The sequence below is a fragment of the Enoplosus armatus genome, chromosome 21, assembly GCF_043641665.1.
Source record: "Enoplosus armatus isolate fEnoArm2 chromosome 21, fEnoArm2.hap1, whole genome shotgun sequence".
NCBI lineage: Eukaryota > Metazoa > Chordata > Actinopteri > Centrarchiformes > Enoplosidae > Enoplosus > Enoplosus armatus.
Window position 1 is genome coordinate 11058284 of NC_092200.1, and position 136209 is coordinate 11194492.

The 136209-nt window shown below is 40.7% G+C and overlaps 3 protein-coding genes across 5 annotated transcripts; all 3 read left to right on the forward strand.

Annotated features, from left to right (window-relative positions):
- The first annotated feature begins 42504 nt into the window (after nucleotides 1–42504).
- On the forward strand, nucleotides 42505–104402 carry neto1l (neuropilin (NRP) and tolloid (TLL)-like 1, like). Of its 2 annotated transcripts, none has more exons than XM_070927957.1 (11): nucleotides 42505–42532; nucleotides 43363–43419; nucleotides 43521–43655; nucleotides 44072–44320; nucleotides 84681–84722; nucleotides 84969–85096; nucleotides 93147–93229; nucleotides 94030–94175; nucleotides 99643–99756; nucleotides 101740–102367; nucleotides 104315–104402. In XM_070927957.1, exons 1-11 carry the CDS (start codon nucleotides 42505–42507, stop codon nucleotides 104400–104402), a joined length of 1698 nt encoding a protein of 565 aa, XP_070784058.1. The 2 variants fall into 2 exon arrangements, with proteins under 2 accessions (XP_070784058.1, XP_070784059.1); XM_070927958.1 differs by lacking the exon at nucleotides 104315–104402 and adding an exon at nucleotides 103276–103336.
- A 3672-nt stretch (nucleotides 104403–108074) lies between these two features.
- timm21 (translocase of inner mitochondrial membrane 21) lies at nucleotides 108075–110397 on the forward strand. Of its 2 annotated transcripts, XM_070927959.1 has the most exons (6): nucleotides 108075–108606; nucleotides 109015–109077; nucleotides 109201–109298; nucleotides 109397–109470; nucleotides 109786–109891; nucleotides 110139–110397. In XM_070927959.1, exons 1-6 carry the CDS (start codon nucleotides 108306–108308, stop codon nucleotides 110229–110231), a joined length of 735 nt encoding a protein of 244 aa, XP_070784060.1. In that variant the 5' UTR covers nucleotides 108075–108305; the 3' UTR covers nucleotides 110232–110397. The 2 variants fall into 2 exon arrangements, with proteins under 2 accessions (XP_070784060.1, XP_070784061.1); XM_070927960.1 differs by lacking the exon at nucleotides 109015–109077.
- A 1353-nt stretch (nucleotides 110398–111750) lies between these two features.
- Nucleotides 111751–121227, forward strand: LOC139304186 (uncharacterized). Its single transcript, XM_070928068.1, has 5 exons — nucleotides 111751–112118; nucleotides 112403–112504; nucleotides 112622–112781; nucleotides 116600–116732; nucleotides 118977–121227. Exons 2-5 carry the CDS (start codon nucleotides 112485–112487, stop codon nucleotides 119195–119197), a joined length of 534 nt encoding a protein of 177 aa, XP_070784169.1. The 5' UTR covers nucleotides 111751–112118; nucleotides 112403–112484; the 3' UTR covers nucleotides 119198–121227.
- The last annotated feature ends 14982 nt before the right edge of the window (nucleotides 121228–136209 follow it).

The window sequence follows — 136209 nt, forward strand, 5'->3', positions numbered from 1 at the left end:
GGTTTCTTTATTTATGCTACTTTTTATTTCTTCTGCATATACATAGCTAGTTAGCCGAACATGCTAATGATTGCAGCTTACATTAGAGGAGATACTTGCTCTTACTAAAGCCCCATGCACATCGCTCCAACATGTGGAGATATCCAAAGCTTGACAAGCCCGCCGTGCCCAACCTGTGCGGGGGCGGGGCTTATCAACCATCTATTAACCTCTTATAATAAAGTAGTGAATCAGTCTATACAAATTGGCTTGTTGTATTTTTGTCCCTTTCTCTTTCTTAGATGGATGCCAACTATATTCATTAGCTTCACCTCCTCCACCAAAGCATGACAACACTTTGCATGCTGCTTTCCCTCCTTATTTAACTTCTGCGTTCCGGGATCATTGAAATAAAACTTGTCAGTGTAATTGGAGCCTGACATACCCCACCCCAAAACCCCAGGCATTCCCCTGGCTTAAAAGAAGAGGGTTAGCAAGACAAGCACAAAGTAAACTTTAAAGCATGCAGTAATGTATGCAGGGCCCTTCTGTATTTGATGCTGCTCTGTTGCATTAAGATCCATCCCTCAATGCCCATATTTAATGTGTCGAGTCGGAGCTTTTCTGTGGCAAAGGGTTGCTGCAGAGCATGGCGGGTGTCACTGGGGAGCTGTGATCACAGTCGCACTACAGAAAGCATTCTGCGTTGTCCCCCGAGGAGCTCATTCAGCGTATTCCTGCATAATTACCTCAAAGTGATTACAGAAATCAATGGAGTACTGTCGCTGCCGAGGGCACTTCCCAAAGCCTCGGATAATCACAGTATACATACCTGTCCAGCTTGCTTGCATAAGATTTTCTAAACACTCCACAACATGCTCAACACACTACAAATCACACACATTTGTACTCCTCCAACCTGTTGCCCTAAGGACTTCCTGTGCAGTTATTGGAAGCGTGACACTGGGAGTGTTTGCAGCTTTTTATGAAGCCCTAGAGACGAGTGTCAGGATGCCTCCCTCCCTGAAACCAACAGCATTTTTTATGAGATTTGGTATTGGAGATTATGACTGCGAGCGGAGAGTCTACTAAATCATCCATCCTGAGGCCCAGTTGGCAAAAACTGCTTGTTTTCCTTCCTGGCGGTTTCTCCGGAGCACACCAGACACAGCAACAAACCAAATACACCTGATGGCTCTTTAATATTTCAAACTGTTGGCGATAAACTGAATTAAACTCAGGAGCAAAGCGTGACCTTGAGAGAACATGCAGGATGTATAGGGAGTGCGTGAGAAAGTGAAAATGTGTCTGTGCCTATAGGTCAACCCAAATGTATAAACATCTCTTGCCTACATTTGCCGAGTGGATTCAGACACACGACATAATGACCTGCAAACCTGGTCTGACGGCTTACATGTAGCACACTGTTCAAGGGCTGAAAGATGGAAGGTAATCTAAGTCTACTTAGTGTTGCCAAGACGTGTTTATTCAACTGTACTTTGTCATGTATTCACCAATATTCCAAATTGTGTTACTTTTAAAGGGATTGTTTGCTGATTGATTTCCAGAAATACCTCCAATAACCGAAGCAGTTTCGTTCTCATTTTGACAAACAGAAACAAGTAAGAGAACAAGAATATAATCTGCACAGGCAACATGAGTGTGTGTGTGTGTGTGTGTTGTATGTTAGGGTGTGAATGACTTATATACACCAAGTTCATATAGTACAGTTTGTGCTTCTTCGACCTAATCTGTCCTTGAAAAAGTGAAGTATGCAGTATCAAGACACAATGCATCAGGATGACAAACAATCTGAGCTACACCTTCTAAAAATATCCACAAATGCATCAACAATTTGAGACATTTAATGTTGTTGAAAAGGACGTTAAGCAAGGCTAACCTTGATGACTTATACAATATACCTTAACGTACTCTTTCTTATAGTCTCTTGTTGACATGAGTTAGATGTTATGAAAACATGAATGGAAAAAATACTACCAGTGTTACAGGATGTTTCCCTTTCTTTCTCGTTCTAATTGAATGCCTTGCATATTCAGGTGTAATAAGTATCCCTACTTAAGGACCTGAGCTGCTTGTGTTTCAGGCTGCTTTAAACAGTGTCTGGCCACCGGCTCTGTCCCCGTCAGGCCAGGTTCCCCCGTCACACACACACTCCCAGAGGCTCTTGGCATCCCAACCACTGATCACATGGCTTGCTCCACCCTGTATATACTTAACCTTGCTGAAAGCATGGTGTCATTTAGACTAAAATACCAGTGGTATCAATTTCAGGCGATATTAGTCCTTTACTCTAGTTTCAGAACCATCAACACACATCAACAAAACCAGTTCTGCAATTTCTTCTGCTATTCACTTGCACAGCGGCTCAAGGCCTGTAGGACACTACCACTCACAACACTGAAAGGAGAGGAAAGAAGTAATAGTAATAGTTGTAATAGGAAGGAAAACATCCAGGATTTCCATTCAGAGCTGGCTAAGCCCTCCGAGCAGCCCCCCTTACAACCCCATTTTACAACAGGCTACCAACAATAATATACTATATAAAAGGAAAGCCCTCTGATAGGCAAAGGCCTTCATAGCTGTTTTTTTAGTGCACACATCGCTGTGAAATTGGATCATTCATTTATGTCGTGTATCATTTGCACGCAAAATTTAATTTTAAGAAGACATAACACGGTTATGTCTCCCATATTGTGTTCCCATTATTCTATCACTACCCATTTGCGAACACCTATTCATTTAGTAGATATGCCTAAATTAATATTCACAATAATGTGACCCTTGTCAAGGCGACCATTCGTAAAATGAAGGTTTCACCTCGAGCACTGACACTATCACTAATGCTGCAATGTGTTTGATTTACGATAATGACTCCAGGGTTGATTGTGTTGGACCCGTCAAGGACTCCTCACAACACGCTTAGAGCAGAGGTTGAAACCATAATTGGAATTTAGGAAGCTGACAGGCTTGGTGTAATACACTGACCTTGGACCGGAAAACCTGAGACATGCAGGGAAGGAGGTTAGGGATTACAAAGAAGGAGGGTTACACAAACACAGTGAGACAGAAGACAACATGCGTCTCAGAGAATATACTGTTTGTTGAGCAATTCCAATGAGGTTTTGTTCATTGGCTTTATTCTCTTCCTATTTTGCATTTGAAGAATGTTTATCAAATATTTTATTTTATCGTGACAAATTATCTGTTTTTTTCCTTCGCCTTAGTTGTTGTATTGCAGTCACATGAGAGTCTTTGAAGTTTCATGAATTAGGATGTGAAAAGGCAAACATCTCAGGAAGTCTTTTAAAACTTGTGGCTACACAAGTTTGATCCCATGGCACAGGAAAATGGTGACTGAGATGAAGGAGCCGAACAATTGAATTGCAGCTGAGGGTTTTCTGAATACAAAAGCCAGGTGTTACATAATGATTGAGAACTGAGAGTGCCAACTAAGGACTCATCTGATGGTGGCATTGTTGATGAGGACAAATGGAAAGCTCCGACATCCAGAAAAATTAATCACATCCCAATAGTGCAACAGTGCACAGTATTGCATGCAGGTGGCTGAAACATGCAAAGCAGCTTAACTAAACTGATGGCACAGTGTCAGTGAAAAGACCTGCAAAGTTCATGTTGTGGAAGATAACTTACATCTAATATTCACTCCACAAATTAAATATTTTGGTGAATTTAATTTTCTCTCACTAACATTTTTCTGATTTACACACAATAAAGCTTTAGCGTGGGACATAAGAGCAAATGACCTGTCAGAGAGGATGTTTGCAGTAGGCTATATAACATACAGTATGTGTTTTCAACACAGAACGACTAAATGGGCAACTTTCCAACCTGTTTTGTCTCTAAATTACAGCCAGCTCAGGAGATCTTAGGGAATTAACACAAGAGTTATATTCTTGTACTCTGTTGCTGGCCATAACACACACACAGTACAGTATCTTTTGTTGACCTCTTGGGTTTGGCAATGCATTACATTTATAGCAAAAGAATGTAGCTTGTAAAAGTGAGACCTTGTGTAGTCAATATATTTTGGGCTTAAATCATCACTTTCCTCAGTGACGCTTCATCATTTGTTCTCTTCGGCTTCTCAGCTCTCAGTAAATGCACAAGGTAAACGATGACACAGACTTGACAAACAGCCGATATTGCAAAAGCACACTTTGTCATTTTACATGACACTTTAAAATGTTCTTTATGTTATCGGCTGCTACTACAAAGGTACATTATTTTAACCTGTTGTTGTTAATTGAATCCATAAAAGTATTTCACTTTGAAAAGTAGAACACATTGAGCCTCAGCTTTCCCCCAAAGTTAAATTATTAACAAGATTTAGTGTAAGTTTATTTTTCTATTGTTTGGGGAGTATTATGAGTGAGCTATGCTGAAGGGGAGGCTATTACTCTCCCTCCATCCTGCGAGGGCCCGCAGAGCAGGATTATATGATAAAGTGCTTTAACCTTTAGTCATAAAGAACACCAGTGCATTTGTTTTGACTCTAATGATGAATGCATTTCATAATAACTCTGAGAGGGCCAATTGAAAATGACACAAGGACAAAAGAAAAAAGCCCTGAGAATAGGCGAAATTCCACTTTAACTGCATGTAGAGCATGTAGATGCTAGACTAGATGACTGCTGCTCGGAATAGTTTGGAAGGTTGGAAGTCAGAATTTTAGTGGACAATTTCTTTTAAAACAAAAAAATACCAGCTTTAACAGGGCAGTAAGTGAAAGGAAAAGTCAGGATAACACAATGAAACCCTGAGGCTTATTTCCATTGTGGTCTCTTTGGGGTGGGGGTGGTGGGGGGGTGTGCAGGTGAGGGGTCAGGACAGCAGATCTGACATGGCAAGAATGACACAAAAACACATTAATCCAAAAACAATAATACAATAGAATACAATCCTCATCGGTGCCTTGCACCCAGCAAGTTACTCACTTTATTAACAGCATCAGTCTCCACCTCGGAGCTTCGTTGGACGATGAAAGACACAAACCGAACTGAACTAAATATGTGTGCAGTGTTTTCACTCTGAGTGCTGGCATGTCAGTGAGACCAAAAATGAGGAAAGCAGAACCCTCTCGGTTTTTTGGAGGGAAAATGTGCTCTATCAATTAAAGATGAGGTTTGCTAGCAGTTGCTTTTTGGCAATGTGTGGAGCATCCTTCAGCTGCTGAAGTATCCCTCCAGTCTTAGGGAGCCTGTCCTATAGTTGAACCTGTCCTTAATCTCCCTCGAGGAATTGGAAGTGAAAATTTCCCTCCATGGGTAAATAAAAAGCAGTAAAGTATTCATAGAATTACAATTCCATTAAACCCCACCAGGGAACAGAAGACAGCTGAATTATTTTGGCTTTTTTTTACTGAGATACTGTAAGATCACGATCTCATTTACTAAATATTGATCTATTATTTGTCTTATCTTCAGCTATAATCAATATTTTTATAGTAACGAAGCATGAAATGTTTGGTGTGAAAGGAGTCGCCAGCAGTGACGCACCTACAGCATATTATCAGGCCTGTTTTCAGGCAACTGCATGCTAACACGTTCAGCATATCAACTTAAAGGTTGCAGTATGTCAGTGTTTACAGCTTGTATCCGCTGCCCCCAGGTGGTTAAAAAATCTGTTATTGCAGGTTTAACTAATTGAAAGTTTGTTTGAGAATATGTACCACTAAATTAAATATCTACTTTAAATGATGCTTATTAGCCTACTAAATAAATGTATGTTTATTTATTTTCTTACTTGAAGATGACATGATAAGGAAGTGGGGTGGGGACCCATAGGTGGCCAATCTTATTTTTACCCCCCAGTGGGTTAATCTGCCCATGTTGGTAACGACTTGGCATAAATGGGACTTCGCTGTCACCTTGCATTGCAAACTGAGAATGAAGAAGAAAATCAAGAACTGTAGTCTGCAGGGATGAGTTACTCATCTGGGTAAATACTGCGCAGAGCTGGGATCAAACATCTCACAGTATGATTAAATGCCACGCTTTACTGAATCACTTCAAACAATGCTTCATACATTGATTATAATTCCCTCAAATATGACATATTGCTAAAATAAACAAAGTCAAGGAAAGTCCACTTCTTCAGCTCCTCAGTCAATGCAACAAAACAAGTGTCTGTATTACACTGATTTTAGAAAAGGCTAATAAGTGTTGATGGGAAATAGTAGGCAATTAAATAATCAAAGAGTGTTATTCCATCAAGCAAAACACTCCAACTTAAAATAACAAAGTGGCTGTCAAGTGACACAAAATAAGTGAGTCATGAGCACTTTTATGTGGTATTTCTACATAGATTAAAGCACATTAAACCTGAGGACTACAACTGGCTTATAATAAGATGCTGCTGCATTACTGCAAGTATGGGTAGTGAACACACTGTATGACAGCATGTCTTTTTACTCTAGTATCTGTTTGTTTTTTGTGAGATGATAAAAGATTCAATGTTTTGCCAACACCTCTCTGACAGCAGCAGGTTGGTAAAAGTGTGAGAATCACTGTCAGCAAATCACAACAGAGTCTGTCAGCCTCCTCGGGAGGATGCAGTCTGCAGATGTGCAAGACAGTCAAGATATTCAAAAGGCGAGGAGAGACTTTAAATTCGACAGGAGTTCCAGCAAAGTCCTGACACCAGGACTTCTGGCGAACTGAACATACAATTGGCTATGGCCGCATGAAATCTGCTCAAGTTTATTTGTATCAAAAGAGGTGTGCTGCTGCTTGACTGGCTGATTACCTTTAAGCTCTACGGCTGCCTACTGCAGGCCTAAATATTTTCCCAGCACCTCTGGGGCCTTCTTTGAATTTCAGATGGCTGACAGTGAAATTGAACTGTTTGAAACATAAACAGGATTAGATGTGTTTTCTTCTTCAAAAAGGAAAGCGAAGGTAACCCCCTGTCCTTTCTGCTCTGCTGCTTCTGCCATGATAAAATGTGATTGATATCGATCATCTGATTATTCAATAATGTTACCTCGCTGGTATGGACATGGTAATACAGAGTGTGCGTGCAACATTGATAAGCAAGTAGAGAGAAGACTGCAAATTTTAATATAGATCTTTTTCTGTTTTAATTTATGATATGCATAGTACAGTGTCCAAAACAGTTGATGCTTGATGAGATATAATTCATAATAAGACAGATTTGTGTTTATCTTCTGTTTAATTTGATTTTGATGTAGACAGTTTTCTCAAAGATATAGTAATTACCAAAATACATCAAATAAGATTTGTTATGCATTTATATGACCTCTATGGATGGTGCTTCTATGGGCTTTAGTGCTACTATTGTGAAGGTAAGAGGTCACACTGAAGGTGGTCCAAAATGTTGGTGACACGTTAGGCTTACAAAACACATGTTGAAGTAATACATATCTAATGTATGACTTATGATGATTTAATGAATGAATTACCTCCTGTTGCTCACCACTAAACACATGTTCAAGTCACTATGACTTGTTAATGCTTAAAGAATCATCAGTTAATGAATGTTAACTCACAGCTACTTTAAATGTTCATTTATAAGCCATCAAATTATCTGGAATCCAGTTATATAGTACCTATATAGTGCAAATGGTTATCTCGTGTACATTCACAAAATAAAGTGAGTATGAGTGCGTACTATGTGCTGTTGTGCTTTCAGAGAGGCTGAACAAATGCATTGGTCTGAAATGCCCTTTTCTATGTAACTGATATTCCAGATAATTTGATGGCATATAAACCATGCATGTTGGTATCCATTAATTGATGATCTATTAAGGATTTACTAATCGCATAAACTTGTAGTGACTTGATTATTTCCTCAGCAACAGCAATTCATGACACACCCTGCATAGATAATGAGGCATGCATGAGTTAGACATTAATTAAGCGTGTGTTTTCTACCCTTATTGCAAAGTGTTGCCAAGATGTTAGATCAAAGCTTCCACAATATAACATTATACAATGCCAACATACTCTGGTTCATTCATATTGCACCCTTTTCACTCACACTAAAATAGGCTAAGCAGCAGCAAATAGCTAAGCCTTTTCTTGACTCAGTGGAGCTGAATCTCCAGCTGCGGAGGTGCTTCTGTGCTAAAAATAATCTGCACAAACATAAATAGGAGTTCACCATTTTGTTCAGATACATCTTCTTTATTTTAAGTGAGACTTTATTTGTCAGTGACTAAACAATTTCGGATGAGTTGCTGGCATTTCTTCCCTTTATCTAAACAGGTTTTATTCAGCACTCACTAAAACAAAGAATACATGTTGTCTCTGTACACTCTTTTAATACATAACAGCATTACCATGACAATGCATGTAAAGAGGCTTCACATGCACCCTTCCCTGTGCTTAAAATCCACTGATCTCCCTCTCATGACCTCCCTTGTAGCATTTTCGTGGATGCAATCTTAACTGACAAGCTCAACTGTTTTGCATGCAGGGTGGAAACATTAAAGACTGAGTTAATCCTCTCTGATTCCCTGCTGCTGTCAGTCACACACAGTCTGACTAAGAGCCACAAAATGTTCCTGAATCAAACAACACAGCATCACACCTCTGTTACTGCGTGTAATTTGAGTCTAAAATGCAGTAATACCCCATCATTTGGAAAGATTTCAATTGTTCTTTTGGTAATCACCAGAGAGATTAAAAGAAAAAAATGGATATTTAGAGATAACGTAGGGGTCCAGATTGTCAACCAAGGTCCAACTAACACATCATTGTTTTAGTTTCTTTACAACTCTGAGGATACAGTTTTTTAGGTGAAAAAGACAAAGAAGAAGAAGAAAAGTAGAGCCATTACTCAGACAGACAGGTTTGCTGAACTCTGATCAAGGTGCACACTTGCACTCAGTTCCACTTGATTATTGTGTCGGTCATTAATCTGATGATTAATCATTTCAAATCGGTCGGGAGCAACTTCCAAATTAATTTAGCTGGCAGCGGTCTGTTGCAGCTCATTAGCATATCATGTTCCATTCCGTTGCCAAATAAACTTGTCCAATGGAAAGATAACAAGCCTGCGCACATGGAAATACCCCAATGTGATGTTGGCAACTGTGAAACTGTGTGTACATGGTGTACTTTTACATTTGATTTCACAGTTGCAGTAACATCTTTACAATTAGGATGATTAAATACGTTGCCACTAATCATATCTCTATTAAACAAATGGAGATAAGGCTAGAGCCATAAAATTGCTTTCTTGCTACATTGTTCATTGTGAACTGGATTTGATTCACTGTATGGAAATAAAGTTTACTATACATGTTATGCTGAATCATGAAACACCATTTTAATGCTTCTTTTTGCCGGCAGTGTTTGTTTTATGTGTGCCTGTGTAATGCTGTGCTCTATGACTTTATGTAAATAGAATTTCCACATAAGTGATAAAACCTGAACTTGAACCTAAAAAGTAAACAGTTTTAGGGTTTTTACTTAATCCTCTCCCTTAAAGATCAGTGAAATCTTTACCGTTCTCCATGATTGAGCAGACTGCAGAATACCACAGGCATAAATCTCTGAAATATAAAAATTCCTGCAATAGATACACCGCAATGTCTGATGTGCACTGCTATTTTCGTAATATGTCTTGTTTTGTTCATGTTCTATCTTTAGATAAGTCTCTGCCCAGTGCTGTTATCATCTATTAATCTGTCCGTAAGCTGACTGTACACAAATTCTTCTCAAAGTCATACGTTTAATGATCTGTCAGATCAAAAGGCTAAACCCGTGCAGCCTTCACTTGTTTACAAATTGTCTGCTCGTGGATGTGAAAATAAATCAAAGTGAGAGATAACGTCAAAGTGATCTACACTTTGCGCTGCTCGATATGTCTTTTAAACTGTTATTCAGCATTCGATTGGGAAAGGACACAGGCAGTAGGAAAGTTTAGCGTCTTTACATTAATGTGTGTCATTTTAGTGTAGCATGTTTGTTTGTTTTTTCAAATCCACCCCCAGACTGAAACATTTCAGTGACATATATATTATATTTCTGTACTTTCATGAATGACATTTATACTTTGCCATTATAAAAGAATTCATGTAAAGAATTCATGCAAGTAAGTCCTTATATACTAGACAAGACTAGTCATCGTCCCCTTCTCATCATGAGACTATAAAGGAAATAAGACAGAAAACATTTCTGCTTTTTTTTTGCGTTCTTTATGGTAGATTTTTTGTCTGTTTCAGCATAACTGTCACTATTCAAAGGAATAATTCAACATTTGGGAAATACGCTAATCCGTTTTCTTGCCACAAGTTAGATAAGAAGATTGTTACAACATGTCTCTACAGTAAATATGAAGCTACATATTGAAGCTAAGCTACAGCCAGGCGGCTAATCTTAGCGTAAAGACTGGGAACGGGGAAACAGCTAGCCTGGCTCTGTCTAACAAAATCCAGAGCCAGACTAGCTGTTTCCCGCTGTTTCCAGTCTTCATCTACTGTACAGACACAAGAGTGGTATTAATCTGTAAGTCTCTATGATCTATTTAGATACTGCATAATCATGAATTAACATTGTCACTTGAAAACTGTGCTGAAAAGCCATTCTCTAAACCCAGACATTTTAAAACAGTTTTGTTTTTTAAATCGCGGGAGAGGTTTTCACCTGTGTTTGGCTCTGGGTCTGATCTCTTCCCTTTGAAAGATAAGATACCTCTGTATCACCGTTTTCTATGTCAGACCTACTGTCATGATAAATCACCAGCATCTTGCTCTTCAGGTGGACTCCAGGTGAAAATACTTCATGGTGTCAGAGATTAGAATAAAGACAGTTTATAAAATATTTCACAACTTCTCAAACAACATCTCCAGTCTGTGAAAATAAAGATCCAAGGATGATGAACGTATTCCTACAGTTCTGGTGGAAAGCGATGGGTAATTGACGGTGACATCAAAACCAGAAGCAGTAAAGTGCAGGCTCAGTGATTACATCTGGCATTTGTTTTGTTAAGGTCACATCTGTAATGTAATTACCTCACTTAACTGCCATACGGATTTGGTGAAAGGCCAAGCTTTATTGGGCAAACGACGTGTACAGCGCTGTGGACCGGTAACAGCATGCATTATTCAGGAGACGGACCGTCTCTCCTCTCTGTGCTCTATCTCACTTATGCAAGCTAGATCTTCCCTTGAGGTGACCTCTTTTTCAGTCTCAGCCCTGAGGTGTATCCCCCTGAACGATAGATGGTAGATAGATATAATGTCTCCTATGAAGCACCTGTGACTGGCGTATTGACAGTTAATGATTGTTAACACAGTATAACAGCTGCAATCACATTCAATGATATATAATCACACATATGAACAAACCCCTCAGTGTGTTATAAAACACGTGTTAACTCTTCACAGTCGGGTGTAAAACTGTATTCAAATGATGTGTTCAAAACGCATAAAGATATGTTTCAGAAATTACTCGAATTCTTCCAAAGCTTTCCGCCATACCTCATGGCCTTCCTCAGCAGGTGGTGTTTGTTCATGGTGAGTGAAGATAAAGCATTTATAAATAGATAAATACATAATTAATAAATATGATATATAAACACTTAATATCTATATATTTTTATATATGTAACTAAACAATGTTTATATATTTTAATTTAAAGATACTATTTTGTCTTTTGTATCCCATCACTAACAATGTTAAGACTTAATTTCCAGTATATCAGAAATGCATGACCAGTGGCTGTGATGAAGCAGGATGCTGCTGGATGCTCAGTCAACGTTCCTGTAAGTAAACAAGTGAAGTAACATATGGCCGCTGTTACAATCCGCTGCCTGCCTCATTATCTCTCCACACTTCTCTATAGTGTCCAGACTTCCTCCCAGCCCCTGCAAAGTTTGGAGTAACTCTTCTAAATGTCTAAATGTAGACTCGACTAAGCATGCATCATCTTCATTGACCTTTAAAGACAAATCCTTCTGCATCTCCGATGCCTAGAAGTGGTTCAATAGTCCCTCTGAGAGTGCATCTCTTGATGGGCAAAATCAATAACCAGTTTTCACACAACATTCATCTTGGTGTTTACGTTTGCCTAATCAGCAATAGAAAAATCACTGGCACTCTGTTCAACTCTCACAGGCCCCACTCAGTAATAATGCTGTGTGCTAATGCTAATCTGTTATCTCATGTGCTCTGGCATTTTCTGCTGCAGAGTGCCTGTTAATTGGCCGTGCTGCCCTGATGTTTGCTTATTAAAGCTATAGCTTCAGCCCTCCATCTCTTCTTCATTTCTTTAATTCTCACAGACGCTCTAGCACACTCCTTCATTAGCATATCCGCACAGCACAGTTAAGAGCATTTTAGGCAATCATCAATTCAGGTACATTTCTTTAAGGCGTGGATGATATCTTGATCTCAGCTTTCTTTGTGCAGTCACTTTACCTTTCACACATATGCAGTTTATATCTTTATATTCGTTCACGCTGTGGTGCACAAGGCATGTATTTGGTAATTAATTGCCTAGTGTATGAAAACATTGTTTTTTATATAGCTATTAATTTACATCAGAGAGATGTTTAAAAGACAATTTGCATAGCACACATAAAATCCAGGAAAAAATCCTCATGTTCTTAATTTTCTCCAGCGCATGTCTTACCTGACAAGTGGCTACAGATTAAAGGGAAGTTGTCAGAGAAACCGGCCTCGCCAGGATTTGTTGACAACAGTCGAAATTGAACAAGGATGAAAACATGATTGGAAGCATCAATGCTGCAGATGGAAAAACAAAAAAAAAACATTATTGAGAATGATACTGCAGAACTGTCTGTGCACCCAAGGATGGAAAACACACAGAAAAATGATTTGATCTGACGGAGTTGCATTTACGCATCTGCATGCTACCTAAAGAAATATGATTGCTTACTGATGTATGCAGAGATTTACCACTAGGTCCACGTGTGCTCAGCCCAGTTAGAATGCATCATACGTGTCTCTATCTTCTTATCTGTTTAGCCTTGGTACTGGCAGCCTTTCACAGATGTCAGCACAAGGAGCCGCTATATTTCAGTTTTCAATCAGCTCTTAATCATTAAAGTTAGCAGTGGACCACTGATCTGTCTCCCCGAGCATCTCGAATGGCTCCTGCCGTCACGGAGCCACACATGATCGATGCCTCCTGCTCTGTTCCTGTCTCAGAGGCTGAGCAAAGGTAATAACCAGACCATGACCCTCTCAAAGACGTTTTCCCTTTGTCTTGAACACCTCCTAATCCCACAAACATCCAGACCCCAACACACTGACAGGGAGGGAAAGAAATACAGTACATTCACAAACATACACCCCTGTCCTCGGGCGAATCAGAGCTGTGAGTCAGCTATTGGAAATGTGGCAACTAAGGCAAGCACTTGATATGCAAGCATCTGCTTTGTGGCTTATCTCCACTGCTCAACTGTGCAGAGCAATTGCTGCTTGGCTGGCCCCGCAAAAAGCTCTCTCTTTTCTTTTTCTCTCCTACTTCTCATCATTTTCTCTCTGCCTCCCTTCTCAGTTTGGTCTTCTCCGCTTGCCTACGGCTTCACTGCTCTTAATTGCTATTTTGGAAAGACATTATTAGAAGCATTTCCAATTATGTCAATTGCAATCAAATGGCTGATTTAACCGTAATGTGAAAGATGGTCCAGTGCCATTTCAAACTGTCAGCGTTGAGGCTGCGCCGCTGATAGGATGGGATGCATGCAGGGAGGGAAACAAAAACGTCCTAATCCGCCGTACAATACCACCAAGGTAATCCAAAAACTAGATGTCAAATGTGATTAATCCTCATTTTGAGATCATCTCCATGGCAGAATATTAAAACAATGGATAAGCTTTCCATCTGGTCCCAAACATTCTGTGGGGTTAAAGGACTTGACCTACTAGATGATTCATATTGTGTTTATGTATTTACCATATTTTCTAAGGTAGTTTTATGGGGGACTGGCTGAGGTCACACCACTGCAATACTTTGCACAAGTAGACTTGCCTCCAGTATCAAGGGAAATTTCTGCAAATGCCTTTTTGTCGTTAGATTTTGGTAAACACAAATACAGTGTGTGACACTGTTTTTCAGTCTTGAGATAAGGGTAGACTGTGCAACAATGTTTCCTTAACATAATCGTGTTTATCTTTTGTTGGCAAGCTAGCTCCTAGTACTGTCTGACAACAGAAATATGCAGATTTCTGGTTCAACCACAGGTCAAAGTCTGTTTACCACAGTCACTTGAGTGAGACAGACAGTGTTCTTACACACACACATTAGAAGTTTTATGTTTGTGTGTCGTATTTCATTGCTACAAATCATACAGGAATTTGAAGAGAAAAAGAGTTTTGCCAGTGTACTTCAGCGACACAGAAATCAAGTCATCTCCAACAAATATAGCAATCATTTAGGAAAAAGTTCATACATAATTACTGACATTATCATTTCATGTATTGTTTTGCAAGTCTTTTTTAATCATTCTTATTCACTCTTAATGGTGAAATACTGTATCTTCCTATTACTGATATGTCAACAACATTGCATAAATAAGTTACATAGACAATACAATGACCTATAAGTTGTACTCCTTGACTTGGCGACACCCGTGGTTACTGTAGCAACAGCAAGTGAGGATTGTGAGGAACTCTCTGACATTGTTTTAATTAAAGAAATCAGTGAGTAATAATTGCTATCACAATCTGATTTCATGCCGCTTTCCTGTGGCTGCTCCACAATAAAAGCAGCTGGCCAGTTAAATACTTACAGCAGTAGGAAATTATCCATTTGTATTAGCAGTGACTTACAGCTCTTACGGTGAATGACGAGGTTGCTATCAATGATGAGATACAATGATGCTGGATTACATGCATGCCCATTTTTCCTGTGAATCCCTCGTGCTCAGGTAGGCTGTTTGAATCCAGTGCTGGGATGGCCGACCCCACTACTACCAATAAAAACTAAAAAAAATTATATAAAGAAATAATTACTGAATGTAAATACATCAAATAGCTGTTGCAGAAAAAAATGCTGACCATAAATAGAGTCAAAAATGGGGTTTGATGTCATAAAAATCCTATGGATTATAACTTTAATGAGTTAACATTACATTTGCTATGAAATCCAAATAAGAGGATTAAATGAAAAGTGAGCGTTAGGAAGATTTTACTCATGTGGACAAGACCTGTAGTCTTTAGCTGGCTGGCTCTCCTTCTTTGATGGCATAACCATTAGAGCACTGGTTCTTTCATCCCATTGTGCATGGAGCAGATCTGAAATGTCACTGGGAGTGTAAGGCATGATCCAGCAGGCAGTGGCTCAAATGAGATATTGAAATATTAAAGTGAATTAAAGACAGTGTGAAGTTTCCCCTGCACGGGTGAGAAATGTTAAATGCCCAGAATCTATTGAAATCTTCAGCAGTTTTGTATAATGCATTCAATCCGCTAATTATTAAAAGGTCATAAGAATGTAACACCTCTGAGGACACTGCAGTCCTATACAGTGTTTGATCCTCACATAGCAGTACATATCAAAACAATTATAACTCAAGATAATCATCTGTATTGAGTTAGAAATAAAGCACATCAAATTAGGAGTGGAACAAAAATCACCAAGCAATTGTTCGGCATTTAACCATATTTGACGGAATGAAAGGATACCATGATGTTCATAATCGCCCTTTGGCGGACAAAAGGTAATTAATGTAAGGGAGGTGGTACAGAGCTGGTCATGACATTTCTGTGAGCTCACGGCAAAGCCCCAAACCTGCACAGTCACAATTTTGAGTTTCTGATAAGCTCATAATGTAGGCTCGAATATACAATATCTAATGCATATATGCAATTAATTTAGTTTCTGTGCTGTTGAGCAATCTTTGCTGTGGTTCAGTTATTCCCCCTGCAGTGTGTTTGATTTCATTCTGAATTATAACTGAATAATGCAGATTATTATCATCAAATAGCACTCCTGCATTATTTTCTCATCTTATTTTCCCAACCTGCCTAAGGTGTATCTTTCTCGAGTAAACCACAAAGTGGACTCATTTATTTTTGCCTGTGTACAGTTTTTTTTGTATAACCTTTGAATACCTTTCTTTTTTTTTATTCCCAGGCCAGCGTAACAAGGAGAAACTAGCAGACAAATGATAAGGACTATTTGTCAGTTATTCCCAGTTCACGGCCATCCTATTACTTTTTTTATGAGGGCTTCTGACACCTTTTCCTGATGCCCACATCTATCACTTAAGTTTTCTTGCGCTCTCCAGCAATAATCAGGTTGCTTGCACCGTCTATATTTAGTTCATTCAATGTCGCATAAGGACGGGAAGAGATATCCATAGTGTAAGCATTATTATAGTGGAAGGGGTTGTTAAAGCTGCTGTCTCTTATGTAGCTCTACAAAGACACTCTAACATGTTGTCAAAGCTATTTATAGCTTCATAATATACCTCAAATTGTTCTTTCGGTGCCATCTCTCTCCATCAAGTGTAATTAAAGCCCTCTCCTGCTCCTGAACCTGCCCTCTCTCTCTTTCCGTCTCTCTTGTTTGATGTCAGTTACACTTTGAGCCATTTGCCATGTCGCCTCTGACTGCTCATTCTGGCTTCATTATGTATGTTTAATGAACAAATAGATTCACAGACACCATTAACTTCTCATACATGCCTGAATGTAACTCTTCTAATTGAAATGAGGCTCAAATTACACTGTTTGAAGGTGGCAATTTACCCAAGTATTCTCCCTTCTTGCTGCTTGTAGAGTACTATAATACAGTTATCTACTGACTGTCAGACTTAACAGTTGGTCCAGCAAGACAAGTGACATTGAGTGCCTCTCTGGAGTCAGATAGAGTGCATCGGGGAGACTTTTAAATGTGGGTCTAGTGTAGTGGCTGGCTGATAAATTGTTTGGGTGAGATGTGGTCAATATAACTGATGCTGTCATACTTAATGGATCACTGTCAATGTTTCACATGACATTTGTTAAAAAAAAAAAAAGAAGAAGAAGGGGGTCTTTTAAATGCAAGGAGAGCAACCGCAGAGATTTACTTTTGAAGGAGAGTAAGACAATAAACGCTGGTTTTTACAGCATATCAATCCAACGGCGCGACATCCATCCCGTTTGACAATGGTGGCATGAAATATGAGCGCGGTCCAACAGCGTGTGTGATTGATAATTGCTGTACTGTGGCTGCCTGCCTGCCATCACCACTGTGGCCTGCCAATTCATCAGGCATCAGAGGCAGATTGGGCTGATGACTAATGTCTTCCCCTGCCTGTGACAAACCTCAGCTATACGCTTTTGCTGCTGCAGCCAGAAAGCACTTGCTACTTGCAAATCTGGCTTATTAGTGAGGTGACAGTCCAACTCCTGAATGCTGGCATCAAATAATGAAATAAAAGGGAAAAGAAATAGTTTGAAGTGCCTAGCCCTTCTGACACTTAAAGTAAAAGTAGCCCAAATCAGCGTCTAAAAGTTTGGGCTACTAGCATTTTCACGTCACATGTAGAGCAGTTTCAAACAAGCCTTATCTAAAATTGTACTCCTAAATGCGATAAATGAGCAGGTGCTGCCAGGCTCTCTCTCACCGAACCATCCCGTGTGTTAATGAGGCAAGGATACGCTCACTCTCTCTGTTCTTTGCTGATTGACTTCCTATTTCCATCCCTCATTCTCAGATAGGGTCGTTATTAAGCAAATGAGTTGCTGCTCCACTGGGCTTTGCCATCAGATAGCCGTGACTGAAGGTTAATGACAGAGTTGTTCAATGGGAAATAGGAGCACAGGGGGGGGGGCTTACCATGCATGACGCCCCTGCTATGTACATGTGCCCTTTGACCTGCTGTCACCTGTCTCGCGCTGTGGGTCCCGACTCCCACGGGTGCACAGTCTGTGAGAGCAGGCGGCACCAGATGCTCGATGCTAAACAGAAACGGCATCATTAATCAGGGCAGGTAAAGGTGTCCTTAGTTTACTTTTCACTTCCACAACGTGCATGGATTGTTTATTACAGTAATGTATACCAAGCTGTCGGGCTGGTTGTCATACAGTAAATTAACTAGAAGTCAAGGCTAACGCACCCAAGAAGCAGAGGGGAGAGAGTCTGGCTTAAATGCGCCGAAGGTTGTTTTAATATGAACATCTGGCTAGACTGTAATTTACTGCACAATCCCACACCATACAGTAGACGAGTACACCAGGATTGTACTTCTTATTATTTCGTATTATGTTAGCAGCAATAGCTTTGTGTAAAGATGCTTTGCTGCCGGCAATATGTTAATCAAGTGATTGCTAATGTGTGTAGCGACAGAACGCCATGACCTCAGAGCTGCACTTGAAAAATCTTTTAACGCAGCTCAAATGAATTGCTTTCCATGTTTGATTTACTGTTACTATTCTGCAAAACTTTCCCTCTTGTACTAATATGTTGTTTAACTTCATTTAAATCCTGTGTCGCTAAAGCCGTTTGCATCTGCTCTATAATTAGGTTTTCTGCTTTTTTTCCCCCTCCGTCAAAGCAAACCAACGAGCAGCTAAGGAGTTTAGCTTCTCTTTTTTGACAAATCCAGAATCCGCACCAAAAATCTTTTGCCGTAGGTTAATTGCCACGTTTGAAAAGTAGACCTTCTTTGCCGGTCTTGAATGAATCCTTTCTTTGTCTCCTGTGTGCCAAACATAAAAAGGAGAAAAATAAATAGCTAGAATCCTTAGGGCTGGCAGTGCCAACAGACATTGTGCTTGGCTCGGTGCCTGGTTTCAAGAGAAGATTCTTTCATTTGCAGAAGGCTTTCCTCCCTCAACAGGGGGATAGAGGGGGGATAGAGGTAGATTTTCCTGCATTACACCAGAAAATCGTTCTTTTAATTTGGAATGTGGGTATTTTTTGTCACTTTTGTCTTTAGTGGAGAAATGTGGCAGCTATTCTCCGATGAGCAGCAGGATATACAGTATATTCAATTTGGTATCTTAGTGGTTGTAAAGAAATATATACTAGTAACTACCACAACAAGTATGAGATGGCTACTGTAGGAGATTCACATGGTTCAGGTAGCAAACAGACCTATTAATCCTCTAACTATTCATTAATCTCAATAATAAATTCTCTTGAATTCTGATGTAAAAAACAAAAGAAAAACACAGCTTATGTTTCAATGTTGAGATTAGTGGTTGCACTCAGATAATCACTGCAAAACACTACTTCAGGCAACATTTCTGATTTCATCAAAACTACATAAGCCCTGCCTTAGGTAGGCCTACGTAAAGACCTTTAGGTAGATAAAGTACTTTCCAGGATGATCCCCCCTTTCATTGATGTGTTAATATGTGGATTACAAGACACTCTTTCTTATACAAGTTCTGATATACCTTGATAAACATGAAAGTGTTTGCGCTAACATATGAGCCACTATTTGCAGGAAGTATGGTGATGCTGATGTCTATTCTACAGCTTACTTATAATCGATGCAATATGTTGGTGTTTCCTCACATCATATTGCCAGACAAGAACCATGATATTGTTCAATTCTGCAAAACCCCAGAATACATTGAATGGCAACATCTTTTAGCCACATTAGCGACATGGCTCTGTGGCAATGTCAGCTGGTCATATCTCAACAACTTTTCTATGGATTACCATTTTATGTAAACACTGATGGTTCCCAGGGGATACATTTTAATGACTTTGGTACCCCTGACTTCCTCTAGTGCTACCATGAGGTCAAAATTTTAATTTGTCCAATATTTTGGTTTGTGACCAAATACCTGCAAACTAGCACTAATTAGCATTATTTCATTTCATTTGGTGTCAAATTGCTAAACTAAGATGGTGAACATGGTAAAGAATTATACCTTCTAAACATCAGCATGTTAGCATCGTCACTGTGAGCACATTAGCATGCTGACATCAGCTTTTAGCTCAAGTGCCTAAGTCCAGCCTCACTGAGCCACCAGTGTGTCCAGCATCAACAATTTTAAAATTCTCACTTTCTGCCACATCTGCTCATGGAAACTATGGCATGGTTAGCTTAAGTGGCGTTAGGGTAAAGGCAAAAGGCAAACGTTAATTGCAGGTCTGTGAAAAGACGCAAACTCTGGTCTTCTACATAAAAGTCAGACGTGCTACACGTCCGTCCACCACCCCACCCTCCATACCTTTACTTTTTGCCTTTCCACATAAAGGACACACTACTTCCTGCATTGGCACTGGACATAAAATCGTGAATGTGTCTGTGTGTGGGTTTGAAATTATATTCAGAGTGAGCGGGACCTAAACACCTGTGCCTGAACCTGGAGTTTAACTAGAACCAAACATTTGGAATGAGATTTTATTGCATTCACCCAGTAAAACAGTTTCAAAACAAATCTGACTTGAGTAAAGTGCTCATGTTGTGAAACAGTTACACAGACCCCGATGCACACACTTTTTGCCAGACAAAAAAAAAATACAAATACACCGTGTGTGTGTAACAAGTTGCGTGACTCTTTGCTCTGCAGGGTGGGCAGGAACAGTGTCTATGGAGGGCTGGTTGATAAGGGTGAATGCTGTGGTGCTGCTGACACTAATGCACCAGAAATGGCTTCTATGTCAAAGAGGCAAGTTGTTCAGATGGAAGAGGTCAAAAGGAGTCCTTCTTTCCTTTTGGCTTGCTACACAGCCACTGAACACAGCCATCAGCCAACAACCATCCCAGCCAGTCAAATGACATGTTGCGTTTTTTGCCTCGCAGTGGGAGGAGGGAAACGAGGGAGAAAATCTTCTGTTGGGCCTTGAAAAAAAATCAACTGCATTGTTTTGGGAGTACAGAGACATTGATTGCCAGTCGGAGATGAGCCTGTCAGTCAGTCCTCATCTCCATATCCTTGAGAGTGTTGACATTTCCAGTGTGATGGGAGCTTTTGCTCATTTCTTGCGTTCAGCTTCTGTTTTACTTCTGCAGATCATTGCTTTCATCTGGCCTGCAGAGCAGAGTGTGCCAGCCACATTATTAATTACTTGCTCAGTGGTTAATTACAACAGATTAATAGGTATATAAAAACAATTTACGATGTGATTAAGTGCATATTTACATGGCAAAATCAGCAAAGCAGTTAATAAACAAAATTTGCAAAACATTCATTAATTAATCAGTCAATTAATTATTCATTACTCTGTCTTTGAGCATTGGATGGATTTGTAAAATTATTTTGGAGCCTGATATTGTGTTGTATTATAATTCTACTTCGCAAAACACAACTGGCAGTTGCTTGTTCAAAGTAGCCCTCATTGAATACATTAAAAATGTCCCAAAGTGTTTTCTATGGCATTAGGAGTTTAGTAGGAATCAATGTGTTTTTTTATTACACTGCATGCATCAAAAAAAGACTCATCACTTCTTCAAACACTTCCCCCTCCCCCCCTAGTCTGAATTGAATGCCTTCAGATGAATGTAAAGGCTGCATACACTGCAAGACACACACCACGTTCGCCCGTTCGTTACTGTCATACATTTTTCATGTAGGTTTCATCTCCTATGCTCAAAGACAATAAAATCTGTTTATGAGTATGAACTGCTGTGAATGAGCCAATTTTTTGTTGTTTTGGAAATTCTTCTCATGTCAGATCGGTCGCTGAAAATTATTTTTCCCCCTGCGGTGCAGCTGCAGCAAAAGAGGTAAAAAGGAAACCTTGTACAACCACAGTAATATTCAGACCAGCTATCCGACTATTTTCATTCATGCCAACTGCATGGAGGGTCTATGTGACGTAAATTTCATCCTCTGCCAATGTCCAGGTCAGCACCGACTGTAAGTGTTGGTATGCGGACAAACAGGTTTGAACATGCCCGTGTAGTAAAAACAGAACCATATTTGTGCCCACCATTTTCATCCATTTCAGGCTATATTTGTCCGTCAAAGGGGAACAATTTTACACTTAAAACCCCGTTTACAGGCCTTGTGGAGGGAATTGTGTGAAATCTGATAAACTGCCTCAAGTTATGTCACTTGTGTCAGCATCACTTGGGGTTGAGGACTACAAGTTTGAAACATACAACACAATCAGGAGGTGTGGAGTTAGAAAGAAGTGAGTTCACCAGTCCGTTCCTACCCTCGGCTCGAGGCTACATTAACCATAACACACCCAACCTCCAACCAAACTGTCAGCAGTCGTGTTGCATTGTGGGTAATGTAGGTGCAGGTTTTGACAAGGAAGAAGAACGCGTGGTTGCGAAAAAGACAATATCTGCTGCATCGAATTGGATCCTTTTTTCTTTTTTTTTAAACTGTCCAACGTGAGTCTGACAATGTTATATGAGTGTGTTGCTAAATCTGTGAAATGCTCTCTCAAGTGCAAAGATGGATGTAGCATGACTGATGCAAGCTCATATGGGTCATTTTTGGAACAATCGCAGATGTCATTTTTCAAAGACACTGACAAACAACCTATTTTGTCGTTTAGGTATGATGACTGCTTGACTCATGAATAGAATAATGCTGCCAAGTCAGTCTTTGTAAATTAAATACAAGGTGCAGGCAGCTATTACAAAAATCAGTCTCAGACGCCTGGACTCAGAAAAACAGTGCTATGATTAAAGCTTTGCCGACTGATTTTTTCATCATATGACTTGATCTTACTCTCCATTTTGTTCTTTTACTACAGACTTATGACTAATAGATGGTACACAAAGGATGGCTGTTTCAATTCTATTCACCTTTTTCAGTTAGAAATTAATTATTTAGGAAGCTATCTCAGTTAACTGCCAAACCTTGCCACTCAGACATCTTTCATTGCCCATTTGATTAGTGATCATTTGTTCATCAGCTTGATACCGTTTAATAGAGAGCGTCCACGGACAGCTGAGTCTGCGATTCAGAAGTGAGCCATCTGAGAAAGAAAAGCCTCCCGGGTAATGATTATGTCACAAGTTATTGCTCTTTTCTTCTGTCTTTCTTTTCTTTTGCCCTTTTCCAGCTGAACTGAGCTCGCCAGCACAACATCAGTGCTTTGGCCCAGAAGTTCAAACACTTCATCTCCCAGTGAGGAAGAGGAGCAAGCAATTAGACCCATAAATAAGAGAGAAGCCCAAAACCAAAGGGAGCCAAGCAGCCTGCTTTATCATTGCACCGGGTTCACAACAAGGTCGAGTGTTAAATATGGTCCATCATCCCAAAATAGCAGAATTGTGGTGAGGAACAAATGTCCAGTAGTTTGTACGTGTCCTCAGAACACACATGCGTGCACATATAATCTTTAATGATTTATGTCTAATTTCCTTTGACAGCATGTTTCATGCTGTTGGAGATGACCTATTTATCACGCCCACTGTGGGCAATAAATTATGTCTTGTATTATTAACGCTGTCTCCGAAGGACAATTGTCACCCGTTGTAACCCACCATGGAGCGTTGTTGCCGATGCATAATTTATGCTATGCAATTAAGTGGGATCAAGCAAACCAGCTTGGCTTTTCCAAATGTCTGTGATATTTTAGTTTGCATCCTCTGTAGAGACTTTATTTCAGCATCGAATTTGATCCCCTGGGATGAGACCTTACTTGTAAACGTCACACTTTCATCCCTGATCAAGTGTCCAGTTTAAAAGTGAACATTCTTCTGCATCTAATTTGAATCTCTAAAGCTGAACTTGCTGAATTTCTCATATCAAAACCAATTTATTTTACAACTTGCAAGACTAATCAATTGAACCTCTCTTTTGTAATTCTTCTCCAGGTATTCTGAACCAAATCAGTTTCAGCGCTTACGACCCCCATTACCTGCGTCGACTCAGACCAGTGTGGCAGCATGAGATGGGATTCAATAAAGACTTAAGAAGAAAGGTGAATTGAAGAAGAAAGTTAAGGTCAGTGCACGCCGAGGACAGGTATAGCTTCAATTCGGCCTACTTCTGCCTGACCTTTGTTGCATGTGTCTGTACAGCATGTGCTTGACAGTGAGCTGCAACACAGCAAAGACAGTGGCCCTTGGGACTCAGATACAGTACCATGAGACTAACGGGAATTCAGCAACTCTTTATCACCAGGGATAGGAAAGGACAGACTGGAAGGTTGCACATTTAAAGCATCATTTCTCTTCTGTCTCTCCTGCTCACAATCATTCTCTCTTTTGCGCTATCCATTACTGGGGGAAGTGAGGCTGCAGGTTCATATTTCTAAGTGGAATGTGGTTTTGCGTTGGACTGAAGGAAGGCAAGAGCTAAAATTTCAAGTGTACTGGTTGAATGGTTTCATTTATTCTTTAAACCTGCAATAATTCTTTTTTGCCATTTGGGTGCAGTGGACACAACATGACATGTTATCTCCTCATAAGTTGATATGATGAACTTGTTTGCAAGCAGTTGCTTATTCACATATTCAGCAGATATGGTGAAATATTAGCCTTCATTGGGATTCTTATTTGTGTCCACCTGACGAATGTAAGTCCAGTATTCATTCACTTTTAGCCCTCCGCCAACTCCTGAGGGAAATATCTGGCTCTTTAGCTGCTAAATGCTGCACTCTGTTCACCAGCTGTTTGCTAACTTTGTCTGTCTGTCGTTTTTTTGCTGGGCTAGTAGAGAACAGTGGGTTTTAAAAGCATATTTGCTGAAACCAGCTGCCCGCTGTAGCTGAAAACAATGCTATGAGAGCTATGAGAAGTAACAAAAACAGTAAAAGTGAGGGCTGGAAAACCAAAACGAGGTGCTGAAAGATGCTAAAATGCTCTGCAAACCTGAGGGGAGTTGTCTTTTATTTCTCTGTGGGTTCATCACTACGCGCGACTTTCACATGTAAATAGTCTTGTGATGCATTGTTGTATAAAAATATTGCTTGATGAAAAGTTGCATCCTAATATGAGCATATTTATTTTACCAGCTCCTGTAGGCCACTCAAAAAGTGAAATCCTTTTGCTTTCACAATAAGTTCAGCCCAATAAACTGATTGAAAAACATGTATGGCAATTTCATGGCTGTTGTATTTTCTGTGAAGCCACATTTAATTAGAAATTGTTTGAGTGTGAACAATATCAATGACGAGTTCATTACAGGCTTACAAATTACATTTACAGCTGACAATTTATTTAACAAAAAAACAACAACGTATTTGCTTCTTGATTCCAGGGTCATTTTATTGATGGTGCAAAATTAGAAAACAATCATCATTATTCCAGTGAATAATCAGAATGGATGTGTGTCCTATGTCAGACTTCCATTACTTTTAGCAACCCAGAAATAACATACGTGCCTCGGGACGCAGGATTAGAGAGAAGTGGGAAGAGTGGTCGAGAGAGCATAGCTACATGCTTTTGGTGTGTTGAGTGATGAGTTCTATTAGTCAGCCAATTACAGGAGCATGTATAAAGATATAGACAGCTATTCGTCATTTAGAGCTACAACAACTCTGTAGGTAATAATGAAAATACCCATTCATCTTAAAACTCACTGAGGAAAGGTAACATGTCCAGCCTATTACAGCCTGTTGTCACTGCTCTGCTGTCTCTAATTTAATAGTGGTTTCAACAAGGATTGTGGTCACATGATTGATAGAGTCAGTAAATGCTATTATTATATTGTGATTCATACAACGAGGAGTGGATTAGAGTTCTTCATTAATTATCAGCATCATCCATCTCTTTTTTTATCCTGTTGATTTGTCATTAGACATCATATGACAGTGTTTCCACTTTGTTTTTGTCTTCTTTTTCTCTGTTTGCAGGTTGATGTTCTCTGGAGATTTTGGTTTGTAATGAGTTCTTACTTCAAGGTAAAACGGTGACTCACCAAGAAAAGCTTTACATCTGCACTTCACTTTCACTGCTGACCCTTGTTTTTGAGTGTGTGTGTGTGTGTGTGTGTGTGTGTGTGTGTGTGTGTGTGCACTGAGGAGAAAGTAACTAAAAGAGTGATGGAGAGGTAACCTTAAATACACACTGTTAGCCACAGGGACATTTGTGGCTCATGTTTAGCAGGCAGCTCCAGCATCAGCTATGAGTCAGCCATCATAATGACTTCAGACCTTCAAACCTCCACGACACAGAGGTGTTTGTGTTTGTAACCTAAATACTAATGGGGCCAGAGTGTGTGTGTCATTTGTCCAAGAGTGCCAGTCCGAATGGCTTATTTAAAAAAACCTAAGCTAACAAAAACACATAACATCAGGACTGTCAGTTTTTATTAAAAGTTTGAACAACCATTCAAACGTGGGAAAAATGTTTATGATTTGTACAATTTCAAATTGCAGTGTGTACATGCAACAGGCTGCTTCCTAAAAAAGCACTGTCCATTGGACACACTGCACGCCCTGTTAGCACATCAGTAAATTAAGCTATTGTTATTGTCTTTGTGCCAAATGGAGAAAACTAGTGGGCAATGGTCGGATAATCATGACACCAAACCGTATGAGAAGTAATGTGAGGCAGCATTTTTGATTAAGATGGAAAAATCATGGATTAAGATCGAATGCAACTGCACTTGCAGTAACGTTAGCTTTTCACTCAATGACACAGTTGAGGTCACGCGAAATGAACAGAAGCACGTTCATTCTGCAAAAAGTTCAGCATTAAGCTACGTGGGTTGCGTTTGAATTAGTTTGAACAAATTACATGTTATTTCCAATGTGTAGAAACTACATGTTTTGGAAAAGTGATAATCCTAAATCATATTAAAACACACTCTGAAAATTAACTGGTGGAAACATGAGCTGTATATAATATGTGTCGTTAAACAGATATAATTGAAAATGTCACATTGTGAAAAAACCCTAATATAGGCATGACTTATGCAGTAATTTACACATGCTGAAGGGCCAATGAAGCATAACTGTAATAAATGGTAAGATCTTGCACACGGAGACACCACTGCAGTAGAACTGAATGCTGTGAAGTCCATGTTGTTCTCCAGCAGGTGTAAAGTCCTAAATCATTCAGAGGACAGATATGGAGCATTCTGTCTTTGCCATATAGCTGCTGTACTGATTGCAACTACTTGGTGGTGTGTACGTGTCCGTGTATATTTATGAAATAAGCCCAATTGGCTAGTGTGTGAGTGTGTGTGTGTGTGTGTGTGTGTGTGTGTGTGTGTGTGTATGCACGTGTTATATGTACCCACGAGCTTGTAAATTACAAGTGCCCCCACTCAAGATCCTTTGACCCCAATAATTTGAGTTTGATTGTGTGGCTGTTTCACTCAACACAAAAGGTCTGCAGAGGTAATAAGTATGGGGGGGGAATGTGGATGGGGACACTCAAACATGAATGTCTGAGAGAGCAAGCACTCAACAGCTCAATTTCAGCTTTAATTTTTCTCCCACACGGCCATGACTATAGTATTTTTTATTTTCTTTATCCTTCCGTTGCCTCCAAGCACCTTTAAATTGACGGCAGTATATCACCTTGTTATTTGACAACTTCAAGTCAAAAGTGGAGCCTCTTCATTTCCTCTTCATTCTGTTGAGTGCAGCCGGAGTCAGAAAAACACAGCACAGATGGACGCACCTCTGTCATAACTTGTCACACCGACGGCGCCTTCTGATCGCTGCTTCAGCTGTCATATCTCTGCTTTTTCATTTAGTCCTCTGCACTGTTTAGTGCCACTTTTAACATGGACTTTTCTTCCCTTTCTTCTTTTTATTTTAACCTTACTGCAGTATAATCAGATATTCCACATCACACAATAAAAGGTGAAGGGCTAAAAGGAAGAATCCCTGACTACTGATTTTGGTAGCTAATCACCCTCAGTGCTCTGTGGGTAATATGTGCAACCTTCTGGACATTAACAGTGGCTTATCGGCTGCAAGTGACAGCAGAGTGCTGTTTTTCAAGGCTGCCGGGTCTGGAGATGTGGGGTGCTGTTTAATATGCATGGTCTCACTAATTACAGCCCTCTTACTCTAATGATGTGGCCTTGAGACTGGCATGCGGAGGAATTGGCTAAAATATGCATGCATACACACACACACACACACACGTTCTGTCTCTTTCACACCCAAAAGTCACTAAAACACACAACACCCAGGCAGGTAAGTTTGAATGAATCTGAGGAACCCCTCCATCAGCATGTTAGTGGAGATTTGAGATGGTGGTGCGTAGGTTGGCACAGCACATATGTCATTACTGATATAATGTAACACCAGCCCATAAACAAGAAGAAACATTTAATGGAATAAACAGTCAAGTTTTTGTGTGCACCTGTGGAGATAAAGCAAGAGAGATCCATACAGATAAGACTGAAACATACAAGAGATGAGCATGCCCAGAGAAAATGTCAAGTCAATTGGCAAATCAGATGCGTAATTTTGGTTTTTCGGTACACAAGGTTCTCATGCTGTTACTCCTCCAAAGCTGGCACCAGGACATCGACCTGGGAGGCTGCCCAGCACACTGTCACCGAGTGTCAGTGAGTAATCTGAAGTCTCCCTTCCTTGCGTCCCTAATCAACCATCTATTACGCTGCCGTCTGCAGCTCTCCAGGAAAACACTGCCCCAGCTCACATGGACATCACACACTTTCTGTACACATTATTATTTATCTGCCCACGCCTTCCTCTCCAGCACGTTTTCTTTTTCATTCACACACAAGCCTGAGCACAAGAGCTGCAAACTCCCTCAGTACTTTTGTTTCTGTTGCCGTCTCACACACACACACACACACACACACACACAAAAGTGAGCGCACACTCCCTCTCTCTAGCACTCTCAAAAGGCACTGTGGGAGCGTGCTGTGGCAGAGACATTAAACACATGGAAGCAAAATATCCTGTTTGAGCCAGGGCACACTGACACAACACTGCGGCTACGCTCTTTGATGAACGCCCAGCTGAAATTTAGAAAATACATTTCAGCAAAAAAACACTGCGCATTCAGGAGCTACCCTGCGTCGTGGGAGGTGATTGCATTGTGTTTGTGAAATGCAAAGCGAATTAACAGGTCACACAAGACAGACACGTATTCCACAATTTGCACGTTTGCATAACCATGAATTGTGCTGTATTAGTTAACGATGGAACCAGCTTTTTTTATTTTGATGCTCTGGCAATCCCCTGAGAGAGCTCCGGCTGAAATTGAAAGCAAGACATCCAAATTGTTCCTCAGCCCTCAGCAGGGCTTCTGCTGCTACACGGCAGAAATTCCACAGCTCCGTGCCGCACCGTGGCAAGCAGAGAGGGGACATTACAGCTTTGTGCATGCTTTCTGAAGCCGTATCTTCGCCCTGCTCTGCGGGTGGTTTTCACACCCACAAAATGGATCAATTATCCAGTCACAGACACCCATCCACACCACTCTCACACAATTAACTCGGCCTGACACATGACAAGAGGACTGGATGATTTGGGAACAGCGTCCTCGGTTGTAAAATCGATCTAAATGCGTACCCTCTCAACCTTCTCCAAAAATAACAAATCTGTCTTCTTTTTTTTTCTGTTTTACTCCAGCTCTCCTTCAATCACAGCAGAGCCCATCTGTGGCTGCCTCATGTTGTAACAGTAGAGGCGATGCTCCCTTAACCCCGACATATGTAGGAATGTGACTACCAAACTGTTTGGACTTAATTAGACGTGAGTAAAGCTCCGAGACCAAGATGCACAGTTGTTTGCACAGTCTCCAGCACTGACCCAATTGGCAAAGTGATATTGATAACAAAGTGATACGCTCTGAATGTGAACGCCCCCCGCGGTTCTTCTCATGTGCCTGACAGAGAACACAATGTTGCTTTAACTGCTGTTTTGTTCTGCGCTGAGATGTGGAGGACACACTGAGGCTGGCAGGGAGACTAATATTTAATAGACCAACGTTTTGACGTTGGCGTCATAATGTTTGACTTGACTTGACTTGAAATGAAACTGAATGTAGGCTTACCAGTGGTGAACATTAGCATGCCAGCTAACACACAGCATACAGTATAAATACAACAACTTTGAAGTTAGTGGGAGTCACATTTCTCCTCTTTTGGTTAGCTGCCTTAATCTCATACCTCCAGTTTCTGTGCCAAGCTAACATGAACACAGAGACACCAACCTAGCCTTAACCTAACTGTAGGCTTGCTGCTTATCAAACCATAATGTCTTGTTTTCTACATGTGTTAAATACAGAATATGTGACATGTGGGTGGAGGATTTGGAGTTGTTTAATCATGCCTTAATGGTGCTGGCCTGGGTGATGAAAGTAATGTAACTGATTACTTTTGCTGTTGAGTACTGTTTTCGTTGAGTAATACATAATGAGCAGTTGATTATATCTTTCAAGTAACTTTCACAAATGAATCCGCAGACACACACCTCTGATGAATCCTTTTTTTGCAGGTAAAGGTAAAGAGCATGCAGTCATCCATCGTACAGCCCACCGTGAACTTGTGTTTGTGACTGTGTGAAGGTAGTGAAAGGAACAAGAGGTACTGGAGGAGAGAAAAGGACTTGGTGAAGGACAAAGCTGGCTCAGCACTCCCAACAACCTCAACCAGGTAACCTCATCACCCTTTTGGGGTGGTCATCACACCGCAAAAACAGGAATAACAACACCAGCTTTGCTACATTCAACATGATCATTATATGAATTCATAAATAACATGGTCACATTGTGGCAATTACTTTGGGACAAACTTTTCAGAACAACTCACATTTCCATTAGCATATGTTCCGCCAGACATTTTATTGCCTCCCTGGATTTTTTTTATTGCTCCAGCAGATGTTCTAGTGGCTATCATCAAAGAGATTTATGCAAGCTGATTACAGCCAAAGAGTCTCCAGAACTGAATAAACATATTCAAGCCGGAAATGGACCCAGGCTCCTTCTGTGGCTGAATAAGGTCTGGTCTCCTTTGGTCTGTAGTTTAACCTGCATGTGGAAAGAAACTGGGTAAGGTCCGACTTGTAGGAAGTAAAAATGTCTTGACGTGCAAGTAAAGTGGCTTCAAATCAGGACTAGCTTTCCCTCTAATTCCGTGTTTCCTTCTCTCCCCTTTTAGTAGCCATATTACAGCAACCCCGGGAATCTGTTATCATGTCATCTCCACTTCTCAGAATATGAACATTATTTGCAGAAAGTTTGCAGTTTTGTCCTGACCTTGCAATGTTTCTGCAAGAAATTGTCAAACTGTTAAGAAGATTTTACCAGTTATCGATCATTTCTGCTAATTTCCTCCAATTTAGAACAACTGTTATGAGCACAGGTCAAATAAAATCAACCGCTACTTCAACAAATTCACTTTCTTACATTTTGTTAACTTACCAGACTCTGTGTTCCCCCAAAGTAGGCTTCTCAGGCAGCATATACTCCTAGCAAGCTCCACCAATTAAGATGTAACCCTATATCTGTTCTTCCAATCTCTAATTTAACATCTAAAACTTCCACATTTATTTATGGAGCTTATTGGAAGCTGTACATGGCCTGGAAATAGGAACTACCTCATACTGTAGCACAGTTTTTTGGAAAAGCTGTTGTAAATTCAGCCCTAACCGGGCCACAATAATCCGAATATTCAGTCAGGTCATGGTGGGATATCATGTGTGCATTCTTGTCTGTCTTTGTGTGTGTGTGTGTGTGTGTGTGTGTGTGTGTGTGTGTGTGTGTGTGTGTGTGTGTGTGTGTTTATGCCCGTGGTGTATATTTCCACATGTTCTATTGTGTCCTGGTGTACCTACTGCTAATGCTGGAGTCTGTGACTGTGAACAGCCAGGCCAAGAGTGGCAGCTGACAATGTTATGCGCTTGTTCCCTCTCTGTGCCCGCACTGCACCACTGAAGGCAATGAATTAAGCAGTAAACAGGTTGTTTGTCTATGCCCAAACATTTAATTAGAAACTTCTGACTGCACGCCTCCAAATAATAAATAATGAGAGTCCCTGACGGCGTGCGCGGGCCTGTGGCCTGACCTATCTATCAGTATTCAACTACTGGAAACATTTAGTCTGAAGTGACGCAAATTCATTACAGACAGGCAGCACGAGGGACCACCAAGGCCGCTGCTGCTGTCTCCTGGGTTCTTAGCTGTCAATATGAAGGACAGAGAAACAGCAAATCAGCAATTAACAAATAACCTTTTACATTAACTTAGGGCCAACTGCTAAATCAAAGTGGAATAGTAGATACTTTACACTGTATTGCTCTCACAAGTATGGAAGTTGCTGTAACTTGCAGCACTGGGGTATTAGGTGAATGGATTCTACTTTGAAAAGCCAAAGAAGAAGAAATGCTGGAGTAATATGATCAGTGAGGATGAGAGGACATTTGTATAAAGTCGTATTTTTGATTTTCTCACATCTGTAATGCTAAAGGCTTACCTTCAGTGAAGTAATGCTGCCTCTGTAAAGAGCTTTATCCAATGTCACTCTGGTCAGGTTTGTATTGCTTGACTGGAGTGATACAGAGTAGACACCTCTCTGCATGTAGGAGTTTCAGTGACTCAAAGGGGATTTTAATTTGAAACAAAAATCTGTTTTTTAATGTTTATATTTAGGGGGGAGAAAGCATTTATTGTTAGTTTATCAGAGAGGGTAATAGGATTTCCTTCTTTTATTAAAAACATAATTACAAATGTTTTCCACTTGACTGCTCAGATGTTCATTAGTTGTCTGATGTGTGGGTTTTTACAACATAAATGTTTTGTTCTAACGTCAGAGTAGCTCCTGAGCAATTAATGTCTTCTATTAGCGAGAAACAGAAATCTTATCTGTTACTGACACAGCTCTCTCCTCCTCCAGTCCGAGGGGGGTTCCACTGCTTTCGTGATGAGCTTTCGTTGAAGGCTGAAAAGATTGATTAAAACACCAGAATTATGTGTCTCGCGGCACAATTAAAATCATTGATTTTCGAGAGGGCGGTTAAAAGGGATTTCTGTTCTCATTGATTGTTTGTCCATTCCAATTTGTTGATTATTTTAATTGATTTGAAGCTTTGGTGCGGTGACACCTCGCCAAGGTAAGTGCAGTTTTTACAATAGGCTCATCAAATCTTCACATGAAAAAGCAAAAACTGTCCAGCTTTGGAATTCCCCAAGTCAAGACGGTGTACACAGGGCTCTAGTAAGAGGATGGTTGTATCTTATTGTTAACCAAAACCAAAAAACCAAGAGCTAAAGTGCAAGGAATGGACTAAACAGTGTGCTTGTTTGCTAAGTTAAAGTAAGCTGCAAATGTTAGCATGTCTGGCTAACTACCTAGCTTACTACCTACAGTAATAACACTAACGTAGCATTATTTACAAAGCCAAGCAGCATATTACTACCTTCAGGATTGTGACATCCACTGTGTGGTATAGCGCCCCCCTTGACTCCCCGATGTACTGACCTCTTCTGTTGAGCCGTGAAGGTCTAGTGCTTACGGGAAATTGTGTTTGTTAAAGGCAGCTAAAAAACAGAAATATGAAATAAACAATGGTATTAGATAATATTAGCTGTAATTTTTCTTATCAGCTTTATTACAAATTGGATTAGAAATTGGAAATTGGGATTTTGACTGAGGTTTTCTGACTTCTGAAACAGAGCCTGGAAGGCTCCATTTGTGGAAGTCGGTTCTGGATACTACTAGTCTTCTACATGGATCATCAGCTGGTGAGGATGTTGACCTTTTACCTTGTACTTAACCTTTAGCTTTAGCCTCACTCTTTTAGCATGATATGTAGGAAGCAGTGAAGTGCACATTTTGTTCTGGTTTTGAAACAAATCAGCCGGACACAGAGTTTTCAACCAAATCATTGAACGATAATTAGCTAGTTAGCTACAATGAAATATGCTAGTGACAGTTGTCATTTCAACCCTCAAAAGGCTAGAATTGACAAGCCTGCTTCTGTATGCCTCTTTGTGAAATCAAGGAGCTCTCGTTTGAAAGATTACAAACATTTTCAAGTGGTAAATCTGATATTGTTATCATTGTAAATTGCACATGTGCCATGTAAAACAATTGTCATGGTCAATTGCTTTGTGGTACTTTACACCATGTCAAGTCTATTTTTCAAGTTGCTGCGCCACTTATGTCTGTATTTGCATCTAACTGCATGGGTGTTTATACAAACACAGGTCCGAACACACACACGCACACACAAAAGTTGGATCGGAGGTGGTATGGGCCTGTGAAGCGCCGTCTACTCCCTGGGGTGTGCTGCTGGCTAAGCCTCTGTTAATTTCACTAACCACCTTGGCCATCTTCTCCACAGTCATCATTAATCATCACTCTCCTCTCCTTCCCTTTCCTCGTCTCTCCTCTACTCCACTCTCCACCCTTCCCCCACATCCTCTCCTTTCTTTTCCTCCTCTACAGTATCTTTCCTCCTCTCTTCTGCTGTCTCGTGCTCCAGCATTTCTGTAAGAGCTGCAGCAATGAGATAACGCCAACAGGCCTAATGGCAAGAATGCAATAAAGTTGACAGAGAACCCAGCCCATACAAATTATACAGATAATGTGCTGCTACACTGTTGTGGGGCACTGTTAACCAGAAAGTGCTATAAACCATCTACACCACGTATGTAACATATATTTTTTTAAATCACATTTTTATGTTGCAGGTCTCAATAAAAAGGGGTGCAGGCTAAAATGTTGACCAGTACACATATCTAAACCTCCAACATCCTTCTTACTCATTATAATTATGATATGTTATATATATATTACAATGTCTATATTCACTGACATAATGGTTTTTCTTATATTATGTTCTTGAGTAGAGGTCAGTTCTTGCATGAAACAGACGGGTATAAAGTGATAGTAGGACAGGGACCATAAACATTAAGAACATTAATACATTAAGAACAATTTACCATCACCCATTATGACATTATACCGTTCATTTGTTCTTTTGAGATGAATCTTTTTTATGTATAATCACAGCTATTATTCATACTGAATGAACAGATGTGCTACAGTACAGAAAATGGAAGAGGAATCAGTTAATTCAGATGAGATATCCCAGAAACATAGTTCTTACCAGCATCTCGGGAAGTGTACATGGTATGAGATTAGGGCAATATGGCAAGAGCCCCCTCTGAGATGAATTATTCAACTGCCATATTGCAACATTTGGGCAGGCCTATGATTCACCCATGAATCCATATGCCACCATGTCCTTTTGTTTCTTTGTTAGAAATAGATACATTTAAAGAGATGCAGTTTTCAGCGCAGTGGAAACATTTGCTGTGAAATAAGCCAAACTGTCAGCTGTTAACACTGTGTAGTCACTACTTTGCATCACATGCTAACAGCCAAGGTGTGGGCAGACATGGAATGCAGCTGCGTGTGCAACCCGGTCTCTTCAAAGTCATTTGTTAATATGCTGCTAATTTGCGACGGATAATATGTTTTGAGAGAAACAATGCAAGTAATGCCACCTGAATTATGTTCAGACAGCGAATGTTTTTATTTTGGCACCAGCAGTTGGTTTCAGTTGAACATTCCGTTGCTAGTAGCAACCATTACTGGCACAGTTCCAGAGCGGTTTAGTTGTCGTTGTTACATCCACCATTTTGTCAGCTCTGTGACCAAGCAAATATTGACAAGACATCTTTTATCCACTCCCAAAATTTGCTTGTGGGAGCATTATCTGTAAGTTATTTTATTGCAGCACTTTTGTGATTGTTCATTTGTGATTTGTTCATTTAGTTTTTATGTGATCTGTTTACTGCCATTCGTTGTTCTGGCCCAATTTTCTTGTCCCCATGCTTTTGCCATCACAATGTGTTAGCGGCAAACAATGGCTGGATGAGCTTTCACAGGCATCTGACTAACAATTGTTTTGACTGAAACTTACCAACTGCATAAAAGTAGCCATTGATCAGCTGACGTATACTGTAACAATACGTGTAGTATTTACATTGAATACTGGTTCTTGCTTGAACACTTTAGAACTTATGCTGAGAAATGGCATTTCTGCCATATATTGGATATTTTTGAAAGAAGTAGCTTGTATAAACGCAAGTAACATACAAGATTAACATCCACAATAATGATAGCTAAATGGCTTTTTAACTCAGCACCTTCTACTGTATGGGTTCAGATATTTTTCTCTAAAAAATCAAACTTGCGAAATTAAACTTTTGTATGAAACTTTCCTCTTTCACTTAGACACAATCATTTCTCCCTTTATAGACATTAACTGCTGCCCTGTGCCCCAGAAAACTGAATTTGTCACACATCAGTGACTTGACTTCACATATCAATGAGTAGGTTAGGACTTTTTCACATCACACAGCTTCCACTCCAGCAGTGCCTGTAAGGAAGATGAGAAAGCTCTTGTTGGAAAGTCAAGTTATTTTACACAACTCAAAAATTACAGAATGTATATATTGTCGTATAATGTTACAGTGCTGAAAGAAATGAACCCCACTTGGCTGGCGGAATTTTATTTTTGATTTCTGTTTTTATCTGACTTTTATTCTTTTCAACCAAAATCTCCCATATAATCCTGACTTCCTTCCCCAAAGTGAGTGCACTCCACTGTGACATTTTCAAACGCAACATCGACGGCAGTTCAACTGAATGAAATGTACCATGCACAAACACCGACATAACTGACAATGAGGAAACGGAGCTGGGATGTTTAAGGGTGAGAGGATCTCAGCATCCCGGCTGCGTCTTCAAACATTGGGGCCAATATAAAAGGTCATCTCTCACCACTACACAGAGCCCACCTGGCATTTCAGCGGAAATGATACCTCTCCCTGCCAGCGTACAGTGGGGCTCCTTGAACACAGCATGAGGACGAGTAACATTTTTACACTTCAACAGAGGGGAGTGAGGAAGTGTGAATTCAATTATACTCCAAATGCATATTTGTCAGTTGTATTAACAGAATGACCTCAATCTTATTGTTGAGGTTATTCTTGCAATTCATCACCATGGCAAGCTGGTGTAAGCTAATGCTAATGCTAAAACTCCATGAGTTGGTTGAAAACTGTCTCCAGCTAAAATGATATAATGGTTAAAGACTGAGGCTGAAACTAACAGCTAATGAGTATGGCATTATTTAAAAATGTTTTAATCAGATTTAATTCACTGTAACATAACCGTTATACATAACTTTAGAATAACATACTTGGATAAGCAACGGTGCTTATAGATTTATGCTTTATAGATTTGTTCGTATCTTTAAACAGTAATGTCTACTTTTACAAGTGAAACAGCGTTCAGAATGAGGAATAACCAATGAGTTTAACACAAATGTAACACAAATGTAAGGCAAGTTTGCCTGGAGTTTCTGGAGCATGGAGCAGGAGAGCGCCATTGTTGTTACTCTAAACTCTGATACTTGTATTTTTACCCCCACCGGGTGAATATTCTAGTCCTGAACGAGTATTTTCCTAACGTAATATGTAACCCCACAAAATGTTAACTAATGACGTGCCCCTTGCCTGTGGAAAGAATGGTAGGTTCCTGTAAGCTAGTCAACAGGGCATGCTAATATTTGCAGCTGATGTTAGAGCAGATAAACACACTTGAATCCATTCCTTACATCTCGAATGATCAGTTGCAATGGCTTGTCTCATAAATGCACATGAAATGAATTGTATGCAACATATCAGCTACTCTATCGTTTTGAAATGCATCTGATTTGAACCATGCTCTCTTGGATGCTGTAAATCAACAGAGGGCTGAATCAGTCTCAGCTGTGTTTCTGGCTTCACTCCCTCGACCTCAGTCCAAAAAAGTCTGTGTTTTGGTGGCGGTAGGACATCAACTCTCCCATTGGGGGTGTTATGCCCCACAGAGTGTCACTCCACAGTGTCTATGGCACCTCCCCTACCAAGTGGTTAATGAGGTCAAATGACAAATTACACAGTCAGTTTAACCCAGGGGCTTGGGACTTCATACACAGAACAGATTGCAGAGGGTATGTTAGCCCAAATCCAGGACACCTGCGAAGCAGCAAGTCGTTGTTTCCTTCATCCCTGATCATATGGACAGGAGGGCAGAGCGAAAGAGACATGCAGAGGAAACATGGAGACAAAAGATCTGCTGAAAAGTGCTAAAAGAAATAGCCCTCTCATATAACTACTCTCAATACTATAACTAGAGCAGAAATCTGCAGACCAAGCGTAGCATTTCAGCAGACGTTTAGGTTCATAGGCAGTGCAGCTGCCCCTCTTGGGCTGAGATTAATTGCTGGATGGATAAAGCCACAGTGATTGACAGATGAGTTGCAGCATTCAAGAGACATGAGAGAGATGAATGTGGAGCAGTTCAAAGTAAAATTAGCATTGAGCGCTTTGAATTCCTCAAAAGAAAGTATGCTAGAAGCCAACATTTGGAGTTTATCTTGCAAAATATGATTTTAGCTCATGAGAAATAATTAGTATCAGCACTGGGTGGTTTATAGATGTCACAGGTGTCAATGGTTTTGTTCTGACTCGGCACTCATATGCAGACATTTTTGAAAACCAGTCTAAAAGTGTCTGGCAACCCGAGACAAAAAAAAGTACATAGAGAATTCAGACGGTTCTGTTACGCAATATTCAATTGACAGTGAAGTAAGTTACACATGAACAAGTTATTGTGTGTTCTTGCATTTAAATGTTATCACCTGAAGGTCATGTAGCTCATGTTGCCTCCATCTGTAAATGTGAGTGTGCGCAGGTAACAAAGCACCTTTGGCCTCCTGGATGTTCTTAAACATATATGAACTGTTTGAACACATAATGAAGGCTGTGTGTTTTAAATAGAGGAGTGAAATAAAGCACCAATGGCCAATTGACGGAAAACCTTTTCGATAATCAACTATCTTTTGTAAGTAGAAGTGCCAAAAATTAATTAGATCCATGTGACTATTTGCTGGTTTTCTTGGTCCTCTATGATAGTAAATTGACAAGGCATTAACCTGGGCTTTGGGAAATTGTGTCGGACATTTTGCTCTATTTTCTGACATTTTTAGACCAAACGATTGATTGATTAATCGAGAAAACGATTGACAGATTAATCGACATTGAAAATAATCATTAGCTACAGCCTTACTATAATGTCATTCCACTATATTATGATCTTCCTCTTCATAATAGTTACACAACTGGCAAATACATTATATTTTTCTACTCTGAGAAGTTTTTTGTGTCAAATATAGTTTCCTTTAACCACGCGTCTATCTGATTCTTCACACTTTCCCTCATTTTGCATAACATGAGATGGTCTAGTGCTTTTTTTATGGAGAGAGCGAGAGAGAGCACAGGGCTTGAAATGGCACGCTGTATTGCAAACTAACAAAGGCACCTCACCAAAAATGAAGCCACAGGTATTTTATGGGCTATCATCTGATGGAATTATTTTCCCATTGGCTCCAGGTGCAGGGCCGGGATAAAGGCAGTCTATCACCAGAGACCCAGACAGCTAATGTAGCATAAAGAGCAGCTCAAAATTTGCCCGTGGTCGGAGCCACCCTTTCTTGTAACTGGGTCTTGCTTAATGAACTACAAGGCGCCTTGAATGACAAATAAATGGTGTTTTTTTTAGGCCAACAAACTGCTCAATGCATCACTAATAAGGTTAATTTGAGTCCCACTGGGCAGGAGGCATTAGCCTAAGTGTTTATCCGCTTTAGCGATGTCCCCTGTTACACTGACAAAAAGAAACAGCGCTGGCCGTGTCATTAGAATGACACTGAGTAGAAGGTGAATGCCCAATTTACTCATCAGGTCCGAGCCAAATGAACAGGAAGCAATCAGGAATGACTTGCTGTTTTGTATACGCTACAGGATAGTATACTTGTTGTGACTGTTCTTGTGCATGTTTTAAGTGAAGCTTACGAGCCTTGATGTTTGGGAAAACAAGCCGGAGAAACTGTAGTAATTAAACTGAAGCTGGACAATGCCCAATCATGAGGTTCAACTGAAGATAAAAAAGCAAACAGAGCAGTGCATATGTTACGTGTTGATATGTTTACCTGTCTGTGTAGTCATCGGTGTGTGTGCTGTGTGTAAAACGGACATTTCCCGGTCTGGATGTCCCATTTTCCCCAAACTGATTACAATTACAAATTTAGGTTAGGCCGACACAGCACAACAGTTATCTCCGGCCAAATGATAGACTTCCTTAATTAAAAATGGCAGACTTTGAGACTGCTGTTGAATGAATTATTTCTCTGAGACGCTCCCACTGCCTCAGCCATTCAGTCAAACAGACAGTTTATACATGCCGGAGAGCTAAACTGGAGGCTGCTGTTAAATTCACCAGGGCTACTGTTGCATACAGTGGGCCAGATAAGCCTCATTTGAATAATTCCCATATAGCTCTGCTGCTTTATCTCAGAGTTTGCCCATCAGAAACGTGTGGTGTTGTGCTTATAAAGTTGTCAGACACCACAGCACCACTGTTAATCAATAACAAGCTTTGGGCACTGCATTGTATTATGGCACAGATATTATTGACATCCCCTCAGACTGAAAGATCTATAATAGGCTTTGCCTTTGCAGAGAAATTGACATTTTAAATGTCTTTGTTGTGTTTGTGAAATTTTGGAGAGAGCAGAGCGAGATACGCTACACTGTGAGCTGCAAGCTTCATGGGAGTTGATTGTACAGTAAGAAAGTGACTGGCTAAGCTTCACTTCTTGTGTTGGGGGGTCTAAATCCCAAGTCCATTAAATCGCCCTGTATAACAGATTAGCAGGAGCCTATTAGTTGAAAAGAGTTCTGAGATTTCCCACTCCCACACGTATTCTCGAAGTCAGCGTGACACCTGCAAAGTCTGCATTACCCGCTATAAAACCAAACCCTTTTAGAGAGGCGAGTAACAGGCCAATCGCTGGGACAGGATGTAATTAAGAGGAGGACGTTGGGGACGATAGTAAGTCTTTATCTTGGAAATCTCAAGAGGGTTTGTGCTCTAGAAAAAGCACACAGGGAAAGAGAGAGCAGGCAAAGCCATTGTACTGAAGTCTGCCATGGGCATAGTACAGCACTACAGAGGAGTTTACACAAGCATCCACTAACAGGGTGGTTGATTAACAGTATATTCTTAAGCTGATCCAAATTGTCCAACAAACGCTAACCAGTGACATTAACATACACACAGAGGGACTGTGTCCAAGATTGCCTCTGCAGCAGGAGCGTCTGAAGATGGATATTGTCTGCTGGGTGCCAAGACTATTTTGGGAGCCCGAGCCCCTGACTTGTCCCCGGGCACCCTCTGATCAGCTTTGTCATCAGGTGTGAGAGCGACTACACACCACAAACATCCTGACACTCACACCTTCAGGAAAGTAATGGACCGTTGTCACTTTTCTCAGAAAAAGAAAGGAAACAAAAGAAATTGCAGCTTCTTTGCTTACTTCACTGTGCCTCTCCATTTCTTGTAGAAATTGGAAACGTGGAGAAGTAAGGAGATAATCTGAAGATGTCATCCATGATAACCTTGAAGAGTGTGGCAGTATGACACGCTGTAGGGCTTTTGTTGTATTTTAGGATACATCTCAAACACAGCAAAGATGTTTTAATGATGGTAAAAGCAAGAGTTTTAGATGAGCAAAGGCAGAAAGAAAGGCGTGCTGTGATGCTTGCAGTTGTTTCTTTCTCCAGTCGGTTTCATTCTTCAGGTTTTCCATGTTTGATCACGCTGATAGAACTCACTCTCTGACATGTACGCCTTCTTGCTTGTTTATTCCATTTCCTGTCTCATTGCCTTTTTCTGCTTACCTTTCCATTTTCGTTGCGCGGCAGATCCGCGAGCTGAAATGAATTCTGTGGCGCGTGCTTATTGTCCAAACACACATACACACACACACACACACACACACACACACACATTAGCGCTTCCTTCTCTACTTTGTTTCTGCTGCGGGTTCGTGTTTGTGCGTGGAGGAAGTCGTGTCCTGGAGAAGTTTTCAATGCGTGCGTCAAAAGTACGTGAGGATTGTGGCGCATTGGACGGCGGCAGTGTTGAATGAACGGAAGGAGGAGGGAGATCATACATTAACTCCTGCTGGCTGCGGGGACTCTCCACTTGATAGGAGCCAAGACAGCTGGATGCACTCAGAACAACACTGACAGCAACACTGAGAAACACAGAGGCGACAAATGAAACCCAAACGAAACACCACTTAATTTCTTTTTTTTTTTGGACTACCCGGCGTTTTCCAGGGGATTTTACGCACCGCAAGAGAGTAAAGAAAACGCTGCAGAGATGAGTGCTGCGTGGTTTTACGTGCTCCTGAAGGATCCCCTCTCCTGATAAAGGGACCAAAGAGGACAAAACAAGGCTGTCCATGATATTTTCCAAAAGAAGATTGCAAAGGTGGAGCGATTAGAGAAGGGCTGATGACGGGACTATTAATCCTTTCAGTGCATCAAAAGCACCAAAGGGTTTTAGAAACGCTTGGATGGAAATCGGGCGAGTGTTTGGAACTGTTTTTGGTTTTATACGAAACTGGTGATTAGTTGTTGTGACACATCTGCGAGGATTTTTGTTATTAAGGAGTACATTTGCTCTCCCCCCCACCCCCCCCACCCCCCAACACTACGAAAAGGTTGTACGGATTGAGCGGTTTCTCGGCGTGAAAACTCTCATCTCCATCTTTTTTTCCTCTTCAAGTATTCCTAAATCTAAATGGAATTAGTTGAGTCTGAAGCCGTTTGTGAAAGGAACAGACATGGTACATGGGCACAGCTTCCATCACGGTAAGACATCCGTATCTCGTCAGCCGAAGCACACTTGCTCAAAGCTCTTATTGTTTGCTTGTATCCCAACAAAAGAGAAGTACAGCGATCCTTTAATCACTTTCGGAGGACGCTAAATAAATGAGCAACAGATAAAAAAACTAAAAATAGAAGCAGCGTGGTGATTTGTTGGGATGAAACAAATTTCACGAGGTGATACACAGACACTGCATCTTACAACCTGTAAACTCACTGTTGAAGGTCACACTAAGTTCTTGTGGGTTTCTCTTTTGTCTTTTTGGGAGGAAATACTCTTAATAAGAAAACGGTGTAATTTTTTGACAACTCATAACATGTTCTGGTTGTGCATTTATATTTTTATGGTCATTTGTTTTAGTTTTTCTTAAAATGTTTGGTTTGGTTAAGGCTGACTTGGGCAGTAAGTAGGAGTCATTTGGGTCATGGTTAAGTTACAGTACAGGCCTAGAGGTTATGTTCTGAGCTATTTGGAGAATATTAGCATTATTAAGGCATTCATTCCTTTACATTGCAGAATATATAAATCCTCATAACTGATGATATACCAATAATTGCCTGTTATAATATGTATGTTAGATATTGTGTGCTCTTTTGGGATTCCTTTAAGGTTACAGCCAGCACAGGTTTAGCATTAGCATAACGCTGGTGTACAGTACATGAAATCCAAAACCTGAAGATGTGTTCTTTGCTGACTCAATCCTCCCTCAGCAAGAAATCAGGCTGTGCAGAAAACAGAGACACACAGAAAAACAAAAAATATGTGCACATCATAGTCATCCATCAAAAATGTATTTGTCTTTCTGATCTTACAGTTGTTGCAAGTCTTCTCATACTTGGGTTGTCTGGGGCAACAAGGAAGGATACAGCAGGTAATCTCCATCACCACAGCCGCACGTCTTTACATCCCCTTTTCAAAGCTTTAATCTCTCACTTTTCTTTTCTCTTTTTTTTTTTGCTGTGTACGTTTTAGTAAAAAACAATTCTGGAGTGAAGCCTGCAGGTCAATGTGGAACGTGGGTGAAGGAATCAGAAGGAGGGCTCTTCACTTCTCCCAATTACCCAAACAAATACCCCCCAGACACAGAGTGTGTTTACATCCTTGAAGGTAAATCTTCTCTTTAAGCACAGCAGCAGTGAAAAAGCAAGGTGATCCAGCTATTCCTTCTCTGAAGCTAAAGTGAGGGGTATCCTGGGTGGAGAAGGATCACAGAAACTCCTTAGAGAATGATGAGATGTATTGGTTTATTAGACAGTGGGTGGCCACTTCAGGCTTGTATTTTTCCCATTAGGATGTGATACTTGATTGATCAGTGCAGATGATAAGGTTATAAAATCACCAAAGTGAAGCTAAAGCTCTGGTGTTTTAGAGATGAACTGACTAACAACTAGGACTGGAGGTGTGTATTGAGCGTTTGGGCGTGCTGATAATGAAACAGGTTGAGCGCTCATCAATGAAAGCATGACTAATATTTTACTCCCTGCTTTGTGCTAGGTGGTAATTATTTTCACTGTGTCTTCCAGCCCCCCCAAGGCAGTGTATTGATCTACACTTTGAGGAGAATTATTCAATCGAGTCCTCTTGGGAATGTAAATTTGACAACATTGAGGTTCGGGATGGACCATTTGGCTTCTCCCCAATTCTCGGACGGTACTGCGGTCAGCACAGCCCGCCCGACATCAGGAGCAGCGGCCGATATCTGTGGATAAAATTTGTTACAGATGGTGAACTGGAAGCGGTGGGATTTTCAGCAAGTTACAACTTCACTGCAGGTACTTTTTTTGTAATAGTTTTTGCCTTTCTGCTCTTGTCAATTCATTTCTTTCTTTCGTGAGCATATCCATGCTTTATAGCCCTTACAGCAAGGCTCCAAATGAATAGCAAACATCGCTCTTGTGGGAGCCTTTGGCAGTTTTATCGATTGTCTGTCTGCACACACTCAATATTTCCATTGGCAATATTTTGTCATTGGCTGGGACACTCTTGTGACTGGCTATACACTGTTATTTGTTTTCTCTCTATATATCTGGAGTGATGCGGAGCAGCGTCAGATTTGAATTGAGTTCAGCAGCACCACTCCTCAGTTTTCAGGGCTGGAAGAGGCAGAGAGAGCATAGCAGACTAATCGGCATTGTCGAACACAATCGTGGCAATTATGGTTGTGTGTAAAACCTTGGCTTTCTTAATTTGCCTCATCTTTGGTTGAAATCCCATTACTGAAGAGGTGTGAGGATTGATGACAAGGAATCAGGGCATAGCCATGATTTAATATTCCTTCACCTACACTTGACTGGGTTTAATAACACTGTCAACTTTTTTAGTGTGTTTGAGGCTTGAAAGGCACAGTGCCAGGAAACACGAAGGGTATGCCAATTTGTCTTTACATCCACTGCTCCATCGGGGGTATTTTACCATTGTCATTGTTTATATGATGAACACTTATGCAGCACATCGACCTCTCATCGGAAAAACATGCTACTAGCTACAGGCTATTGAAAAGAAAGCTATCGAGGTGAAGAGGGACTATAGATTTATCTCTAAATGCTTTTTGTGTGTGCTGTTATCGAGAAATGAGCATGGAGAAGGTCTCTATGGGAAATTACAGTGAAGAAGTACAGTCTATAGCAATGAAATCTACTGAGGAATAAAGTGAAGGACTTCATACCATGGATTGTTAAGCAGAAGTACTGCTACTTTTCTGAGATTTGTCAGTAGAAGTTAAATTGCTTATGTAAAACTACACTAAGGTATAACTGCTGTAGATCAACGTATTCAGTGTAAAGAGTGTAAAAGAGTTTTACGCTGTCAAATATGATATTTTCCATGCAATTCAGAAAGGAGTTGGAAAGAAAAAAAACAAGTGTAAGACAAGTAATACATGAATCAACACAAATTTCAAGAGAGTGTCAGGCGTCGATATGGTCTGTGTTATAGATGTTGCTGTCTGCTGAGGCACGAGTCTCTTATCCTACAGCTGTGTTAGACACATCAGTTGCTCTGTCAACTACGATTTCAAGTTTTACTCTGTGCACTTGTGATATTGTAAAGGTGTTACTTGGTGCTCCTTAGCAGCACGGCTAGTTGAGTATCTATATTTTACCACACAATAATGTCATTGAATGAATGGCATTTTAGCTCATGTCAGCTATGCAACAAACAAAATGTCGAACTATGTCGCTCTTTTGTCAAAAGTTAGATGAGAAGATCTATACCACTCTCATGTCTGTACAGTAAAAATGAAGCTACTGACAGCAGCCAGTTATCTTAGCTTAGCACAAAGACAGGAAACAGAGCAGCCCCTCTAAATGTATGTTCTGACGAAAGCAAACTGAATTTTCTCTTTGCGTCATTCTCACAAATTTGACCATTGGACCTTTTGTTCAGTCCGTGCTGATTCCCCCTAAAGAGCCCATTTACTAACTGTACAATTAGTACAGTTAGTGCGCACAAGCCATGTGCATGGTAGTGTGTGTGTTTATTTGTTCAGCTCAGCCTCTGACTGACCTCAGAATTCCAGTTATTTCCAGTTTATCTTCCTTTTGTGTATGTATGTATATATATATATACACACACATATATATACATACATACATACACATAAAGCCCCAGGATAAGAACTTTTATTCTCACTCAAGCTGCCATTTCAAACTACCATGGACACGTCTTCACCTCAGATCACACCGCACAGAGCTAATTGTGCCCGTCGTATCTTTCCAGTGACTTTGTATGCAATTAGAATCTAGAATTTGCCTCAGAATGTGTCTGAACACGCCTTTAAGCTCACTAATTTACATCTTGTTTGTTTAGTCAGTAGCTATAAAACCCAAACTTTGGCCAACCCAAACCGGCTAAGCTAACCAGCTGCAGGTGGTATAGCGCCATATTCACTGTACAAAGAGTGTATTGATCTTTTAGAAAGATAAAAAGTGTATTTTCCCAAACGTCAAACAATTTCTTTAATAAATGTGAGCATTTAATTTAACTGTTTAACTGTATTTTTATATAATTGTATTGTTGACCTCTACATTACATGCTTGTCCAGGTTTTCTGATGCAGAGAGGGATTGTCTTCCCTAGTGGATGTGAATAAAAATTGAAAGACAGTATATAAAAGAAAAAGAAACATCACAACTGTAACCTCCAAAAACTACTTTAAAAAGAACTACACAGGAAAGATAATTTGTTATTTCCAGCCCTGATAGTCAGAGATAGAGAATCCAGACCACGTTTTCTGTAATACGCAATTGAAGTATTGTTTCCTCTGCCTGCTTCTCTTGGGAGTCTCATTGAAAATTTGCTGAGAGGAAAGAAAAAAGCTCTGCCTCTCGACTTGATAGGAAATATCTGTGGCATATGATTTACATAATTAAAGAAGATAAAAGTCCTGAATTCACTCGACTTGATACCCTGAAATCTGGCAATGTGAATAGTGTCTCACATCTGCAGCTGCTCTGCTAACCATGCTAATTCACACAGCCCTCCTCTGATGAATGGGAGAGAAAAAAAAGAGGCAACAAAGGTGACATGAATCAGCTCCTCTTCCTCTCTTTCCTCAGTCATTTTAGGAGCAGAGAGATAAAAACTCTTATGCTTCTCCTTCACATTCTGCCAGTGTCCTTTCAGAGCCGCGTGCTCTTGATGACTAATGCGGTTAGTACAGCAGCCAGTGAATGAAGGGGCAGGGACGAGAACCTCACAATATCCGCTGTCATATTATATTTTGAGGTACTTCAGTGAAGCACTTAAAGTCTGCAGATGCTATGTATTTAATTTATATGTGGCATCAGAGGAAGTAAGAGATGCTGGGGAACCAGACACTAGAGATTGACTCAGACCAGTGACTAAATGAACTTGGCTGCACAAGTGATGTGATGCGCAATTTATTTGTCAACCAAATTACACCCAGATGCCTCAGACTTGGTCTTTCCTGGCGTCACAGAACTTTTACAGCAGTCTGTTTTACCCCTGCAAAATATATCATAGCTTTTTTTTGCAAAGGGTTTGAAAGCTGTGTGGGGGGGGGTGTTTGACAAAATAAATATTTGAATATCATACATACAACTATAGTATTTCCTATTGAATTCATTCAGCTGTAAAGACACACTTTCAATGACTGTCCAGCACCTGTGTAAGGATCAGTACATGAAAGCTCACCAGGCCGTGGAGTCCATCTGGCAGGCTGGCATGTGTGACTCACTTTAGTTAGCTGACTGAATGAAGTCAGGAAATACCTCTGCCCACCAAACACATGTGGGCTCCCAGATGAATCATAGTCACAACTCATACAGCCCATTAGATAGATGCTGTCATATTCGCACTAGTGTACCAATTACCAGTACTAGTCATTAGTGTATACTTAAAAGAACAGTTCGACATTTGGGGAAATATGCTTATTCACTTTCTTGCTGGAAATTAGATGAGAAGATTAACACCACTTCTCGTCTGTATGGTGAATATAAAGCTAGCGTCAGCAGCCAGTTAGCTTAGCATAAAGACTGGAAACAGCAAACCTGGCAGGTCAAATAGTAACAAAATCCACCTACTAGCCTTTTTTTAATTTTTGCAAAGTTTGTGTACGGATTAAACAAACAAAACATGGGCTTTGAACGCCATTTACACATTTCATTAGTGTGCAATCTGTATCTGGACAAGGAAAAACGCATGTTAACACATTGGGATGTGAGCAAGTTTTCCCTCACAAAAAAGAAAGACACTCATCCATTGCATCGCTTCCCTTGACACTGGGCTGTGCCATTTGTTATTTACAAGTTTTCATTTTATTTACGGGCAGAATCGAGGCAACAAGGGCGCTTAATAATACCAGGTGTAATGCAAAGGCCTATGGATTTGATGTCAATATCAAGATAATTTATTCAGATCAAGTGTTGATAACGGGTGTAAATGTGGCCTTAGACAGAGCTTCTGAGACTTGCTTTTTTGTTTTGTGTTTGCAGTCTTTGTGCTAAGGTAAGCTAAGCTTACTGGCTGATGTGGGCGATAACGTCATATTTACTGTACAGGCTTGAGAGTGGTATTAATCTTCAAGCTCTTGCCATGAAAATTAATAAGCCTTCGATCATGTCGAACTATTCCTTTAAGTGCATATTGATGCACCCTTAGTGAGTCTCTCAAAAATGGCAAGATGCAGCACACTTAACCTTAACGTATTATCCTAATGCCACTTTGAAGCTGCATGCAGAGCGTACTGTAAGTGTATCACAGAAGTCATCATGTTCCCCTGCTCCACAGTCAAGTCCACATATAAAAGGCAGTTCAGTGAATTAAGCGAGAGAAGCCTGGGACAGAGGGGTAAGTAGCAAACCACCCACGAGAAGAGTAGTTTAGGAAAGGGCTGGAAGCCTCGGGCCCAGTAAAGGCTGTGTTTGAATTTGCAAAAGAACTCCTGGGATGATTTTAATTTTTTTTGTTTCATCCTTTCTGTCTTTCTTATTATTGCCCAAATATAAGCAATAATTTTGTTTTGAAGTAGTGGTAACTTGTGAGAGTGTGATATTGTGCCGCTATGTGCTAATTTCAGTAGTGTGCTGATACAAATGGAACCAAAGGCAACCACAGTAAAATCCAGCTGTCTGTCATTAAAGCCAGTACAGTATCACGCCTCTTATTGTTCATAGCACATGTGAAGTTGCCTTCCCTGAATTCAAATCATCTCTGGAGGTCAGCAACAAAGCCAATGTGTAACATTTTCGACAAGCAGCCTTATGATATTGATATAAACATGATTGCAAGTAGAATAGTCAAATAGTGCATGTGCAGCAGGGGAAATTACTGAGTGGAGGAACCATTGCGTGTGTGTTTCTGTGTTTGTGTGCGTGTGTGTGTGTGTGTGCAAGGCTGTTGGGGGACTGGAGCAGCGTTCTGCTTTTCAGGTCGTCCTAGGGCATCGTGACCTTAGAACCCTGTGGACTGGCAGATTAAGTGGTGTTTCAGCACCTTAAGCCAAAGCCAGAGCAAATAAAAGCTGCAAGTTCTCCCCCTCGTGCTCCCTATGCTCCGATCATCGGCTGTTTGCAGAGCCAAGACCTGGTGTTGAGGCAGATGCTGCTATGTGGAGACTCAGGCAGTATTTGTGCGTTTCCTTGATCCAAGGGCTACTGATGTACTGTTCCTTTATTGAACATATTGTGGGGACATGAAATATATATATATATATATATATATGTATACTCATGTGGCCCATTAGGTTTTCAGCTTCTTCTCTGTTGTGATGTGGGTCTTTGAATACATTCAAAGATGAAATATGAAGACTTTTCTGTACTGCTTCAAGAAAAATGACATCCTGAATTGGATTTGTGTAGTTTTTAGTTATATATATATTTAAAATGTATTAGTGGTGGTCATTTATGGACTGTAGAAAATGCTTGATAAAAATCCTTTGAAATTTACTTAATTATGCATAAAATTATGCAAATCTGATTCATCATAGTGATTTTATTTTTCTTGTGTAAAATATCTGTCAAATGGGAACTGGTCAGCATGCTATATAGCCTTGTATGTTACCTATAAGGCACCTTCAGTAGCACTGCTACTGTACGTTTTCTACTGTACGAATTCAGGCCATGACTAATGAATCTATAATCAAGATGACACGGATTGATCTGAGTGGCTTATTGCCCAACCAAGCTCTAACTGGACTGAGAATCTTTCTGGAATGAAATGAGTCAAATGGCATTGAAGATTATAGCTGGAATAGGATATATGGGTCTATCATAAAGGAGGCAGGGCCACGAGATTGAACCTAGATGGGCTCAAACTGGAAAATTGAAAATTGAACCGTAGAGATCGACTCTTCGCTCTTGGAAGGAACTGACTTCGGCAGCATCATTGCTGAGGCTGGACAGAAAGTTCAGCGACTTCCCAGTCTCACATCTGTATCCAAAGTCATTTGCCAGTGGCAACACCCGACATTTAAATGTTTGAGTCCATTTTTGTTCACTTGCATCCACTGAACTCTCAGAATTAAGTTTCCAAAGACACTGACATTCACCAGATTGGCAGTAGGCATGTTATAATTCGTGATGGTTATCATTTACTGTATTTTAGGACAGAATTGAAATCCAACCTAAGTTATATGATGAGACAGAAGTAGCTTTAGGGAATTTGGCCAAACCATAGACTGCAAGATGATACGGATGCGTTATTAACAGTATAACAAATAAATACTAATATTTGCAAGCATTTTTTACATACTTTTTATTCCAGTCAAGTCCTATTCAAGTGGTTTGGTAAATCTTGGTATTTCACTTTATTGCACAACATGGTGTTTACTTTTTGATACCCACAAATAAGGATGGTAAATACAGATGGTAAAGAATAGCTGCTGTAGTTTTGAACATCACAATTGTGCTCCTGTCATTTTGGTCTGGACAGTCTTGACAGCTTCAGACAGACATGTCAATCAGGATGTACACCTGCTGACAGTTTACTCCTGGTAACCTAAATTCTTCCTACTACTGATTGGACGACCGCGCCAATTGCTGGGCTGTCATTGGTCTTTGCTTTTGATTTTTAAAAAGAAAGAACATTGAGATCTCAAATTAAGCTACTTACCAAAATCTTGACAATGTTTAGGTGAGAAACAGACCATACAGTTCAGAATCATGACACGTGCAGTGGCCAAAAATAGTGGAAGCCGTGCTTGTGAGATGTGGTCTGGCTTTTTCTATTGTGATACCTCTCAACCTAAATCCAATGAAAACATTGTCAAAGTCTGTCCCGCACTGTTATAGCACCTAAGGCACTGGGAGTAAAATTTCATTTTCCATGGCCCAACACTGGTAGGGGCTCAGATTCACAAAGGAGCACAGAGGAATGGTAGATGAAATTCATGAGTAGAAATTGAGAGAGAAATCTCCTGTGGTGCATTTTCCCGAGATCTCAGTGAAGAGTGTGTTTGCCTGAATGAGCTGCTTGCATATAGTCACTCCTCATGCATCACAAAAAAAAAGATCTTCCTTCCAATGTTTTGCTCTAATGCTTATTGTCATTAGTGCTCCCTACAGTGCAAGTCACATTCTCATGGAGCTTTCTCCCTGATTGTTCTGCGCTGCCTACTGTTTCTCTGATTGTTATGGGCCTGTTATCTGTCTCTCTACTGGGAAAATGTGTAGGTGTACATTACTCACAGTGGAGGTATGCTCCTCATGTGTAATGCAATTTCCCCAAAGTAATGCTATCAGTTGAAGGGCTTTGGCAAAGAGAAAATAACCGGGTCTCTGTTTGTGTTTACTTTTCAGATGACTCATTTCAATGTGAAAAAGATGATAGTGGTCTAGACTAAAAAAAAACAGACCTGTGTTTGGAGAACAGGCTCTCTCTAGCTTTGTGTTTTTTTTTTAGTTAAGGCTGCCCACGTCATTGTCATTTCAAAAAGAATCTCCTGCGTATGTGGTGAGGAAGAATGACGGTTGCTGTGTTTGAGCTCAACTGAAAACACTGCCTCTATTTTAGCAAAACGAGATGGATGGAGCGAGTTAGCATTGCAGGCACACCTCTTGCAGCTGTGGAGGAGGTCGGTCACACCCTCGCTCTCCTCACTCATCTCTCTGTCTCTCTTTTTTCAGCAAACACTACCTCTTTTCTTCTCTCCTTGCCTCCTCTATGTGTTATGCTCCAGATCCATGTGAAGGGAACACTGGCATACATGTTTTAAATGCTTTCTGTGGTGCTCCAGGAAATCCAGCTATGTAACCCCCAATGTCCACAGTAAATGATAATTCCAGTGTGTCACAACCTGGTTTTCATGGTTTTTGCCATCATTTCTATCAGCAGGAATAACATTGTACTTACCAAGTTAATGGCAGGGATCTGTGGATGTGGCATCTTTCAGGTTTTTAAACAAACCCCCAGGTGGAGAAAAGACAAACCAAAGGCGAACAGTAAAATTACTGCCAGAACTTTCCGTAATAAAGATCCATCACAGCCTAGTTTACAGGCCGACTTCCCGTTTCAACTTTTACAAACCACAGTTATATGCACACACTATTCCTGTGCAATGAGAGATTCTTCCTGATATTTCAGGTGTGCTCACTTCCAGGTTTACCATTAAATAAAGTAGTTTAGATATAGTAATGTGGCTAAAATGTTGTCTTGTTTACAACCTGTCTAATCATCTGACCACTCATGTTGTCACTATGTCCCGACTTGGTGAGAACAATGTTATCACAACCAACAGAACTGACATTAAAAGTTGTAACTGGAATTATCCTTCAAGCGTGGACCAGCCATTGAGGTCCATTCTCCAGCATTTCAAACAGACAAATGTCATTGCAAAAATCAATTAATTTCAATGGAATTGCTTTCATCAGTGTATTTGCTCAAGGGGAAGTAAATATGTGCAAACATTGAACTTTGACACACAAATTGGCTTTGTTGACTAATAGCAAACTGTCAGTCTATGAAGCCCAGGAGTCCAAAAACAGAGAAAGCTGTCTTAGCTTATGTGTTGCATCATCCACTTCTAATAGCCATCCCATGTTGGAGTGTGGTTTGTAAACAGTTAAACGACAAGAGTCTATGGTACAAATAAGCTACATCTGTTGAAACTGTGAATTTATTTAGCGACCAAGCTAACTATCTTGCTAACTGACAACTTAGTGTAACAACTGACAATTGTCATTGTATTGTAATTGACTAGCACCAGCTGGCTAGCATGTGAGCAATTAGCTAGCCAGCTACAGTGTTTTAGCAGCTACACCTGCAGGTTGTCAGTGCAGCACTTTGTAACTTCGTAACTTTTTGAAAGGTGTTATATAAATTTATCTTGCTAATAATAATAATAATAAAAAAATAAAATGTTGCGGTAACACTTTCCGGTGTGTCTGCACCTTTATTCCCTTCTTCTGTCTGCTCCACTTCTGTTCCAGTTGACGCCTCTCCTGTCCCTCCTCAGACATCACACCGTGCCCCTTCCTGCGCAGCAGAGAAGTCCCGGCACAAAATGTTCACCAGCTTATCAGACAACGAGCTGTCACTCATGGGCCAACCAGTCAGAGTTTATCACCCCGTGGAACTTAACTCACTATCCAACAGGATGGCTGATATTTACGTCCTTTGGCTGTTTCAGACGCTCCCAGCCAATTACCCTGCAGATCAATCAGTGGCTCAGCCTGCCTCCTGCTTCCATCCTCTGTGGCAGTTTGTTAGCCAGGCCTGCTGTTCAGCTACAGATGCTGTGGGGGTCAGGGCACCGCTCTGTTGTAGCTGGAAAACTGCAGCAATGAAAACCATGCTGTGTGTGGGGGTTTATTTGTGGCCTGGTTGGGGGATTGGAGTGAAGGGGTTGTGTGTGTATGAATGTATCTATACACACACCATATGTATCAATACCCGTGTGTAAATACAGTATGCTGGAACATGTGTATTTGTGTGTATGTGTGTGTGTGTGTCTTTCCAATCTGTACCAGAATCTTGGCTGCTTTCCTATTCAAACCCTGTGTCCTTCCTGTGCTACATCCACAATCGAGCGACCTTCTGTGTATTCACGCTGTGTTTGCTACTGCACACAGTACCCATGATGCATATGGTCTTTGCTCCCTGAACTGCATTAGAAATTAGCTGGGTTGTCGTAAGTGTGTTTCTTTCTGCACTCCCTTCCTCTGTAGGTATAACAGCTTGCCTAAGGCTCTTTGTTTCATTAGCCTATCACCGTGGTGGATCCTTGGCTGTCACGCTGAGAGCCTGACTCTCTCCATTATGCCGTATTAGGCAGCAATGAGATTGAGCTGTGTGTTTTATCTCTGCACACATTATAAGGCTTCAGCCCATTGAAAACGTCTTAGAGAATTATTCTCTTAAGAGTTGATTGAAAAGGTCTTTTCATTTTCGGAAGGTGAATGAGTTTTGTTTGCTCATCGCTCCTGATTTGTACCTCTTGATTTTCGAAGGACATCGTAGAGCAGATTGCTTTCCATACTCGACGTGTTTTGCTTTTGTTTTCATCTTCTCATCAGTGGGATACATCCTTAGGGAGCTCCTGTATTAACATGCAGGGATAAAAAGCCTAATAACTGCCTCAAAAGGAGTATGAATGATGAATGTTCTGCTTTCATTATCTACACGTTGCTCCTCCATTTTCTTGCGTCCTATTTTGGCAGTGGATTGGACTCTGCATTCCCAGTTTATCATCCAAGAGCAAATGTCTGATTCCAAAGGGACCTAAATCACATTTGGCATCAGGGTAATCTAAGGTAATGGCAAGCTTTTGCTTTGCCGCTGGGAGAATGTTGTCAACCATGAAGGAGGGCAAGACCATGATGGGATTAGGAAATGTGGAATTTGAGTAATCCTCACAACATTTCAGAATGATAAAACAGTTGTGGATTCAAGCGGACGCCCACAACAATACATAATACTCCCTTATAGGAAATTACAATAAAACGAGTTGATGGTACATTTCATGAAATGAAAGAGCAGCTTGGGTCATATACCGGCTGTTCGCTCCGTATACTGTTGGGACTGTGTTGGAGGGTTAATGCATATCATTACCATTTGATAGGCTTATAGAAAAGCCATGACAAGTGGTTTATGGTTTACAACTGACTGTGAGTCTCCAGCTTCTCTCAGACTATCATGTTTTATTTATTCCAGGGTTCCCTATAGGTTCAACCAAGGAAGAAATATAACATGTAATAACAATGGAACAAAATTTGTATACAAAGCACAACAGAGTAGTCTATATCGCTCTGTAGCTGTGCTGGGTTTGGAGAGGGGACTGAAGTGATGCCTGATTTTGCAGCTCATTCATAACCATAATGGCAGAATTTCCAGGCCGGTCAAGGCTAAATTTTCCACAAAAAGACCTGCTTGGTGCCCCCTGCCTTCCCCCGTCTGTGTGAAGGATTGCTATTGCACCCAGAGGATCCATTATGTGAGCTTGCGGGCTGCTAAACAGTTCCTACAGGAAAGACCAGGTTAAATTTGAATGTTTACCGTTTGACGTCCTAAAGGTGTGTGTGACATTTGGTTTCCGGGAGGCTTGATGTTCTATACGGTTGTTTTCAGTTTACTTTCAGCCATTTTGCTGAAGGTGTCAAGCATTTGCTTGGCCCAGGAACCTCGAGTCACGAAAGCTGAAAGAACTGTCAGGGTGACAGCGTAACGAACAGACATGTTCTTAGCAAGGTGTTCCATCAGCTCCTTTCTTTCTTCTTTCATTTTTGTCAAAGCTCAAATTGCTCATCCATCTGTGATTATTGAGGTGCTGCAGGGTTGCAGGAGAACGTTGAGTCATGCAAGTCAATTAAGACCATCTTCCTCCATAGGACGACTGTCTCCTGGCAGATTGCCGAGAGCAAGGACCTGGAAAAGTCAGGAAGTCGATCATGTGTGTTCATATCTGTTTTGTTCTCAAACAAACACTAACAGCCTGCTGAACAGCATGGCCTTGCTGGCATTTCATTTTCCATTTGGCAAGCTCGATTAATCACAGCACTCCTATACAATGGGACGCACGTGGCCACCCACCGCTGCTGGCTCTCATTATTCCCCTACGCAGGAAAATGTACAGCTAGGGGGGGAAGCTGAGGCAGAGAAGAGAGCCATAGCTATACTATAGCGCATACTGTATATATGAGCGATGCAAAGAGACAAAGAAAGACGGATGGAAGGAAGAATTCAGCGATACAGAAAAGGATTTGGATTGCTGTGAATAGGTTACGGCCACGCTGGGAGGAAGACTGATAAAAGATTGGGGCTGTTCCATGTCCCCTCAAGGCTCTGCTTCTATCTGAATATTCATTGAGCTGACACCGGCTTTTCTCGCCACCGTCTATAAAAGGATGCCAATTGGCTTTTTACCTTGTGGCCTCTAATAAGCCTGTGTGCCTAATGTGCATACAAACGACTCCTCATGATACGCAGGCACACATAGTGATTTCTGCACTTCCTCATAAACAGCCTTGAAACCGCTTAAGCTGCCCTAACAGTTTGCTCTCTGTGCGTTTAAATTGCCGTGCATGAAAAACGCATTACTAGATAACGTTTTTTTTCTGTGACAGTTGTTTGGCTTTATATCTCCAGGATTGAAATTGGGACTTGCTGACTTTATCTTCTTTCATGCATGCGCTATGATTGTTTATTCATTCTGTATAATGAAATATCTGATCTGCTGCAGGGGGATAAAATTGTTTTGGGAAATCCTTCAGTTTGTCAAAAAAAAAAAAAGTAGATTATTCATCCATTCAGCACATTTATGTAATTTTTATTCAGTTATGATCCTGGATAGTGAGGTTTACAGTAAAGAAACTTTTGTAAAATTGGAATATTACACAGGACAGAAGCAGTATTTGCTGACAATACTGAGCCTGAATCTGTTTTCTGTAAAATCTGCACACTGCAGATACAGCATACTGCAATGATCACGCATGCTGAGTCTGTCTGTGTAAACTAGAGAATAACAGTTGAGCTAATTGGTGGGAAAAAAGTATTTTTTTTATACATGCTCACTGTGCACATGTGTGGAGTCACGCACATGCAAAAAGATGTGAGAGAGGACATTTCTCATCCAAGGCTTGAGCCAAGCTGGATTTTAGCTGGGGGAAACTACTCAAATCTGTATGCTACTCCTAATCCCGGCGCACAAACACAGACGTACACGCTGGACCTCCACTGAGCAGCTACATCTGAACCGTCAGATCAAAAAATCCTTTTCATTTTGCAGAGGTGACGTTGGTTCTTGGTTTGTATGCTGGCTGTAAAAGCAGGCATGTTTGTACAGAAGAGAGGATAGTGGAGAGTAGAATATTGTGAGGTTTATCTTCACGTGGAACAAACACATATGGTACAGTCTTGCACACGTTTTCCCTCAAAATACTTATTCATAACCAGCCTCGCCGTGTACAGCAATCTTAAATATTCAGGCATAATCCTTTTGGGGCTCTTCTGGTAAGATGTAGAATTCAAGTGAGATTGAAATCACCATCCCTTCCCTAGATAGCCGTGTGCCACAAGGACATAATTTTCTTTTTCTTAAATTAGAAAAGATTAGGTTGAATCTGTGGGGCTCGGCTGAGAATTTTGTCGCCCTCTGGGCAACACTTTATTTCCTAGTATTTCAAAAGTCTGCCAACTTTACCTTCTGATTTAGTTTAGATATTTCACAGTCTCTCTCTAACTCTCTGTCTCTTTGTTATAGGAGGGCATGCTGGCTGCACTGGTGATTCATAACAGAGGAAAATAATTTGTCTTTGTGTGAAATGAACTTCACGTATTGCCTCTGGTGTTTGACATAGAGCAAAATACTGTACTATTCATTCCGTCTAAAACCACATGCAAAAGGCTATTTCCACCACACACACCAAGCCTAATCTGTTGTGTTTGTAATCACACGTGAACTAATCTCCTCTGCCACCACAGCACAGAGCAAGGTAAGAGGGCCAGAAACAGAATTGCAGGGTCATACATCAGACAGACAAATAAAGAAAAGTGGGAGATGGTGGTGGGATTAGGTTTAAAAACCCCTAAAAAAAAAGATCAGGAGGGAAGTCTGAGTCATTGATTTTATCGTGCTCTGCCTCTGAAGAGGCGAGGCTTTGTGGAAACTTAGATTGTGGTAGGAAAAAGCTCAGTGAAAATGCTTAAATTGAGTGTGTGGAGAGGAGAGCTTTGGTGTGGCTTAAATATTCATTTGCTGGTGGCACTCGCTCTGGAGTGAGGTTTTAGCTCCTAGCGGCGGATCTCTTGACACACTACTTGTCAAACATCTGTGGTTTTGCCCTTGTAGCTGAAACAAAGGTTATTTAAAAAAATCTGGTATTTAAGTGCTGAGTTGCAAAGCATTTGTTGTTTTCCTGTTAAGAATGAGGAAGGCCGTTTTGACCAAAACCATGGCATGTTCTGTATTTGTTGTTGTTTTTGTCAACATTTCTCCCAATTTGGATTCACAGTTCCTTGTGCACTATGGTCATTGCATCCACTGTTTATCTGATGAGGGAGTAGTCAGATGTGCTACATGTGTGACATGCAACACGAGCTGCTTTCTTTCACCTGTTCACATATGCAGAGGTTGCAGGCTCCCTCTTGCCTCCAAAGAGCCTGAAGCTTGTGGCCGTAGTTGGGCATGTAAATGATATATTCAGTTCTGATTGGACATTTATTTTCTAATAGTTTATTTCCTCGAACTATGTGTTTCTAGGCAGTGTTGATCTGTAAAATTATATTGAGTGGGGAAGCCGAAAACCGCAAGAACCGAATTTTTCCACATTTGTTTAAAATGCTTTTACAGAGTTGAGTTGCAGTAAAATACAGCTGTGCTTCCGTTTCCCGAGAATATCAAAACAAGTGAAATTGGTTGTCACTCCCGCACGTCAGAGGAAATTTGAACCTTCCTCAACTTCTCCACGTTGTTGTGGAATGGCAGTCTGTCGTGCTTCTAGTGTTTGAGTCTGTATGTGTGAACGGGGGTTAATGCATGGTAGGTTGACACTAAGGCACCTCAACTTACCAGTGGCAGTCGCTAGTGCCAAGTATATGATCCCTCACTGGCTTCCCAACATGTGAACACAATCAGTTGTGTTAGCTGGAATGTGCAGCCAAGCCAGAGAGACTGCTGCCAGGAACTGTTTCCATGCACCCTTTATAAAGCAATATGAAGCTTGTATCCACAACTTTCCTCACATGTTTGCCCTTTTGAGCAGCGAGGGCAGTTGCAGTGATGTTCTTATGATATGATCTACAGCAATGATGTCAGTTGTTGAGTTGTTGTTAGAGTTTTGAAATAGAATAAGGCTCTGCTACAAATGACGCATTAAAATACAAACATGTTGTCTGTCAGTGTGCAGCGTCAGTTATGAACGTACTTCAGCTTTTATCAGCAGAGTATTGAGTTTGTGGCATCTGAAATGTGTAGTTTTATGCTTCCTCACCATAAATTAATGAACATTTGAGATACCACCCTTATTGTAGTTCAGCATGTGCCAAGTATGCAAAACAGTGGTAAAATTACACCGCTTTTTATTAGTGAGTGTGGTGTTAATTTGTTTTGGCACAGCTTGTGTTTTGTCAACACGCCTCAAAGTCTCTTTTGGGTGTTCGCAGTGCAGTCCTGATTGGGATTGGGTTTTTCGTTTCATTAAATGTGAGGGGGATTTCATCAGCTAGAGGCAACAGTTTGCCTGGGGTTCAGATGTGTGAAGCAGCAGAAATGATAGTATTTTCCTCCTATAAACTAACAGATGGGATTATATGAGAGGCATTAGATACCAAGTGATACCAAGAGTTTACACGAGGGCAGGGCGGGAGTCCTTGTTTTGTGCCAAAGGTTTTATTACATGTTTTATAACAGTGACAGTGAGTTACCACTGCATCTTAATCACTTCCTCACCTCTGTCATGGCACCATTTTTTTTTTGCTTCGAGCAATCTGTGCTGCGACTTGGCCGGCACGATTAGCCAGCACACCAAAGAGTAGCGTTCCATTACATCGGAGTGAGATCTTTATTTGATCCTACTCTTTTAGCACATTTCCCCGTTAATACCCCTTCTGATGTCTGATTAAAACTCTCACAGTAATATGCCTACAACCCCCACCCACACGCACATGCACACACACACACACACACACACAAACACACACACACACACACACACACACACACACACACCCTCTATCAGACACAAAAAGCCAATTTGAGAAAATTAAAAGTCTTTTAAAAGGATGTAGTTATCTCACCCTTTTCCAACTGACATTTTTATGTAACTCAATTGATGCATGACTGCTTCCATTAACTTCTGATCCCTAAGTTGGTATAAATACTCTTTTCAATTTAGATAGTGGCGAGCGGTGAATGGGGCGTTGCGTTGGCGTGCATGTAGAGTGCCGACCTCCGCCAGACTTCCTGACGAATCATTCATTCTTTTATGATTAAGCTCATGTTCACCTACTGCCGCTCTGCCTGCACATTCAAAGAACCAGCTGTCTCCAGTGACATGGAGATATACATCTCTCAATCTTTCATGGTGACTAAAGCCTGAAATTGCATATGTAAATCTTTTGTAATGTAACCCTGTGCCACTATTGGATTTTTTTTTTTCTCTCATCCCCAGTCATCTCAATCAATTTGCCTTCCCTTTCTGTTAGCAGATGCCGGTTATTTATCTTCTCCACCATCCACTTCTTCACTCACTTACTCAGAATTTATGCAGTGTCGGAGCAACCTTGTATTTTTGCCCTCACACCCATTCCTCTGAGGCTCATAGCCTGTAAGTGTGTACGAAAAAGAGAGAGGGAGAGATAGCGACACTCTAATGGGGTTTATCAAAGTCAACCTGAATACTCTAACAGTCTGGGCCTAAACATCAAAGCCTAGTCTCCACTCCACTGCCAACTTCCCTGGACATCCATCAAACACCCAGGCAGGGGAAAGCCTAAACTGACTAAATTGGATGACGGAAATGTTTGTATTGTAAGGACAAACACTCTGATGAAGGGCTAATCGCGGCGTGTCAACGTGACTGTGATAAAAGCTGACATTTTGGGGAGTTAGCTCAAAGGTGTCGCAAGAAGCTCCTTTCTGTTTGAAACTGCGCAAAAGAGCGAAGAAGCAGTCATCCTCATCGGTAGATTATGCCAGAATGTCTGCAAGGTCTGCTCCAACATACTTTATGACATGCTATCGATTCAAGAGAAGATGAAAGGAAATGCTGTGTGATTTGATTTCTCATTCGGGGGTCTTAATTCCCCCAGACACACATTGAGAAACAGGCGGTCCTTTTGATTGCAGTGAATCTGACCAACAGGGTTATTCTCTCTGGGAGATCAGAGTGTTTCTCCCCATTTTTATTAGACTTCAAAGGTTACATACAGAAATAAATGCAGTGTATATACAGTATATATATTCATCTTTTTGATAGCTGTGGGCACACTGCATCCATCATGAATCTGTGTGTTTGTGTGTGTGAGAGAGTGATGTTTGTATACTTTCCTGGCAGTGATAAATGAAACTCTATTTTTATAATAAAAGAAAATTAAAAAAACATTGACTCTTTGCACAGTAAACCCATGTAGGGGATGAAAATCCATTATGTGAATTGCCCACTGCATTCTCCACAGGTCACAGAAACAGATATTTGCATAAAGCTGATCATGCTTCACTTTTGCACACAATTGCATAGCGACATCTTCTCAGCAGCCATATTTTGCCACTCTTAAATGAAGCTTTCTAGTTAGGATTGGGCACCAAATAGAAATGGATTTTGGTACTATGATGCTCAGTGAGATTACAGCCCCTCTTCTCGGGTGTATTTATGGCTGTAATGTTATGAAAGGCGAGGTTAGAGATGGGATGAAGGGAGCATATTGACCATGTGCTTCAGTTTGCTGCCGAGTGTGAGGCTGTACTCAGGCACAATGCTAATATGCTTATGTTAAGCAGCTACAATGTTTACCATGTTCGCCATCTTAGTTTAGCATTTTAACATGCTAACATTTGCTAATTAGCAAAAGCATAGCTGAGGATGATGGGATTGTCATTAGTTTTGCAGCTATTTGGACAAATTCTGACCTCATGGTTACACTATATGAAACATTGAGGGTACATCCAATCGTTGATGAGACTTTACATTCAAAACCACAAACGTCAACCACAGGGGATCACCAAAGTCATTAGGATACATCATTTGGGAGCCATGAATGTCTCAAATTTTGTGGCAATCCGTCTGGCAGGTGTTGAGATATTTCACAGGTAGTAAAAGCGTGGACACACTGGTGGTCCTAGATAAAATGTCAGATGATCACCAAAATCAGTAGGATTCATCTGGAGGGGGCCATGAATGTCCGTACAAAATTACATGGCAATCCATCCAGTAGTTGTTGATATATTTCAGTCTCGCGCTAGACCAACAAATGAACTGATAATAGCTTATTGCATATATATCGGTATATGTTGGCTAAATAACAAGAACTTGCAGTACAGAAGCGCCATTTAGTCACAATTACATAGTTTGTCCAGAGAACACTGTAAAATGTCCCACACAGTACGCATCTAGGTCACAATTTAATTTTTTTAAACATTTGGGCATTTTTTGCCCTTATTGGATAGTAGCAGCAAAGGGCCCAGGCCGCTGGGGTTAGGACTCAGCCTATGTGGTACATGCTCCACATGCTCTGCTCTTTAAAGAAGAAATCTACGGGCTCCATATCAAGATTGAAGAAGTTTGTTTATGTTGTAGAATATAAAATTAATATTGCCAATATATTGTTATCTGATTCTTTAACACACACAAAAGATATCCGTAAAAATTACAGACAACCATGCTCATGCACACATTCATATATCCTTAGCATACCATATATTTCTATCAAAAAGCAGCAGTGTAGATGCAGTGTAAGCAAACTGCAAAGGCCAATGCACCAGGAGCACACATACACACGCACACAAGTGTGCGCACACACACCTTAACTGTATAGTTATTGATTGCTCCTCTCTATTTTGCTGAGACAGATGCTGTTTCTCCCAGGATGGTACTAGACCACTTGGCTGGTGGCCTTTCTCTCTCCCCTTTGCCTCTCTCCCTTTCTTGCTCGATAGCTATCCTTCATCAGCAGCCACGTGCACACACACACACACACACACACACACACACACACTCACAGAGACGCTCACCTCAAGCCATCACATCACTACTAATCACCTGCTTCTCTCTTCAATTTAGACAGCTCGCAGTCCTTCACATTTGTCATTTTTTCCTATTTCTCTCTGCTTCTGTCAGGCTCTGTTTTTCCCGTTCCCCGTCACCTGCTTTTCCCATTTCTCGATACTCTTTAATAGCATGTATTCTTTCGCTTCCCTCCTTCTCTCAAGACCCTGCCATTTCTCCACCCTCTGCTGTTTCCTTATTCTCTTTCTACTCCAAAAACCTCTCTGCGTTTCTGTTTCTCTCTTTTCTCACTTTCCCGACAGCAATGACCAATTTCTTCTCGCCCGTGTCAGTCTTTGTGTGTCAGCCTGTTATTCCTGCCATTTTGCAGTGGACAGGTTGTACCCCGCCTCTGTCTCTTAGCCCCACGCTGGGCATCTCGCTGACTTACCACTCAGCCTTGGTTGATACTGTCTATGTCATACTAGATGATTTACAAAGCTGCTGCACTGGTTCATCTTCCTTTTTGCTGCTTCATCGCCAGACTTCCTTATAGTTTAGAGCATTTTGCTCTGTGCTGATTATTTCCTAAATTAGGGCTGCAACTATGATTATTTTCCACATTTAAGCTACAAAATGGCAGAAAATGTAAAAAAAAAAAATGCCAGCAATACCTAAGTGTACACCTAAGAGACGTCCTATATTTGCTTGTTTTGTTCGACCAACAGTCTAAAATCTAAAGATATTGGGTTTACAATTATATAAAACAGTGAAAAGCAGCAAATCTTCCCTTTTGAGATTGTACGAACTTCTTCAAGTCCAAAGTTGGATTCAGTTTGAACTGAGTAGTTCTACACAAGCTGCATGTCTCAGTAGTTCTGGAAGATATCCTGTCAGGATGTGAATCGCTGATTGCTTGCCATGCTTTTGACAAGCACGTACAGATTCAGGTGTTGCTTTCACTTGGTTCAGCAAGGTGTTACTGAGCATTACTGTGTGTTTGACATTTTTGTGTTATATTCAGCTAAAGCAGCCCAGTGATTTATGACAAATATTTAGAAAATGTATATTTTCGTTGGGTTGTTAAACAGGCAGCAGACAGGCGTGTTTCTAGCTCCGGAGCTGGTTGGGCTGCACGACTAGTTGAGTGAAAACACCACCAGGTTGTTGTTATTTTTTTACATTAGGCTGCTGTTGGAGAAATAAGCAGTGGAGGAAATGGAGTTCTGTAATGAATTCAAATGAATATTGAACGCAGTCCTTTACAAATAGCAGCTAATGCAAGAAAGGTGTTTCAGAAGTTGCAGAAAACCTCCCTAATGCATGGGAAGTGTTCAGGAGATTTTAATGAAGTCTTAAACACAATGCACGTGGCATAATGATGTTACCCCAGAACCATTTCGCATGTATAAAACTCCTTCTAAAAAAGTCTGTTAAACTTGACCATTGATGGAGCAGTAAATGATGTTGTAGGAATCTTGTCCCCAGAAGGCTCCCTTGTTTTCTAACAAGTGAACTGTGACCTGTTGAGTAATTTGGTTGTGGGACCCACGGTTGGAGCAGCTTAACCAGCAGTAATCTCCTCATCTGGCACTATGTGCTGTGTCAAGCACAAGTGGGCTTTATTTCACTTATTCGTTGGCGTCCATCAAAAATAGATGGAACTATTTTTAACTTGGCACCTGTGAAATAATGCATGTGAGGAAAGGATAATGAATGATCATAGCAGGTGTCAGAAGTATTCTGGTTTAAAGCCTAAGGGCTGAGGGAAAATTGGACAGATCTTGCTATGTTTATTTATTCATGCTTGAATCTGGCAGACATGTAGCAAAATCTATGTTGTGGTACAGCTTCCCCACTGCTTAGACCCCTACAGCTAGTGCTGAGAGCTAGTGCTTGGCTAGCTTCCTGTTGCCTTCTTATTGTGCTGGTGGCAGGCGAGAGTCCCACTGCCAAGTAGGCCTTATCCTTCCTTAAAGCTGCAAGTATTATTTGGGGGGGGGGCACCATCACTGCTGATAAATGAGGTTGGAGAACATTTTAACTGCTTCAAACTCAAATTGTAGCTAAAATGTATGAAATGAAATTATCTTTATAAATGATACGCTTGTTAACAACCAGTAAAACTTTACTTGTGCATGTTCTCCAAGGTCTGATGAACTAATTGAAAAAAGACGCATCCAAGAAATCAACACCTCCCACTTCAAATAGCAACTGCTAACAAATTTGAATTTCCAATGACAGTAAGAGGAAAATAAGCCTAATTTGAATGTATGAATCTTGTCAGCCAAATGTTCAAGGGAGCCTAAGGAGGAAAAACACTTCAGTTGTACTTACCAATTAGCTTTTCTCAACTGGCAAAGCACTGCACCTCTTTTTGAAATAAACAAGCATGCACTGATGCTCTCACACAGTAAAACACACACAGGGAGGAGAGCCTGTCACAGGAAGTGCATCAGAATATCTGCACTGACAGAGCAGATATTTGCAGAGATCGTGTTAGTGAGGAAGGAGTGTGTGTTTATGAAACACACATTTTTTAATTTCAAAACTCTCCAGCGGAGTTCCAGCGTTGTGCTCGAGGTGTTCCTGTGTGTTTTCACCTCAGAAAACTTCAAGCTGCCGTCGATCTCCCCACTGGGTGCAAGGGGAGCTAGGGATGCATTTAACACTCACACACATACACTAATACTAGTAAGGTATATTTATGTACTAAACTAAAAATCTTTATATGTACAGCCACAGTGTATGCATGCCATATGTACTATAAAACACACCCAGTTACACTCACACTAATGTCCTGCAACAGTGCTTTCAAATGCGCCTTCATAAAGCTCATGATCATAAACACTATGTAAAGTTGTTCATTTACTCTTTGTCATATCTTTGTCTTGTCTTCACGCTGCTGCTCTGTGACACACATGTGCAACACTAATGTGCATCTTAGTGGTGGAAACTGCTTGATCTAAAAGATGGGTAGATTTCTTAATGTACTTTTAAAGTTCTTTCTTTGTGAAACCTTGTACAAAACAAGCAGGTTCAAGACATCGTAATGTCTTTTTGCAGATAATATTAAGCTGCCGTCTGGTTTTGACTAGAGCGTGTGATGGTGCCACGCTACCTGATGTGATAAAGATCGTGTATACTCTCACCAGGAGATGAGGATGTACAGAGCTGAAGGCAGCGCAGAAGAGACTAAGTGGTTTTGGAGGTCATTTGAAAACATTGTTGTTGAACCATTTATCATCATCTTAATCATATACCTGACAGTGTGAAGTGTGCAACTTACATAAAAAGACTTCAATCGTTGCAAAGATTATAAATATCTGTTAGCCACTGGATGAGAATTGCAGACGAAAAGATATTTGATCTGCAAGACATTCTTACACGAGAGGAACAATGTTTTGTAGATTTATTTATTTTTTGTGTGTATTTTCATAGCTTCGTAATTGCAAATAAAGTGTAAACAACTTCATTATCATGGCCTGCACTCAGCCATTTGCCATAATGCAATGATTTTAGCTAGTTGACAATATCAAATTAAAGGTACCCTGTGAAGTAGCAGCACTGTGGAGCAATGCTTTTATGAGTGGGTCGCTCTTTTGTGTGTGCCATGTACACATGAGGACGCACATGTGTGCAAGCAGGGATTCACACCTCCGTTGTTTTCATGGTATTTCACTGACTGACATTTGGCGGTGGTGACGAGCCAACAAACGAGGCAATGTGCCAACAACGTTAGTAAACAAGAAGACTGCTAATAATCAAATATGAATATAAACACTACACCAAACAAATTCGGCTTTGCAAATGTTTTATGAGGAAGGAAATGCGTTCCACACGTTTGTTAGGCGGTGCGTTTTGGTGAGTAGCACTGAATGTACAAAAAAGCTCCAGAGGGCACCTTTAAGCCATACCTTTGGTGTGGTGTGGTGTAATGGATAGTGATAGAAAATTACCCCTCCATTTAAAGATGAACAGAAAGTAGTAGAATAGTAGAATAACTTTTTAAACACTTGTGTTTTCTATGGACCAGATTTTGTGTATGGACAGTATTCATAATGTATGCACAAGTGATGAGTGAGTGAAAGCGTGAGTGTATGAATGACTAAAAAAGACAGCCATTGCCACCTTGTGTATTACACTGACATTGTTGGGTGTCTTGACACAGATGTCATTACACTCAACATCCCTGATGCAAAGGGATGCTAGTGACGTGTGTGACATGTCGAAATGATGCCTCAGGGTCTGAGTCTGGTGTCTTTGTTTCTGGGCTGTCATCACTCTCACGAGTCCAAAGCTCATGACCTTAGACCCCCACGATGACAGCGGAGCACTGAGACCACAGATCCAGAAACCTATGCTGAAACTGTTTATGTCAAACACATGAACTCCAGGATACGGAGCTTGGATGTTAAACAGTAACCGATACAATGCTTGTGTTGGACACTGGATTTGATGAGTGAAAATGTTGACAGTGCGTCGTACAGAGGTTCAATGACGACCTGTTTGACATTTGCAACTCAAGAATGATGGGCAAAGGCTGGAAGATGAAGGAGGAGAGGGAGGGAAAGAGAGGTTTTCCTAGCCCCATCTTTGTTCTGCACCATGGGATGCAGAGCACAAGTGGGGAGAGGTTGACAGGACAGGAGAGAGAAAGGCTGCCATGTTGACAGCTGCACCCCCCCCCCCCCCCCCTTTCTCTCTCCCTCACACAAGCATGCATATGTACACATAAACAGAAGAAGGGCGGATTTTAATGTAAAAATCTGCAGTCTAAATCCTGTCAGAGGTCAGGTGCACGGCTCTTGTCATCGTAATTTGTTAGAGAAAGTAGGTGCCCCGTCAACACTATCACCTTGACAAGTGAACTATAAAGTTAGGTTTTAGAATGCAAAGTGTGCCAGGAGCTCCCTGAAGAGGACTGTTAAAATATTTTAGCAGGATAATAATAAAAGTGTACTGCAGGAGCTGATAGAGGGCAAAGCCATCAAAACTGAAAGTAAGTACGCAGAGCCTGTAGAGAGGATCTGGTGAGGATTATTATCTTTTTTTTCATTGTTTCACAGATTAAAATCAAACCTTTACTGCCAAGTATGGATGATAAATAAGTAGTTTTTGCTGTTTGTGGCTGATAGTGGTTTAAAAGAAATCCACAACATGTGTTAAAAGAACAAGAAAACACAGCTTAAAGACCGGAATTTCTTTTCATCCGTATACAATTGTGTGTTATCCTATTTTAATCTTCCTCCACAGTATAGGCTATAGTAAAAAAAAAAATTCTGCAATCTTAATATATCTGCACAAAAAGATTACTGAGTCAATAGCCACAGTAACAGTTTCTGTGCAAACATTTCAGGGGGTTGCCACGGGAGTGGTGCAGTGGCTTACAATAGAATTGAAACTAGACAGATATTGAAGAAGGGGTCGATGAAAAAAAAAAAGAAGCAGGATATGAATAAGGTCCAAAAGAGGCAGAGCAACAATTCAGTCATTAGACCTTTCCCCTTTACTCTTAAGCCTCTGAGTCCTCTTAGTGTCCAGGCTCAGAGTCACTACATTTCGTGGACATCCTAAGCACTGGGGACACATATAGATTAGCCCTCAAGGGCAGTCTCACACTGAGCCCATTGGTACTGACTGATTATAGATTCAGCTCAACTGCTCTGCTCCTGCTTTGACTAAGGATATCAGCAGAAAGGGACAATGCTGCTGGATACTTGGCATCCTGAAGTCACAGTCAAGACTATAGTCTATATTTCACCCGTGTCCTACTGAAGCTTTAATTCACTAGTTAGCCATTTTGTCAAGTTTTTTTCTTTTTCAGTAACATTCATATGCAGCTATAAACTTTTTCATACACATTGGAAATGTTCACTTCAAGCAGTCTACTGTTTGCACTGTGAAGCTCCAGTTTAGGTGTAAAGTAGTTGGAGAGGTAGGGAGGTAGGTGTTTGCTATTCACTTTCCTCTCTCAGGCTTGAACAAGCTTCTCTAACCTTTGGACCAGTGCCAATGCATTTTTTACTGCATGTCTTGACATTGCTTCCCATGTGGAAACAAAACCAAGAGTCTGCAGCCAGGCCAGCGGCTCAGTGAGGCTGTGCTCAGGCACAGTGATGCTTTGCTGTAAATGCTAACATCAGCATGCTAACATGCTCACACTGACAACGCTAACATGCTGATGTTTAGCAGGTAATGTTCACCCTCAAGCTGATGGTTATGTCATCAGTTTTTCAGTTATTTATTCATTAACCAAAATATTAGAAAGTAGAAATGTGAAGTTTGACCTGATGATGGCACTAGATGTAAAGTTAGGGGATCACAAAAGCAATCAAAATGCCACCAGCATGGCTAAAAATGTTACCTTCATACGGTAACACAAGAAATAGCAAGACAGCAAGAAAAATGTAATAGGTCCATTGTCAGCATTACTGACATTTGTGTTATTTATGACAAAAATACTATTTTATATTTCTATACTATTTTCCATGCTGTACCGAAAATGTACTAAACGGTGACCCCAAAACCGATGTACATACCAAACTGTGAATTTTGTGTACCGTTACACCCCTAGACTGTGGTATCTATTCTAATTTATTGCTCACTTAACTGTTCTTTTTCCTCTTCTCCATGGAGGTCAGAGTGTCAGCAACAGAACAGTGCATCTTAAGAAGCTTGACTGGTGTTCCTGCAGACACACAGCCATAACCCCTTGCATTGTAGCTGACTCCTCTTCATTATACAATATGAACTTTCTGCATAACACAAGCAATACGCTAACTACTTCAGAAAATAACAGAGAAACAATTTCATAATCTAGTAATCTAGTTGTTTTTCTTTGTATGAATGCTTATTAGATTGTCAGACTCACAGCAGTGAACAGAGTTGGATGGGATTGTCCATCAGTGGTTACAGAGCGGACTCTGACAGCGGTCCAGTCTTATTAGAAGGCATTTCAGTGGCCGTTGCTGACTGAAATGATGAGCCTGTCAGCAAAGATGAGTCCATATGGGAGCATGTCAGAGCAGCCATAAAAGCAATGACGGCACACAATATGACAAACTGGAACATCTGGATGCTCAAAGCTGAGCATGCATGCAAATCTTGTATGTTCACATGCAGCCGCATAATTGGATGTGGGTACTTATGCAGGCATGCACGCACATACTTATATGAATCACGTTCACACATGCACACATATGAGAACATATAAATAAATACAGCGTCCTGCATGAACTCTCCCTCCAGGATCTCTTAGCTACAATTTGATCGATCACAACACCATAACAACATCATATTTCACCCTCCTCTCAATGAAATCCGGTGCTGACAGAGATCAGTCCTGTGCAGGGATGAGGGTGTACTGAAATTTACTGTATGACGCTCAAGCAGCTCTCCCTTATAGGACGATTACAGTGGGACTGGAGGACATGGACACAGCAGTGCGGGTGGGATTCAGCGGATAGTTCATCAGTAACTCAATGTGCATGCTGGTATTTGTTGCTGTGCCAACAGGGACTTAATCAAGTGTCACTGCAGTGAGTGGAGGTATATTTATGTGTGCAAATCTATTTGTGTCTGTATAAGAAAGTGGAGGAATTTAACATCTTGTTTTGTTGTAGTGAATAAATCTCAAAAGTATTTTCTACGGTGAGGGTGTTGATTTAAAGGAACAGTTCGACATTTTGGGGAAATACGCTTATTAGCTTTCTTGTCTGTGCAGTGAATATGAAGCTACAGCCAGCAGCCGGTTAGCTTAGCGTAGCATGAAGTCTGTAAACACAGGAAAACAGCTAGACTGGCAACAAGTGTAGCTAAAGGTAACAAAATCCCCCTATCAGCACCTCTAAAACTCATTAACACATTATATCTGCTTTACAAAAACCGAAGTGTAAAATCTAAATAATCTTGAACATAACCCCCATTACACTGCAACGTGCTATTTTACAGATTAAACGAACGAGATGGAAAGCGTTAATAAGTGAGTTTTAGAGGTTCTGCTTGGCGGATTTCGTTACCTTCGGACAGAGCCAGGCTAGCTGTCTCCCCTGTTTTCATGCTATCTTTGTGCTATGCTAAGCTAACAGGCTGCTGGCTGTAGCTTCACAGGTAATGGACATATATGAGAGTGGTATCGATCTTCTCATCTAACTCATGGCAAGAAAATGACAAAGAATTTTTCCCAAAATGTCACAGTGTTCTTTTTAGAGACCAAATGTTTGTGTTAATGTAAATTAGATCTGATAGCTACATTTCTAACTTGTGGTAAAAATCCATTTAGTTGTAAGTATTCTGTAGCTTACTGTCGTGACACAATGTGTTTATGCATAATGTGCATTTGTGCACGCACTGACTTTGAAGTGCTGATTTCTCAATACTGTGTTATTGATTATTGACTCCCGGTGCCATCAATAAGTGAGATTGCAGTCAAGGTAGATGAAACCAGAATGACCATGTCTGTAAAAGTACAGAAGTGCTGAGTTTTTAGACTTGGATCAGTATGATAGAGGAATTGATAGACACTCAAGCATTCTGACCTGCTCTGCTCCAACGAGCCCAGGTAGGAAATGCTTTAGTCAGCTTTTTGTTTTTTACACACAGTTAGAGCTGCTGTAGAAGACTTTTCCCTTTGCATTTTTTTCCCTTAAGAAACACCTGCAGGATTTTCCAAACAGGTCTTCTTGTGGATGAAGCAACAGGTGCTTCTCCATTTTATAGCTCCTGTGTAATGTGGATATTTTGCACATACAGTATTTATCTCAAACACGCCAAGTGAATTCATGATATGAGGAGTGCATGCTTGCTGTTCTGAACCTGCCTACAGGGGCATAAAGCAAAGTGAAACAAGAAAGGTTCCTTACCTTTTCTTGCACAAAAAATTTGCAAAGATTTGATTGAACTGTCAATACCAGTATTACCCATTAAAATGAATAAAATGCAGATATTAGAGGGATTCAAATGATTGAAATACTTAAGGGTGTGGATTTCTAAAGCAACCCCCATTTCATTTCAGTGTTCAGGCATTTCAGCTGTTTCATTGTTCCCAAATCGCTGGCGAAATGAAGTCCAACACTGCGGTCACCCTCCATTACCTTCTAGTCTGCTCTGCTGGGAGTTGTTTGGAACAGTAAAACCTGAGGTTGCAAGTGTAAATGCAGTTTTCAGTGCGCAGATAAAAATTTAATTTCTATTAGTATGTCACTACAGTACCACCCTGCGCTCCTGCAGCGTCCTTCCCTCTCTCTTCCTCTGTTGATTGCATTTACTGATTTGGATGTAATGGCCACGGCTTGAAAATATACTCTCCTTCACGGAAAGCACTCAGCCTGGGTATTTGCCATCATTATGTTTAACCACTCCAGGTGATTACTTACCTGGCAATTTCATGCGATTTCATACTTAGTGAGACATTTTTGGAGAATTGACACAATCTTTAATGTACACAAAGTGAATTTTCTTTTTCCTCCAAATAACATCCAATGAAACGAGGGTGGGTGTGAAGCCAGATTTGGCAGTTCGCTGCCAGTCACTCTGTCGAGTAGTCTCTCCAAGAGTAATTTGCTGACGTAAATATTTTCTGCCTGTTATAGCCTTAATGCACATCAGGATTGGTTGGCTTAATTTAGCAGGCTCAAGAGTTATGGAAATAGACTGCATTGAAAGAGTCAGGGAGGGTAAGAGCAAGACAGGGTAAGAGGAAGACAATAGCACATTTAGTTTAGTCCTAAAACTATGAGTCCAGTATATTACTTTTATTATGAGCTTGTGATTCTGAAGAGGGGAAATTAATCCAATTCAAACTGATCAAACCTACTTTATTGTTATGAACAAGCGATCATGAAAAAAAATACGATACCTAAAAGAGGAAATGAATCCAGTTCAGTTTGATCAAATGTGGAATGAAATAACAAGAGGGTCCAAAATGTGTCCCCATACAGCTGCTGTTTCCAATACTGGTTGAAGAGACACCAGCCCTGCATGGATTATCCTCTGGGCTCAGTGGAGAGAGACTCAGTCAAACCTAACACAGGTAGCCCACCACACTGAATATTTCCATTCTGTTCAGCCAATTTAACACCTGGTGCATCCCAGCAGACAGGGGTCAAAGTAAAAGAGACAGGAGATCGAAGCTTGTGGGTTTGTGCATGTCAGGGTCTACAAGCTTCATTTCATCTTTCCCCATGACATGCTCGCTTGGCTTGGTTACCTGTAGTGTTTTTGTGGTCAGAGAAGCCAGTGTCGAGGGGGGTGGGGGGATGTTAAATGAAGCTGCATCTCCTTGGTGACAACTGAAAGCAGCGGCTTGCTGACATGTGAAAAGGAAGTGTGGTGGTTATTAGTTTGAAAAAAAGTCTGAAAAGCTGCACGGTACACACAAGATGTTAGCCCCATTTTGATGTAGTGTGATATAAAGCAATAAATCCAGTTGGATTTAGTACTTAGAGCTGATATAATCAATATTTGTATATTAACAATTGATCACATTACTAACCGTTTGTATCAGGGTCGTTTGTAGTGATGAACCCACAGATTCTGCAGTTGCCCTTGGCTCCATGGAGCATTTTAGTGTCTTTCAGTTCTTGTTTTGGCTTTCCGGCCTTCAACTTTACTGTTTTGGTTCAGTCTCACTACTCTCATAGCGTCACAGACAGTTGTTTTCAGCAAAAAATGTATAATAATATATAAAGAACTGCAAAAAGTTCACCATGTCAAGTTTAAGGTGAAAATATGTGGAGCTTTTTTCCACTTCCCCCTAGTGGCCAAACACATCTGTCAGCAGGTTTAAAGTAGTACTAAATGAGTGATTTTGCACTGCAAAGATAAAATGGTCAAAATCAATGCTGTTGAGGTGAATATATCCTGCATTTTATTCCTGATAATGGGTAAAGCTCCAAAAGCACTGGATCCTGCACTTCCCATAATGCAACTTGATAGCATCTTTTCCATAGACTTTCTCTGCCTGGTCAACATCTTTCGAACCCCAACCCCCAAGTTTGTATGCAGTCCAAGTCAAGATTACCCTGCTGCCAAAACAAGGGTCATTTACTCAGACTTGATAAAGCTCTTTCCAGAGCCAAAGACATTATCTAACTGTTTCCAGCTGAGGAGTACACCCTATGACTTGTAGACTGACTCTGAATCAGTGAAGTTCCCCTTTAAATGTTACAATTGATTGTAAGAATTGGTAGTATGTGCATTCAAATGAATTCTGCTGCTGGTGGTCTTAATGATTTATTTAGAATAATCATTAACTTTTAAACCACTGGTGCAAAATACTGTATATGTCAGTTTTGGTTAACATTTGCTGTTCAGGTGCTCAGTGTTCAAAATCTCTCTTGGATTACTCCTCAAAGGAAACGTGTCACTCTGTAAATGCCCCACTTGTATACTAGTAAACTGCAGTCCATACTGCCAGCCTTGTTTCTAGAAACACATGTTAGAAGTAGCTGTTGTAGCAGCCCGTGTGTTGTAGGGATTATGTTCTCAAAGGGAACATGAATGTTGGAAATGTTTCCAGCACGGCTGACGGTTGTGATTGTTACCAGAACTGCAGGTTTTATAGCTCGCTCTGCCTCTGGTCTAATGACCTGCTCCCCTTAGAGCTCCTGTTGTGCTGCACAGCTACACTTTTGGTGTAATATTCTTAATGCAGCTGTAAATCCTATCACGGTTCTTTTCAACAATTTGTCAATCACTTTAGTGATGGAAAAGTGTGAGAAACCGTGGAGCTCGGAGGCCAAAATCTCAATCTGCATCCCTCTCTTTCTCCCTGTTTCTTAATCTCTCTCTCATAATCTCTCTCTGCCTCTGTCAGTCTCTCTCTCTCTCTCCACAACCACAGATTTAAATGCTTCTGCCCCTGACTCTCCTTTATTTTTCCTCTGCTCATTGATTCATGATTCAGAGTTTATTTAAAGGCTAATATTACGCATACTTTCACCTTGAAATCACATTATATCTAATCTTAGATCCATGTTACCATAACTGTCAGTGTGCTAACGTGGCAAGCAATTTGTTCTGCAGTCCTCCTTTTAAAGCCACTCCTGTTTGCATTGGCCACTAGCTAAAGTGTGTTTGGCTGCAGTTTATCACCCCACAGGGTCAAATTGTAGCCTGTTGTTGGCATACAAAAGTCTGTGAGCCATTGATTCCCCCCTCTGGAACAGATGCAGAGCAGCAGTGAAAATTGAAACAGGAGTCTGCTACCTCTCATAATTCCATGACAGTGAAATGAAACACTATCTCAAGAAAGCAATCAGACTCTCAAATTACCTTTCTTGGGGGGGCATTGTTTGCAGATCAGCAGAACTGTCCTCGCTCTGTCCCTTTATGTCATTGTGTCTCTCTCTCTCTGCCTCGCCGACACTCTGTGTGCAGTAATGAGTGGCAGTGCGGCGATGTTGTGTTGATTTATTGCATGGTTGCTCAAATGGAACCAGGATGGAATGTGTCTGTCATTGGGGCGTCACTTAGATAGAAACACCTGTGATGCCTAGGGACAACTAACTGCTCCATCAGGAATGGGTTCCCGCCTGAGCCATCAGTGCATCTTACACACACACACACACACACACACACACACAGTGTGTTTACACCTTCGAATGCACGAGCACTCAAAACAAAACATGCACTCGGCATTGACAAAGCTGCACAATCATTCACACAAATTTGCTTACAATCAGATGTAGCAGCACATACAGTATAGCAGAGGTGTTACAGTGTGTATACATGCAGGTATATAATCTATGGCGTTAAAACAGTTCTCCACCAGTTTAGTGTTGCACTCCTGTAATGTTGTCGGACTCACAATGGACAGTTTAAAATAAAACGGATGCAGCAGAACCAGAGATATTGTCTTTTTTATTCCACACATTTTCTTCCCTGTCATAACCTGGTGCCACAATGCAGTGGTCAGGTTGCATTGTGGGTACTTGTGGGTATTAAATATTTGACATACAAAACATATGATCGTCTCATTGATGCACTTTAACAAATTCAGACACCACTATACCACTGCAGTATACCATTGCTCAACCCCACACACACACATTCACATAGGATGGGGGACATTGTTCACAAGGTGCTGGAGTGGCACCTGTTTCAGGATCAGCTTTGTGTCCTTGTCATTGTTTCCCAGGGGCATTCTGGGAGGAAGGAAGGAGGAGATCAGTTAACAGCTTGACCAATGGAAGAGATGGAAAAGAGATCACACACACAACACAACTATGGATGCACACACATACACACACACAGCCATAAACAGATTTCTTAAATCCATCACTGTGAATAAAGGTGCAAAATGAAGTGAAAGTCGTCCCCAGCGACCAAATTCCTTGCTGTCCTCTCAAAGCAAAAATCTTGATGGACACTTTTATGTGATGTGTCATATACACTGTGAGTGTAACTGCAGTGTGTACCAAACGCCTAACAGTAAAACTGTTACAGGAGCAAAATATAGAGGGATGTGTGGACAGGGAGATGGATTAATGAATGAATGAGTCAGATTGATTAACAAATAATAGGTTTTCTCCTTCAATGCCAATATGCTCAATTGGCTGGAAACAAGTGATGTTTTAGTCAATGAAATCAAAACTAGTTAAGAAAGTAAATGAACAAAACACGCAATGCAAGTTAAGACATTACACCACATTTTTATAATGCTATATATTGTACCCATATGTGAATCTAATATATGTGCATCTGTCATATATGTAACGTATGTACATATGCTGGATTCACGCAACTGTATGAAATACAACAATTTCATATATGGACATATATGTCATCAAAGTATCTGTCTATATTTTATATATCTATACCATATACTTTGTATATAAAAGTATAAAGTAATTTGTGTCAGTTTTATATATTTGGCATATATTTCAACAAAATACGCTTTCATACATGCATTCTGTAAAGATATGACATACCCCAGTTGCACATATATATGAAACATTTTGAATGACATTGTTCAAACTTGTCTTGAGCTTTAAAAGTTAAAATATAGATGCCTATTGAAGTAGCTACTAAGGAGTGGGAAAATCATGAGCCTGAAATGCAAAATGCTGGTAAGTTGGTAACCTCGCAAAAACAATTCAATTAGCCAATGCCACAAAGCGGTTCCCTCAGACTCTGCCATCCACACCCAATATACACACCACTAACAGAGAATATCTAACTATCGCCAAGTTCACACAAGAATGTAGAGACAGTTCTTATCACACTGACGTCTTCCAACCAGGGTCTGGAAGCTGCAGAGGGAAGGTTAACACTGTGCTTAAGCTACCTCATTAAGCAGATCACATGATAAATAAAAGCTATTTTAAATACTAGTCATAGTGATAAATTACTCTTATTGGCTTTTTACTCCTCTTAAAGCTTTTATTGCACTTTCAGTAACGACATTTTATTCGGGGGGGTTTTAAGTCATGATGTTACGATGGCAGAGGGCTCAGTGGTTGATGACTGTGAGCCATCAGCCCAACCCTACACCATATGTGATTTCCATTTATGTGTCCTACGTATGTAACATTTATGATACTTCCACGTACCAATATAGATATGTATGTCTATCACCATTATGTGGACATAGAAAGTAGTAAAATTGATAGCTAAAATAAATGGTTGAAATGATGTCCACTTTATGTCAATCTAAGTGGTGGTAGTATGAATGAACTGAACTAAACACTTGCAATTCAATTGTATGAAAAATGGTGTAACTATATCCACATACTGTATATATAATAAATACCATCTAATATGAAATCAACTCAAATGAACACATTCGGAACACCATGGGTGGTGTTGATGAAGTTGAAGATGACCATGATGACCCTGAGAGTCACATGCCTGCCCTGCTGAGTCGTCCTTGTATCCCTGTTTGAATCAGGAGCTGTTCCCTTATGGAGATCAATAATGTATCACATGAATCATTAGCTCACACACAAGGGCAGAGATCACACAGTTCTTGTAATCTATATGCCTCTGAAAGGCTGTGACAGTCCGTCCTCCAAGCTCCGACGTTTCTTCAACCTCATATTTCTGGACACTGAACACCTCCACTGGAACATACAGCACTGGGGTTAAGTGCCTGGCTCAAGGGCACTTGAACTGTTTAGGGATGAAATAGGGGTGGGGATTAATCAGTAGCTTTTTTCCACTGAGGTTTCTCAGCTACAAGCCCCCCCTCACTGTGTCACCGACCATAATTTGCATTCGGTGTATTATCGCTATGGTGGTGATAAATACAGGTCAAGGACAGGCTGTATTAATGTCTGTATGAATGTGAAGCAGAGTGAGTTAAGCTTCCCTGGATAAATAACAGAGAAATTGTAATTCATGTCACTTTGTGCACCATAATCATGAGACACACTCCTTTTCTTTCTCTCTTTTCCTCTGCGGACCAGTCCAGCACAGTTCTTAGCGGGATCGTTGGTGTGTAGCTGGTTACGCTTGTGGCGCGGCATTGGGGTTCACATCGCTGCTAATCGCTGTCCGGGGCACAGACCCAGCTCACTGGCCATGACACCCAGGGTGTGGTGAATCCTATCAGTCCCCGGCAGATCCTGTGGCCTCCTCTTTTCACAGCTACTGTTCTATATAGTTGGGCTCTCATCCGCGGGGTCAACAAAACCCCGTCGAGTGGGTATTAGCTATTTAGCTATACTTTACAGCACCGTTTGATCGAAAAAGGGGGTTTCCACAGCAGCCGTTTGTTTGCTCAGGCAATGTTTTTGAATAGTTCAGTATATAACATGTATGTTTGCTTTGGCAGTTGAACGCTGGATGAGTTGCTAGATTGAAAACTGCAGACACACACGCAATACAGGAAACTGTGAACGTGTGACAGAGACAATCACCTCTGCCAAAATTGTTCTTTAGATGTGATTGAAAGGACTGTAAGTAATCAAACTGTGGAAAATCTTCTCGTTTCCTCCCCCATCTCTCTACCTCTTCCTCTCCTTGTCTCTCACCCTCCATCCACAGCTGTGCCTGGTGTGATTAATGGCAGCCATTCATTAGCTTGATCAACCACTTTAGCAGAGATTATTAATCAGATGCTTATTTAAATGTCACAGCTGAGCAGCTGAGAGAAAATCAGGCCACTGGGAAATTGAGTTTTTGTGTGTGGGCTACTTATGTGTGTGTGTGTGTGTGTGTGTGTGTGTGTGTGTGTGTGTGTGTGTTCTGCATGTTTGTGTGGATTATTACCCCACACTGATAACCATGAGCCTCACTCATACGCTGCTTTACATATGGGCTCAGCAGCTGATACTGAAGGGATATGTAGCAATGGAGCCTAATGTTCAACTCCAAATGAGACGTATTGTGTCTCATTAATAAAACATAGTTCTGTGCCTGTATTATAAAGAGCAATACAATACCTCTGGGATTGTACAGTTACTACAAATCTGTTGACAGCTGTGCAATGCTCTGTTTCATTTGTGTGTGTGTGTGTGTGTCTATCCTTTCTCAATACAGGACATTTCCCACTACACAGTCAAACAGAGGCTAATCAGGGCCTACTCATCATTTGTTTCAGAATTTCTTACTAGAACAAATTCCTAATGATTATTTTTGTGTCTGGCTGCCAAACTGAATTACCATTGCCTCGCTGCTAGCATTATAAACATGTTTTTGAAGCAATGTGATGAGCAAATTTGAGCTGGCATTTGCAAGCTGCTCGCGTTTTCTTCTGGGGGCATTTGCACATAACTTCTGTAAATTCCTGCTCTGCCTCTGTGAATCTCTCTGGTTTTTCTAGCAGTGCTTTCATATACAGGTATACACCTACTGTACATTGGTGGGAGTATATATTTTTTTTTTTTGTCAGGATTACGACAGCGTTCTGCTCTTTGAAGAGCTCAATATGTGCATGAACAGTGCTGTAGGGCAACTTAAAGTCCGGGGCTTTAAAGTGAGCATTTTCTGTGTTGCAAAGGGTAAACACAGTAAATCCCAGAAGATTGCACACTTAATCGAGCTTTATGAAGAGAGGAGAGGGTGTGGCCATGTGTGGATGTGCTCTGAATTCAGCTCACTCAGGCGACGGCATTTATACAATGCAGTGGAGACAAGCAAGCACTATAGAGAAGCTGCAGTGTGAATACAATGGCAGCACATACAGAGTATGCTGTGGTGAAATGTCTGTGTGCTCACTGTGGTATGTTAGGTATTTATCATTCAGTGTAGCAACATACAGTGATGCTTTTGAAGTTGCGTGTTCACCCTGTAATCAAACATTATATACTGTAACTGAGCTGAGGCATCCAGCTTTTAAATAACAAGGTTAAATCGCACGCTGGGGAAAGAGTACACATACTTTATATAGCTCATCAATCATTTTATCAATCCATGTAATTGATTGAATCGATTAATCAAGGAGGGCAAGGAGAGGAGGTGATTGATGGCGGCGGGGATGGAACCCACCTGATTGAAATTCAGGAGCCAGAGTCTAAAAAGGTCAAGGGTCGCACGAGAAGCATTTATAGGCATAGCAGCCTGTTAGTTGGACCGTTGTTGCTATGTTAAGAATAGCCTTTATCAAAAGTGTGTGTGTGTGTGTGTGCCTGCATACACCATGCATCTCTTCCTCTGAGGTTGCTTGGCCTTGTGATCGTGGTGGGTTAAGTGATGCCAAAGCCCAATAATAAATCTCTGGCGCAACCAGCACAGATGACCTGAAGGTCACTGTTTCATTAACTGTCTTCCACTTTGATTTTCTCATCCCTCATTCCTGTCTGCTTTCCTGCCTGCCTACCTGCTTGCTGCAGATGAAAAGTTTGATATCACTCTTGTGTCTGTATGTTAAACATGCAGTTGGAAGATGGTTAGCTTAGCTGAGCATAAAGACTGGAAACAGCTAGCCTGGCTCTGTCTTAAGGTAACAAAATCCGCTCACCACCAACTCTAACTCTCACAAAATAACATATTACACACATTGTATCTTGTTTGTTTAATCCAAAAAGTTGTGGTTTTATGGTTGTTATGCACTGGACTTCTGTGTGGTTTCTTTGCCAGACAGATTAAACAAACAAGATGTAGCGCTTCAATAAGTGAGCTTTAGATGTGCTGGTAGGTGGATTTTATTTTATTTTTTTACTCTTGGACAGAGCCAGGCTAGCTTTTTCCTTCGTTTCCAGTCTTAATGCTAAGCTAAGCTAACGTCTCCTTGTCCTAGCTTCATATTTACCGAACAAATATGAAAGTGGTGTCAAATTTCCCATTGAACTCTCAGCAGAGAAGAGAACAAGCCTATTTCTCAAAAGGTCAAACTATCTCTTAAAAAAGGCTTACATCTGAAATGATTTGTTTTTTAGGTCTTATAGTACTAAGTTGAATATCTTTGGGTTTTGGATTGTTGATTAATCGATAAAAATGATAAGCAGTTGCTTATGTGCTGTCTCACTCAAATAGTGTCACATGTGTTCAACAAAATTAATGAGTCATATTTATGAGTGAAATCAATATTGTCTGTGCATTTGTCTGAAAAAAGAAAGAGGCTGGACAGCTTTGATTCTCTTCTGTGGGAACTAACAGAGGAGAAATCACAGTAGATGTGTGTGTTTTGCTCTTGAAATGAAAAAGTCACTTTCTGTTACCAGATGGAGGGAGGTCATGTGGGTGGATTTGTTTGAACTGTACTAGCAAAGCGTTGTTTTCCCCAAAAGACCAAAAAGAAGTTGTTCACTACCACTTAGCTGTCCAAGGCCAAAGGAACCACTTGTATTTTTAAATTGCACAGTACTCCACATTCAGCTTTTTATAGATAGGATCATTTGAGCCTTAGTTGAAAGCAATTAATCGGGAGGGAATTGTAGTGAAAGCCTCAGGAGAAGCTCTTGAGTAGCCTCTAAGTAGCTCTCCTGGCTGCTTTTGTGTTCACATGAATGTTTTACTATGTCCCGGTTGGTATTGAAAGCGCAGAGGAGAGAGGGTTTTCTGCAGCCTTGCAAGATTTGTCACAGGCTCTTTTTCTTTCCACCATAAGGGGAGGTTCACCTCTTCTGAATCCCCACCACCGAAATCGGGCCAAGAATCTCTCTCCTTTGATTATAGGTTTTATGCAACGAGTGTCATCATCAAACACAGCGAATGCTCTTCCTACCTCACCCACCGTTTCATTCGCGGTGTCCTGTCACCAGGCATGCAGCGTTGCCAGATGCATGGGACTTGCTCCTCAGGTCCGGTGTACACACACACTCTGAAACTCTGACTCATGTCTAGACAGAAAAATTAGGGCATACAGACAGACAAAAAACTTTGACATTTAGGCATGGTGTTCACGCTGTGCAATCAGACCTCATTTTCCACACTGAGCTCAGTCAGTGGTAGCCATGTCTCGATTTGGCAAGGAACAATCAGATTTAATGTGAATGTGTTTCCTATTTCCGCAGGCTCTGTCCTCAAATGAATGCAGCCCAGAGCTCATAGCTAACGGCATGTCTTTGAAAGCACAACTGCTCTGTCACTATCCTGGAATAAAATGGAATCAGCAGGAATGCATTTCATACTGTGGAGTTTTTTATTTCAAACATAATGCCACGTGTCAGCATGGCGACAAGGTGACATGCCGTGCCATTATAGTGGGATTCCAGCTCAGAAATTAGTCCAAAAACTATTATCCTGTGACTACTTTAATAGTTTTCACTATGATTTCCTTGTATTGTATTGAAAAATTAGACTATTTGGTATAAGTTTTGAATAAATAACAGGAAGGCTCTTAACAATAAAATCATTTCTTTAGTCCTTGTAAAACTGAATTCTGATTACAATTCACCTTAATTTCAAAGGCATTTAGGCTTTAGAAGCTGGTATATCTGACATACTGCGAGAGTAAAAGACAAACGTCCCTACATAAGCACACACACACACAGAAATGATGACGTGGAAAAACAGCAGAGATTGTTCAAGAGTCAATTTCTGTCTGGTGTGAAGTCATCTGAGGAGTGATAGTGAATCTTTGGGGATAAGAGACAAGACTGTGATGTTTCACTAGCAAGACGAGGTAACACACCTCGGCGAGGCCGCGCTTGTTGATGTAATTTATTGCAACATTATACAGAAAAAAACTGCATAAAACCTTTTCGCTTCAAGCTGACTTTCAAAACTTTACCCGACGCTTCCCTTATCTTATTTAGCTGACAAAACGTATGGCCTCAGCTTGGCTTTGTTAAAGTTTTTATTCTCAGTGTGTAAAAGTTTGGTTAAGGATTAGATTCACAGTCCCCAACGGTCTGCTAAAAACATTTCTGAAACCTTTCTTAAGGCCATTTTGAATGTTTTTGCTCTTCCATTTATCTCTGTTAAGCTTTAGTTCTGTTTTGTTCTGACGCTGCAAAAGGGAACAGAGATAAGACTTGGTGAACTCAGAGGAGTTTTTACTCATATTTAGTATGTCAGTCCAAAAAAAACATTATCCCTGTTGTATTCTTATTGAGACAGGGTCAATAAGTCAACAGTGACCTTACTGTCGTACGCTTTTCATTGGACCGGCTGTTATTCCCCCAGAATACAACTGCCGTCTTGCTTTCAAAACCCTCTCTCCTCTGCGTTTACCAATGGTTTTCACAGCTACTTTGTCTCAGAAAATGTATCTGGTCTTATTATACTAAACCTAATTAAACCAAATTACTGTCAAAGTTGCTGTAAAGTACAGCTGCATATTCTACTGATTAGCATGTGGAATAAAACCCCAAGAGAACATCTACTGCACAAGAGTTTGACCTTGATCCTCTAAATTTGCTTGCAAAGCCTTAATTGCCAGTAAATTTTAGTTGATACCAGATTTTGACTAATGTAGCTCTAATGAGGGCATTTACATCATTTTAGAAGAGTGGGGAGACTTTGGTGAGCTTATTCTCTATATTGGTTAGCCAAAGAGTAATTTAGAGTTCTGATTCTGTGTTTTTTGGTCAAAAATTAGGTTTTCATTAAATGCACTGTACTTTCACAGACTTCACATACGGCGGGAGGTGACTTTTACACAGAGATTCTTAGCACCACTACTTTCGTCCAGACTGAAATATCTCAACAACTATCAGAGGGATTGCCATTAAATTTGGTACAGACATTCATACCCCCCACATGATCAACTTTGGTGATTCTCTGACTTTTCATGCAGTGCCAGCCAGTACTTTGATTTATGCTTACATACTTAAAAAACAAATTACATTCCCATCAGCCTCAGCTGTACTCTGTGCTTATTACTATAAGCATGCTATGTTGTTAGCATTCTAACATGCTAAACTAAGATGATGAGCATGGTAAACATCCCACCTGCTTAACATCAGTGTGTTAGCATTGTCATTGTGAGCATTAGCATGCTGATGTCAACAGGTTTCTTCTAGGCGACTGCAAAGAAGAGAGAGCATCGAAGCATTTAAGGATGCCAAAATAATTTAGTGAATGAGGGCAGCAATTTGTACTGATCAGTACATTGTTACACCTGGTTGTTTTTGCCTCTGTGAGGATCCTGAGTTTGTAATCATGTATTAAAAATGAATGCCCCCACCCCTCTTCTGCTCTCTCCTCAGATCCGGACTTTGCAGACTTGGGAGTACCCCCACCCCTGCCCTGTAGGTATACTCCCTCTCTCTCTCTTTCTGCCTCTGTTTCTTTCTTTCTCTCTTTCTGTCTCACTTGTTGTTCACATTCACTCTCTCTCTCAGTGCTCTTTTTATCTCAGTAAAGCCTACTTATGCTGTGGTTTTACATATGTGTTCCTGTGTGGTAACTGTGAGTCCATGTGTGTTTGCTTGAACTGCACATGTGTATACGTGTGTGCATGTTTGTGTGTGTTTATGCATATGCGTGTGTTTCAGCCTGTCAGTATGACATGGTTGGTCCAGAAGGTATCGTTGAGTCCCATCAGATCACCAGAGACGGGAAGGCTGACGTCGCCGAGGCCGTTGACTGTAAATGGTACATCCGTGCTCCGCCGCGCTCCAAGGTTAGTGACATAAGCTACGCTCCCATTCCCAACTGTGAAATAGATTTACTGCCAAATGTTGAAATGTCACATGAAATAAAATGGAAATGAAATTGTGTTCCCATCAGCTGGGTTGATGACAGTCGAACACAGTTACGTCAGACAACAAATCAACAAGAAAAATAGATGCTGCAAGACTGTCGTTCTTTTTACAAATACTGTCTGTCCTCATTCCTCGAAGAAATGTTCGGCTTCAGATTCAAGACTCTAGAGATATTGAGCATTTTTTCTTATTAATTTGCTGTTTCCATTCAGCATTCCTTCACTCAGGCAGTAAAATCAGGGGTTGCATCAGGAAGCTTTGATATTGCATGTGGGTTTGTCTGCAGCTGTCAGCAGTATCCCAATGTGAGTGTTCGTGGTTGGGGGGGACTTGTTCCCCTTCTAGGGTCAGACAGATAGGCAGAAGGGTTTACTCGGGGTCAGGGCCATTTTTTTTAATCAGCAAGCTGTTGCCAAGAGGAATGGAGGGATGGAAGGAGATAGAGGGAGAGGGAGGGGGAGGGGGAGGGGGAGGGGAGCGGGGGTAGACCGGACAGACAGAGAGAGGGAAGGAGCGTTAGTGCTGATAAAACAGTGTTGCCATGCAGTTTGACCCTGAGGCCTGCTACAACCAGTTTTTGTTTTCTCTGCCAGTGTTCTCCACGCTGCCCTGCATGCATATACAAATAATGACATAGATCCACACACACATGCACATTCACAGCTTTGCTACATCCCCTAACACACACTAGACATGCTTTTTTATCTACCAGAGGTACCCGTGCTGCATTAATGCTACAGGATTAAACGTTTCCTGAGGGTAGAGCAGCAATGAGGGAAAAAGCCGCGTACAAATGCTATAACTCCTTACATGAGTCCATTTGGCTTGATCATATACACACATACACAGTCCATTCCATAACTTTTGTAAATCTACTGCTGAAATAGTGTTGGCCCTCTTCTTGGTGCGTTTGATTTATTAGAATACGGCCACATTTTTACTTTGACTTTTATGGTTAGAAAAATTCATTCAAGGACAGAAAGTACTATGAGCCTTGCCTTTTGAGGGTTTAAAGGGTCTGGTCACATTTATAATATTGTAGTTGTAAATAGTGAGGTGAAATAGACCTGAAATTTATGTCAAAATGGCTTAAAGGACCAGTGTGTAGGATTTAGTGGCATCTAGCAGTGAGGTTGCAGATTGCAACCAACTTCAGCAGCGCTCCGACCGATCAGACTCTGCGTTACGTCACTGCTTTAGTGTGTTTCAGGACACCGACATTAACACATACACTTGGTCATTGGCTACATCGGCAAATTTATCGTTGACGTTGTACTGAGGATTACTGTGCAGACATTCAGCCCTGGGTTAATGGAGAAGTAAAACCTAAAGCACAGACTGACGCCTACAACTCAGGCCATCTGGATGAATACAGGAAGTCCAGGTGTGCGCTCCGGAGAGCTATTAGCAGTATTAAGAAACAATATAGAGACAAAGTGGAGTCTAACTGCCAGGGCTCCAACTCTAGAAACATGTGGGCTGGACTGAGAACCATAACAGACTTCAAAAGCAAAACCAGCAGTGCTAAGATAATGTCTGCATCTCTCCCAGATGAACTGAACATCTTCTGTAGCCCCCACATGTTTCTAGAAGACCACTATTGTCCCTGTCCGCAAAAAGTCCAAAACCCTCTGCCTAAATGACAGATGACCGCCCACGAAGAGCCTAGTTCTGCTCGAGGATTCGGCCTGTTAAAAGGTTTTTCCTTGTCACTGTCGGCAAGTGCTTGCTCATGGTGGGAATTGTTGGGTCTCTGTAAATAGTAATTTAAAGAGTACAGTCTAGACCTGCTCTATATGAAAAGTGCCCTGTTATGATTTGGCGCTATATAAACATAATTGAATTGAATTGAATTAAAGTGCTTTGAGCGGTTAGTCAAAACCTTCATCATGTCCTCCCTCCCTGACTCACTGGACCCACTTCAATCTGCATACAGACCAAATAGATCAACGGACAATGCCATTGCCATAGCCCTCCACACTGCCCTCTCCCAGCTGGACCACAGGGACACATATATGAGAATTCTGTTCATTGACTATAGTTCAGCATTTAACACCATTGTGCCCTCCGAGCTCGTCACCAAGCTCAGAGACCTTGGGCTCAACATCGTGACTGGATCCTGAACTTCCTGACGGGCAGACTCCAGGCTGTGTGGATAGGCAGCATCACATCCTCCACCCTGACTCTCAACACTGGCGCCCCTCAGGGCTGCATGCTCAGCCCTCTCCTGTACTCCCTGTTCATGACTGCGCGGCCACACACAGCTCCAACACCATCATCAAGTTTGCAGACGCCACAACCGTCATCGTCCTGATCACAGAGAGGAGGTCAGAGCCCTGACATCCAGGACACAACCTCCATCCTAACGTCAGCAAACCAAAGGAAGCGAGAGAAGAACACCACATCTCCATCAGTGGGACTACAGCGGAGAGAGTCAGCAGCTTCAGGTTCCTCTGTGTTCACATCAGCGAGGACCTGACCTGGACTCACCACACCAACACCATCATAAAACCAGGACATAAAACCAAGACACGGACTCTACGATACTGTGTGCAAACCATTACAGTATATATATTTATGTGCATACCTGTACATTCTGTTCTTACCTGTACAAAGCCGGTTCTCACTAAGCACATACATTTTCCAAATTACTGCATAACTCCAGTCTACCTCAGAATTATATTTCATATTATATTATATTATATTATATTTTGTATATATTCAATATTTTTCCTATATTTTAACTTTTGCACTATTTACATCTTGTCTTATATTCTCTTTTTCCCATTTCTCATTTACTTATGTGAATTTCATTTGTATATTTTTGTATGAGCATTGTTTCACTAATTCAGTGACTGTTGATGTTACAAGATGTTATCTTTGCTTTTTGTGGCCACCATAGAGCTCTTTTTAAAGTCACACAGTCCACATTAGGGAAAGCTTTGTTCCATCCCTGATGAAAACTGTGATTTGGTTCATAGTAGTTTTTCACACAGGTTTTTCATACTGTGCTGCAAGCAGTACTGTACACACACACTGGCTTATGATGTGACTGGCTGATAGTATTGGTGCGACTGTGATTCATGGCCACAGCGGTTGCTTGGCTCTTATCTGACATATTCTTCAGGGTCACATATTTCTTGCTAATGCCCTCGTTTCCCTTCAGAAATGCCCTTCAGATTCAGCTACTTTAAGCCCCAAGGCCACAGGAACCATGAGACTGTGTCATCCACCTACGGCCATTCTCGTCATCATCAGCGCTCATGTGGAGCCATACAATAAGTAACATTGGAACAGGTATTAGGAGGGACCCTGGCCACTATGGTCGATTCAGAAAAGAAGCATTGATTCCTCAGTCCCTCTAAGTGTAGTGTGCGTAAGTCAGCCAGTACATCCCTGCTACAGCACCAAAGAGGCCCATAAGTCAATTTTGCGTGCGTCGCATTCATGCCATATGTGTGTGTGAGGCTAAGGCTGTGTCTGAGCATGAAAGAGCGACACAGTGAGCGAGCCTGGCAGTATGATGTATTTGACTTGGTCTGAATCAGTGTCATATTTCGCCCTGCAGGAGCGTCTCACAAGGAAAGTCATGGGCCAAAGGCTGACAGTCATTGGCACTGATAGACAAGGCGGCAAATACATTTTTTTAGCACAAATCCATCTTTAGTCACACACAGTCCTGAAGCTCTCACCTCCATCAGCACTGTTCACACTCAGTTACATATGAAATATAAAAAAACTGTTTCTCCTCTCTTTCTGAAAACACACACATGCATGCTCACATGTTACTGCAGTGAAGGAGATGCAGAGGATGCCATCTCCCCGTCACTGTGTATGTGCGTGCGTGAAGTTGTGCTGCGGCTTTCATTTCCCAATGCTGATACAGTACTGCACTGTACCCAGTGTGCCAGAAACAGCAGAGAGATAATGACATCCTATACCGGAGGCTCTAATTAGACTGCACCGGAGCACTCCAGAGAGAAGGGAGGAGAGGAGAACAGTGGAGGAGGAAAAATGGGAAAGGAGGGGATAAGGGAAAGATGTACTTAATAATGCATTTTATCGTGGATCTAAATGTATAGGGATGAAGTTTAGGGGTGAGGCGGCAGATGGCAGAAAGAGAGGGGTGGCCTGAAAGGTAAAGAAAGCAATAATGACTACGTGTTGTTGCCAGAAGTGACAGCACTGCACCAATTTTACTCCCATAAAGTGATTGCTTTACACCACCATGTGTCATTTTAATTTCAGCTTTTCCTAAAAATAGATTTCCCAAAAACAACCTCCAAATTAATTAACTTTTATTGGTTTCCAAAGTAACGTAAAAAAAAAACCCAACAACATGCAGTTAGTGGCGAGCCTGTGCAACACAATATCACCTTTAACATACGCGTGTGTGCAAGACATACTTAACTAGTGAGTAAATTAGGATGGATAAAGCGATAATCGATGCTTTAATTAAAAGAATTAGAGACTAACTTTTACAAAACAACAACTCTTGTTAAGTGCAGTCTGCTTTTTTCTTGTTACATTTCTTCTTGGTTTTTCTGTTTGGACAGCTGTCCAAATTCAGCTGTTAGTTGTAGAAAATATTTTCAGTTGCCACACGTTTACTCATAACAGTTACTGCATTTTTCCACAGACATCATTTGTGTCCTGTCTGTTTCCCACCACACCTACCTGCACTGTCGGACACCTTCTGTATCCTTCCATGAAGATAATGGCCAAAATATGGACATTCATTCAGATTGTAATGAACAGCACGGACACTGTTACAGGCACCTTTTAGTGACAGTGGGAACATATTCTTCCTCAGTCAGTGATGGATTCTGCATCATTATTGGGCGCTGCAGAATCAATGAAGAGGCAGCCTGTTTTCCTGCTGGAGCCAATCTCTCTCTCTTTCAAATTGGTGATTGTATCTATCTGATCTATTGCCGTGATTTGGCTTTGTGTTGCCATCTGCACTCTGATTTTTCTTCATCATTGGTCAGTTACAGGAGTTCAGCGACAACAGCTGTAGAAAAATAACATGAAAAGCTTTTTATTTATCTCTCTGTTGGGTTTGTGCATGTCTCCCTCGCATAATGAGGCCCTATTGATCGCCTTTCCAGTCAAATCTAGTCACCGGCTTCTAGGCATTGCTTTTGTGAATGGAAAGTTTGAGCAAAGATATCACAGGCATGAAGAGTTGCAGTTTTTTTTTTTTCATGCTTAAACTCAGCAGGACGCGAGCGAAATGGAAACGATTGCAGTCTGTGATACCATTTAACCCATTTCATGTAGTACAAATCATACATTTTTGATCCAAAGACCATAAGGCTGTCATCTTTTACAGCATAAAAGGGTGTATATGGCGGCATAGTGTAAAGGCTTTTTTCTTTTATCACTGTGTTGCCCTCCTCCGCCAAATAACAATAATTGGAACGCTTTCAAGTTTAGCCTGCAACTATCAGCACTTGCAGTGGTAGCCATGTCCAGAAGCTGCATTTCTGTCTGTGTTGCAGGTTTTACATTTCACACTTTCATCCCTGGTGCTTATCTTCTAGGTAAAGTGCCCAATAACTAGATTCAGTGAGCTGTGTTTGTGTTGTTTCTAGATACAGCGACAGGAATCTTGTGAAACTGCATCAGGAGCCATCCACAACTGCAGCTCATCATTGATGTTAATGGAGAGCTCTTATAAGTTGTGAACAGTTGACTAAGTTTAATCAGACAGACTATGCATTGCCTGAAACCACATAGCAAATGATGTACTAGTGCATTAGTGTTGAGACATTTAAGTCAAAACCACAAATGTCAATGTCATGGTGGTGCTAGAGGAACAGTCTGTGGATCAGTGCAAGTGAGGGAAAGAAAACAAGTGGAGCTGAAAGGGAGCACATTAAAAGTCGAAAGTGCAGCTAAATGCTGAAAATTACAGATACGTTCAAGAACAAGGGACATGGTTAGTGTAAGATTCATTGTCTCAGAACCACGAATGTCTTGTACGAAATCTTGTTTCAAGCCATGCAGCAGATGTTGAGCCACCACCTTCCCAAACACCAGCAGCAGCCTCATGACTCCATCCAGGTCTGATCAGTCAAGCTGGGGGATTATGCTATTTAATGATTGTAGTTTAATCAGCCATTACCACCAAATTAAGTCTATTCAAAAAGTTGAATGGACACTTTATCAACAATGTTTTGTATTTGTCATTAGTCTCCCCTGATTGAATTCACTTTTATTGGTTACAGACTGCTGCTTTAACTGCATTCTTTGTGCTGTGGGTGGAGAACTTCATGTCTAATTTGGCGGACGGTACAATGAGTGGGCCAAGTGACCTAATTAACATGCTTATAGGTACTTTTCCCCATTATTGGCCCCTTGAACTCTAAAACAAATGGAGACAAAGTTGGCCAAGAGCACCTAACCATAACCTTAACCTTGACAATAACACATTAAATCAGACTTCTTTGGCAACATGCCGCATGGAATGGAGCCATTTTCACATCCCCCACCCATAACTTTAACTTGTTCTTAGTGTAAGGGATTGCTGACAGATTTCTTCAAATCCTAAATTCTTCATATTTCTGAAAAAAACATTTTTAGCAGCATTTTTTTTAATGCAACTGCCTATAATGTCAAGTGGCGTTCCTCTCACATCACTGACCTAATTACTATGTCTCCCTGAGTTCACCCACTCTGTCAAGAAGCAACTTTTAATATACACCATCTCAATCCTTCGATCACATTTAAATGCACTGTGCTGGAAATCCATACTGTATTGAAGAGACCACAACAGCACTCCACAGTGACGTCTGCTAAGAAACTGCCTTCAGAGCCTCGTCCATCTTCCAGCCCTCCCTGCAGAGATTAAGACATTAATATCAATACGAGTCCATGTGACAAATTCATTTTAGGAAGGGCACATACTCCCCATGCGCAGTATATATGACATATATATATACGCACATTCATCTTTGCATTGTGAAGCTAGCAGTGACATTGAGTAGTATTTCGTTCCAGTATTGCAGCATGGAAGACAAAAAACTGTCCTGATTCTTGTGACAAAGCCAATATACAGAAAAGAGTGGCTGAATATGACAAATCCTTATGAGATGGAAGATTATTGACACCAATATGAGACCTCTGGGGCTAGCTTGTTCTCCCCCCCTCCTATCCATTTCACTTGTCATGTTGTTGAAGCTGAGTTGACATTGCAAGGTCCATTATCCTGCTCCATCTGCAGCTTTCGTCTTTGGGCATTTAAAGCGCCACATTTCCCTGTCACAGTTCGGGAGCGGTCCTCTCATTAGCCGTAATGATGGCAAGTGCTGTGCCCGGTCGACCAGAACCACGGCTGTGATTGGCCGATCTCAGCCTGATGAATGAGTGACAGACAATGATGCGGAAGCAATCAGGAAGTGTTAGTTTCTCCTAGAATCACTGTTGTGAGGAGTCAAGGTGGATAGCAAGGTGGATATTTCACTCGACAAGGGGTTGTTAGGGTAATACAACAGTCCATATACTGTATATATCTGTCATGGTTTGAAAGTCTTTGTTATATACTGTATATCTCTGAATCTCAAAGAAAGGGTCTCTGAACTGTAAGTGGATGACATTTTCTCTCTTGAACATCCAAAGCAAAATGCCCAAGGTCTCCTTCAAGTTGAACAAAGTTGTAGGTTTTGTGTCATGCTTTATCTCAACAGATATGGATAATGAGCCTAAAGCTAATAGACTGTCTTTGAGTCCTCATTTGATATGTGTATATAATGATTCTGTACAAGCTGCAGTCTGTCAGTCTTATTTCATTCAGAGCTGCTATATCAGGCACTGGGATAATGAGTAAGATGCACAGGCCATAATAGGAGTCTTTTCTGTCACCCCTCTCTGCTCTCTTTTGTTCACCTTTGAACAATTTCTTCAGTTGATCTCTGTTTTTCCTCTTTGTATTCTCCCTCCTCTCTGCCTCCTTGCATCGGACAGATCTACCTGCGTTTCCTTGACTACGAGATGGCCAATTCCAATGAATGCAAGCGCAACTTTGTGGCAGTATATGATGGTGGCAGGTGGGACATTTTTAATCTTTCTCCTTCATTTTGATGAATCATACAGAGACTCAAAGTGGCCAAAGTTACTCATTAATTTTAGGCTTATCATGTGATAATGACTTAATCATCTCCTTATCTTGAAATAACAACTTGCAAATTACAATTGTGCTTTTCCTGGCGAATATTTAAACAATGAATTATGTCATGACAAAAGATGAATGGTTTTGAGAAGATAATGTTCGTTTGTCCGAGTCTGTTCATTTCAGGCTAGCCTCACATTACCTGCTGGGTAACAGACTGAGGGAGAAATATTATTGTACCTTTCAAACGGTCCGTGCTAAGCTAAGCTAACTGTCTTCTGGCAGTAGCTTCACATTGAACAGACAGATATGAGAGAGGTGTCGATCTCTTCATCTAGCTCCCGGCAAGAAAGCAAGTGTATTTTCCAAAATATCAAACCAATCCTTTAATAGAACAGCCAGACAACTTTTAAAGGCAACTTCACTTGCAAAACCATAACTTATTTTAATCTCAAGATAATAAGATATTGAAATTATGATCAAATAAAACATTATTTGATATCTTGAGATAAGGATATAAGTGAATCATTAACTACAAAAGGCATAAAAACAAATCTGAGCTTCCCAACAATCTAATGTGTAATCTTGAGATAACCAGAATATAAAGTTGTGATCACACGATAATGGATTAAAAATATGACCGAAGCTGCAATAATATGAGTCATTTAAATGCACAGCAAACAACCATACTACTTGATAATAAGCTATGGCTTCTTATCTCATCCTGTCTCGTCTCAGTTCGGTGGAAGACCTGAAGAGCAAGTACTGCTCCACTGTGGCCAACGACATCATGCTGGTTTCCACACTGGGCGTCATCCGCATGTGGGCAGATGAGGCCAGCCGCAAGAGCCGCTTCCGCATCCTTTTCACAACCTACCAAGAACGTAAGACACAACAGATCTGTATCCTCACACACGTGCTATTTATCCTTAGGATTTTTACTGCAACATGACCCACCTACTGAGGGAATTAGCTTTATTAATCAGACCACTAGTCCATGACAGCAACATTGACGTCAAAATAAAACAGGTCTGGTCTTTAGTGGTAGCCATTAAAGGAAAATGGAAGCACAGCAACCTCATTTATGGCAAGTTATATCGTATGTCGTTCATAGGAAAGGTGCTGTCAGAGGTTTCCATTTAGTTTTATGACCGTTTAAACAGCAGCAAGTGGAAAACCAAGGAATATGAATTCCATTATAGGGAATATTGCCTGTGGGTGATTGTGAATATGACAGTATTGGCGGATTTTAGCTCAGCACTGCAGCACTACAGTGCTGTTCTTAATAGATAGATAAATGGACAGAGAGAAAGCCTGAGACAAAGGAAAGTCAGGATGAGCTTCAGCATGTTGACATCTACCCGTTTTCTTTCAACACCTGGGAGACATTCACACACACACACACACACACACACACACACACACACAAACACACAGTCTTCCTCTTTCTCATTCACTGGCTTCTCATTGATGGAGCTTGTAGTTTGACAGGGGTTGCAGAGGGCATTCTTTGTACTAGTGAGGTGAATGAAGAGGGTCTGAGGCTTGTGAGTATACAGTATGTCAATGTCATTCATTTTAATGCCACAGATGCAAGCACATACTTGCACACCCACACACACACCCACTACACTACTGGACGTTGCACCTGCATTTTTGGAAAATCTCAAAGCAAGGTGAGATAAAAACATTAAATCAATAAGAATAAATAGTATTATACCATGATTCAAATACAAGAGTTATGTTTAATTTATTTCCTGAGTTTCTTTAAAAAAATAGTTTACAGTTCTACTGTGTATTTACCAAGAATGGTTATTTAAAAGTGAGTTCTTTTCCTTCATGGTTGAGTTACTGAATGTCATAAAATACACCCACACACGTAAGGAATCAGCAGACCGCGAAGGACGTTAGTCGTCCCTCCTTGCGTATCTAGAACACGTCCATGTTGGTCGTCTGTGTATACTGTAGTGATACAAAGAGATAAGTGGCCAGCTTCTACAGAATAAGCGACAGCAGTGACAGTGGAGTTGTTTGTGTTGTGCAGTCAGTGTCCCTTTTGTTGAGGCCCTTTCACCAAGCAGAGCCAGGATGTGCTGTTGCCGGGGCAACGCTTCTGCCTAAGTCACTCAGGCGATCCCCAGCCAGACCTCAGCCTTTAGAGCAGCATCCACCACAGCTCAGCAGCACTGCACCAACCCTGTCAACAGTGACTGTGTACAGGTGTAACAGAGAACTGGGAAGCACAAGCAGTAGCACAAGTAATTCAGTCGAGTGTGCTGTCTGAAGTAAAGAAGGTCAACTTTTGTTCAAAAAGTTAAACACATTATAGTACATTGGTAGTAGTGGAGTAAGGCAGCTTATTTCAATATGCATCGCCATATGTTTAAAGAAAAACAAGGTAAAACTGCAGTGTATATGTACTGCAGTAAGTGTAATCACATTTCCTCCTTTATTAAGTATTTTAAGAGCCAAACTATATTAAATGACTTGTAAATCTTATGTACATTTAAAAAGGCTACAATGATTTGTCGAAGCACAAATAGTAGAGACGAATGATCATATTACTGCTCCCTGAGAAACTGAAATATCTGCTCAGTGCATCAATTTTAGACACATACAGTGAGTAGACAGGTATTTTAGTTGCATTGAAGTCTGTTCATTAAATGTTCCCATCAAGTTTCTCTTGACTTTTCCTGACCAAAAAACGACGTATGTATTTTTAATTTGGTGAGGTAGTATGTGCACTGTGTACTACAGAAATACAGTAAGACGTTATTTAATTCCCCTCCTCAGGTGAAAGGAAGACACCGTGTAACTACTACAAGTAAGTGTGTGTACTGTTACAGGTACACTAGCTGGATTTGCAACTTATAGGGCAGTTTTTCCAATAAACATTGCTACAGTGGGCCCTAAGCCTTTATATGTTTGTGCACAGCTGCTGGTTCCCAGTGGGACCAGTAGCTATTAGAGAACCATTCACAGCTGTTGATTCCCAGCGAGATGCTCCGATGTGGAGGGCAATGCTCCCTAACGCAAACATCGAACTTTATCATCTGCGCTGTGTTCACACCTGCCGATACCACTGATCTTGCTCTGTTTCCAGGCTCAGACACACACACACACACACACACTCCTGCTATGCAAAACTACAGTGTAAGATTACCAATTTGAAGTATAAGAAAGCCCATCTTTACCCAAGAAGCAATTATGTCCTAGGTGATAAATGTGCTTGTGTGACATCTCAGCTGTCAGCATTGTTACGCCTCATCAACAGATACCCGTCTCTGGGGTTGCAGATGGAAATTTGCCCCGGCTTCACTTCACACATCACTTCTCGTTTCTTGCAAAGCTTCTGTACTGTAATGCAACAACACAGTATGCTAATGTCTGTTAACACATGGATCTTCGCTCGGCCTTAGATCAGATTATATCATCTCTGTGCACTTGTTATCTTGGTTGCTTTGGGATTAGAAAGGATATTAGTGCATTGTACAGCAGCATACACTAAGATAAGAAGCAGTACTGAATGGATGGATGGATGGCTTTCGCAATACCCAGGGTTTGGAGAAATTCCATGGATTGGGATTTAGTTACATGAAAATTAGTAAATGTAATCCACTTAATCTGCTGACAAAGCCCACTGTTTTTGCCTAGTGTATTTACAATATAATCTATATTAAACTTCTCATACTCATGTCTGAGGATTTTGACTAAGAATACAAACAGAATTTCATCCATCCCTTCAAGTCAATTAAATGTATTCATAAAGCATATTTGTGTTGACCAAAGTACTTTGCATAACAATTACAATAATTAAGATAACAATAAATAGCTAAAAGTTACAGATAAAATTAAAGCAATTTTATAGTAATATTAGTGTAGGGCCTTTAAGAGGCAATTGTAAAAAGGTGGTTCTTTAGCCAGGAAAACAAAAACAACATTGACCACATCAGACAAAATACGGGTAAAGACACATCATCCTCATCTCTTAGAAACGGCCTTACTACACTCTACACTATAGAACAAAACAAAAACACAAAACACAGCTCTGTAATGGTTATTTGATTTAAACAATAATCTTGTGTTGCTTCACTGCAGAAGCCTGTTTGCTCCTGGAGCCCCCCCCTCTGCAGGGACACCCAGACTATTTTCATCAGCCACTCATTTAGGAGTTCATTTATGCTTCCAGCAGTGACTGGGAACGTTTCTGTGTGGGCAAAAGGGCACTTATATTACAGAATGTCTTGAAATTAATTTCGCAAGAGATTAGTGTGGATCTCACTCTTTATAACGTCTGGTCTCACTCTGTGGTGTGTGTACAGGAGATGGGAGGACTCAGTAGCTGAAGGAGAAGGAGTGGGCTCCCTCTGCTGGTTATTAACACACACAGAAAAAACTGTTACAGTTTTTGGCATATACTGTATGAAAGAAAAAAGAATGAGAGAAACAGGTGCGGGAGAAAATGAGAAGAGGAGTATCAGAACGCACACAGTGAGCCAATGTGACTCAGGAAATGCTGGCAAAGGCCCAGATAGGATGGCTTACAGAGACAGATAGAGATAAGTCACTCTAATTTGGTGTGTTATTATTCACTTGGGATGAGTGCTGGGATGAAAACAGCCATACATCACAGCGGTAACACTGTCAAATAGTCCCCAGCTCTGCCATACCACTGGCAAGCTGCTTTAGTACCCAGTGCCAGTGTTGAGAGGGGAGAGAGATAAAGAGAGAGAATGAGAGACATACAGAGAGAGAGAGAGGACGTCTCCTCCACTGCCAAACAGCCAGCATCTAAATAGAGCCATCCATTATATTTACATGTCAGAGGCAAATAAGTACGTTTTGGAACATTCAGAAATTGAAAGTGGCATGAAAATACTTTTACCCTTCACATATGTTCCCACAAGACCTCATGAATAATGGACAGTATGTAGACTAATGGTCAGTGTTTGCTGTGGATGATTCTTTAACACTATTACCACCACCTCCAGCTATAACATCAGTGAGTATTAAATACCGTGGGGTATTTCTACTTTTTCTTAAGTAAAGGATCTTACATTGTGTGTGTATATTTTGCCTAGGGTGGACAATATGGCTAAAGTTTTATATGGAAATATTGAAATATATCTTAATACAATTGATTTTCTGGAAATTCTGTTCAATTTTATACATGAATATAGACAGATGGGAAAATGTGTCTTTTTGGCTAAACCAGTGAAACGCATCACATTACACTGATGCAAACATCCTCTAAATCCAATATTGCCATATGTTTCCATTGCCTACTGTAATACCACCAGGGATAACTGCTGCTGTATAAATCCTAGAATAAAATCTCTACCAGGTGGCAGTGACATTACACTATACACTGTGGTTTAAATAGGACAAGCTATTTTAGCCTGTGGGTAGCTTGTCTGTGATTGACAGTTGGAAGCAGTGAATTGGCCAATCAACTCACTTCTGCATTAGTATGATTGGTTGTTGAGAGCAAGGGCACCTTGGCTTTAAATTACATAGCTCCGTGGTCATATATATATGTTACGATGGAGCCTATAACTTTATCACACCGGTTTTATGACCATGTCCTCCTGACAGGTGGCTCTACCTCTCGTGCTGTCGTCATAGGAAGGTGGACGGCAGTGCCGCGTCTCAGAGAGGCCACGCTAGGAGTGCAGTTGTCATGATGGATTGTGGGTTGAGGACATGCTCATGTGTATGGCCTGGTTTAGATTTGTGTTGACAACAGCTGTGCACCGAGCACAAATAAACAACATCTTGCATAAATAGACAGAATTTGTTTGGGGTTTCTTATGTGTGCTGATGATTGTGAAATGTCATGGATGCCTTTCCACACACACACACACACACACACACACACACACACACACATACAAAACAAGCACATACACATACCTTCCAAGAAATTCATTCATGTCCACAAGTTGTCTCTGCAAATGTTTGAAGAGGAGGATGAGGATGAAAATTCATGAAGAACAGATGGGTTCGGAGGAAACAGGTCTGATTTGAGGAATGACCGCCCAAATTTATTTCCTCAAGATCTGGCACACTGGAACCTCTCTTCAGCTGTACTTCAAATACTGATTTGTGCTGCAGCATATCTAAGTGTCCTACACATTTGCTGTTGTTAATAACGGGAAATTCACCAAAAAGTAGTTTAACTTTTTACTCAACTGTTTCCACAGCTTCTGATTAGATTGCAAGCGAGCAAGTACAGAACAAAGTTTCAGTTAAGTGAAGGTGGTACCGCAGTAGATTTATGTGATCTCTTTATTTTTAGTACGAAAAGCTCTCAATGCAAAAACTGTTGTGTTCATTTTCTCTCCTTTCCAGCTCCATGTGATGCAGATGCCTTCTTCTGTCACAGTAACATGTGCATAAACAACACGCTGGTGTGCAATGGCATGCAGAACTGTGTCTACCCCTGGGATGAGAACCAATGTAAAGGTGAGATGAAATGTTTTCAGCACCATGGAGAGAGACACTAGCAGAGACTCGTCTGCATGTTTCAGCACCATGGAGAGAGACAGGGAGACTGAGTGGGTTTGAACTGAATGGCTGTGGTTTGGTAGGAGCCTGATACACTCACTACTGCTACTAATAGTATTGGATAGCAGTAGCTACCACTACTGGTTCTGCTACTAGAAGCAGTATTAGTATTCCCTCCATGATATCACTGGCACTGCCATTAAACACAATTATTATTGACTCCTAGCAACCACACATCATAGTGAAATATAGTCCATTGACTTTTGATCAGGCATTAATCACACTTACATTTTTTAACATACATTTTTTTTCTCATAAAATAGTTATTCCTAGTTGCTTTTATTGTTTTTGTACCATTCTAGTATTTGTTTGTTATCTGCAGACAGTTGTTTGGTCACTGTTGAGTGTTATATAATATAGTGAATATATAATACCTTGTTTTATTTTTATTACTGTATTACATGTTAGAGAGAAATACTCAAAAATGTATGTCATATTTAATAAATGATATATAATATTATATAATTTAGAAGACTAGATTTTATGTGACAGGTCACAATTTGAATTCACCCTCAACTGATCCTGTTCTGGGTCTAGTTCAATGCTCATGAGGTGGAAATGTCTTGCTTCACTGTTTTCTTGTTGAAGGTGCCTTTATTTTAACCTGTTTCCATGTTTCCTCAAAGCAAGCGAGGTCCTGTGCATTCCCTGACTTTGTGATACTGTCAATGTCTTCATTTCCTCTGTAGCTCAATCCTTCACTCCACTCAGAATGATAAAGCCACTGGATCTTTACATTGATCCCCAGTGTCTCGCTGCAGCTCTGCACTTTATCTGCACCTCTAACTGAGATCCCCTTATTGCAGCATCTTCGTATATGATGCCATTCCAATAATTAGCTGAGATGTGAGAAGACTCTGGGGAGGAGCCAGTTTTCTCTGCATTATATTGCCAATTAATTAGACATCTGTTCTTTGACCTTTCATGACCCATCACTGTATTCCAAGTACATATCATGAGATCTATACGGTAGCTCCCTGAGCCCTCTGCCATTGAAACTCCCACGTCAATAAATACAATGTGGTTTTGATGATCATTTCACTGTTGTGCTTGGCTTGCTGTTGAGTTCTTGTTTGTTTTTCCTTCAAACATATACACAAACTCTCTCTCACCTGGTACAATTTCCCTTTAATTCCTATTTTTTTCCAGCCCCACAGATCCTCCTTCCTTTAGATCAGATAGAAAAGCTGCACACAAAGATGCCTGTGTATTCTGTATGTGCAGTACAGTCAGAGTTTGAAATTGTGCAGAACTCAGCAAGAAGAGGCCATGTTTCTCAGCCTGTTACTCTGTCTTCCGCCTTCTCTCCGCTCTAGTAATGCACAGGGCCACCGCAGTGGCCACATTTGTCCTCATTAGTGGTAAAATGTCAAGTTTTATTCCTTTCACCTTTACACTTCTGAATGTAACCATTTAAAGTCATTGAAGCGCAGTGTGCTTGTGCTACATGTTCATCCCATGGATGTATAAAAAGGCCCCGTTCATTCCTATGAAATTTGCTCAGTGGCGCATGAAGCAAAAAAAGTTTGACTTTTGGGTATAAAATTACCCCCACACAGTTTAATCCATCCCTTAAACTTTTGCTTTTGTATTTTTGGTTTTGAAAAGGCTAAGAAAAAGAAACCACCATCCAAATTCTTTAAATATGTTGCTATTATATACCTACTACAAAGACCCTAAAGAAATCCAGAGTTTGACAGGCTTGCCGTTGTTAAGCTATGATTGGACAAGTCCTGCTTGCACGAGGGGTTTATCAAGCGGTCAGTTAACTGGGAATAGAGTTGGTTATCATCTTCACACATTTTGCAAGACATCTTAAAGGGCTATATAGTTTATATACTCATAAACATTCCCTTTCTGTTGTGCTGTCTGTCTGTACAGAGAAGAGGAAAGCCAACATCCTGGACAACCTGAACAACACAAACGGGACCATAATTGGTGTCACCTGTTGCATCGTCCTCATCCTCCTCATCGTCTCTGTCATCGTCCAGATCAAGCAGCCACGCAAAAAGTACATCCTGCGGCGTGAGGACTTTGACCCCACCATGTTCCAAGAGGTCTTCGAGCCGCCTCACTATGAGCTGTGTACTTTACGGAGTGCCACCACAGCTGCAGCGGCCTCAGCAGACTTAGTCGACCTGGCGGAAGACTTTGAGAACTACCACGCCCTTCGCCGTGCCTCCTCACGCTGCGTCCATGATCACCACTGTGGCTCCTCCTCCAACCCCGGCTCCGCCCATATATCCCAGCTGTCACTCAGTGGACGAGGGAGCCGCGGAAACTTGAGCGCGCGAGACGCAGCGGCCGCCACCCTGCTCACAGACCTTCCGCAGCCGCCCATGGCAGTGCGGCCCTTGCTGCCGGCCACCGGAAACCGCAGGAGCATCTTGGTCATGAAGCACAGCTACTCACAAGAGGCAGCGGACAATGGATGTGACCTGGATGACGACCTGGAAGAAGTTCCCACCACCAGCCACCGGCTTTCACGCCATGAAAAGGCAGTACAGCGGTCAGTATCCATAGATTTCTGATGAGGAAAGAACAACAACCCTTTAACGTTAACTACGGGGATGTCTGAAATGTGTGTGGGATACTTGCATTTATTTTTGTTTTCCTCTTATTTTAACTTCTTCTTCCTCTCATTATTTCTTTAAGATTATGATGAGCTTCTTTTCTTTTTTTGCATTGATCCTTGTTCCTTCTCCCCCTTTCTATCATTAAAAACCTTTTCGATTTTTCACAAAGGGCTATATTATGATAGACAAATTTGCCCCCTCTTGCATGCCCATCCTTGAACATGTCAAGCTAGTTTTCCTCAAGTGGTGATTTATAGCTTACATCTATAAGCTCTACTGTACTTTGAGGTTTGTCATAAGTCTTTAAGCAAACACAGACCTCATTTTAGAAGATACTAAATCTGTACTCAGTGCAGTTTTGACTGTTAACACAAGGGCTTGAATCTGTGCCTCATAGAGATGACTAACTTCATTGATATAAATGCAAATTATTAAAATATATGCATTTCTATTCCTAACTGTGATAGTGAAAATATATGAATATAGCTCCACATTTTGGCATGAACAATATATTCTATAAGAGAAAGAAGTATTTTACTGTGTACTTGCACCTTGACTGCTTGAAAAGTAACTGTATATGTTTACAAAAGCACTATGTGAAGGTATCAGAGTACATTTTTGAATACTTTGAACATGCAACCTTCTCCTGCATGCACTTTCTATGTGCTCTTTCCAGAGTGTTCTTGACTGTTTATTAATTTTCTACAAGTCTGCATGCGAGGCTCCCAGAGACTAGCAAGGCACTAATGAAGTTTATTCCTGTTATGTAGCACAATTATGCATTCTGACCTCTCTATGCAAAAGGAGTTTGATATTAAATGAAAGAGCCATGACATTTCAGGTTCTGCCTCATTGGCTCTTTGAGCAAACATGAATCAGAGTACAACACAACTAGGGTCTAAGAGACAATCTCAAGGTAAGCACCCTTATCCAACAATCAACATCTTTATATGTTGTTCTGTAGTCATCATTTGCTCAGTCAGTATATACTTTTATGTAAGTTATTTTTTCCTTTTCTGTGATTTTTGCGCGGGTTTATATATATTTTTATTTTATTTTATGTTTTTTAATTGTTCATTCTTGCTTGCAGCCATCTTGCCCTCCTAGTGAGTTTGTTTGAAGTCTTTGTGATGCTCAAGTTTACTGTATGTCCTCCCGAGGGCATACATTACATCACTCAGTGGATATTCATTAGCATGGACGTTTTCAATCATCTTCAGTTGAAGCTGTTATCAAATAATATGTCTAACCTCTGCACTTTTCTCCCAGTAGGCCTACAGCCAATAATTCATATCAAAGACACTTAAAAGCACAAATTTGAAAGCAGACACAATCCCACATGTTTTCAATTACAATTACATCAGTGGGATTTTTTGCACCCACTAAAGAAAGCACATTGAGATCATTTAAACATGGATCTTTTTGTAATTAACAAGTCTTTACTGATCACACACTTATGAAGAATTCCTCTGTAGTTTTGCATGATTTATGTCACTTGTAGTATTTGATTTTGTGTTTGGTTAACTGTGAAGCATACTATTTATGCCTGTGTGTAACAGTTCATGTGTATGCTCCACAACTGTGCTTTCATGATGTTGCAATAAGCACAATATAATACAAAGTTGGGCAAATACATTGGAGATGTAAATAAATGATGACAGGAAGTTGTTCTTTAGAAAGTCAAATTTTGTAGAAATTCAATGCAGCACCGTAGAAGTTCATGCTTGCAGCTTTATTTTTGCATATAATGGAGCAGTCACATAAAGTGTTACCCATTGTTTTGTCTTGTAGTGTGAAAAATGTGCTGTTGTCCTGTTGTGTGTTTGTGTGTGTGTGTCTGCTTATGTTCTACATTATGTTGCATTGTCTCCATCATGTAGACTTCTTGAGAATAGTGCAATCCTGGATCAGTACGAACGGGCGTCACTGACATATGAAAAAGCGGAGCGGAGATTTACACCAGCATGATGCTGATGATGATGATGATGATGATGATGATGAAGGGACACTTTGACGAAAGGATATTGAATATGTGTAATGTGAATTCATGTGCAAAGACGAACACAAAGGACTAGATGAAAACACTCCAGCTGCGGCTCTGTGCGTTCTGTAGTCAATCCAGATTTTTTTGTCTCACTGGAAAGAAATGGACCTTTAGGATGATCCTCACTGATTGTTCATTATTAAACTTTAAATTGGGGATATTAGTCAGACACATATCTGTCATTGTCATAGATTCCTCGCCGATAACAAAATTAATGTGATCAAACATCTTCGAGTTAATTTCTAAGCATGCATTTTTCAAATTAGTAGCACACATATTATGATTTTAATAGCAAATTATAGATGCTTGCATTTTGTCAATTTGATTTATTAGTGAAATTATTGGAATTAAACTCAATTAATTACTAACCTAATTAATTAAATCTAACACTGTTGAAATAACCAGAAGCAGTTTCATTTGGGTAACAATTCAAAGGCTGAGTTGTGTGGCTTGTGCATGCTTCTTTTATACCCATTAAAGCTTTAACATACTAACGTTAAACTAAGTGCCCCAATCTACTAATACATAAGAAAAAGCATCGTCAAAATTAATTAATTGCATTGCATGTTGTTGCTTAGCTAAATCATTAGGTAAAGAGAATTGCGCAAATGAATTTCACCATTTTCATTTTAACACAAACTCCCTTTTAAATATGTTGACTAACTTTTTGACAGGCATTTTTATTTTGACAAATATATTTACTTCAAGTCTGTTTGTCTTCGAACTCTCTTCTACTGTAGGAGCTTAATATCTTTGTATTAAAACAGACTTTTATACCAGGGCAAATTGAAAGGATGACAGTTTTTACAGTTATTCAAATTATCTTTCAGGGCTGATTTTACTGATGCTTTGTAAAATAAATAACAAATAAAGCTTCACCTTTTTTTTTTGATAAGTAGTTCCTCTGTCCCTTTAGTGTGTCCTCAAACTGTCAGCGTACACTATCCATGTCTTCACAATCATATGTTTTTAGATGATGGTTTATTTGTTTTAGCTGATTTGCTTTAGAGGAAGACAGAAAGGATTTGTTTCACCAAACAAGACAATGAAAAAAAAACAGTGCTAGACAGTTCAAATAATCACAGGTAATCACAGGTACCTGACAGCCAAGGTAATTGACTTTTTGTGTTTGTCCTGATGAGAGTAACCCTATATGTACTGCAGAAGGGTCGGATCAGCCTCACACTCTAATAACACTCACTGTTGGCAGGCTAGTTTTGTAGGAAACACTGAAACAACCTGCATCGTGTGGAAAGAGTAGACCAGCTGTCAGCACAATGACATAAACACATACAGTTCACACACATAATGCATATGACGTCTTTTTTCTTATGCTGTGTCATTGTCCGAGTTTTCTTCTTACTGTGTCAATTTTTATGATATTTACCATCTATGTGTACATTATTTTCTGTATTCAATGTCATGTATGTATTATTTACATCCATGCTCTCCACTCTCTTTTTCCTCCATATATACACAATCATCCACAAACTCATATTTCTGCAGATACTGAATAAAATATTTCTCTTTTCTATACATACATTGTGCCGACGTCTGTGTCTTGTCTCTCTGTTTTACAATTGTGCCAACACTTATTATAGTTATAGATACAGTTATAGATGTTTGAAAGTGTTCAAAACAGCTCACACATATTCTCATCTCTTCCTCTCTCTTCTTTACTCTTTCTGAAACACACACACACACAAGCCCACAGAGTCACAAAACTCATCTGCCAGTATATAGATAGAAGCAGACACCTCAGTAATTAAGTAAGTCTGAACCAATTCGATCACAAGCAGCCCAGGCAGCAGATGAGAAAAGTGGAGGGCTCAGAACAGACTTAAAGTAATAGTGTTTTCATTTCTCTGCAGATACATCAGACAGATGCATCATTCCTCTGCATCTTGCCAAGTTTGACAGCATTCGGAGCTAAGGTTTCTCTCCCTTGCATCTTGAGCGAACTGTTGCCCTGAGCAACTTTACCAATGTAGAGTGTTGTGATGAGAAAAAAAAACTGAAAAAAGAAAAAAAGGTTTGTGGTGTATGCATCAAGTTTTTCTGCTTTGCTTTGGACCGTAGAGGTGCATTTTCCCTACCTGTGCTCCACAACTGGCTAGCAATCTTAGCCATGGAACACTGATAATTTCAGATATGGGACTGAAACTTTTTTTTTTTTTTTTTTGAAAAATAGAGTACCTTTAATGTAAAGTTGTTCATGGAGGGAAAAAAACTGAATCAGGTTTTTTAAAATTCTTTTCATGTAACCATCAAAATATGAAATTGCATATTTCAGCTGCTGATTTTACATTATATTTCTTATTTTTGATGTCATGTCTTTACAGTAGAGTATCAGGTTGTTTTTATATCTAAACAATTACAGAAAGCCTTGTTGAGAAGACAAAAAAACTGAATGTTTGAAGTGTTTCATTCATAAATAGGTGCATATACATGATTCTACTCATCAACTAACCTTTATTTATTCCCACTTTCACTGATGTCGGAACATTATTGATTGTTTTTTCAGTCTCTCTCTTTGTCAAACTTCATGGCGTTGTGGTGTTTTTTTTAACCCGTTTGCATATTGATTTGATAACATTAAGAAAATGCTGGACAGAATGTTTTCAATAAACTGATGTTTACTGATTTTATTGTGATGATTTATTTCGTCAGTATAATCTAATGTTCTATTTTATTCTATTCTAGAGATATTAATATTCATTTATATTAAACAATTTCAACAGTTCAAAAATACAGGGTGGATATTTTATGTGTTGATACCAGTATTTTTAGATTAGATTAAGTATACTTTTAGGTATACTTAAATGTGACTACTTTTAGGCCAGCAAACAAATAACTAAACAGAGGATTTAGCAGCTGTTTTCAGGTAAAAAAACAAAAAAAAGCTCTGATGAACTATATGTATGCTGCCTGCACAGCATTAAACGGCAGACAGACAAAGTTAGCGGTTAACATAGTGGAGCATTTTCCTCAGGAGTTGGTGGAGACCAAAGACAGAGCTAAAAGGACAGTGGATATTGGACCTAAATTCATCAGATGAACATATATGTGACTTCAAATGAATGCTAATGTTACTCTGTTTCTGCTGGTTGTAAAAAAACAACTTATAATTTGCTAATATGTCAGTGTTGTGTTCAAATTGAGACTTTATTTTAGTGTCTGGGCAGAATTCTCTGTGGGGGTTGTTGGAGGGGCCTCATGATCTCAGTACGTCTAAAATCTTGGTTACAGCCATGATTCTAGTCCTACCATAATCAGAAAAAACACAATGAATAAAATTGACTTCCAATGTCCATCTGGTTGTCATTGTGATGCAAACTATGACCTTAGGAAAAACATGTTTTCAAATTTGAAATATTTTTGTGTTTGTTTCTTTAAAAAAAAAATGAATTTATATATCTGTCACCATTTTAATGTTACTAACAACTATTAATAATACCATGAATGTATTCTTACCAGTGTGTAGACTGTTTTCGGTAAATAAATATTCAAAACTCAGTCTCCCATGAATCCTATGAACGCTGCGTGACGACAACAGTGTGCGCCTAAGAAATACAAATACCACGATTGACTTAACACAGACCACCCCTGTAGCGCAGTATGTCCGACTAGGTTAGATAGTGTTATAACTTGTGCATTCATGTCGTATAATAAGACGCTTTTATGTTATTAAAGCCTGCGGTCGGTTTCTGTAGTTTTCACAGCTTTAGCTAGCTAGCTGTTGACCGTGCTAAAGAACAGACTAACTCGGCTTGCTAGCTTGCTGTGCAGGTAACTACAGTTTAAGCAAACTCACAGAGGACACGGTCATGGCTTACACGCAGATATTGAAAGCCCTGCACCGGAATCTGCAACAGACAGCGACACAGTACTCTTTACTCCATCACACACACAGGACCGTGTCTACAGTATCCAGGCTGACCCTCCGCAGGAGAGCCGAGGCTCCTTCGTCTGTTCAGGCGGCACTGAGCTGCTTCATTCAAGCACAGACACGGCGGGGTCTCTCGCTCGACTCCGCAGCCAGAAATAAAAGCAGCCCCGAAGAGAGAGACAACAAGTCCGTGTACAGGTATCAGAGTGGGAGTCCAAAGCCTTCAGCTGCACAAAAAGGTGAGCAAGGAACTGACATACAGATGAGTTGTGTCCTCTCTTGTTTACTCTAATTTCAGTACGCTAAATTGCATGGTAACATATTTTCCGCACTGTCAAAGCAACCATAGTATACAGGCAAAAAAGTAGTTACAACGGTAACGACAGACATATTTGAAATAGCAGCAGTTTTCGGTATTGATTTTTCCAGTGTTTTATGGACTAGTAGATTATAATGTTTTCATGTGCTCAGTGACCAGAGTCCGATGCAATTGTCTATCTGGTCCAAGAGTCAACAAGCACATAATTGATTTATTGAATTAAGCAAGCACATGTTTGATTTCAAAGATCATTTTACTTGATAAAGTTCCAAAATGTTAGTTACCGTTGACTAGCTGTCTAATAACTCCCACCCTCAATATGTTCCAGTGAAAGAAGCTGGCAGAGACTTCACCTACTTGATAGTTGTCCTCATCGGACTAGGAGTGACAGGTGACTACAACCTCGAGCTTCCAAGAGTTGCTATCACAAACAAGCAGATTTATCATCTCATTTCAAGTCAGATAACCGATATGGGCACTAATGTGTTGTTCTTTGTGTGTGTGTGTGTTTCAGGTGGGCTGTTATACGTGGTCTTCCAGGAGCTGTTTTCTTCCTCAAGTCCGAATAAAGTCTACGGGAAAGCCTTCAACAAAGTCAAGTTACACCCAGAGGTAAGAATGAAATCACAGGCACAGTATCTCACTTCACTGCAGTTCTTGAAGTTGTCTCTGTTGAAAAGTAACGTGCTTTTTGTTTATCAAAAATGTAGGTGATTGGTGCATTTGGGGAGCCCATCAAGTGTTATGGGGAGACTACCCGTCGAGGAAGGAGGCAGCAAGTCAGGTGGGAATTTCGTTACTCTGTCCTAATAAGCTGTTGATGATTAGTACATGAGGTAATGAATAAAGTGCACATTTTGTCCAGTTAATTTGTAATATGCTTTTATTCCTTGGATCTCTCAGTGACATGATAAGATGACAAAAAAGTCTTCAATCAATTTAAAAGTAGCAGTGTTCAGCACCATTTCAATAACGGGATATATCTTGGATTGAGGTTTAAATAGGTTGTACTATAACGGTACATAAGTAAGCATCTGTGTGGTGGTAGTGCTGAGGTATTACAGCATTTATATCCTGTTTGTGTGTGTTTCCACTTTAGTCACATGGAGTACCTAAAGGACGGACTGAAGCATATGAGACTTACGTTCTACATCGAAGGCTCTGAGCCAGGCCTCAAAGGGACTGTACATTCAGAGTCAAAAGAGGTATTTTCCTTTGTTAAAATGCAGTTTATGAAATGAATTTGACATACCAAAGCCATATTGTTCATGTTTAGCTATCCCAATATTTAAGAATTCTACATTTAAAAAAAAATGCCAAAATCCATGCCTAACCCTTTCACATGTGACAGCAGAGACTAAATGTACAGAGGTGATAATTAGACAGTTATTTTGAAATGATTTTACAGATATCAGCCAGGCTGAGACACTGTTTTAACTTGTTATTTTACAGAATCCTGAAACTGGAAAATATGAGTTTCGCTACATATTTGTGGACATAGACACCTACCCAAGAAGGACCATCATTGTGGAAGATAACCGATAAGAAAGATGATGAACTCAGTGAAGTGAGCCACTTCACTGTCAAAGCAACGTGAAAATGTGAAGAAAGTGTTTCTTAAAGGGAGGTTTTTGTTATGGGAAAAATAGCTGAATTTGTCCTGTAAATTTAACTTAAATGTACTATTAAACGCTGTTATGTTAAAAATCAACAGTTTGGGCTGTTTTAAACTTTGCCACAAAAATGTACTGGTCAGCTTTGCAAAGCATAGTCTCTTTCACAGAAAATGATCATTGTCTCATGTGAGGATGACTTGAATTGAAGTTGTAATCAAAGCTTATTTTAAATTGTGATAAAAAAAAAAAAATCTGTCTGTTACATGCACAGGAACAGACATACAACAAAAAAATACAGTATCAGTGTTTTCTTTTTTTCTGAGTGTAAGGTTAAAACTATGGATGTCACTATTATCTTTCTTTCAGCTTTATTGAATTGGATGCATGGCTTAATGGGGGCATTGGCATTTATTTTAACAAAACTTTTACCCTTAAAAAGTCTTTGTTTAAAATACTATGTCAAGTCTCAAGTCATTTTAGAGATCTTGAAAATGTTGCAGATTCCTTGTGTTCCACTCAGTCATATACACCTGTCTGCTCTTCTTTGTTTACTGCAGAAGTCTGTATTTGGACTTTTTGAAGTGGTACATTGCATTGTAAAACAACGGCCACTAGATGGAGGCAAAGAATCAAGAGATGGGAATAACCTGATATGACCTTTTAGATTATTTTTTAAATTCTCATCTATTTACATCTTCATATGTATTTGAATGGGTATTTTGAACAGTTGTTCAATATATTTGGACGGTGTCAAGGGGAAACAGACTTTTGAAACTCGACATGAACTGAACATCTGATTTTAAACAATGAACGCCCAAGTTACTCTTGGAATAATCTCGCCTCTTAATAAATGTACTTTCTGATACGTTCATACACATGTAATATAATGACAATGTTCATGAAAACATTCTGTATTTGCTCCTGTTTGTACCCCTTTTTCAGACAAACCTATGCTATCTTCCATGGCCCTCGGAAAAATTGGTATTTATGATGGAACGCAATCAAACGCCCCAGCGATAACCTGGGAAAGATCACCTTTTTTTTTAAAAATCTTTTTATTTTGTTACAACACTGCTGCTAAGGTGTGATCTTCGGGAGACAGAGAACTTGATATTACTATTTTGAATCTTTTGAACATTGAACTGTTTGTGGTATTTTTCTCCTCGGAGGCCATACCTTTTTTTTTAAAAGTTAAAACATCAACTATGAACCTACCTGAGATGGGCTCTCTCATTTCCATTATTCTATGCAAGCACAAAGTAGCTCCGTGCTGCTTGACTGTAATACAACGGTCACCAAAGCACAATTTCTGACTGCAACGACAGCACCTGAACGTAAAAACCGATTAATTGTAATAATTACGTCGTTGTTCAGGGGGCGCAGTTTACGGGAAGCGCTGAAGGCAACAGTCGTATGAAAGCCGCCCACTGTGAAACCAAAGGCAGCCTTGAACGCACAAGGATGTGCTAAGTCAGTTAACGCTAGCTAGAACTCTGTAGGACTAGTTTAGTTGTTTCCTCAATGTTAAGTTAACCTGTAGCTTGCAGAGTAACTAGCCAGTGACCTTGTATGTAATACCAAGAAGGTGTGTTCATAAATCAGGTCAATTTCAGGTATTGTTTTGTCCGCGGTGTGGGTAAATAGAGTAGCGGCTGTTGTTGTTGTTGTGGCCTGCTAACCTACACGATAGCCTAGCTAAAGTAGCTGTAGCCTCAGCTGGTTCCTGGAGCTCTACTCGCATCACATCCCCGAAACGACAAGGGAAATGGCACACATTCCCAGCTAACTCTGAGGGCCGAGTAGTTGTCGCCATAAAGTAAGTTAAAAATCCTGTTCCTGTGTTTGCCTTTTGCTAAGTTAGGTAGCTCAGTTAAAGGAGGAGGTTTCGTGCTAAACTTACCATCTGTTTTAAGTTACAGAAAGTGCTTGAACATTTAACTCAACCTAACGTTAGCTTAAGTGGTGAGATGCTCTGAGCTTCTGGGTTTATATAAGTGAGGTAATGTTAAGTATAACCTATGTTATTACAATTGATCAAATTAAGCAAGGTAAACAATATGTCCTCATTTACTTATTACTCAAAATTGTTACCGTTTTCAGGGCAATCTGTTTTTTGGCCAGGGATCAGCAAGTATTTCCCCAGCTATGAGAGCCTGTACTCAGTGATTGACATCTCACTCAAATGGAGCTGTACTGGTACATGTGAGTATAATCTTTGTACTTATAAGTAATCCTTTTTTGAGTTTAAAACTGATGTGTAAAGCTGCCCATTGCTGTCGCATTCCCCCCTCTTATTGCCCACTCCTCTCTCCTTCACAGAGTTGTTATCATATTCATCATCATCAAGATATTCTTCTACGTGTGTTGGTACCGATCACGACAGAGGCAACTGGCAGCATACCTGAGCAACCCACGCAATGCTCAGATAGTCATTGTTGGCGGGAGGGCCTACCTTCATCAGATGTGCGAGAGACAGAGTGTAAGTGCAGACCCCCACGTACACTCACATACAAACTCGTCCTACATTTGAAACTCATAACGTAGCTGTCAACTACTGAAGTGGTTTTGCGTCTCCAGGAGATGTCTTTATTATGGCTGAGGCTAAGTATACACAGGCTCAAGGGTTTTGGCAATAAAGAGAATCTCTTTTATACAGAGTCTTGAGTAAGGTACACTGAGTAAAAAGAATGAGTAGCATAGCTGCGCTACGCCTGGGAAGACACATTGCACTTAAGGCAGGACCCTGCTTGACCTCATGTTTGTAATGAAACTAGTTTTTGTTGCTCTTGAACTGCGCTTCAGTAATCTTTAAAGGGTAACTACACCCTCAAAATATGCTACTACATTCTCTCCCCTTTGACCGTCAATAGAAGCACATTTAAGGCCCTTTTGAGAGAGTTACTGTGTGGGTTACCTGTGTTGTAGCTGGGCTAGCTCTACTGCGAGAGGCTCTCCGTGTGTGTTTCTGTGGAGGAGTGTCAGTACATAGCCGTAGCCATGCTGTTTACCGCAGTTAACGTTACTGTTACTGTGTTAAAGTGCGTCGCAAAGTTTGGTCCTATTCTCAGAACTGTTGCCTTTTTCATCCCACGGGAGTTTGCAGGCCTGGAGTAAAAGAATGTCAAATAAAGTCACAGCTTTTTGTGGAGGAGTTGTTTGTTCTCTGAAGAGGGCATGCAGTTTTCAGTCAGTCACTTTCACTTTGAATAGAATGACAAGACAGCTACATCTCACTTTCAGTCACATACTGAGCGAGCATGTGCATTTACATTAGTAGGTACACGCTTCTGCTGTGCGTGCACTTGTGTGCTTAGATTTTTCTGTTAAGTTTGTTTGACCTTGTTGATGGCAGAGGTCTGGCAGTCACAGCTTTGACATTTCCTAAGTTAAAAAGTTATAGTGAGTGTGGGACTGGACCCTTTTTTTTCTTTCTTTAAACAAGTTAGTAAAATTTCAACCATGCATGTGAGATTCTTTTGAGCAAATATCATCAGTAAAGACAGACAGCAAGACGGGTATAGACTGATTTACAGACAGCAATGTATGTCTCTTGGAGCGTCTTGTTATTCCCCTACATTTGCCTAATTTTTAGTTGCTGATGTTATTTGTGCCTCTATCATTTTTTTTAAATTGTAATCTTACTGTTACTATCCCATGGAAATCATAAGATATATGTGAGAAGAAGGATGGTCTCTTCTAAATTGTAATTAGCTTGAGATTGTCATTAGTTAGTGTGGTTTGCCTGAGCTGCTCTTTAAGAGTCATTTGATCGCTGGGATGACCTTCATAGTTGTCTTTCTGTTTGTTTTGTACCTTCTTACATTTAGCTAACGCATGCTCTTTTTACATATTTTGAAACTGGCTGCAAAATGCAGGTTTCTCTTTTATTGTTCTCCTCAAGTGCGAGTTGAATGCAGTTTTATTTGTGTTGATGTTTTCAGTGACATGTCTAGAATAGTAATCCTTTCCTCAACATCACTTTGTGTGGAGTCTTTTCTGTGGGCTGTGCCATAGGTTTAGACAGTCATCATGATCATGCTTGCCCCAGGGCCTTTCTGCTTTACTGCCTCTCTAAAACACCTGGAAGCAATCGCCATGATTCAGAACCTTCCTAAAATACTCTGTGAATCATATAAAACAGGTTTCTCTGATGTTTTCAAACTCATTTCCAACTTTGCCCACCTCCACTTCTTAGTAGTTATTGCAAAAGATGCTGCACCAATGACAACGGTGTCAACAGATTTTTCTAAGAAATTATTAATTCAAATGGAGGTCAGCATAAAAAATCTATTTAGTCATTTTCTGTTAATCTTGACACTGCCCCCTCTTTTGAGTTATTTTTCATTGTGGTAGTTAAGAGGCACAGACTGATATTTTTAGCATTGTTTGGAATATTTGTGCAACAGGAAATGCCCCAGTTGTAAGAAAAACAAATGATGCACTTGAAACTGAGAGATGTCCGGGCTTTTGGCCGTGGGTTTCCCCAGACCAGTTATAATATCCTGTGTGCTATCTGAGATGTTTGTCCAATCCACTGCATAACATTTTTCTTGTCTTATCAGACACACATATACTGGCTAATTACATGTTGAGAAACCTTCCTACTTCCTCCCTGCACTCATCTTTCTCTTTTTGCTTCTTCTACTTCTTAGTCCTCTGTAGCCTCCTCCAGTCCCTAAACTCTCCTTGTGCCATAACTCTTCTGTTTGCTCTTCTTCCTTTCCTACATCCTTCTCTTTTCCCCTCTTCCGTTTTTTTTCCTGCTCCTCTTCCTTTCTTCCTCTCCCCCTTGTTCCCTCTGCCGTCTCTGGTGTATAATATTCCCTGTTTAGATTTTAATGGAATGTGCAGCAGGGAGGCCCCACGGTCATCCATAACCCGGCACCATGAAAGTTTTCTGGAGAGACGCCAAGACGACTCGAGTCCTGGGCTTAAATGAATCAAACATAGTGGGGGAAGAAGTCTTGATGTAGTATCACTCACTAAGCCTCCTGGACAATCTTTTTCACGGCCACCTGAAAAGTGAATCCAGAAGAGCTATGAGGAAAAACCTTTGATACATGTAGGCCCTGGAGAGAGATGGAAGAGTTCAGAATCAGAATCAGAAATACTTTATTGATCCCGGGGGGAAATTATACAGTAGGGGTGCTCCCATTCAAGAGTAGAAAGTAGCATAAATTTAGAATAGTTTATAGATTATTAGGCTTCACCTTAATTGGTTTTGGTCCAGTTCTTTATGCCTACAGAAATAGCAGTGCAGAGATGTGACTGGTATCTGGCCACGGAACATTTGAGGATTTAATTTGATTTGGCAAAAACGTGTCACAATAATTATGTAACTTTTATAGACTATTACAGTTTATTTGTGCGGTAACTAGCTTGAACTTGGCGTGGTCTGTCTGTGCTGCGTCTTTCCTCATCAGTCTTTATCACGGCCACAACAACAGGATGGCAATTTGGGCTAATTAAGACATCAGTCTGTAAGGGCATCAGTCCATCATCACTGGCTTATCGGCTACATCCACATGTGCTTTCTTCATGTTACTGTTGCAATTAGCTAACTAAATTTAGTCAAAAGCATTGAGAGCTTTTTCCATGGGGCAGAGGAGATAAAAGAGCTAACACGTGGGTTATAATACCCGAACCATAGACCTCTTTGGAGCCTAACCCCTCTGGTCAGTTGATACAACCAAGACTGTGACTTTCTTTATTTGTAATTAAAAATATGTCTTGGAAAATTACACACGGGTATCACAGCCTAGTGTAATGTAAATGACCACTGCCTATTTGTGTGCTCTTGGGTTTTGTGTAAACGACTTTACATGAGGGTTAACGTGGTTCATCAGGTTTGGGGTGAAAGCATTCCATGCTGGTCAGCCCGATGTTGGAAAACACAATGTTTAAACACAGAAAAGAGGTTTAAGACGCATCACACCTACAGGATCTCATTCCTCTTCAAAAACATTGTCTTGCTGTTTGTGTAGTGATGTTTGTACTTCACTGTGTGTAGACTTGCTCATCAATGTGGGCCTGACGCAAAGAGTTTAAAGGAAGCCACTTTGAAGGAGCAAATGCATAAATCAATATTATCATAACCAGCAGCAATGTCCTCTCTAGAGTGTAAAGTAAAACCAGCCGAGTTAGTGTTCGCAATGTTGACATTTGTATTTTTGGCTTTAGCTAATAGATTTAGGGCTGTCTAAGCTGCAACTTTTTGCTGTCTCTGTGTGTACAAGTGTAAGTGTATTTATGTGTGTATGTGTCATTAACTCTCTCTGTGTTTCCTCCCCTCTGTAGCAAACCTCTATCTGGCCCAGTTGGCATGGTGTTCAGGATGACCTGTCGATAGAGGAGCCCTCCACAGCCCTGCCACCAGCTGCATCCTTCTCCAACTTGGATATGCCACCACCATATGAGGCAGTCTCTGGAGGTAGCACACACACACACTTTCACACAGTGCTATACAGTACACAGTGTCTGCTGCTTCCTCATTCACCAAGCTGATCAAAAGTTGAGCCAGGAAGACTGCTCCACTCTGACTTTTTCCCCCTTCTGCTTCTTCATTCGTAATTTCCTGTAAGCCACGGCTCTTGGCTGCTGTCCTGCAATCCTATTTTCTCCCAGTTGCAACTTTAAAATGTAAAAGGCAATTCCTTCATGGTTCACAGCACCCAGTAAAGTAAAGCCAGATTTATGCTTTTCATTTTCATCGGATTTCACCAGTTGATTGACGCAAGGGGTTAACAGGAGTCTCACTGCGGATACCTACAGCGTAGGTGATTGATTAATAGTTCGGCATCGGATTTCACCAGTTGATGACACCTACGCAACACTAAAACGGGTATATCACATGTGACCACTTTGTGTCACCAGCGACAGTGGGGAGGTCTGCCTGGTTTCACTTCTGAATACTCCGTGCAGTTGTTGTATTTACATAGTTTGATTTCCTGTGATAGACAGCAAAGGTCACTTCAACATTACTGGCAATAGAAACCTGTTGGAGAAAACACCTACCTACACCTTAACACAGAAGTATGAAACTACTACTCATTCACCCTAACCCACACAAATCCCAATCACTGATCAGAGACCACCACCTTCCTAAACACCACCAGCACTATGACTCCATCAGAATCAGTGCAATGATTGCCAACCTGGAGGATCACATGCCTTACTGATTATAGGGGTCATTGCCACGGCCAAGAAATCAACACCAAATGGAGTCTGGAGTGCTGTTGTAGTTCTTATGTTGGTAAACTAGTGTCTTCTAAAATGAGCTCTCACATGTATACACACACACACACACACACACACACAGTACTTTGTCTGACAAAGTTCACTGCGTGTCACTAACTAATCATTATCAAACCAACAGCTTCAAGGTTTTCTTTGTATCACAGCCTTGAAGTGTGCTTCTCATGTGTCAGTTAAGTCTAAACCCATTTCTGTTTTTAGCCGTGCCGGCAGAAGCAAAGCTAGTAAGGGAGAAAACTGTAGTCTAACTCTTACTAATAAAAGAGGCTTGTCTACTTGGCACACTACTGGTGCTGTGGGAGCAGTCAGATCTTTACCACTTGTTGAGTTTCTGTCTTCCCCCTACGCCAGCCCTTTTCATTTTTATTTTTAAAATGTTATTTCTATCCCTAATCACCCTGATGTTCTTCTTTCTACACGAAATATCACACCCAAACTTCTGTCATTCACTTGTGTTCCTCAACATGTCATTGTGAGTTCACGAGGGCACCAGCAAGCTAGGCCAGTTGCTCTTTTAATCTTTTGTATCGAGTTTCCTCTTCTGCAAATGGCATCTCATTCAAGTGCTCGGTCTGACAGCAGGATGTGGTTATAGAAGGTGGGAGTGGTGACATTTCAGCACTAATTGCATTACATGATGTTGCAACCTCATTTTCACCCTCACATATGATCTTTCTTTTCTGTCAAAGATACCAGAAGGTGTCTCGGGGCTTGCTGTAATAGAAATATTTTAATTGTGCCAATGCATGAATGTATAATAAGTGCTGTTGGTAGGTCATTGTTTCCTACACTTTTCCTAATGCGTCTGTGCTGACGCAATTTCGCACACTATCTTTTATCAAATTGTAACTCTGTGACCATTTGAGATAAAAAAAAAAAATAAAAAAAAAACACCATCATTTTCCCAGTCAAATGCTGAGTCAATGTGGGCCTGAGAGAGAGTGTGATCAGACTGAGAGGGAGAGGCGAGTGCACTGGATTTGTGAAGGTGGTAACAGGTAATTGAAAAGAAAATGGTTGTGTAAGGAGACTAAAATAACAACTTTACAATAAGTTCTCTGTGTTCTCCCCTACATCACTGGGTTTCTGAGATTCCGACCTGTTTTTGTTTTTCCTAAAAAGCTTTTTCTTTCAACACATTTTGCCCCTGTGTCTCTCACACATGTAAGATTTATTTCCGTCGATGTCCTGCCCCCCCTCTTCCTGTGCACAGTTTGTCATTTGTTGATACAGCTTAGGGAGAAATTGGGAGCGTTTGTTTTGATGCAACTACAAACGAGGCAGAATCATTGTCACATAAGAATTAGATCGCAGGAAGGAGATCGTGATCTTATTTTAATTAACCATGCCACCCTGATGTTGAAGCTTATTTGACCTAAGGCTACCAGCTGATCACACCTGTTTTCTCCTTTCCTTTCAGAGGATGATCTGAAGCCCCCTCCCTACAGCCAGTATGCGCACGCCGCTGAGGCCGACGCCCTCCGTCCCTTCCATCACACTCCTCTCATTTCTGAGGGAGGAGACTCCGTTAGCATAAACGAAGCTCCACCCCCCTACACACCATCTGCCCCTACACAAGTCGGTCAGCAGGACGACCCTGTGAGCCACAGTGAGTCCCAGTCAGAGAGCAGGTCCACCTAATCAACCCCTGATGCCAGTTTGCCTTTTCCATGCACTGCCTTCCTACATTCAACCTCAGTGATCGTTGCCAGCCTAACTCTCATCACATGAGAGCAGATGTTTATTTGGATGAGAGTGTGTGTGTGTGTGTGTGTGTGTGTGTGTGTGCGCGCGCATGTGTTTGGTGGTTTTTAGAACTAAGTTGTTTTTCTACTTTGTATTGTTTAAAAAAAAAAGTGGTCATCTGATGAGTTTGGCAATAACAGATGACATCAGCAAGCCTGCGTGCCTAAGTCGGGACCGCAGAACCTGCCTCCCAGCTAGGATGAGGATAATCCCCTTGACCTCTGAGCTCAAAGGGAATCAGTGAGAGACAGATACTGTTCAGTTCTGTTTCATAAAGTTGCCTTCTGCTGTATGTGCGAGGCCACTTCCTTTCACAGATCTAAAACAGTCGGCTCGTTGTAAAAGCATGATTGGGGAAATGAGTCGATTCTAGCTTTTAGTTCCTGCTGCTGTGACACACAATATGTGGGACTTTACCTCGTCTGTATCTATAGACATTGTTCTGAACACAGTGACTCAATAACAGTGTGTGATAGAAAATTCATAGTGTAGACAGTCTAATTAGATTTCTGCTGCAGATCTGTGCATATTGAATAAATTGTGTTTCAATTTCTTCAAGCTGTTATTAATCACAATGCTTCATTAATACTGCACATGTGTTATTTGAAGACAAAGTGTGTTGACGGAGAACTATTTCATAATGAATGCACTAATTGTTTGAAGTAATGACCTCATTAGCATAACTGGTTCTGTTTGATATATCATGGTGATTATACTGGCACATCAGGCAACTCAAGTGCCTATTAGATCTGTGAATGGAAGTGAGCGAGGACAAGTTGATAAAGGAAAGAAAAACACTTTATGGCAGCAGACAAGAGGTTGTTCTCACCTCTACTGCTGGGTTTTGTCTGTTTCTGCTTTACATTAGCACCTGTATGCCAGAAAGCAAGGCCCTGTGCAGATGGTATAAACATGAATTTTTGTTATTAAGGTCTTGAGACACACATGAAAACACACTTTCTGTAGTTGTAGATCCAGCTGTAAGGTGATTTGATGTTATAAATTGTAATGTTGAGCTGAATTGAAAAATATCAAATGAAAAAACAATCCTGGAAGAAAAAAAACCCCACAGTGAGCTAAGGCTCAGAACATTTAGCTAAAGGCTGCGTTTGACACAGTTGCTACAAAAGTCAATTATTACTTTTTTTTTTTCCTAATTCACAAGAATTGTTGCAAAATGAAGGAAAAAAATGTTCTGGAATGCTTCTGTATTCTTCATGTGAGTCTACCACAGGCTGGTAGAGGTCAGCACACTTTGTGTATTTCTTCTGTTTGTATGTTCTGGTAAAGTGTTGCTTTAGGAACGGTCATTACTGTGCTTTTTGCTTTTCCTATCACTGCATTTCAGATAATCCGGAAATAACACCGTTAGAAGATGCTCCCAAATGATCCACCTCCTGTTTGTGTTCAGCAACAATATAATCTGTGTACAGTTTCTGAACATTACAAAAAGATGAGAGAAAGTAAAACTAAATGAATGCTGTATAAATGTGTTTTGGGCTTTTGGGAAAAGTATATAACAGGGGATCTTCATGGAGGATTGGAATTTAAAATGTTTAAAATATAATGTGTTTTAATGATAATCCTTATTGTGATGACAAATTGTGGAGCAACTGTCACTGATGCCTTTAGAAAACATCTTTCCTGTGATTTTACAATCTGAAGGATGCAACAGAGAAGCTGCGAGGTACAAATCTGAACTTTGAACTCTGTTGGCATCGCTAACATCGCAGCAGCATGATGAGGATTTCTACCTTAAACTGTAGCGCTACAGGCTTCTGCTGTACGTACGTCCTGTTAACTTCACGTTCATTCCCATGGTGGCTGACACATCGGATCTGTCCAGTCAGTAGCTTTGTGAGTTGAGAGGAAATTGCTTTTTTTTCGGGGGAAATACGTCTTCTGTATTAAACTGTTGTTTATAATCTTGCTAGTCTTATTTCCTTGCTTTACCTTGTGTATGAAGTCACTTCTAAACAATTTTCCTGCACTAGAAATAGAAGAACAATAGCTACACTCTGGTTCCCAAAAAGACCTTAAACAAAACTTCACGTGCCCTTTTAAAATGCATCGTATGAGGCTACAAAGCGGACAACTTTTAACTATAATTTACACACATCTATGTGGAAATAAGATGCATATATAAATATATGTAAAAAGCAACAATGAACATCAACATACAATGTCTATATACAACTCTGACTCTTTCTGCAGGTTGTAAACAAGAATACAATAGTGCAGAGTGCTGGAACACATTGATTTATTAATGTAACATGTTGCTTTATACACATGAAGTAGGCGGCTATGTACAGTCTATGCGTCTATATACAGGGTGTGTTTTTTGTAGCTGTGGTTACTTGGTTCCTACAGACATCATATAATACAGAAGTGAGTAGAATCTGAGCTGTTTTTATTTCACTCGGGAGGTTGCAAGTCATTTTCAGTTTTGTAGGTTTTCGTTTGTTCAAGTGCTTTTCACAATTGGTTAGACACATTTCTCTAAACAGTTATTTTCAAAGCTTTTCACACAGTTCCCATTCTGACATGCAGCTCAGCACAACAGTTAATGTCACATCCAAAACACTTCACACACATCTCAGGATCCACTCTGACACTGACAAGATTTCTCTCCCAACATCCCCATCTCTCCATTTTTTTTTAGATGTAGCAGAATGTAGAAAATTACAGTCTAATTTAGCAGATTTTAAAATACTAAAAGACTGCTAATACACAGAGTTTTGCTGGTGGTTCAATTTGAGCGATTCATGCGTTTTGTGTCAAAGCAATGAAAAGGGACCCCCAGTTCAGTCCACATTGTCTGCTGTTGTGCTGACTGTGTGAGGAGTTTTGAAAAAATGAGCTCAGTATTGGGAAATGAAATTGTGAAACCAATTTTAGTCGCTGTGATTGCTCCTTCTGTCCTCCCATCCTTGTTCCGTGTGAAGTTACATCGTAGGATACTTCCTTGACTTATGTAACTCTGTAAAACATATAACTATAAACATTTTTGCACTGAAACTGGACTGTAGATTTAGTCCTCCATCGGACTCCTGTTAGGAACTGATCTCTTCACAGCCTGTATGGATACGAGGGACGATTACAGTGACCAAAAACAGTTGAAATGTACATATGAGCATGTGAGTATTGATTTGAGACGATCTTAGAAAATCAAAGTGAGCCCGTGATGAGCCACTAGAGAGCAGTATTGCACCAATGATGATTTCAGCCACATGCGTCTGAGCAGCCTGCACCTGTTGCTGAGGCCATGACGCGAGCAGTGCTGTTGGTTGGTGTCACTTCACCATGGATTGATGTGTTTTATTACACAGAAAATGGCACTGACATTTGTTTCAAAAGTTTTACACTTTAGATGGAAAAAATAATTGGGCTCGATCAAGATCAATTGTACAGCCCTCTTGCAGAATGTATAGCAGAGTAGATACTCAAGGACGTTCATTTTTCATATCTTAGCCTCTCAGCTGCTGCATCACTACCACTGCATACAGATTAGCTGAGCTGGAAAAATTCACAATGTGTGCACACTTGATTGGAGAACTTTTTGGCAAGCAAAATGATGCATGTGAGATAAATCAGATAAGATGGCCATTTGACAGGCAACTACAAAAACAAGCCACAAAAAAATAAATAAACATGGAAGTATTGGGATAATAGGCAACTTCTCATCTTATCTTATTTGTTGCTTTGACGCAGCCATTCAGATCCCACTTTTAACACTGATATGAAGGCAGTCCATCAAGAATACAGCCTTCATTCACTGATTCATGTATTCATGTGTGAGTATATTCTGTGCAAGTGTTAAATACAGTGAGATAAGCAGTCTGTGTTTGTCACTCCTGTATGCGGTGCACTGGTTTTGCTTTGAGTAATTGATGTTTTCAGGGGAAATATTTGCATTTTGGCAAACAGGCAACTATCCATCATGTAAACGGCTTTACTAATCATTACATCTCGGTATAAACAGCTGCATAATAGATAAAACTCCGAACGCTCTCCTCAAGGACATTCACTGAAACCCTCTCAAAATTGTTGAGGTCTTCAAGGCCGTTTGAGAAGCCCAAGCGACGGCTCAGTTACTCTGTTGTCTCGCACTTCCAAGCCTTTGCAAATAGGTGCTGTGCCTATCAAATGACAAGTGTTTGGTATGGTATGCATGCGGTGGCCATGGGAAAAAGCCCCACCTTTTGAATTCAGCAAGGAAGCACATTCCAGGCATGGGTGAGGATGGATAAGATGTCAAACATGTTTCTGTTATTGATTTCCCGCCTCAAAGTCATTTCAGATGAGGATGCCCATCACTAGCCTGAACAAAGGTGTTATTTTACACCGTTTAAATTTTTATCTTGCCGCAAAATTCCCATTACCTCCCGGTGCACGGCCAGTATAACGTGGCAACACACAACAGAGGGAGCGTTAATGAGTTTTGCAGGTCATTTAACTGTTAACAGATTTCTCCCCGTCTCCCTGTCTGAACACCTTCATTACTTGTTGTTCTAAATGTTTTACTTTACTTGTTACTTTGGCTCAGTGTGATGTAGCCAAATATCCAATTAATTACAATTTGTAATATGCATTCAGAACATATAGAATACGCAGTCGGAACAACTCCCCTTGTAATTATATATTGAAAACTGAGCGTGCCTGATAAGCTTCACTTCTTTAGCAGCCTCTCTGGCAAGTGGCCATCTTTTTAAAACCATGTTTGTTTCAAAACTCTAGTTGGTGAGTGTAGTAATAGAAGAAGAAGAAGAAGAAGAAGAAGAAGAAGAAGTCTGTACATTTATCAGTGGATGTCAGTGAGGGTGGTTTCCTGCCATGCATCTGTCCCAGAGTGCAAAGTGTCCAAACATTAACATCTGCTCCAACATTGTCAAACATCAGATCAGAGTGGGTGAATCATGTCAGTGCGGAGATGTGACATCTTTATCCACTTGGTTCTTTTTTCTGTCGTTGGGAGCTGAAAGCACATAAACCATGTTGTAGACAAAAAGTGTTTTTATTGCACAACCAGTACATTCGCTTTTTATACTTCCAAGTACATTTAGCGGACAATATGTCTGTACATTTACTGTAATGTTTTAATCAGATATTTTGATAATGTTTTAATACTTTCAATACTTTTACTTGTAATTGAGTATTTCTACATTGTTTTATTGGTACGTTTACTGAAGTAAAGGATCTGAGTACATCTTCCACCACTGATGAAAAACATCCTGTTGTTTTATGATCCATCCTAAGTTCTTCATCATCCAGCAATGGGCATGCATGAGATATTATTAGATCATTTTCATTAAAAAAAAAACATCGAGTAGTACTGAGGGATGATATTCAGTGATTGATCAAGTCAGAGTAGGTTTTCTCCTCAGTAACAGGACTGTGTGACTGTGTGCTTTACTTCACACAGTGTTTTCAAAAACTGCTGCCCATGCTAGCTTTCATCAGCATCAAGTGTCAAGAGCATGATAAGCAGGTTCATCATTTCTCCTTGGCCCGCCACTAAAGATATAATCTAAAGGGCAGGGACAGGCCTGCTCCCCTGTCTGTGTGATGACAGGATAAGTGAGGATGTCTGAATGTCAGGAAGGAAGGATGAGCACCTGATGCAGACAGACATGTGTTTGAGAATCATGAAGTGGCAGTCAAGACATCAAGTTGTTTAATTTTAAGAATGTATTATTACCTGGTGGATATAATCATACTCATTCCTCAGGACCTATTCTTAATGGCTCCAGTACTTATTGTAGTGCCACCACAGGGCACAGTGTTGTGCGAGCAGTCCACTCTTCCAAGAAGGTAATTTGTTGGTCACCAGAGTCAATCTGTTTTGCATTTTTAATCCCAGAAAATGTCCCCAAATGGAAAGCTGTCACACAGGCAAGCAGGTTGTGACTTATATCCACCATTCGCTGAATCTGAGTGATGAAAGGTGAAAATTAGAAACTCCTCCTGGAGGGCCCGCGGCTCGCCTCAGCATTGGCCTGTGATGCAAAACCATTCATCTCGCTGCTGCTCCTTCAGCACTGACAAAAAAAATCAGCTGAGAGCTGGTGCAGAAACAGTTTGGAAATATCCATCTGACTTGCAGAAACATAGTAATTCTTATCTGGATTCAGTGTTCCGAAGTGTTGCATTTGCCCTTCAGTGTATTGGGTTTGATGTGACGTGCATTGCTGACTTTTTTTTTAAGTACCACAAGTGAAAAAAAAAGTGTGTCAGCTCCCCACAAACAGTGTCTCTCGGCTTGTACAGTTTGTAGAAAAACTTCAAAGGTACAGACCAGATTGAGTTTTTCTGGGAGCTGTCAATACACCAGACAAAGACCTGTAATACACAGAAGATACGTGATGTGCAGGAAGCGAGAGAAGCAGGGAGGGAAACAGCAGAGACAAAACCAGCCTGTAAATCCTTCTGAATGGCCGCCGACCTTATGTTAATTTATCCTTTTGCCTGCTGGGCCTCATTGGTTACCTGCTGTCCCACACAACTTTCAAGTCTCTGTGCAGAAAGACGCCTCCTGTCTGGTGCCCGAGGAACTGAGAGGACTGTTGTTCCCGTTTATCAGCTTAGTGAGAATTTACATTTTAATTGAATCCTGACGTTTGAGCCAAACTATACTTGCTGAGTAACTGGAGCCCCTTCAGAGAAACAACTTACAGGCTTCAAGTGTGAGTCCACTGAAGATGACAGGCAGTCAGACCCATTCATTGACTATGCAGAATTCAACTTCATGTGCCAAGATTGCTCATGCTGCCTTCAACAGGAATATCCTTCGATTGTGTGTGTGTGTGTGTGTGTGTGTGTGTGTGTGTGTGTGTGTGTGTGTGGGTGTGTGTGTAGGAATGTCACCAAACTACAGCTGGGCTTTGAGTGTGTGTGTGTGTGTCTGTGTGTGTGTGTGTGTGTGTATGTATTTAAACATCAAGTTCTATGTATTTTAATGAGTTTGTACGTGCCAAGATTTTTTCATGCATCCATTGCCAAAGATATACTTGGAACGTGTGCGTAAAGACAGCAGGGAAATAGAGTTGGGCTCAAGGTGTGTGTGTGTGTGTGTGTGTGTGTGTGTGTGTTCTCAGATCACTCACAGATCTGCACTCTATCATACTAATTAGGATGGACAGGTCCACTCCTACACTCTCTTTGATGTGGCATGTTGGCCAACTCTGCTGATGTGAGAGATTCTGTCTAATAAGATATGAGATAAAAAGACGTGATTCGTCAGCACCTGTCTTTGTTTAGTCAACCTTTTACATCTAGTTAGAATATTATATCAGACGGTATGGGGGTGCATGCTGTGGGGCCCTAGTTGATTTTGCAATGCCTGGTGGGTTAGTTGTGTTTACATTATTATACTTGTTCTGCATTAAGTTAAAACTTGTTTTAGGTGGTATTGTTTATTCAAGTTTGTCTAATGTTAATTCATGTTTGTCTTTTAGAACCACGTAAATCTAGAATTATCAACCTTATAAATAAATAAAATGCAGCAGTACAATAAAGAAAAACAGAAAATCTTCACGCTGAAGAACCTTTAACCAGTAGATGTACAAGTCTGCTGAGAATTATAGTTCCTCTGTGAGGCTGTGCCAACCTCAGCATGCTAACATACCCACAACTACAAAGCTAACATGCTGATGTTTAGCAGGCATAAAAGTACAAAGTACAGCTGAAGCTGAATGTCATGAGCATTGCAAGCTGTATAGTCATAAACAGTATTTGACAAATCTAAATTTTGACGCAATGAAGGAACTACAAGAAAGCTCAGGAGATCACCATCACATCATCATCACATTTTCTGTACCAAAATTCATTAGCAATCCATCCAATAGTTTTTGACACGTTTCACTCCCCAAATGTCAACCTCATGGTGGCGCTAGAGGAAAAGTCAAGGGGATTAGCAAAGTCATAAAGATTCATCTTTTGGGCAACATCTGTCCGACCGACCAACAGACCGACATCCATAAAGCAATGCTTCAACAATTATTTAAACTAAACACATTTTTTCCAATTAATTTTCTGTAAATCAACTTATCAATTATCTCAAGTCCTATTACAAAGAAAGTATCCTTTCTCTGCTGTCTTCTTTGTCTCTCTAAGTCGTCTGATCTTGTGAGGCCTAATAATAACTGACTTCACAATCTTGAAACAAGTTAATAGTTGGAATAAAGCTGCTGGAAACTCTGTTTACCCTCTCTCCTCTAAAATTGAATCGAGCCAAAGTGTTTGAAAACGTCAGCTCTTCCCGTTTTCCCATTAGACTAGCACCAGTGCTATTTTAAAGCTATTGTTGTGTTTTTATTATACAAAGAAGCAGGTAAATGACTATGTGTCTCATTTACACTGGTATGGATGGAAGCCCAACCCGTTACAATGTAATATAAATGCATTAAAATGCTAATTCCAATTGTTATTATTACATTATTTCCATCCAAGTGCCGCACACTGTAACGAGATAGTGATTAACTTCTGCAGTATCACACTGATAAAGAGCAACTGAAAAGTCAAGAGCATAAATTGAGTGACAGACTGCCGGCACCAGTTTCCGAAAGAAGTCATTAAGAATCTGACTAATTATATCTAGCCTGACCTTCCATTCTCATTGCTTCAACCCGAACAAATAGATGTTCTTCTCTTTGCTTTTACTCCGCATGTATGGAAATGAAAATAAAGTTGCGGTAAGAGATGGTAGCGGCAACATTGTAACTTAAGCAGATTATGCTACGGTGTGACACAGGAAAGTCTTATTGTTAAGAGTGAAGCAGATAAGAGTTAATTAACTGATAATGGCACTCTTTTCACCGAGATGAAAGTCAGTTAATGGAAATAAAAGGTTGGGAGTCAAAGAGAAAAATGGACATTCTGTAGATCTCAAAGAAAAGCAGATAATTTTATTCCTCCTGATTAAGTTTCTCATTTGGGATGGCATGAATGCCAAGAATGCTGAGTAATCTTCATCACAGCTGCCACAACAATGACCTAAACCAGGGAGGATGAATTTCATCATGTCTGTTTCTATACAAATTGCACAACAGGCTTCTTGGAGAAAACGCCACACCTGTCACATCCGAGCCTTTGATCTCATGATGATGACCCCTTTTATTCACTCCTACTCTTCTTCCAAAAACCTGGCATTAAACAGCAGAGCAAATCAATAGCAGCAGCAGCGAGAAACCCAGAGATGTACTGTTTTTTGGGGGGAAGTAAACTTAACAAGAGAGCAAGAAAAACACAATTCTTTCCTTCCTGTGTGCGCAGCTTTTGATCAGCTTTCCAGATGGGCAAGTCGGGGGGTTTATCGGCTCTATCCTCCTCCCTCACAGATGAGAAACAATGTGCTTTATTCCATTACACTGTAAATCCAATCTCATGCTTCACGCTCTGTGGAAGAGTAGCAGAAAGAGGGAATGAATGAGATGGCATGGGGAAATGTTGACACAAATCCCCCAATCCCTAAGGCGACACCAGCCGGTCATTGGGGTACAGTTGGGGGACTCTGAGCAATTAACCAATCAATCAAGGGGTTGATTGGGCCCCATGTAGCTATTATGGTAATACATGTGTTGCTGAAGTGAGAAGTGTGCACTTGGCTCAACAAAGCACCAAAGTCGGGCTGTTTATTAATTTCACTCCCTATTCCAACCAAGAGGTAACACTTGGGAAATCAGCACCCTTCCTGAGGGAAAGCTTTCAAGTATACAATTAACAAATAATTAGCATTTTGCTGCTTAAAATGGAGACTTGCACAGATAGATTCTGCGATGCTATCACCATAGAGGGCAATAGAACACATTTCGGTCTTATGAAAGCAATTGAAAGTTTCTGAACATGATCGGCTTGAGAATGAATGTCTCTAGAAGCCCTCCATTACCGCTGTTGACTCTCCCAGACATTTGATGAACGCCTAAATTAATAATGGATTGGGAGGAAATAAATATTTAATTCTTTAAATCTGTTGCAAACAGCTTGTAATATCCACTGATCTATCTCCTGCGTGATTCACACAGCAATATAATACCTTCAAAAAGCCCAGATGCTATATACCCCTACCACTCATGAAGACCAGAGCGGCATTCATCGCCTGGCATCAGTTAACAAAATGTCTCACATATGGAACAGTCTCCATTAGGAACTGAACATTGCTGAGTGCAGAGGAAGCTGGTGTATGACTAATTGCTGTAGAAGCTGTTAATGCTGAAAGAAAACCAGCTCAAGATCTAATATTGAATATTGCAACATAAAAGCAGGTCTGTTCACTGCAAGTTGCAAATGTCTCACACAATCGACATCTTTACTGACTGAACTGTGGGCTGAAATGTCTCTTCTCTGGCTAATCATATGTTGTAATTACACTGTAGATGATGTTAGTTAGATAAGTTTTATTTATTCAAGAAGTCTTGTTGAGATCAAGAGTGATTGAGAATGATTGGCACAAACTTTAGTACAGACATTCATGGTTCAATCATGGCCATCATCAGGTTTGAATTCCTATTGGCTCAATATTTGGTTTATGACTAAATACCTGGAAAAGTAATTACAGGCAGCCTCAGCTGCACTTTGTGTTTAGTGCTAATGAGCAATTGTTAGCATGATCAGCATCTCCACAATGCTGCCAAAATACAGCCTGAGCGAGGATTTCCTGCATTAGGGGTCTGCGTTGATGGGGGCATGTTGTTTAAGATACCAGTGAGACAATGAAATATGATTGGGGAAGTCCAGTTGGAACAGATGAATGCATTTAAAGCCCTATCAGATGCCAAAACACTGCACAACGTATTATAATACACACGATTTTACAACTCTGGAAACTCATCATAGCAACAATTATTTTACTTTTTAGAGTTTAACAAAACCTTTAAATAAATAAAAGAATCTGTCAGGCTTTTAGACAGACATGACACCTCACATAAGCTGAATAGTTGTTTAGTTAGTTGTAACCAGTTTCACCACCTTTGAGTCTATTGCTACCACAATTGATTGATTAGGTGACTTCATTGTCAGCATTTAACACAGTCACACCCCTCTGCTCACCAGAGTATGTTTCTTATGAAATGTTCTTCCACCATGTGATGATGCTTCAATTTAATGCAAAAGCATGCAGCCTGGCCATTAAACCATTATAAACTGTCGGTAGTCTCTTGTTCTCCTTTGAATTCTTGCTTTTAGAGGCACTTCACATGAGCTGTCTCCATATAGTTTGTCTAGCGTACCCTGACTGAAGTGTTGAGACATTTGCTTTCATCTTGTCCAAAGGCATGCCTCAAAGATGGGGAAAGGTGAAAGTGTGACTTCGGGAGGTGGGGGGGAAAAAAGGCATGTTCAAAGCCGAAGCAAAAGAGTTCCTTTTTTGCAGAGTGGCCTAAATTTCCTGAAAACAAGCAGGTGCTTCCATCTTATAATGCCATTTTGACGGTTCCCGTTCTGCTGCATGAAGACAGCTAGACTCCCATGAGCTCAATTCTCTCGATCAGTAGGCAGAGCATCTCTTAAGACAACTTCAGAGAGAAGTCGGTCGAAATATACTCACAGGTAAGTCGTCAGCCCAGCGTACCCAGTCACGCCGTCTTTGATGAATGGCAAAATAAATATCAGACTGTACCTCCTCCACACAGCCTGGTCCAGCATTGACTTCTAACCTCCAATTGGAGAGCTGCCAGTAATTGAAATTAATTAACTTGTCCAAAGTGAGGCAAAAACAATTACCCAAGAACCCCCTTGCTTGTCCACAAAGCTCGTTTTTCATGAGAGGAATGGGTAGCGTGTTTCAGTTCTTTGCAGTTGGCCTCTACAGGAGACGTGCAGAGATGATGGATGTCTGTATTTCCAATGGTGCCTTCTTTCTAATGAGTTCCTGTGCCATATTGCAGGCTCATTATAAACAGAATCTGTATTACTGAGAATAATAGGAAACGATAATATCCCTGTAATGAGTATGATTATTATCAGTCAATGCAAGTTTTCCTTGCTGTTGTCAGCCTTGCTGGTTATTTCCCTTCCTTTTTATCTAAAGGATACAAAAATCAGCTCTGTAATATACAAAGGCAGTGACATGCTACATTTACCAAGAGCATACATATTTTAATGTAAGTTAAACACTTCTTCCAAAGCTGCTAAATTTCTTCAGTCTGTGTGACTGTTCAACTGGCAAACTGTGAAAGCCCCTCAGATTTTTTGTCATTTTTCGTTTCCTCTGCAGACCTGAGAAGCACACAAAAAATCAAGGTTTCCAAAACTCTGGAGATAGAAATGCAACGTAGCGAGAACTCCAATCTAGATTTCCTGTGCACACCTGCTTAGAGAGCATCACGGTTCACGCAGATATGAATTCCCTCTGCGTTTGGTCGGTCTGCGGGTGGAGCTCTGGTTTGTGTTCGCATGTGAAAAAGAGAGAGAACGTGGATGTGCACAGAAATAAACATAAATCTGGTGTTTGTGTATGTAATGTTTGAGTGCATGATGCCTGTGGCCTCGGTCAGTGAGGATACAGACCTGTGCATGTGCATTGAGGGAACAGACAATACCGTGCAGCGAGAGGCCAGTGAAGTCGCCCTGAAACACAAGACGGTGTTCAAAGAAACAAATTGCTTTTGCCGAGTTAGAAATTGGAGGATTTATTCCTCTTTCCTGAGACAGTTTGGTCAGAGTTGGTGAACAATCATGTTGGTCCCCTGTGGCCATGAGGAGCAGCGTTTATTTGTCTACTTAATCTGGGATGTAATCCTCCGCTGAGGATGAAGTGGAAGTGGGAAAGTGACTGTGACTGCAGGATGATTTTTCTGCAGATAAGGTTGTGTTTTTAGCCAACAGCGTTGCCATGGTGATACAAGATTCCTCTTTAAAATCACACACAATACACAATAGTCATATGGCGGTTCATATGTTTTGACTGGACAATTTCAAGCTTTATAAATGAAATATGAATTCTTGAATTGAGTGGCATTCCCCTTCTAACTCTGGGTCTGCCTTCAGAAGATTACAATGCACAGGAGATGGTGGTAGTTTTCCCCACTGTGGCTTCTATGGATTATACGTGCCTTGAGTACTTACATAAGTGGCTTTATTTTTCTATCCATTTAGCCATGGGTAGCTTTTGCCTACTTTATCTTCACTTAAATTGCTTTGGGCTTCTCAAAATTACTGACTGGGAATAAAATATCTTCTTAACACAGAGGAAAATCAGCAGAGTGCACTCTTTACTGTGAGTGGCAAACGCCATGCCCAGCAGTCACATACATAATTGTCCTCTACAGCCTCACCCTCTCCATTTTGACATTAATTAATCTGAAGCAATCTCCAAACTGCCCATGAGGCCAAGACCTCACACCTCCAAACCTTCAATTCCCATGATTGAATTTCACAGAGTTCATCTCTCCAGCCCTTAACTTTGCCACTTTGCTAATGGTGATCAGAAAAAAACGACACTAAAAAAGAAGAGTAGAAAAAAAAAAACTTTCACCATCAGCCATATTCTCTTTACTATCCATCATTGGCCATAGAGGGGAGGACAAAGACAAATACAGCCAGCCAGAATCTGGGCAGAAAGCGAGAAAGATGACCTCCCTGGACTCTAGTGCTGCATTTCATTATCGCACTCAGTCCATTCATTCTCTACCTTTGGACGAACTGGGCCCCAACAACACTCTATCATACCTCTACACTGCATTGTAGTGCACTGATGTGGACTGGACAGGCCCACAAGAATGAGATGAAGATGGAGTAAACTTCCAAAATGATGTTATAAGTGAGAACAGGGAGTATAAACTTCAGTCAGCGGAGTACTCTATTTTATGACAGGGTCTGATTTTGTTTTACATGTTAAAACAAGACAGCTAGCGGCTCTGTGAGGCTGCAGTGATGCTTTGAGCTAAACGTCATCACGCTAACATGCTCACAATGATAAGGCTAAAATGAGATGCTAAGATGTTTAAGGCATAATGTTTACCATGTTCATCATCTTAGTTGAGCTTGTTAGCATTTGCTAATTGGTACTAATCACAAAGTACAGCTGAGGCTGATTGGAATGTCATTAGGTTTGCAGGTGTTTTGTCAAAAACCAAATTATTGGACAAATAAGGTCTACTTTGACTTGATGATGGTGCTATATGAAAAGGGAAGGGATCACTAGAGGTGTTTTAATTCATCCTCAGGGGACCGTGAATATCTGCACCAAATTTAACGGCGAGTCATCCAATAGTTGTTGAGATATTTCAAAAGTATCCACCTGGTGGTGACGCTAGAGGAAAAGTCAGGAGATCACCAAAGTCATTAGGATCCATCCTCCGGGGACCATGGATGTGTACACCAAATTTTATGGAAATCCAACCAACAGTTGTTGAGATATTTCAGTCTAGGCCAAAGTGGCGGACCGACCGTCAGACCAACATTGCCCATCCCTAGAGCCATGCCGTTAGCAAGACTGGAAATATGTAAGGGGTCAAGGTATCAATAAGTATTATCTCAGATCTTTAGCTGATGAATTAGTACGTACAGAAGCTTCAACCTCTTAACCATTTTTATGAGTGTCACCTCTATAGAACTGCTGTCCCCACTGTCACAGACATACTTCCTCTGACACTGTGACAGTTACAGCATCATTGTCCAATCCTTCCTCCCGCGGAGCATGGCAGTTAAAGTAGACTTTGTGGAGTCCTGGCACTACAAGGCCCTGGATGCTGCTGCTGCAGGGGCGCAGTAAGGCTGAGTAAGCATGAGAAATCGCATGGCTTTGGCCCTGCTGCAGCGTGGGATGGCTCATTGAGTCTGCAGGTATGGAGCTGAAAGTGAGGAATGACTGCAGTCTTTCACAGCTGGCCAGTTTCTCTCTCTCTCTCTCTCACCCTTGCTATCTTTTCATACTCTTCCTCCCTTTACCCCTTTCTGCCCACCCCCCCCCCCCCCCCCCCCACCCCCTCTCTCCTCGGAAATGACCCCTCCTCTCTCTCACTCACCTGTACTCTCACCTCTCTGAGTCACTCAAATGTACAGTTATTCTTGCACAATCATGCATGTGTGCTACCATTATCTCAATCTCCAAAATTATGCATTCATGGTCAGGTAACACCGGCCTGCCCTGTACGCTGAGTATGCAATTGTGTAGAGCTCCGCGAATTACGCAAGGGCCCCACCTCCCCCTCGTAGTGTCAGTGTTTACAACTTCGAAGAGGTGATGAAGGGGAACTATCCGTCTGGTCATGAAAAGAAAAACAAACACCATGAGAGTGAATTGCGGGAACAACCATCTAGTAAACTTGTGTTCTCTTCTCTCCAAGTTTGATGTCAACAGATAACAGTAGCATTAAGTTGCTGCGCTAGCTTGCGGTGCATCTCTCAATCTCTTGTCAGTCTTGCTAACCTAGCCGGGCAGCGGCCCGTCTTGCCTGCTCGTGTTCTGTGACTTTGTGCCTGACGAAAGTGAGAGTGAAATATACAAACTATTTGTTACTTTTGATAAAACGGTGTTTATAAACTGCAGCTCGGAGAAGATAACCACATTGTGCGTGAACAAGCGCTCATATGCGCGTGCACAAAATGAAACTATATATGGGCGTGATGGCACTCCTCATAGGCACACATCATTTTTAACAAGACAATGATTATCTAGTCTCTCAGTCGAGGTTTAGTTACAACTCTAGACTAATACAAGATGGATTGACATTCACTATTGATTAAATGTTGATGAGCTGGGCATAGTGGGCAATATGGATGCACATCTCTCAGTAAATAACCATCAAGCATTCAGCCAAGCCATAGTATAAATAGTATTTCTAAAACCCTGCGTACAGCCCTGACGTGTGTGCTTAAACTAATATTCAAAATACAGAACCATATGAAGTGGCAACCCGTTACAATGAGGGGGGGCCCCAAAAGTCTAGGGCCAGCCCTGAGTGAGCCGGTGTGTTTTGCATGTCCCAGTGGATGGCTGTGTTTGGAAAGGTGTGAACTGACCCGAGGCTTGAAACGGCAGAGAAACCGCATGACAGATGGCCTGCTTGAGAGAGGGATTTGGGTGGCTCGGCTACGGTCAACTGAGGTTTGGCACCAAAGCAAGGGGTTGGCCTGCTGTTAGTATCTCCGCTCCCTCCATCGCTGTATACAGACACACACATACTTGCACACAGGTCATTCCAGATGCACACATTCACAAGAAGGACACACAACTCTGAACAGACATGCCAGAGACCATTCTCTAATTAAAGTTTTGTCCCCTCGGGTAGGCTATGCTGTTTTTTCCCCCCCCGCACAGATAAAAGTTGGCCTTCAGTTTTTTTCATTATGACATTACTTTGAAAATATTATTTGGTCATTGCAAAGTAGAATAAAAAGGTATAAAAAGTATAAAACCCCATTTGTTCAAAAAGCTGAGAGATGAAACACCAAAAGCACACACAAAGCGACACACACCTGCACACATACAAATGCACTCTACTGAGATCGTATACGATGAGGGGAAATATAGGAGGCTCCTTCTGAAACTGAATTTTTGGTGGTTGCCTGGCAACTTATGTTCTTTTGCCTGACATCAAAACAGGAATGCTGAGCAACAAAGGTGGCCACACACACAAACACACACACGTCCACAAGCACACCACCGGAGACTTGAATGCCAGTGTGGGTTTGATTCATTCTGTCTCAGGCCTCCCAACGTGAACTAATGTAGGCTAGTCGAGATCATCCATCACTGAGTCTGATGGCTCATTCAAAGACACACTGCATTGTTTTTTGCTGATGAAACTTGCCCTCTCTGTGCAGCTTAGATAGCCGAAGCCTCGCTCTGAAGTTTAGCTGGAGCTCTGTGGGTTGCGCTTTTGGCTGTGAGCGAAGTAAAACATCTATTGTACAGGAGAGCAAACCATGCAGAGTAAAAGAGAGTCTGAAGTTCCTGAAGCGCTGAGAAA

Bases quoted from the DNA above. Each gene is read 5' to 3' on its own strand.
- neto1l (XM_070927957.1), top strand. From the start codon at position 42,505: ATGGTACATGGGCACAGCTTCCATCACG. The intron at 84,723-84,968 runs GTAGGTATACTC...CGTGTGTTTCAG, and splicing joins AGTACCCCCACCCCTGCCCT to CCTGTCAGTATGACATGGTT. The intron at 99,757-101,739 runs GTGAGATGAAAT...CTGTCTGTACAG, and splicing joins GGATGAGAACCAATGTAAAG to AGAAGAGGAAAGCCAACATC.
- timm21 (XM_070927959.1), top strand. From the start codon at position 108,306: ATGGCTTACACGCAGATATTGAAAGCCCTGCACCGGAATCTGCAACAG. The intron at 109,078-109,200 runs GTGACTACAACC...TGTGTGTTTCAG, and splicing joins CATCGGACTAGGAGTGACAG to GTGGGCTGTTATACGTGGTC. The intron at 109,299-109,396 runs GTAAGAATGAAA...TCAAAAATGTAG, and splicing joins AAGTCAAGTTACACCCAGAG to GTGATTGGTGCATTTGGGGA.
- LOC139304186 (XM_070928068.1), top strand. From the start codon at position 112,485: ATGGAGCTGTACTGGTACAT. The intron at 112,782-116,599 runs GTAAGTGCAGAC...TCCCCTCTGTAG, and splicing joins AGATGTGCGAGAGACAGAGT to CAAACCTCTATCTGGCCCAG. The intron at 116,733-118,976 runs GTAGCACACACA...CTTTCCTTTCAG, and splicing joins ATATGAGGCAGTCTCTGGAG to AGGATGATCTGAAGCCCCCT.